This window comes from Tursiops truncatus, chromosome 7, assembly GCF_011762595.2.
Source record: "Tursiops truncatus isolate mTurTru1 chromosome 7, mTurTru1.mat.Y, whole genome shotgun sequence".
Classification (NCBI taxonomy): domain Eukaryota; kingdom Metazoa; phylum Chordata; class Mammalia; order Artiodactyla; family Delphinidae; genus Tursiops; species Tursiops truncatus.
In genome coordinates this window covers 19922962-20067140 of record NC_047040.1, presented here as the reverse complement: position 1 = coordinate 20067140, position 144179 = coordinate 19922962, and the positions used below count along the sequence as shown (strand labels likewise).

General features: G+C 40.5%; 1 long non-coding RNA gene across 2 annotated transcripts; it reads right to left on the bottom strand.

Annotated features, from left to right (window-relative positions):
- Positions 1 to 40716: 40716 nt before the first annotated feature.
- On the bottom strand, positions 40717 to 135845 carry LOC141279141 (uncharacterized). Of its 2 annotated transcripts, XR_012332980.1 has the most exons (4): positions 135704 to 135845; positions 124325 to 124588; positions 47292 to 49490; positions 40717 to 46648 (listed from the first exon to the last, which is right to left on the bottom strand). It is a non-coding gene; the product is annotated as an uncharacterized lncRNA (long non-coding RNA). The 2 variants fall into 2 exon arrangements; XR_012332981.1 differs by lacking the exons at positions 124325 to 124588; positions 135704 to 135845 and adding an exon at positions 52542 to 57155.
- Positions 135846 to 144179: the final 8334 nt, after the last annotated feature.

Genomic DNA, 144179 nt, shown 5'->3' with positions numbered 1-144179 from the left:
TTCTCAACATATTTAACAGCTCACATTTTGAAAGGAGTGCTTTGGGAGGAATGTGGTGGGATCTAAAGAAGTATAAGTTAGAGAATTCTCTAAGTCTCTAGAGTTACTACCCAGGGTATCATACTCTACAAGTAACAACCCCCAGAGCAGCCAGATAGTCACTTAGAGATGATGACTGATAGAGACCAGCAAAGATGTAACAGAGAACTGAAGTTGAACTTGAGAAAAATGTTGTATGTAGGCCAGTTTAGTAAGGGACAGTGTAAGTTGCTAGGATTTTATTTATTAGTAGAGCAAAGTTTGGGAAAAAGACTAGGAGTTTTTCTAAGTGTCCTCATCTTTTTAAAGCTTGAGAACCCAATGAGAAGGACAGGTTAGAACAACTGAAGAGTCATCGTTGTCATCATCATCATCATCATTTTCCTGCCTCTTACTGGACATTTATTAAAAGCTTTTTGGATGCCAAGTATCTTATAAGTGCTTTAATACATTATCATACATCATCTCTCTTGAGATAGGGCATGATTATCTGACTCTTACAGACCATGAGAATGGGAGGGGTCTCTCTCTCTCTCATGCCCTGCAAAGGGGTGGCAAAGAGAAGAAACCTCAGCCTCTTCCAAGGTCTAAACTCAGTCTCTACAAGTGAGAAAACAGACTCTCAGAGGATTTCAGCTCCTATTCAGGTGTTCAGATTTTCCCTTCTTCCCAAAGGATAAATCAGTTCATGCTAAAGTATAGAAGCTCCAAAGGGAAAGAAAAAAAACCATGACTTTTAGAAGAAAAAAAAAATTAGACCTATGGTTCCACAATGAATTTGGGAAGATCCTGATGATGATGGTTTGAATCCCTCTCCGTGCTTCTTTACTGCGATGTCTCTGTTTGGTTTAGGAAGACTTCCAGGAAAAGCCCCAGGCGATTCATGGAATCTTCTACATTTACCCCATCTTCTCATGACTCTGAATCCTTGGGAAGGTATTATGCATGGAACTGGAGAGAATTTGAACTCTGTGGGCGGTAGAGTGGCAGAGAGGTGGTCTTGTGTCTACATGTGCAGAGTACTGCCAACAGCAGCTGTCCACTTAGCCTAACAGGCCTGAGAGGTGGGGGCGGTATCTCTTCTCTCTACTCTCCCTTGATTTCTGTTACTAAAGGCCCCTGAGTTTTCCTAGTATGTATCCAGTACCAGAGGTGGGGTGGTTATGTTTTATGCCTAAGGAAAGTGAAGAGGGAAGAAAAAAATATATGACCATAAAAGCAAAGTGGAAAAACTGGAATTGGAAAAATTCTACTAGGGAAACGTACAATATGATTAAAGCACTTTAGATTCTTTGGGGAAGAGGTGAGTGTGAGGGGGTGGATGGTGATGCTAATAAACAGCACATACTTGGAGACTCCAAAAGAGCAGGAAACCAGACTCTTTCCAAGGACAGGGGTGATGCATTTAGAGAAACAACACCCCGGGATTGTCATAGGCAGCCCTGCTACAGACACAGCAAGGCATAGTGCCGGAACCCATGTACTTTCAAATTCGCAACTCCCTTGGATTATCAGGAATTTTATTTGCCTTTGGAGTGGACCAGCCTTATACACCATAAACATTTCATTCAGGCATAAAGTTTTGGGCACTGCCTCTCATTTCCTCAGCACTGCTCCTGCTGAGAGCTTACCTTCCATCCACTCTCTTTGGTCGAGTCTGATACAGTTAAGCTACAAATCTCCAGTTGCCCGAGGCTGCCAATGTCTTTTCATACACCACTGTTTCTCTAATTCCTCCTCAGGTTTAAATACAGATGCTCTGGTATTACCAGTAGAATAATGACTCCCCAAAGATGTCCACATCCCCCAAAACCTGTGAATACATGACCTTACGTATCAAAAGAGACTTTGCCAATGTGATTCAATTAAGGACCTTGAGATGGTAAGATTATCATGGGTGATTCGGGTGGGTCTAATGTAATCACAAGGGACCCTTAAAGATGGGAGAGAAGGGCAGAAGAGACAGAGAAGGAGATATGATGATGGAAGCGGAGGTCAAGCATTATTTCCTCTGGGGACCTTGCTGTGTCTTCCTTTACGAGGTCAAATCTTTTCATACAGCCTCCCTTTGTACCATACACTTCTTCTTCACAGCAATCACCATCACAACTGTGGATGAGTTTGTGTGACTATTTGATTAATGTCTGTGCCATTTATTAGCACACATGAAGGCAGGAACTATGCCAGATTTTGCTTCCTTCTGAAGTCCCAGCCCACACCAGGCACTCAATAAATATTTATTGAATAAATGAGCAAATGAAAGGGTGAACAGGATCTAAACCTCCTATGGTTCTGAGTATTCTTTAGTGTGGGTGAAAACACAGCAGTGCATGAGGTATCCCACGGATTTGCTCTTTGCTTTCTGTTTTCCTACCTTTGCTCCAACCAGAATATTTATCTTTACATATGGTCTTAATACATTTCTGCTGCGAGAACAGCAGTATCTGTAATTCCAATCAATGGCTCAAGGAGTTTGGAGCGATGGAAAATTTCCTTTTTCTAGTTTATGATGTGTATTCAGATTATTCTGATTTTAACTCTTGACCCAGTTGCTCCACCAGTGTACAATGATCTCTGTTGTTAGACTGGAGATCTCCTGTTGCTTTCCTCTCCTCTGAATGTGAAAGATCATCCACTTATTCCAAGACCGAGGTCCCAAGCCCAGTTTTGCAATACCCCAGGGGGATCCCATTTTCAAATTAGCAGAACCAACTTTGTTGAAATTCACTTCAACCTTGGTTTTCTCCTGCATATATTTTTAAAGGAAGTTGTGAAGTGATTGCAAAAAATAAGCAATCATAAATACTGAAAAGGCAGGTACACTCAACTCAGAGCATTATTGCATACCAACTATGTGTCAACCTCTGAAATAAGGTCTTTTTCCAGCACTCTCCTATTCCCCAACAATTGATTGCTTCTGTCTATAGGGCACAGCTAGAACATCTGCACATTTGACCCTCACAACTTGCCTGGGAGGGAGAAAAGGCAGGTGTTACTAATCTATTCAAGTATAGAAGTCACAAAGTAATTGCTCACTCTCTGTTTACCTGGGCATTTCATCTTTGTTTCCTGGTGCCTCTCATGCTGCCTAACACATAATTGTCTCGGGTAAGTAATTTTTGAAGGATTAAGTAAATGTCTGGCTTCTTTTTAATAGGAGCATTTTTGACTGACTTTCTCAGCATTACCCAGTTAGTAGATGAAGGGCTGTGGACTTGCAATCCAGCCATCTGGATTCAGTGCCCTTTCCTCTCTGCAGGCTAGGAGTGCATTCCTCCTGAGGGGCGAGGGATAGTGGGGACATGAGGTTTAAAACTACTTTGTACTTAAAGAGTCCTACGTGAACAGTGGACACATGGTGGGGAGTTTAAGGCTCTCAAGGCAAAGAAAAGTAAGCACAGAAGTCAGAAATCATTCAGTTTATTCCGTCAAGCATCAGGAAAAAATGTAGATAGACAACAGACACAAATAAAGGAACAGCGATACCTGGAATCTTCTCCCCACCCCAGCTATGCCCTGCAAACCAGAGAGAACCCCCCAAACCAAGCAAGTCGGGCACACTCCTGACATGGCATTCAGTCCAACCCAGAGGATTTTATAGCCCAGGATGTTTAGAGAAGCAAAAGACCTGGAGGACATGTATTTCTGGCTCATTAAAGAAAGTTTATTTTCAAATATTTAACATTTCTTTATTAAAGGAGAACAGGCAGGATATAAGCTCTATAAACTTTCTGAGGAGAGGATGTTGCTAACATTCCAAATGGAGAAATTATTGCCTGTGTGAGAACCAAGCCTTGAGCCTATTTCACTTTACAGGTGGCTGCGTATGAAATATTTTTCTTACAAGATCGTAATGCATAATGAGTTTTGAAAATTAAAACTGTAGGTGAATTTTTCTTGCTGCTTCATTACTATATCAGTTAGGGAGGAGGTTTGTGGTTAATCCTCAGGACAGGGTTACCCAAGGCATACCTTATGATACATGGAATGTCAGCTTGGGGCACCCTGTCCTGCAGAGATAAGCTTTCTTCTCAGATTTTCAGGAACTAGGGTAAGAGTACCAATGGAGGCTCCTGGACTAATCCTTTTCTCTTTCATCCCAAGCTCCATCCAGCACCAGGAGGGGCTCACACGTGTGAATATGGACATCCTAGGGTCTAACACCCAACTTCCATCCACATCCTTGCAAACCAAATTCCTTGGCCACTCCTCTGGCCCAGAAATATACACACTGGTGAGGTGATCTACTCTCCAGAGGGACCTGGGCAAGCTGGTTAGGAAGCCAGCTTGGGACGAGTAGGATAGGGGATTCCAGGTCCCACGAATCCAGAAAGGTATGGGTTCCAGATGTGCATATCCCCAACTCTGCAAACTGCTTACTCCACAGGGAGGGGCACCGCTGGAGGAGAGCCAGAAGGGGGGCCTCTGAACTGCAGAGCCCAGAAGAGGGAACCTGGCTGCCTCCATCTGGGCTAGTGCTAATCAAATTTAGGAACACTTCACTTAAACTCCCCCAAAGCCCAAAGCTCCCAGCATAACATGTCATTTTCTCCGGGTTTATGTATTCGTGGTCCCCTGCTCTGCCTCATCTCCTGGCAAGTACTACTTCTGTTTCGCCTCACACTAACCCAAATTTGAAATGCCACCACTTGACACATTTTTAGGAAAAAATATTCTCATGTCAAACATCTTTTTTTTTTTTTTTTTTTTTGCCGTACGCGGGCCTCTCACTGTTGTGGCCTCTCCCGTTGCGGAGCACAGGCTCCGGACGCGCAGGCTCAGCGGCCATGGCTCACGGGCCCAGCTGCTCCGCGGCATGTGGGATCTTCGCGGACGGGGGCACGAACCCCCGTCCCCTGCATCGGCAGGCGGACTCCCAACCACTGCTCCACCAGGGAAGCCCAAACATCTTATTTTTAGTCAATCCTACTGAAGACTTGGGTGTTGAACTGTTCTCTTTTTATCTCTGCTTCCTCCTCTTTCCAAGGAACAAAATGAATTCTATTCTTATCATCAGAAAAAGGGTTGAGAGAGAGTGTGTGTAATGAGATTGTAATACATGTGTGTCTATACACAAATACACATGTAACTAAATTTCAATAGAAGCAAAACAGACACACGGGGGTCAGCTGAGGCACATTAATGACAGAATAAATGACTAAAGGTCTGCAGGGCACAGAGGGTCCCCGGGGCTCCGATTCCTCAGTTCTAAGTCCTAGTTAGAGTTGAGTTTCCGTTGGATACCACAAAATGTTTCTGATGAGAAACACCATCACCCATTCACTACCTTTATTTGAGCTAGCTGGAATTTCCATTCTTTGCAAAAAATACTGGTTTGTTTTTCACTATTTTTTCAAATGGGGAAACTGAAATTTAGAAAAATTGTGACCTGCCCGAGGCATGCATCTACTAAGTGTTGGGCCACAAATAAAACAGCATATTTGACTATAATTTCCATGCTCTTTTTCACCCAAAGCCACAAGTTCACTAGGTACACAGGTAGATCGTATCATGGTTTAGCTTATACCTACTGCCTCCCCTACCCATTCCATGGGAGGAGTATATCTCTCTGCTCCTACTTTTCATCCCAAGAAGAACATGCCTCACTTAGCCACTGTTCTGAGGATCTGGAGAAACACAGAGTAGACAAAATTAACATATAGCTGGCGCCAAGCCCAGTTTAGATCAAATGATCCCCAGACAACTTGCAGACACATGAATAAGAAATAAATGCTTACTTTTGTATACCACTGAGCCTCGGGGTGGTTTGTCACACAGAATATATATACATATGCATGTGTGTGTATATACATATCCACACACACACATTTTTGTATAAGATAGAGAGATAGAGAGAGAGATACAGAGATATAGATACAGGTATCTTATACAGGAACATAATCTGCCACCCTCCAAGATACTGCAAGTAACAGTTTTACCGAATGTTTCTCCACTGAATAAGAGAGTCACCAAGAAGTTTCCTAGCTGTGTAACACTTAACCTGGAAGCCAAAGGTGTACATTGTAGGTTTGCTGTTGCACTCCGGTTCTGGTACCAATATTTTTATTAGCCAGCTTTAGTCCTTTATGTTGCAGCAATAAACTACCCAAAAATCTCAGTAGCTTACAACAACAAAGTCTTATTTCTCACTGACCTTCGTGGCAGCTGTAGCTCTTTTCCATGGATCTTTTTAATTCTGAGATCCTGGCTGAAGGAGAAGCCCCTCCCTGGAACGTATTATTCTTGCAAAAGAAGGAAAAGAGCAACAGACCCTGGTGATGCCTTTTAAGGCTTCTGCTCAAAGGTAGCCTACATTTCTGCTCACATTCCACGTGGCAAATGCAAGTCACATGGCCAAAGTTAATCTGTGGGGTGGGTATGCGTAACCCTCTCAAATAGGTCGACATTAACTAATGGAGAACAGCAACACTACAATAACGAGCAACCTCTTCATCATCCTTCAGGAAGCAGCTCAAAATGTCATCTCCTCAGTATCACTCTGAGGACATCTCCCAGTCCTCTCTGTCCTACAGCATACATTAGATGTGTGAAAAAATACCTTCAGGACAATGTACTGTCTCCCCTACTACTTAGTGAGCCCTTTGAGGGCAGGGACTATCCTTTATTTTATTCTATTTTCCCAGTACTTAGCATAGTCCTTGAGATTTCATTTATTTCTATATTAATGCTTCCTTTAAAAAATTATATAATAATACATGGAACCAATTATAAGATTCAAAAGATGTTAGGAGAAAGCGATACGGGAAGAGAGGGAGGAAGACCAGAAATTGAGCTTTGCACTTTTTAAAGTCGTTATCTAGATCTAGATCCAGATCCAGATATAGATATAGGTGTAGGTATAGATATAAAATACATATACAAGGATAAATATAGAGTAGACAAATGAATTTATAAGCTTAAAGTTTGGGAATCATGTCTGGGGTGGAGATACAAATTTGGGGGTCATCAGCATACAGATGATATTTAAAGCTCTGAGACTTGGTGATACCACCTAGGGAGAAAGTGGAGAAAGAAAAGATTTTTATCATGTTTCCCATTGCTTATCTCAGTTCCTAACCTGCCTGAAGTCAGAACTTCAACTGTTTCCTTGGACAGGCTGATTGGTATCTCTTGAATGGGTCTTCTTCACTCAAGAAGTCAATCTTGAGTGACCACAGGTATCTCATTGAAATGGGAGTATATACTCAGTCTCAAAGCTCAGATTTCATCCTCTTTGTACCCTTAGGCTTACCTCAGCATTGGGCTGGTCTATATTCTAGAAGGACCATTAAAGGACATTCCCTTCACCCTTGGACTCCTGCTGCATGTGTCATCCCCACATATGTCTGTCACTTCCTTCCCTCCTCCTCTCCCATTTATCATGTTGGTAGAAGGGCAAACTTGTATTGAATGTGTAATAAGTGTCAGGAATGATAATGTATGCTTTGCATATGCTATCTCATTCCATCCTCACCACAAACTGGTAAGGTAAACATTGACCCAAACTTACTGATGTCATAGCTGAAGCTCAGAGAAGTTAGGTAATGTGACTACATCACAGCTAGAAAGGAGCTGGACTCTTGAATGGTACTTTAGTGAAGAGTCCCCATCTCTTTACAAACCACTGAGCTGCCTTACAACAAGAAAGGAGCTGATACTTGGGAGCTGATACTGGTACTTTGCAGATAAAGAAACATGCATGAAAGATAGACGATAGATAGATGGATAGATAGATAGATAGATGGCATATAGATACATGAGAATAGAGATATATAGAAATATTTAGTTTTCTTTGTTTTTTTTTTTTGTTTTTTTTTTTGCGCTACGCGGGGTTCTCACTGTTGTGGCCTCTTCCGTTGCGGAGCACAGGCTCCGGACGCGCAGGCTCAGCAGCCATGGCTCACAGGCCCAGCCGCTCCGCGGCGCGGCATGTGGGATCTTCCCAGACCGGGGCACGAACCCGTGTCCCCTGCATCGGCAGGCGGACTCTCAACCACCGCTCCGCCAGGGAAGCCCTGGAATTTTTTAAAACTCAGTACATAGTTCCCTACCTTCTTAAATAGATAATGAACAACATAGTTTAAACTTTCCTTCATACGTGTATTTTATGCCCATTCTGTGCTCAACATTGTGTCAAGAGCAGTGTTTTTAATTTATTTCAAATTAAATTTTGTCCTCAAAAACTCTCAAGTGTTTGTAATCTAGTTGAAGAGGGATAAGGAAGTTCCAAGTATTCCCATACATAGACATTAAGAAAGATCATATTAAGAGGAATAGACAATTCTTTTTAAACGTTGAAGACTTTCTGATTTGCAAGACATTTCCCCATACATTATTTCATTTGACCCTCACAATAATTAACACTATTTTACAGGTGAAGAAACTGAGGCTTGGAAATTTTTAATACTTTGTTGAAGATTACACAATGAACACAAGGCTAAAACTGAGAAATAAAACCTAGGGTGTCATCTAATGTTCTCATTAATACTGTGATGCTAACTCAGCACTAGTAAAAACTCCCTTATTCTTCAAGACTTTCAGGGAAAGAGATGCCACTCTCTCCTTCCATCACCCAGGATCCCAGCTCCTTAGGAGATATTGAGTCTTGGTGTTCATTTCTGTTAAGCTGGGCTTTTGGATTCAGCTGGGTGATGCCTGAGGGAGAGGGTGGCAGGTGAGAGAATGTGTCTGCTTTGCAGCTCTTGCCAACCCTGGAGAGGTAGCATTTTCTGAAAGAATGCCGGGTTCTCAGAAACACTATTGATAATAAGTTTGCTCATTTCTACAATACTGTAACCAGATATTCTAGGAAAACAGACCTGGTTCCAGGAGGGCAGCCATGGTGTTTGGGTTTAAGGTTTGAGGTGGTTGTTCAAGATGAGCTTTCAGCTGGCCTGCCGACCTGCCACTGGACTGAAACAAGCCTGCACAATCAGGCCATTGTGTTAACGGAGAAATCTCAGGGCTCCTTGGAGCCTAAACCTGGCACGTACTAAAATGGACTTTTCACCTCCTGGGACTCTGGTGAGAATGAAGTGCATGCATGCGTGTGCATGTGTGCGTGTGTTTCAAATCAGAGGAAACCAGCTCAGGGATTACACAGAATCCCCTCTAGCCTCAGTAAGCCTTGGAGAAAAATGCAAATGCATTTGGATTGAAGAAGAAGGTCTCAGGCCAACGGGAAACAGGGTGGCACAGAGCAATTTCTCAGCCTTGGCAAGGGTGCAATTTTCCAGGAGGCAGAGTTTCAACTCATGTGTCTCCCACAGGCTGGGCTGGGGCCCCACAGAGTAATAAATGAAGACTCACATACCACGGACAAGCCTCTATTTCTGCTTAGAGAGTCACAGATTCAGAACTGAGCGGGTCATCAATAGGCTGTCCAGCCCAACCCCCTACCTCCTGGACCACTTTCTTTCCATCATACCTCTCACCCTGTATCTATGTTCTTCATATTGAATGAGACAGGAAATGAATGCTTACTACATTTAATTATATGCCAGGTGTTTCACTTAACTTATGATGGGAACAACACAGCATGACAATAGCTAACATTTATGGAAAGCCTACTAGGTGCAGGCATGGGTCTAAGTGTTGGATACATACTAACTTATATTTAATTCTCACATAGACCCAAGTGGCAGGCTGGGTAAATATCATCATTTTACAGATGAGGAGACAGAGGCACAGAGAAAGACTCTTGGCTAGCAAGTAAAGGAACTGGGTTTCTGCCCTTCACTCCAGAGGCCTCCACTTAACACAAAGCCAAGCCTCCAGCCTGGATCCAAACAAGGTTCTCCACCCCAACATGGCACATGGCCTCTTCCTGAGGTCATTCTGGTAAGGTTTCTTCCTCTTCTTCTTCCATCTGCTATCCCCCCTCCAAGGGGCGAGCCAAAGATGACCATCTACTCTAGAGCTTGTCAAAATCCCTGCGGACCACCATCTCTTAGCATTACATTACCAAGGACTTTAAAACCCTGTCAGCCCTTAAAAGTTCACCAACCCATATGTGTAGCTGATCCACTTTGCTGTACAGCAGAAACTGAGGCAACATTGTAAATCAACTACACTCCAATAAAAATTAATTTTTAAAAAATGTTCACCAACTCTAATGAGTCAATTGACATCTGGTAGTGATAACATTGGTTCTACCTCTGAAGATTAAGATGAGTTGTGCCCAACAGTTCTATTTGGTCTGGGTTCTTTTTTACATTGGTGCTCACTATTCTAAAGAATCTATTAAATTAATGACTTATTAAAGTCATTTCTTCAGGAGCTATGAATGTTAACTGGTAAAACGTGAGCCCAGTTCTTGAGATGATGATGAGTTGGAGTTAAAGAAGAAAAGATCTTTCCAAAATGCAGTCTTGATCATAGTAACCTCTAGCTTACAACATACCTGTTTTTTTTTTTTTTTAACCTTTTAAGATCTTGTTTTTTACCATCTTGCTACTCTATGCACCCTCACCCTGGAGATTCCAAGCACAGAATCTCAGTAGCACAAGTCTTCCTGGGGAGACTGAAAACCACTCTGAATACACTTTCTCAGACCTCCCACTCCATCCCCTCTACCCAGCTAAGTCCTGCTAATCTTTAAAAACTTCATCACCTCCTCCAGGATACCTTCCCCAGAGAATGTCTTGGAGGTCAGGAACACTTCCTGGAGGCTCCCGCCATATCCTGAGCCTGCTACTCACAGCACCCATCTCCTCAGACTGCTGTTGCTAGATTCCTCTTAGCAGTTTGACTTCCTTGAGGCAAAGACTGCATTTCTTTTACTCTGTATCTTCAGAGTCTGACATCGTTCCTGGTACATAGCAGATACTCAGAAAGTACTTGGTGAGTGAATGATTCATGTTTATAAATCCACTACTTAAATGTTTTTAAGGCTTTAAAGGGACTAAGATACATGGACCAGGCACCCTAGGTCAAATATGATATTTACAATGATTCACAAGGAGGGCCTCCATTAAACTAATTAGGATGAATATATTAAGTCTATTCTTTGTTTTCATTTTAGTTTTTCTTACTAGGCATATTTTTATTGGGATCATGTTTTGGAGTACCGTGGTATAATGTTCAACACCATAAAGAACAGAACGAAATTTAAGCATTTAGAAGGCAGAAATTAAGACTGATTGTAGGTCACACCAAGGTGCAGGCATGTCGAATGTACATTGACAAAGAGTGCAAACACTGAGCCATTATATAAATAGACTATATCTGTATCTATTATATAGATATAGATAGGTAGGTAGATACAGTTTATTGTTACATATAATACAGAGGAAAGCCTTGAACTTAGTTTTAACATTGGAAACAGTGACAATAATTAGCAAACTCATGAATCAGAAACATGTTTATATAATTCCTGACCATTATAATCACATATTTGTTTGAATGGGGTTCTCACAGATTATTACACTTACTGCCCCCCTCCAGAGTGTGGATTTAGGTTTCAAAAGCTCTTGTTAACTTTTGGAGACTTCTCTGGTCTAGCTATTATTTTTTTTCTTTGATTCCTTACTGACTATTCTCTATTTTTACACTTTCATGTGCAGAGTTAGTGCATCCATGGGGAAGGGGACCAAGACAGGACTGAATCCAGACAGAAAAGGGACAGAAAGTTTTCACATCATTCTTTCTGGAAGCAGAAAATTAGAAGTAGAAAGGGATTGTGTGCGTGTGTGTGTGTGTGTGTGTGTGTGTGTGTGTGTGAGAGAGAGAGAAGAGAGAAGAAAATCCAGGATCAGGAAGCCCATACCCCCCTCCTTCCACCTCTCTGGCCTTGGAAATTCTGTCTGAAATACAGCTGGCATTCACTTCTTATACACTGAGCCCCATGACCTTGGCTGGTACCCAAGTCTAAACTGCATCTATGGCATCCAAATAGCTAATTTCGTGTTGAGGAAGAAAGGGAAGGCAGGTTGGAATTAAGGAATGGGAAGGAAAAAAACTGCAAAAGTTAGATTTCCTGCCAGGTGGCTTCCAAATCATACAGCAGCTTTATTCAAGGCTTTGAAGTCTTGAGCCAACAGTTCCAGATCTGTAATATTTACCCTGCAGTCTCCAAAAACAAAAGATGATTGTGTTCCTTGAAGTCAATCTCACCAGCATTTCAGGATGACAGATGGGAGAGTCTGGAAAAGACTTATTGGATGACCTGGAACTCCTCAAATTCCTCAGTAAGTTTCTGTTATGCCTCAGTCTGTCTGTCTGTCTCTGTCTCTCTCTTTCTCTCTCTCCTCTCTCCCCTTCCCTCTCACTAACATTGCTCTATTTCCACTATCAATTCCTGTCCCCCCAAGCCAATCACCTGTTGCGTTATTCATCAGGTATGTCAAGAACTCACCCTGAAACAGCAATAGCTAACTAAACTCTAAATCCTTTTAGCCCAGTAGTTGAATTCTGCCACGTACACCCATGGACTAAGCAAATAATAATATAGAGCCAATTCTGTGTGTGAGGCAGAATCTCTATCCAGTTATGAACTTATCTAGGATAGACCTTTGTGCAGGGGAAATAGGTGATGGGTGAATATAAAATTCTGAAACTAAAACATACTCAGGAGGAAAAAACTCTATCCCAATCCAGCCTTGACGGATACTTCTCACTTACCTTTCTCCCTTGCTATCACCCATCCATCTTTGTCCCTCCAAACCCTACTCATCTTTTAAGATTCTCTGAAGGTCACCACCACCACACTCACTCAACAAATATATATTGAAAATCTACCATGTGTCAGGCACTGTTCCAGGCTTGAATTAAACAATGTCCTTGCCCTGTTGGAGTTCATGTTCGGATGGAAGGGATAAAGAATAAACGCATAAATATAATAAATAGTAGGTCAGGTGGTGAACCATGCTATGGATAAAAATAAAGCAAGATGAGCAGGATAGAGAGAGTGTGGAGCAGGGGCATTATTTGTTGTGTGAGCAGAGACCTGAAAGAGATGAAGGAACAAAGAGGCTGTAATGAGAGAGGAGCCTTCCAGCAGAGGAACCTGCCAGAGCAAAGGCCCTGTGGTAGAAGAGGAAACAGCAGCAAGGCAGATTGGTTGGGCCATGGTGGAGAGAGGTAGGAAATGAGGAGAGAGAAGACAGCAAAAAGCTGGCTGACAGAGGGCCCTGGGAGACCTTTGACTTTAACTCTGGGTGAGACGGGAACCACTGGAGAGTTTTTAGCAAATAAGTGACACGATCTGACTCCTGTCAGACTTTGAGCTGCTCTGTTGAGAATAGACTATTTAAGGGGAAGAGCTGAAGCAGCAGGACAAGAGTCTTTTTTCATTCATCCAGAAAAGATAATGTTGGCTTAGACCAGGGTGATGATGGTAGAGATTGAATTCTGGATATGTTTTGAAGGTAGGGCCAACTGATATAATTGCTGATGGATTTAGATGTGAAGAATATGAAAAAATGAGATGTCAAGGATAACTTCTCAGTTTTTGGCTTGAACAACTGGAGAGACTCATCCTTCCTCTGCGTCCCAAGTACTTTTATTAACATCAATATTATAAAACTCTAATAACAGTTGTTCATGTGTGTATCTCTCCCACTAGGTGCACTGACTCTTAATTTTCAGGTCTTAATATGCTGAAACTCTAATGAAAGTTATGGACTTTTGCCCGTGAGGGGAAAAACATACATACACAAATTCATACAAACATTTGTATTTAATTTCAAAAGGTTTATTTATGTCCTGAAGCTCATCCATGTGTTCCTGAGTTGTTCATGGATCCAGGATTTGAAAACCCAGGTACTAGGTTAATTTATTCTTTTAATTAATTATTATTGAGTACCTGGGACTCTGAAGACATTGATGATCTGATGGTGACCAAACATAGGTGGTATCCCTTTTTATGGAGATCACAGTTTGATGTGGGAAATAGACAAGATGCTAGTAAGCAAATAAACAAGTAAATAATTACAACTTTTGAGAGAAACTATCGGGGGAAAAAAGCAAGGGGGTGTAATATGCTACTATAGGGTATAGTAGAACAGCGTTTAATCAGGAAACAGAAGTCATCCAGGTATCATAAACAGAGGGGATTTAATACAAGGAGTTGTTGTACACATGATGGAAAGAAGAGAGGACAATGAAAGTCATCAGACATTAGCAACATAGGAAGTTCACTGCCACCCCCAGGGCTGGAGGGGCAAGGGGAAGTGGTGGTAATACCAGAGCCTGGAAGCCAGGACTACCTGCAAGTTAGAAGCATAGAAGGGGTGCTGCCCATGGGAATCAGGACTTGAAATGAGGGCTTATCTATTAGAGATGCCAACCAAGATAGAGCACGAGAGAGAAAAGTACCCTGGCTTCTCCCTCTCTCTCATACTAGAAAGAGAAGTCAAGTAAGCTACTTGGAGAAGCCAAAATTTAAGTTGAAACAAGCTAAATCAGAAGATGACTACCAAGGGAGGAGAGCATTCCCAGCAAAGGGAACTGCAATGGAAAGTTCCTGAAGTGGTAAAGAACTCTGCCTTTTTGTGGGTAGTGGAGCCTCACCTAAGGCCAATCTGGCTGTTCACTGCTATAGCATTCTCTAGACAATCAGAGTAGGAGGTTAGCCATATGGCTGCTCTTCCACAACCATGTGCCAGGTGGCATATTGCAAAGGAAACAAGCCTCAAACCAAATTCCGCCAGATGCCCAAACATTTATTATTGAGAACACTGAAAGATAGCCACACAACTTGCTCTGTCCTTCGGGGCACCCCACAAATACCTTGTCTGAAATGTGAACCCTGAGGTAGAGGCATATTCTGACAGCAAGAATTTTCTGTCGAGGTCTTCCCCTAAGTGGAGGCACACAGGCTAAATGGAGTTCTAGAACAAAGAGGTCATTTAGAAAGTGCTGGTTACTAGGCTTGCTAGGTTCTTATAATTTATGCAAAGGTGGAGGTGCTATACAACCTTCCAGCCAATCACATATCTTGAACACCACTCATTTCATCACTGAAAAGTTATTTGCAACATTGTTTATAATAATTAATATATCCTTTAATGCAGATTTAGAAATTGATATTTAAAGCAATTGTTGAGGCCATTTCTAGAGCATGGCATTTTTATTAGGGTGATTTAAATATTGCCTAACTGCCCCCTAGAGTGTAGATGGAAGCTAAGCTGCACGGTCAGTTAACATGTACATCACACAGTTTATACGGAAAGTTAACTAGAGACAACGAAACAGATGGCATGACAGGCACCCAGTATGGCTCAAGTTTTGCTAGCAAAGAGGGGAGTAGATCGAGATCAGGCTGCTGGAGTGGGAAGGGGCTAAACCTCATAAGCTACCTTAAATAATTTGCATTTATTTCAAACTGCACTGAAGGATTTTAAACAAAGAGGTAACATAATCTGATTTGGTTTTTAAGAGCTCATGCTGGTGCTTTGGGTAGAATGGGCCATAGAGGAGGGAGAGTAGAACCAGAACATTCTAGAGGTTCAGATAGAAGTAATAGCATCCACCCTGCTTGATGGCAGTGTGGATGGAGAAAAGTAAGCTGTATTTTGGAGATAGAGACACAAGAATGATGACTGGATGAGAGTCTGGAATGGGAGTGAGGGAGAGTTTGGAATCAAGGATGATTCTGAGTTTTAGCTAATGTACCTAATTATAGAATGGTATCTTTTACTAAGATGGAGGAGACTAAGAGGAAAAGATTTGGTAATAGAGTGAAAAAAATAAGGTAAAAGAGGGATTCCACTGTGTACTTAAAAACAGGGAATATGAGCTGGTCTTATTTATCTGTATGTTCACCAGCATGACCTTGGTGGGTGCTTAGTGCATGCCTGAGGAATTGAAAAGCACAGATATGCTACTATTTTTGTCATTTATCTCAGTGTTTAACCTCTCACTCACCCCCTTCCCCTTTATCTTACTCCCCACCCCCCCTTCTTCTTCTCCTTCTCCTCCTTCTTCTACTCTCTCTCTCTCTCTCGAATTCTAGAAGGTGGCCCAAATAATCAAAGACAAGATGAATCAATAACATAATACACTTTAGATAGAAATAAAGATTCTCTAAATCATGAGGACTTGGCTTGAGTTGGCAGGGTGATACCAATAAGGAATTAAAAGGAAATGAGCTCAATGATCAAGTATGGAGTCTGGATAAAAAGATGTAGACCACGAATTCCCTTGTCTCTGAGATGGCCTCCCGTTGCACTTGAAGTTTCCACCAGCTTTTTGCAACTCTGATAGATGAGACCATCACAAATGTTACCATCCCTGTGGGTGGATGTGATGATGGTTTCCTCAACTGTAAAATGAAGAGGTTGGATAATCCCAAAGACTTGAAAGGCTCCTCTCAGATCCATCACATCTACCTTTATTTGCAAATGTCTTCCAGAGAACCAGCAATACAACAGCACCAGCTCTGGAGACTTCTCTGGTAAGGTTTCATGCAGTAGACTGAATAGCACCAGACCTTTCTGTAAAAAATAACAGAAGTTAGGGAGAAGCAGAAAAGGGTCTATATTGGACTTCCCTGGTGGGAAGAAGAAGCTGCCTGCCAATTCAGGGGACAAGGGTTTGATACCTGGCCCAGGAAGATCCCACATACCGCAGCGCAACAAAGCCCGTGCGCCACGACTACTGAGCCTACATGCCACAACTACTAAAGCCCGTGCACCTAGAGCCCATGCTCAGCAACAAGAGAAGACACCACAAGGAGAAGCCCGTGCACCACAACGAAGTGTAGCCCTCGTAAGCTGCAACTAGATAAAGCTCGCGTGCAGCAACGAAGACCGAACACAGCCAAAAAAAATTAAAAATAAATAAATAAATAAACACACAACCCAATTAAGTAAAAGGATCTATATTTATATATCATTTCTGCAGATGGAGGAAACTCTTATTCTTGCTTTCATTTGGGAAAATATTACACTCTTTTCTGTATTTCTTTATAGTTCACCAAAGAAAAGAGAGAATAGTACTCTATGGTTTACTTAATTCTGAAGCACAGTTTAAGAGTTTTCAAGAAAGAAAAACCTACTGAAAGCCTCAAAAGTAAATTAAAGTAAAAAATTTATCCACGCTAGTCTCATAACAGCAGATTTCCCAGAGCTGTTCACCATATTAAATTATATATAGCACCTTTTGCCTAGGAAGGGAAATAGATATAGCCCTTTACCAGAAAGAAAACTTTACCCTGAGCAGATTATGCATATTCATGTAGTCCAGACCATCTAACAAAATATGTTATCATATTCCTCCATTAAATCACTACTCTATCCATAGTTAAAACTGAGTCCAATTTGGTCCCAAGCCTCCTGATAGCCAATGCAAAACAAACACAGAATTGGCTACAAAATATTAATTATGACAAAGAAGGAGGCATATCATTTTGGAACGACAGTAAATACCTCCTTTAAATAGTGCGAGGCTGCGAGGAGCAGTGAACGATTCAGCAATAGTCAGTAACCTTCTCACTCTTGCCTCTGCTGGCTGTGACACTTCGTATGGCTGTGTTCTTCACCAAAAGTCAAGGGCAGCCTGTTAAAACACAATTCATTGAAGGGTTAGGGCAAAACAGACCTTGGGTGGTGCCACTGAACCCAAGGATAAAAACAAAAGAACTAGAATGTCTGATACAGAGGCTATGATCCATACGTGACTTGAAATATGGCTGGTCTGAATTGAAATGGGCCATAAGCATAAAATACACACCAAATTCTGAAGCCTTTATACAGCAAATAAGGGAAAAAAGATCTCAACATTTTTAATATTAACTATGTGTTGAAAAGATATTTTGGATGTATTGGGTTAAATAAAATATATGATTAAAATTAATTTTACCTGCTTATTTTACTTTTTTAAAAATATTGCTACTAGAAATTTTGAAATCATAAAATTGTCTCATATTTGTGCCTTGCATTGTATTAATACCAGTGGAAAGTGCCAAGCTAGAGGGATGATCTCGCCACTTTACTTGGATGTGTTGCTTTCTCTCCCCGCCCATCTTTTTCCTTAACTGTAAACTGAGGAATCCTGATACCCATTTCCAAGGGTTAAGTGGACTGGCTTGTATAAAGTGCCTAACGTGTTGACTGACATGTTGTAGGAGGACACAGAGTCTTCCTTCCCTACTTCTCAGCCCAGAAGCCTACCTTTGGGGCCGAAAGTGGGAAAATGACAATATTCTGGCTTCTAAATAGCAATAGTCTTGCTAAAAGATCTGCCTGTAAACCTCCTTCCCCGAGGCCTGGGGCTATTTTCTCTGCCTTGAGGCAGTGCAGTACTCTGTGATTTCAGTGTCTCAAGACAGATAACTCTGGTCCCTGCAGAATAGCCAGCATGATGACAGAGAGGGCCTGTTTATAGAAGAGAGGGCTAGAACACTACTCAGGGACTTTGTTTAAAATTCTTTTTGTAACCACACAGCTCTCTGTTTGGGTTTGCTGTTCTCATTAAATAAATATCTGGAGAGTCTTTAGGGATCATCTCAGATATGTGTGACCGGGGTTTTTAAGATAATGAACCACACTCTTGAGTCAAACTCAGTGGATTCCCAATTCAGCTTTTATGAGTCACTGAAGGATGGTCAAGAGGGGTCGGCAAGGGATGCAATGAAGTTCTTCCCAACGAGACCAAGAGAAAGGGACCCTTGTAGAGTTACATGCAAGATTCCTACCCACCAGTTCCTTGCATAAATTTCTGACAGACAGTGTTTAGGTCAGTAAGAAGGCACAGGGAGGAGGAGAAAGACAAGACGTATGATCTGAAAGGACAGAATTGGAGGAAACGAGAACATCTTGTTAACTTGAAGTCGGCCTGCGGCTCTGCTTCATGGTTTGAGTGAACATGTGCCAATTACTTACGATTAGCACAGAAACATAAATTTATATGTTTTTTTTAAAATAATTTGAAATACTGATGATGCAGGAATATTTGGTGATCTAAATTTGACCCTCAGCAAGTCTAAGTCATTTTAACTCAAACATTCCTGAAAGGAGATAGAGGAAATAGGGAAAAATACTTGGGGTAAAAAGAGCTTTCCTTTTTTAATTAATAACCTTTAGTTTTCAGAAAAGTTTTAAGTTTATAAAAAGTTGAACAGAAAGTACAGAGTTCCCATATAGTCCTGCCCTCCCTCTAGTTTTAACACCTTTGCATTAGTGTGGTACATTTGAAAATATTACTACACTATTTGTAACTAAAGTCCATAGCTTACATTAAGGTTCATCCTGTGCTGTACAGTTCTATGTGTTTTGACAAATGCACATGTCCTTTTCCTCTAATACAATAGGATACAGAATAGTTTCACTGTCTTAAACATTCCCTGTGAGCCACCTATTTATTCTTCTCCTCTTCCTCTACTCCAAAACCACTGATCTTTTTACTATCTCTACAGTTTTGCCTTTTCTGAAATGTCATATAGTTGGAATCGTACAGTTTGTAGCCTTTTCAGACTGGCTTCTTTCACTTAACCATAAGTACTTAACGGTTCCTCCAGGAGGTCTCTTTTTTAAAAGATCAAGAAAATAGTACCTTTCAAGAGAGATGAGGAGCATGAGAATAAATAAAAGGAAAATTTTAGGCTGTGCTATTGTTTTTGGCTCCCAGTATCTGAGAGACATACAGGACAAACTCACTCTGGAAGAGGAGATCCTAGGATAAAAGGAGTAACGTTGGCATGAGGTGAAGGGTATGAGCACAAATAAACACAGTACACACCATGGGAAAATAGGGCTGGAGAGCAGGGGAACCTTGAGTTTGTCCACAAAGAATATAACCCAGTTGTCCAACAAGATGGTAGGTACAATTTCTCCTGGGGGCAGGAATATGAGACGATACCATTTAGAGTTATTACTCTATTATGTTGTTTTTTTCTTGTCTAGTTTAATTCACTTTTCAATCGTTGACTCAGGAGGATAACTTGGCTCTACCATGAGTCAAACTGATTTATTTACTTTTCTAGACAGTTTTTTTGTCCATTGATATCTTTTTCTAGAATAACATACTGTAGCTCATTTCATTAGAGGATGCTCACTGTAACACAGAGGGATCTGTCTTAAATGTATCCTAAAGACACAAACCTGAAATAATAGTAACATTTTCTTAAGCAAAATTTAATTTGGGGTTTTTCATGTCAGAGAATCCTGATCAGGCCAATGTTGATAGAAGACATAGGTGAAGGAGACCTTTGGGCTGGAGATTAGTACAGCCTGTGAATAAGAAGAGCTGTGGACACCTGTCCTACCACCAAACTACTGTCCATCCTTGAAGACAGCAGTCCTCAAGAAAAGGCCATCGGTTAACCACGAACTAATAACTATTCTTCTGAACTTCTGGGTCACTCAGTGTCAGTTAAATGGAAGATCCAGGAATCTGACCCGACTGGTAGCACCACCACTCATGCCCTCAACCTCTACTACAGTCTTTGATGGTCACTCCAGGAAAAAATCTCACTCTCCAAAGGGTCTTTGCCTAAGTGAGCCAGTGACACACACTCAGATCTCCTCTGAACAACATGCTCAGGAAGCCATGGACTAAAGGGGCAAAATGTTTCCAACCTTCACCCCTTCAGAGTAGTGTCAAATTTGGAGGAAGAGGCAGGCCATCACACCAAACATTATCAGTGAAATCAAATATCCTGGCAGTGTGAGGAAACAGAATTTATCAGGGCTCACCTCAGAAAGAATACTGTATGTGCTTAGAAGGTATATTAAGGCACTTAGGGGCAAGGAGGTGAGATCTTCCTTCCTCCAAGGGTTAGGCTTAAGGAACCCTAGATACTTGCTAAGTAAGGAAGATGAGTCCATTTAACTTCAGGTCTTTGATTTGTTGAGTGGAATATGAAAGTCTGGGTCTAGTGTGGAATTACCATGGACAAGAGAAAGGGTTTGTATGCCCCCACCTGGGGTCCCTCTTCTCCAACTCCCCCCTACCCACACAGCACTCAGTCTTTTCTTTAAATGAACTGTGAACAGCATTGGAAGGAGTACCAAATTATTATCTCACTCAGAGGACCTAATCAATTTATCCATTTTCCCAGGATTCCTTAATGTCTTTTCAATCCTGAATGAAGTCAAGGTTCCACATCAAGATCCATCTCCTTGAAAGACAAGGCCTTCCCATGCAGGTGGCAGCAACCTGAAGTCAAAGGTTTGCTTCTTCTACTTCCTCCATTTGGAACTCTTCTCTTTCTGGCCTCCATATCTGCCTGTCTAAACTCTATCTATCCTTTAAGATCCAGCTCAAATGCATCTCCCCCAGCAGGCCTTATCTGGAATTAATTCGTCCCTTCTTTGTATACTCATAATTACTTGTATGCAGAAACAAAGGAAGTATGATGAGACTTTAGAACAAAGTACAATGTGCTATCTCTCACTAAAATGTAAGTTCATGAACATCAACAACGTCTTCCTTTCTATGTTTATGTAGGACTCAATCTAGGTACCAAAGGCCACACAGAGAATAAAATAAACATTTGATACTGTTATTGCTATTGATTTAGGGGCTACCTAGATTGCCATACATTCTCCAAACTTATCCTTTAGGAGCAAAACAATGGTCCACTTCTCTGTGATCCATGTCAGACTCCAAGAAGCCACTGTGTGATGTGAGGAGTTCCAGAGAGCCCTGCCCTAGAGAATGTCTACTACTAGACCACGGAGTTGATGTCTGGCTAGCATTCATCTTTCTTCTGGTAACAGCACTCTGGTTTGCCTTTGGGAACATGCCTACCCACACTTAATCCACGTGGTTTAGATGGTGCTAACTCCACAACTCAGTTGTAGAGGTAGAAACATGGCCCAGATCTAGCCAGCATTTCATCCCCTTGGGCAGAGTGTTTACTTGTGAGTTGCCCACAAGACCCAAGCAAGGTCATTGATATGCAGCCCTGGGACTATTGCTAGAACTCTTGAGACAAAAGGGCTCTTCTTCCATGGTTCTTGGCTCTGAGATGTGAGCCTAGGGCCTCCAATAGTCATTCCGTCACCTCATGGCTAGAGCCTGCAAGAGAGTAATCCTAACATGAGAAGCAGAAGAAAGCTGACATAGGGTGTCAGGTAGAGATAAAATATAGGAAGCAATATGGGACAAACTTATATTAAAAAAATTGTGGCTTTTTTTCTGTCTCTAAAATCAAATCTAACTAGGTGTCCTGTATTTTTATTTACTAAATATGACAACCCGAGCGGCAGGAAGCCTGGATCTTGGTGACCAATTTTGAACCTCTCCATTACTCTACACCTCTGAACTTCTCAGCTATGTGAAGCATTACCTTCTTGTTTTTGCTTAAATTAGTTCGAGCTGGGTTGCAACATAAATTTTCCTCACTAATGTAAAAGTTCTGCTATTTTAAAGACCCATAGGTGTCCTTTTCAAAAAGAAAATATTCTTAGGAAAGAGTCATAGACCAGAGAGATTAACAGCAGGACAAGAAATTTTTGCCAGCTGTTTAGGACATGAAATGTACTCAGATTGGGTAATACCTTATGCCTGGGGGTAGTAGAAAATAAGCCAGTGAAAGACCACATAGCCTAGGACTATAGGCTTCATGGGCTGCGATCAAAAGTGTGTTACCATCACCAGTGTAATCAGTTCTGAGCATTCCTGCTTGTCCTCCAAAAAACACTTCACCTCCAAAGACTGTACCCCTACCTTAACTTCTGGGCTATCTACAGGGGAAAAGAGCAGACTCAAATCTCCAACACAAGCCCCAAGTGATGGAAAGAAGCCAATATGTTCTTGCAGTTTGAGAGGAGGAAGAAAGAGAGAGGGGGAAGAAGAAAGATTCTTTTCAAAACAGCCCCTGTCACTTGCCATCACCACCTGGGGGAAAGACAAACTGAGGGCAGTCTGGGTGGGAGAGCAAACAGAAAAGTGTCTCTCTGGCACCTGGAAGCAAGCAATCTGATCCGAGGGCCCCAGAGACAGAGCTTGAGGAGAGAGCTTTTGGGGGTGGGGGAGGGCAATGAGCTGTGCAGATTCCAAAGCCTTCCCTGCCCTGCCCTGTCTCTGGGCGCCAGCGTGTCAAGTCGCTGCAAACAAACAGCATGGGGAAGGCTGCCAGGAGAAATGACAAGGGTGTTTGTGAGTTCAGGAGGTTTGCACCGACCAGGCTGGGCAGGGCCACTGAAGATCTCCCCCTTCTTTACTTGGATTTCTGCTGTGTTAGCCAGTGCCTTAATTAAGCGACTTCTGTATTGGGGTGCTGGGCTTGGTGGGCATTTTAATTCACTTGACAATATTTTTTCTGATTTTCTTGCACCGCTTTTTGGAAAAATAAGTCAAAACTAGTATCATAATTAGGGGAACAGGAAACAGATGTGGATCCCCTTAGATCACACAGGACATCAGTGCAGAGGAAGAAAGATCTTTGCATCTATGCCGTCATTCCCAAGGCAGGACCTTCTCCTCTCCAGTAATCAACATGGTAGCTTACATGTCAACAATGGGGAACCCAGTTTATAACAATTCTCTACAATTAACTACAACAGAATCAAGTTTTTGTTATTGTTTTCAAAAACTAAAAGTTGTACTGATGGAGATAATATCGAACCCCACAATTAATAAAGAGGGCACTAAAGGTTTTATCAATAGGGTGTTTCATTCAAGTTTGGGCAAGTTCAGGAAATACCACCATTTATTATTGATTTTGGTATTCCGCATAGCCTGTATTTGTGTGGTTCTTTGAATTCTCCTTCAAACCAGTTATAACTTCTTGCTGGTTCCCTCATTAATTATTGAGGGATATAAGATCTTTGATATGTGTCCCTTTTATAATGTCCGAGAATTGTAACTTTACTCTTTAACAATGACTTGGCTAAAGGGAAAGCACAGGACACAATGCATCTGTGTTACAAGATACCATCAAGGCAGATTTTTCTCAAACTTTTGAAAAAAATAAAAGCTTTGCTTCTGCATCATTACATAGTATTTTCTGCACCCTTATCCTCTTAAGGTGAGCCTGATTCCTAGCCCTCTCATTCTCCTCATTCCTCTCCCTGCTAACCCATTCAAACAACCCTCATCCCTTCCCTGGAAAAATTGGTTTTATGTAAAATCTCATACTTGTCCCTAATCAAGTGTAACTGAGAGATAAGCATTAACGAGTGTCCTTTCCTACAGAACTTTTCTAGCATGTTGCTAGGAGACAAAGCCTGAAGTTTAAGAAAATAATTTCTAGAGGTTGAGATTTCTAGGAGAAAATCTCAGACCATTCTGTGGAAAAGAATAAAAGCTTTTCAGAGGCCCTGAAATTAGAATTTGTCACTCTGCCTACGCCCTCCTCTACCCCCTGCCAAAAAGAAATATATTTTGAGTAATAACCTTGAGATGGGCTGTTTACCTATGGAACAATGGCAAGTTATGGAGAATAATTCTGAAGGATAGGGTCCTTGCTGCTAGAAGAATTTTATTTGAGGTATAACACTATCTTAAACAATCAAGTAACAGACACACAGAATACACACGTTAAGTACACAAAGTGAAAAAATATCTTCTATTACATAATTCACCATGACCATATATTGGGTATGAATGTGGAGAATGGCTGGATGGCAGCATCAACTTTCCATTGCCACCCCTCTGGGACAGAAGACGCTGGGCTTTCAGAAGACCACTTTGACTTTCCCACCCTGGCTCACTGTGACCTGCCATCACCAATGGCTATGTTTGGCTACCTGCAGCTAAATCTTCTGTGTTTTCCCACTGAGCACATAGGGGACAAGACAAGCAATATTTTCTGAGAATGAGTGTAATGAGAAGGTTTGATCAGATCAACAGACAAGCTCGTCCCAGGTGCTTCTCCTGATGTGACCCTTCATCACTGTGTAACCTGCCCACTCACCCTCTGATATACAGTTAAATTGCTGAGACAGGCTTTGGGACTGGCACCAGAAGCCCTCAGAACGCAGTGGCATTGTAGATCAGACTCACCTTCCACCAAGTTTAAATGGGGGAAACTGTCTATAAGGAGACTTCCAGGGGTCTCAGACCAGAACCAGCCTGTGAGTATCCAATCTGGGGTCTTAGATGTGATGAGCTGTAGCCAACAAGAGCTCAGTCACCAGCGGTTACCAGATCTATCCAGAGTTATGACTCCATTTATTCCCTTCATCTCACTGCTGCCAACACTCCCACAGACCTTGTGCAGGACGGTCAGTCTATGGGAAAGAGCCAAAAATTCCTTCATCTGGGGCTCTGCCTCCACAACTCTGAGAACTAAGTGCTAGAGATGATCTGCCTTTCAGAACTCATCAGCCAATCTTTAAAAAGAACCTATGACTGAATGGCAACCACGTGGTTTGACCTTCACCCCTCCACTCCCTCTGCCCTCACACCCTCAATTTCCAAATATGGACAGAGTTCATGTGACACTTCTGGAACACATGTGGGTGTACAGTCATCTTTAAACTACATCACTTGAAAATGATTTAGTCTAATTCCATCAGAGAGCAAAGGGCAGACCAACAGCTGCTTGACTGTGCAGTTTTCAGAACAAGAACTAGAACACAGAGCTGGAAGTATTAAGAAACTCATTCATCTGGAAGTCTCTGTCTCTAGTCCCTATCCTGTTTACCTCACTTAAAAATGAAATCATTTAGGATGGTGTATATAAAAGTGCCTTAACAATAAAAATATGGAACATCTATTACATACTGATCAAATGCTTTATATGAATTATCATATCTAATTCTTGAAGCTGAGGCTCAGATAAGTTCAGAAATTTGCCCACAAACACATACATCTATCAGATTCCAAAGCCTCTGTTTCACCAGTGCAGCTATATATCCCCCAAGCTATGTACCTGGTTAGCTCACCCTGACAGCCGATCTAATGCCCTCAGCTTTAGTTCTGGCTCTCTAGTTTAACATGTCTAAATGAGATTAAAAACAACTCCACAGTGTCCCAACACAAACTCCTTCACATGCCTCCACACTCCCAGAAAAGACAACTGCCAACGAGGAGGGAGTGATTCAATGACAAGGTGGGTGGCGTTGTGTGAATAAGAAGGAACAAAGCTCTTGCCCAAAGGGCATTTATACTCCACTAGTTCCAAGGCCTGCAGACTCAGTTCCTTTCAAACACCACCCATTATATAAAATGTGTCGCCCTGCATGAGCCCCACAAATTCTGAGACTTTATTTCCCAACCAGGCTGAAACAGTGGGTGTTTAATTATTATTTTTATTACTTCCTGTGTGTCAGCATTTCGATGGATGTTTTCAAACACATAAGCTCATTTAACACATTAGTAGAGACATGCAAAATATTACCCCCATTCTGTTGATATGAAAACTGAGTCCAGTAGAGATCCAACCTTGTATATTCTATATCCCTGATCAGAGCCACTAACCAAGATGCAGAAGGCAATGAAAAACCTGGCTTCTTTTCCACCTGGTCTGGGTGTTGACAACATGTGTGTCTTGGTCGATGGCCAACCTATTTGCCCTGAGTGCCCTCCTGGTTACTGAAGGAAGTTTCTACATGACTGTAGTTCCCTAAGCAGGTTGCACAGCATTTCTGTCCCTTTCTAACAAGCTGATGTCACTTCTCTGAGTGATGCTTTGTGGTATATGAGAGGGCTATATCACATAACTTTTAGGCATCTATTATTTCACTACGTAAGTCTTAGGCTAAAAGGAATTTCAGGGGTCATTTAATAAAATACTATCACGCATTGAATCTTTGAGGCTTTATAACACTTCACCATTTCTAAGCACTTTTACGTGCATTAGTTCATTTGATCCTCACCACTCTAGAAATTGTGTAGGAACAAACTTGAAGAGTTTTATAAGGATTCAATGGGAAAATGTATAAGCACCTAGCATAATGCCTGGTATATAATACATGCTTGATAAATTTCACCTTTTATTACTGTTAACACTTTGAAATTGGTAGGCAATGTGGTCCATTTTCTATCACACTCTCAAGGATCTTCAGAGGATGGAGAATCCTGAGTTTTCTTGACCTCTCCTTGCCCTTCAATTTGCTTATTTTCTTTGCTTGTTTCCAGGTGAAGGTAAAACTCATGTTGTTATGTACTAGCATTCTCTAGTCAGACTTGCATCACATTAGGATAAGAAATTTCTCTCCAGTCCGAAAACTGGGGAAGGTCCAGTGTTTTCATGGCTGACAGATCTGAGAAGTTGACATTGGGCTCTGTTGCTCATGATGGCCTTTAGAATGTTCAACCAGCAGTTTTATAGCATTGGGTCAGGTTGGACAATGGGGTATTCTGCTGGAATGAGCTCTCACCTGGGATCTAGGAGTCAGAATTTAAAGGCTTCATCTTTCTCTACTGAGTCACTGAAGCCTTTCCTGCATGAGTTCTTGCCTCTTCAAAACAACCTGCTTCTGCTTCACTCATGTATAATTATAAAGCTTCACTGCATGAAGCTGAAACACCCCAGTATGTGACCTTATTTGAGGATAGGGTCTTTACAAAAGCAATCAAGTTAAAATGTGGTTATTAGGGTGGGCCCCAATCCGATATGACAGGTGTCCTTTACAAAAAGGGGAAATTTGGACACAGAAACACACATAAAGGGAAGACAGTGTGAAGAGACACAGAAAAAAGATGGCCATCTACAAGCCAAGGAGAGAAATTGGGAACAGATTCTTCCCATACAGCCCTCAGAAGGAACCGATCTTGCAGACACCTTGATCTTGGATTTCTAGCCTTTAGAACTGTGAGAAAATCAATTTCTGTTGTTTAAGGAACTCAATCTGTAGTACTCTGTTATGGCAGCCCTAGCATGAAAGGAAGCAGGAGTATCTTCCTAGCCCACAGAAGCCAGGGTTTCTGGGAACTTAAAACACAGACCCTCTCTTTATTATGACCTGAAGCACAAGCTGCTATAAAAGAGCCACATCTGGTGGACAGGCTTCCATGACCAGGTTGAGCACTATTGATGCAGAAGGTATTAAGACTCCTCCTACTTCCTTCCCCAATATGCACTTTTCTTAGCCAAGAACACAAATGAATAATGACATGTATACTGTGGAAAGTTCTGTGGGTTTTACTCTTTCACCATGGATCTGCCATATGTTTATCTGCATACAGATGTTGGAACTTTATTTTCTGATCAATTATGAGCTCCCAAACAAAGCTCCCAGCACAAGAAAACTTAGAGATGCTCTAATCCCACCATTTCATTTTCTAGGTAAGGATACAGGGACCCAGAGAGCAGAAAAAGAGAAAGCAATTCAGCAGGTTGATAGACCCTGGCCGATGTCCTAACTCCAAGTCCAAGGTTACATCCTATACATCACATTGGTTTTCCTTCACAGAAATACTTTTTAGTATGGGAAATCTGATTAAGTTCTCCCTTACCCTGTATAGGATTCCCTTTATTTACTCCCTTTTTGGTGATTAAGGAAAAAGATAAGGCCTTGCCCTAGAATGAGGGACTCTGAGGTCATCTAACACCTCTACAATATTTTTATCAAGTGGTTTGCTAGTCTCTGATTAAACACTTTCAGAGATGAGAAACTTACTATTTCATTTCAAACAGCTCTAATGATGAGAAATTCCTTAAAAGTGAACCAAAAACATGCCCAGATCAAGAAGGCAGGGACTTTTTTTTTTTAAGTTACTTAGCTTGAGCTGATGCCCAGGGCTTTTGGTCTGCCAAAGTCTCTGCAATGGTCACAATAGTTCAGATGACACCTCCCTTCTATTGGGAGAACTCCCTTCAGGGTGGTGGTAGGACTTGGTGCCCAGCTAGCACAGAGGACACTAAAAATGTCCAGTCTTTTGGGAAACAAGACAAAAAGAGTAACGAGGAGTAGTGATTTCAATTTCAAAGAATCTGCAAAGTGTGTTGAGTTGAAGAGTGGGATTCTGCCATAAGGAGAAGCATTAGCTTATTTGTGAGGAGAATGTAAGGGGGCACCCAGGGCATAGCTATGGCCTGCTCAGGTCTGCTCCATCCTACATGCTGAAAGCTGGCCCTGATCCTGGCCACTGGCCCTTGAGGGAGTGCCACTGAAGGAGACGAGGCGTGGGGGAAGGGCAACAGATCAGGTGACATTTTATAGCTCTTCCACCCAGAGAATTTCTCATGGGTACCATTCTGCCCCTCCTTTACCAATAGTCACAGATGGTTATGCATGGATGGGGCTCTAAATACTTTAAGGGTAGCTTGCTGAAGTCAAGAAACCTGGCTTTATAGTCCCAGCCTTATGAACTAGGACAAGTCACTGAATTTCCATGGACATTGTGTTTCTTATTGGTCTAATGGGAAGACTGAAGTTAGAAGAGAGCATGGCATTCTATAGGGATGCACGTCTAAATATGTCCACTTCCACCCATTCAGGGGAAATTCCTGATAGACAAGTTAGAGAGAATGAAACAAATCCTGGGTTGGAATAAAACAAAATTCTTCACTAGGAAAAGCTGGCTTGGACTGTCACTTTTAACAGTAAATAACTGCTACCATATATTGAGTGATTACTGAGGTGCCAGGCTCTGCTCATCTCATTTAACCCTCCCAAGTTCCTGTGTCCATCAAGAGATGAATGTATAAAAAAGATGTGGTGTGTATATGTATATATACATTATATGTGTGTGTGTGTGTATATATATATATATATATATATATATATATATATAAAATGGAAAATTACTCAGCCCTAAAAAGAATGAAATTCTTCCATTTGCAGCAACATGGATGGACTGGGTGGACCTAGAGAATATTATGCTTAGTGAAATAAGTCAGGCAAAGAAAGATAAATACTGTATGATATCACTATATGTGGAATCTATAAAATAATACACACGAATGTATATAGCAAAGCAGAAACAGTCTCACAGAAAAGAAACTAGTGGTTACCAGAGGGGAGACGGGAGGGGGAAGGGGCAAGTTATGGGTATGGGATTAAGAGATACAAATTGGTGCATACAAAACAGATAAGCAACAGGGATATACTGTATAGCACAGGAAATCATAGCCATTATCTCCTAATAAATGTTAATGGAGTACAATCTGTAAAAATACTGAATCACTATGCTATACACTTGAAACTAATATAATATTGTAAATCAACCATACTTCAATTAAAAAAATAAAATAAAAATAGAGGGTGAAAAAACAATGTTTCACATTTTGCAAGAATATATACAAATAATACACATTAAACACATGAGGAATGATTGCCTATGGAAATTTGGTGTGCGGGCAGAGAGAGGAATGAATGAATGAAGGTAGGGACATAGCGGGATGTAAAGAAAAATATTGTCAAAATCCCTTCCAAAAAGTAATAGCGTTTACGTTAAAATCCACAGTATAAGAGAGTGGCCATTTTTCCATACCATTTCCAGTAGTGGATGTTATTGAATTTTAGAGTAATTTTTCCAAGCTGATGGTTATTATTAAACCTAAATTTGTTTCCAGTCTGATACTTGGGGTTACATTTTTCCGTGATGAGTGGGGTTGAGCTATTCCTTTGTCTTTTTCTGTAACTCAGGATACTGTCCACACCAGAAATGTCTTTTGATCCTCAGGGGGTTGACAGACCTAACAGGACAGCGTCTTAGATCAACAGGTCTTCTGCTATCTACAAGGATGTCACATGGCCAATGACCACACAATCCAGAATGAAACTGAGTGTGGGTGCCATGGTCACCTCCAAACCCTCTCTCCAGCTTTTAAGTCACCGGCTAATGACTGGTGACCCCCAAATCTTTCCAAACCAGGAACCCATCTGTGCTTGGTTGGTAACCTCAGCTGCATGTTCAGAACATTTCCAACACTGTTTCAAATTCATTCACACTTAATGCATCAAAAAGCACTGCTCTCTCTGCACTGAGTTAATGTTGTGGAGCTGTTTCCATGAGCCCTTTTTGTTTAGCTGGGCTTTTTTTAAACCTTCCCTTCCACCTCTCCTCCTCCTCTTTTTTTTTTTTTTTTTTTTGGCTTTTCTTGGAAGAAGTTGATTCTTTGCCAAAACTAAATGAAACTCTGGCTCCAAGTTCAACTCAGAATTTACTAGCTGATAAATTAGAAGTGGGGTGTGGGTTGTGAAGGTGGGAGGAAAGTGGATGGGGGAGGCAGGCTTTCCTTTGGGAGCAAGTTCAAACTTGGAATCAGAAGCTATTAAAGTGTCTGATTTGTGCTGAATCATATGGGGCGGGAGTCAGGGGATGATGCTGGCTACCTGCCAGCCACACACACTGCCCAGGTTGATGGACGAGCCTCCAAAGGAACTATAACAGGATTATAATTTCACCAACATTTGAAATATATCATGAGAAGCCACGTGCATGACACTGAGGAAAGCCACACCTCCGGGGCCTCTTGTGTTCATCTATCTAACCAGCACCTGAGTTTTCATCTTTGTTTCTTGGGCCCCAGACTCTCATTCAGTTTCTTACCCAAACTTCACCCACTATGATCCTTCCTCTCACCCTTCCCTCCCTCCTCCAGCTGAGTCTTTCTAGAAACTTCTTATTCAACAAGAGGTGAGGTGGAACCATGGAGAAGACTCTAAGCTTTGAGGAGTTGAGAGGAGACTCTTTCCTAAGAAGAAGATGATGATATTAGCTCATCTAACATTGAAAGCAGTCTTATAAGGTAGATAATGTTATCTCTATTCTTATAAAGAATCAAAGCAAAAAGAACTTAAGCAACTTCTCCCAGGTAACAGAGCTAGTGAGTGCAGAGCTGGAATTCGAATCTAGGATGTTTGTCCTCTTAGCCTACAACTTCTGCCCCTCTTTCAAGCGCTCTCATCTCCGCACGGAAGTACTCATCATCTCCCAAAGAATACCTTCTCTCTCATGTTCCTGAGACTTAGCGTTTGCAGTTCTCTCAAAAGGCAGAGAAGTGGAGCAAAGAACAGGTCATTCCAGGTCTCTAGTTCCTTCCATGCCTTTCCTTACTCAAATTCTACTTCAAAGATCATCCAAACATTCAATCACTCCCTTTTCTCTCCCAACACTTTATTATGGAAAATTTCAAGCATGAAACACCCATGTACATACACCCATGTATGTACCCACCATCTAGATTCTACAATGAAGATTTTGCTGTTTTTTTTAATCATATCTATCTCTTCATACCTTTATTCATCTACCTGATCTATCTAGTTTTTTGGTGCACTTCAAAGTAAGTTGTAACCGTTATCACATTACGCCTGTAACACTTCCGTGTTCCCCTCCTTTTTACTTTATGCAAAATAAGAATCACAGTTAACAATTATTGAGTATTTACTGTCAGGCACTGTGCCAAGCACCTTCTGTGCATTACATAATTTGATTCTATTGGTAATCATATGAGGCAGGTGCAATTACCACACTCATTTTACAGATGAGAGGAACTGAATTATAGAGAACAATGGCTGCAGCCAACATTTATTTAATGCTTTCTATGGACCATGGGCCATGCCAAGTGCTTGTCATCCATTATCTAATTTAATCCTTACAACAACCATATAAGGTAAATATTATTCCAGATGAGGAAACTGAGAGTTGGAGACTAATGTTCTGCAACCTATTAAGCGTTAGAACCTGGGTTTGAATCATTCTGACTCCACTATGCTCCACTTGCTCCCATCTGCTCACATCCTACTGTCACATCTCTTTTTCCTACTGCATTTTAGTTTTTTGCCTCCATTTATGTATTGTATCAGACCATGGCCTCTCACAGGAAAGAGTCACATTTTAGTCTTCTTAGTCTCAGGTCCTCAGTCTGATACAAATAGGTACTACCTATTGTAATAGGTAATTTTTAAATGTTTTTTTTGTAAATGTTTCCTGAATGGATTCATAACAATGAATAGTAGTAACTGAAAGTCCCATGTGTCAGAACCAGTGAAGTATTGCTAAGTTCATGACTAGTCTAGAAAAAGCAATGGAAATCTTGAAAGCTGATTCAGATGCTTCTGCTGGTCCCCTGAAGCTTTCTTTATACCAGTAGAACCTGCAACTCATCAAAGGCTCCCCACTTAATGCAGTCTGGGTGACCTGAAGGTTGGGTTGGTAGCCTAGACAATACAAGTGCTCTTGCTTGCCCAGGCTGGAGCACACATCTGTGCTCTTTGATTCACTGGGCATCTTTTATGTGTCCCATACATGGAGGACACCAGGCTACATGCTGGGGAAGACATAAAGGTAAAACATGCAAAGAATTACTTTAGAGTTCCTACTCTAAGCAGGGCACAGTAAAGACAAGAACACTCACCACTAGAACAAAGGCTATGATTGGGTACTTCCTAAGAAAGAGACAAGTCTAGTTTTAAAGGACTTCCAAGGAAGGACAAATCAGGTCCCAGCATGGGGAGGAGACTCGGGGAAGACCTGATCAAGAAATTTTGTCATTTGGGATGGGCACAGTTTTCAACAAGCAGAAGCATGGCAGAAACGAGAGAGTAAGAGTGGGAAATACAGTCCTGTGATGCTCCAATTGCCAATCAAGTTGAAAACAGACCCAGGAAGGCCAAGTTATCCCATGCAGGGTTGGAAAACAGGCAACACTGAGGCCAAACTCAATCACCATGTATGTTTATTACCAAGTACAGCAGTACCATGGACGTAGTGGTGACCACAAACCTGACTTTCAGGTAGAAGCTCATGCAGCAGGTTGCCCAGGATCCTACCTGCTATTGAGATGCAACAAAAGGCACAGTGTGGGAAGAGAAGATCCTGAAGGACCACCTCAAATGTTATGTCCCAGGCACCAAACATGGACCGTGCAATGTTCAAAGTTCTTTACTATATATCACTTCATTTGATGCCCATAACAAGATGTGAGAGCTGTTATTAGTCCCAGCTTTTCAAATGAGAAAACTGAGGCTAAGAAAACCTGATGACTCACCCAAGGTCAGATGACCGGGAGAGACAAACCATTGACTCCAAATCCAGTGTTCTAGGAGTTAACTCTCAGGACGGAATAGGAAGATCATGGTTTTGGAAATGGTTATGGCATGCCAGAGATAACTTCCTTTCTCCAAATCTGAGTACTTCACAGTCAGTCTGTGTTATTAACTGCCACTACTGGGGTTATAGAGTAAAAAAAAATCTAAGAATTTCGAGAAGTTAGTCAAGCCTGACATTGGGCAAAACTAGCCACTCAAATGGAGTTTACTCAAGAACACCTTGTGATAATGCTTTGTGGTTACAAGTGCAGGCTCTGAAAGTAAATTGCCTGGTTTTGAATCCCATCTTACTACCTACTGGCTGTGTGACCTTGCGTAATGACTTCACCTCTCTGCGCTTCAGTTTCCTCATTTGTATGATGAAGATAATAATTGTACCTACACATGCAGCTGTTGTTAGGATTAAATGCTGTTTTACGTATAAAAAAGCCTAGGAGAGGGACTAGGTACATAATAATTGTCCTACAAAAGTAACTTGATGTGTCATTTATATCCCATTTTACAACTTTCGTTAGGCACTTTAAGGTTTCAAAGAATGGAGACCTGTTCAGATGACCTCAGAGAACTGGTGTTTATTATAAAGATATGTGGCATAAACTAAGACCAGGAAACTCCACAGCTGCATGATCAGGCCTCAGAGATCTGGGAAATCAGTCTTCACCTTTTAGGCTATTGCAGCCATAACGGGTCATATGACCAAACACTGTTTGTCTGCTTGTCGCCAACTTTACTGCATGCTCCTCACTTTTTCTCCTTTCCATTTTTTCCTCCTTTTTTGTCAGTTGAATAAAGTGTGTTCATCAGGCCATGGTTATTCTCTATATTATTTATTTACTTTATCCCCTTTCCTGCATCCTTGTCTTTTTTCCTCCACCCCTTAAGCAACCACTCTGATTTGCATTTAGCGTGTATCTTTTGGTTTGTACCTGTTCTTGTAAAACATGCATTTTTTTAATGCATGTACTTTTCATCTTGAAAAATGCTACTTTGTTATATATCTCTTTCCATTTCTTATTTTTTTCACCCTTCACTATTTATAAGTTCATCCATATTATTAGAAGTTCCTCTGGGCTGTTCATCTCACGTTGCTTATCTCTCCGATATATACCGACCATACGTTGCCTATCTAATCTCCGCTGGTGCATTCTCAGATTGCTGCCAACTGCCAATCACTACAAACAACACTGTAATGAATATCTCTGCACACATCCCCTTATGGGCCTATGTGAACTCTTGGGAAATATGAGTAGCATTCATTTTAATTTGACTAAGTTTTGTCAGATTTGCTCTGTTTCTGGCAGCACCCTCAACAGCAGTGCATAAATCCACTCCAAATCATTGGCATCTTGCAGCTTTCTAACTTTGAATAAATGGCTTCTCAGTCATTCTCCAATTTCCACAATTCTGCTTCTTTCAGGTGCTGCTTCTGCTTTAATCCTCCACCTGCCCCAACCCTGCTCCTTTGCACTGCAGCTACCTGCTCTTGTTCTTTCTCTAATCTCCTGCACACTCTGCATGGTTTCTTCTTACTCATGGCTTCTATAGCTTTCAGGAGCAATAGTGTCTCTCGGCCTCCTTGTCTTTCTGTTTTACCTTCAAATACACTGACTGGGTCCCTCAGTCATTATCCAGTCTGGTGCACTTCTGTGTAGCAGAGTTCTGCCCCTGGGCCACCTCTCTGACTATCATTGGCTCAGACATCCACCCCTGGTCCAATCGGATGTCTCCATTGTTCTGAGGGTCACCTGGTATATACCTTATTGACCTCTAGGAAAGGGAATATCCATTGCAGACTCTTTCCATCGATGAGGGCTATGGGTATGGCAGGCGTTCAGAGTTTCATGGACTGCCCTGTACACATATTGATTTGATATCTTATTAAATTGTTCAAAATTTACCAATTTTGATGTGAGGTAGCTGCAATTATTCAGGTAGATCACAAATCTCGAAGGTTATTTTATATGTAAACACAGTGGGAAATAATCTTCTAGTTGCCCCTTGTTTATCTTGGGTCTCTCTTTTTCTTCTCCTTACATTCCTTCTTCCAACCCATACACATGTTATTAGAGAAATCCTGTCTTAATCCAAAGGACATATTATTCCCACTGCCTGGAACATTTTTCCCTAACTCTCCTTTTGGCCTGGCTAAAGCAACTCCATTCTTGAGCAGAATTAAATTTCACTTCTCCAAAAAGATCTTTACTGACCTTCACTCTGGACTAAATTTTTCTGCTGGATGTCCCCATCCCCTTCCATCACACACATCACGTTTTATTATAATTCAGTGTTGTTTTACCCTACAAGATATGAGCAACCTGAGGATATGGATTGTACCTGCCCTGTTCATTGATGCATTTCTTTTGCTTAAAAAAAGTACTTTGCATCTAGTATGTGTTCAAAAATATATTTGGGTGATTTTGTTGAATGATAGAGCAACAATATTTCCAGGGACTGGGTTTAGATCCCAGTTCAGTTATCAGGTCTGGGACAAATTGTTGTTCCTGTATTATCTACCTCACAAAGCTTTATGTACGAAAAGATTTTTCACATTGTAAAGGTCTACAAAAATATGGCAAGGACACTGGATGGGTAAAGATCATTAGATAATGTTATGTTTATTAAGAGGAACGTAAGTGCCAATTACTTGAGTAAGAGAATTAATACTCTGATCCCACTATCATTTCATGAAACAAGGGGACCCTGGAGCTTGTCTTGTCTAGATACTTTGTTTTAGTGGAAAGTAAATTAACCGAGAATTTATGACTTGTCACTTAGCTCTATACCAACAAGGCTAAGAAAAGGGGTCTTCTAGAGCTGTCTCTCACATATCCCCAGACATGTGCCCTTGTGAGAGGAAGCACCATCCAGCTGCACGTGGTCTCTGAATGCTTACAGCAGTCAGGCAGCTTCCTCTTTGGCTGCTGCCAAGCCGACCTTGGATTCCAGCTTCCCACAAGCCATTATTTCTTAGAATCATAGACTCATCAAATTCTCTAGTGTTTTTTTTTTTTTCTTTCCTCTGTGCCTCTTACTGATCCAGTTCTTCCCACTGACCTATGAAGAAGTAGCAAAAAGAGATACACATACTGGGTCAGAGCTTTCATGTGCTATGATACAATATGTACCCCACTTCCTGCCACCCCACATCAGATGGCTGTGGAAATATCTGGGGGATTCAAACGCTAGACCTCTGATTTCCAGGCAAAGTGTAGTTGTTCCCCAACATACACATGGCTTCCCAGTAAGAAGAATTATAATATTTATACTTTTTGTAGTGGTTACAGGAATTAGAAGCAGTAACAAAAGCTAATCCTAATAAGGAGTCCTTTGTGCCCAGCTGTTATAAAACAGCGTTTTTCACAAGTATTTACTCTCTCTGCAGAATGAAGCATTGAAGTGCAAAAGTTTACCCCAAGCATGCCCACTGCTTTTCTTTAAACCTTCCAAAAGACACACAAGCCTCTTATTTTTCAGGGCCCATCTGGCTATAAATTGCAATCGACATTAATTTATGAAAACAAATGACACCAGCCTACTCCACAACATTTTGAAATGGGAGAATTAGGCAGGGCAATAAAACAGGAATAAAATAAAAACACTCACTCAGACCCCATAGCTGCCCTGGCAATATTCCAAGCCACACAAAGACCCTGAGTATCTCTATTCCAATACATTTTGCTTTTGCAAAGTTACAGTTATTTGATCACAAGACATGAAATTAGCTCTTTGTCACAGAGAGTGGCAGGAAATTAAGCACATCCAAGTCTTTTCCCCTGTGACTGGAATCACCATTCCATCTGCAGAGTATACATCAATGGTGATAACCACAGAGAGAAAAGACACTGGATCATCAACACTGGCTGATGATGTAGCTAGTGGTTTAATCTATTTTCTCTAGGACCTGCGGAGCTTATTTTGTTCCTGGGACTATTATCCAAGATTTGGGGCATGGAACTCTAAGGAAAGTCAAGAGCGTGGTTTATAAGCATAAAGAAGGAATTGAGGCAATTTTGACCTCTTTATTATGGCATCTTTATTTATTGGCATTAAGGAGACAAAATGTCAATACATTGTGCCAACTAAGATACCATAAGAATGATGTGAAGAGAAAGGGCTTCACAATGTGTCTATGACTCTACACAAGGCAGCTGACCTCTCTGGGTCTCCATTTCTTTGGATGCATGAACCTTTTGCTTCTGAGTTTTTCAGTCACGAACACCAAAGGTAGTAAAACACACATATATACACAACAAGAATATTTGGAGCTCTGAGAGACAATCAATTGGCACAACTTTAAAAACCATTTTCATTTTAAAAGGCTACATTTAACATAAAACATTTAGATGGAGGCTGGAATAGGGGCTACAGACTCTTCCTCTAGACTCCGCCCCATTGAGAGAAAAGATACAAGGTTCATGAGACCCAAATGAGCATCGAAGGACCAGACTGTTTATTGGTGAAGAAGGATGTACCCAATCACTCTCTGAAAGTAGGATTTGTGGACAACTTTGGAGAATAGAACTTAGACCTTAAACTTAGTGGGGCTTCTTATTCCAGCTACCCAAATCTTGGTCCTAGGAGCCATCTGTTTAAAGAGCTGATCTGTGAGTCTGACCTGAATCCACCTTCCAGCTAGTTTCAAGGACAACAGGCTTGTCTCTACACCCTGGCACAGCTAGAAAACAGAGAAAGGATGGAGAGCCTCTTTTCCCCCACCTTACTGGGGCACTTTGCTCAGGGGAATTTACCACATGGAGTTTACCACAAGGAGAAGACCCAAGACCATGAGCCCTCAATTCCCATGAGAAAACACAGAAACAATACCATGTGTAAACTGTGGGCAACATTTAACACAGTCACTCCACCCACTAGTAAATGTGGTTCAGTAAAGGTCAAGCCCTCACCAGTCAACTTCACTATCCACCCCCATCCCCTTTAGGGAAGAGCAAATAGGCAGTTGGAGGGATAAGACAGAAGTATTATATTCCTTCTCTAAGAGACAAAGAGCAAACGTGGGGAGAGGAATAAAATAATTTCTTCTCTCAGCTATCAGAAGGATTTTCTAACTGAAGGAATGGAGAAAACAGAAACAACCAGAAAAAGAAACTTTAGAAAGAACTTTCCTCAGAATATTTAAAGACTAGGAGAGAACTATATCATTCTGCACTTGAGAACAGAGACATATCAAGTGGAACAAAATTCCTAATTTCCCCTCTTGAAATGCATTCATGGTGAGATTTCTCTGATTGATCCCATCTTACAGTCTTCTTGGTTGGTCCTGAGAGATGGACAAAAATTATGAAAGCCGAGTTCTCCCTGATCTTCTTCTCGAAGGTGAAGTGTTGGTCTAAGGCACCTGTGATATAGAGCCTGAGAGCAGGGTCCTCACCGTTAGGGGGAAAGACAGAATGTTATCTAGACTTTCCCAAGACTGACATGAGAGAAATATACAAAATGTGAATCATTCACTTGAGGACAGCATTGGAAGAACCGATGAAAGCTCAGAGAATGCAGGGGGGAGAAAAACTTACAGGAAAAGATTTCCAGAGATACAGAGAACAATTTCTCAGTGAGCCAGCTTGGAAAAAACAATTTAAAGGAAGCACATCTTCAGTCTGTCTTTAACAGATGTTTACTAACTCACTGTGGTCCTGGAGCCAGCTGTGGCTGAATAGGGAACATTTTCCATCACAGATCCTTTGTGGTGAAAAAGAATAAAGTTGAAAATGGATGGCACCAGACTGTCCATGATTTATCATTTTAGTCTTGTCACCAAGAATCAAAGAGCCCCATTCAGGGACGCTAGAGCAAAGGAAAAGGCAAAGAAATATTTGATTTGATATGAATCAGTTATCTGAGGTCAATCTGGAAAGTTTCTTTAGAGTAAATAAAAACCCAACATTTCAAAGAAATAAAGAATAATAATCTGGTGATCTCTCATGGCAAACTTTCAAGAATAAAGAATTTAATTTATTAAGGATGTACAGCAGCACATTCTAAGGATGGAGCAATATCTCAACAACTTAATAGGGATAGAATTACTGGGAAAGCAAGCTTTCTCCAGAGGTTATTTTGCCCTTTACCCTGACTCTAATAGTCAAGCCAAATATGGAAGTCCCCAGTCCTTATGGCTATTACTTGTTCCTGGACTTTGTAGTATTTGGAATAGCATGCTTCAATGATAAAATTTAGGCCAGTTTTTCTTTCATCTCTTGCCTCTTCTCAGATTCTTTTTTCTTCTCTCCTGCTTCACAGCTTTTGTACTTGTTGTCCCTATGCCTACAGTGCTCTTGCTTCAACTTTATTTGGCTGTTACCTTCTTACCCTTCTGGTCTTGGGTAGAATGTCACCTTCTCCAGGAACTCTCCCCTTATGGCCTCATCTAAAGTAAAGATGATCTCCTATTATTTTCTATCCCATTGCTCTGTTTATTTACATCATAATAATTATCAAATTATCACATTTTTATAATTAACAGATCATTAAATAGGAATTTAAAAGGGAAATTAGAAAGTATTTTGAACTGCATGAAAATCAAAATTTGTGTTATGTCACTAAAGTAGTTCTTAGGAGGAAATATATAGTGCCAAACATCTACATTAGAGAAATAAAATAAAATCTCAAATAAATTACTTCAGTTTCCACCATAAGAAATTGTAAAAAGAAGAGCAAATTAAACCCAAAATAAGTAAAAGAGTGGAAATAATAAAGATCAAAGAAGAAATCAATGAAATGGAAAGGAGTAAATTATTAGAAAAATAAATGAACTGATGAAATAATAGGTAGTTCTTTAAAAACATCAATAGAATTGATCATTCTCCAACCAGATCAGGAAAAATCAGAGAGAGAAAGAGAGAGAGAAGGTATGAATTATCAATATCAGGAATGAGAGATGGCATTATTACAGATTCTACAAAAATGAAAAGAATAATAGGGAAATATTATGTACAACTTTATGCCAATAATTTGACAACCTAAATGACATGGATAAATTTCTTGAAAGACACAAACTATCAATGTTCACTCAAGAGAAAACAGGTCACATTAACAGGTATAGCCCTATATCTAATAAAGAAATTGAATTTGTAGTTAAAAATCTTCCCACAAAGAAAACTCCAGGTTTAGATGCCATCATTGGTGAATTAATTTTAGGAAGAAATAATACCAATTCTAGGGACTTCCCTGGCGGTCCAGTGGTTAAGACTCTGCGCTTCCACTGCAGGGGGAGTAGGTTAGATCTCTGGTTGGGGAACTAAGATCCCACATGCCTCGCACCTCAGCTAAAAAAAAAAGTTACCAATTCTATACAAACAATCCCAGAAACTTAAACAGGAGAGACTGTTTTCCAACTCTTTCTATGAAGCCGGAATTACCCTGATACAAAAACCATACAAAGACATTATAGGAGAAGAAAACGCCAGACTAACAGCCATCATGAACATAGATGCAAAGCTTCTAGACAACATTTTAGTAAACCAAGTCCAACAATATATATAAAGAATATGGCACATGACCAAACAGGGTTTATTCCAGGAATACAAGTTTTGATAAACATTTGATAATAAATCAATGTAATTCTCTATATTAGAAAGCCAAAAGAAAAAAATGATCATCCTAATAGATACAATAAAGCATTTGACAAAATCCAATATCCGGTTCTGCCCAAAACTTAAAATTAAAACACCCACACACCTTTTGGCAAGCTAAGAATAGAAGAGAACGGCCTCAATCATACTTAATGGTGGAAGAATAAATATTTTCCCCCAAAGATCAGGTACAAGCAAATTGTATCTGCTCTCACCATTTCTATTTAATGTTGTACTGCAGCTTCCAGTCAGGAAAATTTGGCAAAAACAAGAAAAAAATTTCTATATTAAAAAGAAGTAAAACTTACTTCACTTACAGATTCCATGATTGTCTGGGTATAAAATCAGATGAAATCTACAAAAAAATCCATTGTATTTCTATATCCTAGCAAGGAACAATTGGAAATTGATATTAAAAACAATATTACTCACAATTTTGAAAAATCAAATAGTTATGCATAATTCTGACAAAAGATGTGAAATACCTATGCCCTGAAAACAACAAAACATTGCTGAGAAAAATTAAAGAAGACCTAAAGAAATGGAGAGATATATTTTGTTCATGGATTGGAACATATATTGTTAAGATATCAATTTTCCTCAGACTGATCTATATATTCAATGCAATACTGATCAAAATTTCAGCAGATTTTTTATTTGACAATATGACAAGTTGATTCTAAAATTCATATGAAAATTCAAAAAACCTAGAACAATAAAAGCAAGTTTGAAAAATAAAAGCAAAGTTGGGTGTCTGTCACTACTAGACTTTAAAACTTATTATAAGAACTACAGTAATAAAGACAACATAATACTGGCATCTAGATCAATAAACGAATCAAGGGAAAAGAAGAAAGAGTTCAAAAATAGACCCAGAGAGACATGGACATTTGATTTTCTTTTCTTTACCAAGGTGCAGAGCTGATTTAATATAGAAAGGGTAAGCATCAAAAAAATATGCTGGAATAACCAAAGATATCGATATGCCAAAGGATGATCTTCAATTCATATCTCACACCATATGCAAATATTAACTTAAAATGGACCATAGAATGTAGAACTTATACCATAAAACCTTTAGAAGACAACATAGGAGAAAATTTCTGTGAACTTGGATTAGGCAAAAATGTCTCTGTTACTACACCTAAATCACAATACATAAAAGAAAAATATTAATACATTGAACTTCATCAAAAACTGCTCTTCAAACATCACTGTTAAGAGAATGAAAAGACAAACATAGCCTGGGAGGAAATATTTGCGAAAAATATATCTGATAAAGAAGTTGTGTCCAGAATTTATAATGAACTCTCAAAATTCAATAATAAGAAAGCAAAAAAACAAACAAAAAAAACCCCAACAACAACAATAAAAACAGGCAAAAGGTTTAAACAGACACTCACTACAGAAAATGTATGACTGGCAAATAAGCACATGAAAAGATGCTTACATCATTGTTTATTAGGGCCATGCAAGTTGAGTGACAATGAGATACTATTGCACATTTACTGGAATCACTAACATTTAATACATTGACTCATACCAAGTAGTGGATAGGATCTGAGGCAATGTAACTTTCATATATTGTCGGTAGTAATGCAAAATGGTATATCCACTTTGGAAAACAATTTAAGAGTTTCTTAAAAGGTTAAATATACACTTATCATAAAACCCAGCAATCTTTACACAAAAAACCTATACATGGCAGCTTGTTTTATAATTGTCCCAAACTGGAAATGATCCAGATGTCCTTCATTGGGTTAATGGTTAAACAAAATGTGATATGTCTTGTACATATAATGGTAATAAAAAAGAATTAATTATCAATATAATCCATGACATAGATGAATCTCAATATAATCGTTCTGAGTGAAAGAAACCAAACTCCTCAAAAAAGATGCAACAATAAGGTCAAAGAATATCCAGTGTTCTACCCCAACCAGCCAATAGGATTCAGAAATAATTTTTGTTTGTCAGTTATACCTATGGTATGAAACACGTAGAAGATGTCAGAACCCATACCACTTGATTATGCCTGCAGACACTAGCTTATTTTCTGGTGTGCATTTTGCGATCACATCCTTTTATTTGCCATCACTTGGGTAACTGACATTTCTTTGGACACCTCCCACCCCTTCTACCACTGCCATCACAAGGCAATCTCCAGAGTTGTAACTCAGAACTTGTGAGCTGCTAGACCCATGCTCTGGGAAGATTAGACATTCTGTGATACTACCCTTGAGTTGCAACAATGATGTTTCTAGCTGGAAGTGGGAAAAACTTAATCATATAAGATGATCCCCAAGAGAGTACTCATGCCAGAAACCTCGAAGGTCAAATTCTCCCGAAACATAGCCTTGTCCTATATCCTGACTCATTCATCTCCCTTACTCTTTCCTGAGAATTTGAATCATGGAGAGCTGCTCTTGCCCAGTGTGGACAAATGGGGTAGGTATATGACAGGTGAAACACATGTTCACCTTATGCTCTACATTATGCTTCTGCCTTACCCCTACAGTTTGGCCTATGGGTTGTTTTCCTCATAGCTTCTAAAACCAGGATTGACTTATAATTATATTTTTTAATCTTCTACTTAATTTTATGACTAATTTTCTGGTTAAAACCCCCAATTAAATCCATCCCAGGGGAATCTATTCTGTGGTCTGCCTTTATGGTCAACATCTCCTGTTCCATCTGTCACATTCTAATGAGGGGATCCAGCCACCCATCAGTGGTCCTGAGTCTTCCATGCTGCTCTGCAACCTCTCTCTCAGGTCTACCTGAGTTGCAGGAGTTGCACACCCATAGGGATTGGAGAATTCTTAGAACCAGCTTACACACAGGAATTCTTTATACTTCTTCCAGTCCAAACAGCTGCATGTAAAGTACATATTCTTAAAAGGGTTATCATTGGCTAGGTCATCTGTCTCCAAACTCCTCTCCTAGCAGTCTCCAGTCCCTATCACCTCCATCTAATTCAACTCACTGGCATCGTTGCCTTAGGGAAAGTGACAGTGGGAATTTCTGGGCCAGGAGCCATAGCCTAAGTGAATGGGAGAAGGATTTGAATGCATCCTGTTGGCATCTCAGAGAGAGTCAATTAACCCCTGAGGAATCAGAAATACTAGATAGTCCTATGACATTTCAGTAATGCCAACATAGCAATTTGTATTAGTGCCACATACTTATTGAAGAAGGAAGTGAGTGAAGAGGAGCAAAGAAAAGAAAACAAAGAAATAAGTGGGGAAGGCAGGATGCTAGCTTCTCTTTTTCTGCCTTCCTGGACTGTTTGGAAACCAAGAGTCCTAAAAAAGTTTAGTCATGACTCTCCAGCTTTGCCCATCGCTGGACTCCTTCTGGGTTACCACTGCCAAATATTTGAAAAGTTTTGAAATTATTTTTATGGAAATATAGCCAAAAGTTTCAGGGAAACAGACAAGTTTCTAAGAAGTTGGACTTCAAGAAAGGGTTCAGTGTGAGTAGAAAGGAATATTTTAAACAAATATGGTACTAAGACCTTGGCTATATTCAGGAATGATTAACAGCATTTAAGAATTGGTGAGAAAAATATCAAGGGGTATAAAGTTGTTTATTTAAAAGATGAAACAAAGTTTCTGAAGGGTTGATAAAGAACTACCCCATTTTGATAGAATGATTCTCTTTTTCCTCTTCTTTCTCTTTTTCATTTTCATTTTAATAATGTATATGGCACTGTAATCCACTCCCATTAACTTTCCAGACTGCAGTGGTCAAACATCTCAACTATGGGTTCAGGATTCCATTTGCTTCTTGGCAGCAGTGTAGCCCAAATGGAGGTTCACCTCTTAGAGTGATGGCCAAAGGTCCTGAAAAACCATACAGAAACCATACAAACCAGCTATGCTTCCATTTGTATCTCTTTCCTTGATGACTAGAATCTCTGCATTAGCATGCAATGAGCACAGCTATAAAGATGGACTTCACCACTTTTCCTCTACTTATCTCATCTCCAGACACATGGTTTTTCTACTATGTAAGATTTCATTCTAGTATGCCCTTTGGACCTGACATACCTAGGTATCAAACATCCTGTGTTTTAGGTTTTTCTATCCCTACTTTATTTCAAAACTAAGAGTATGCCATAAATAAAACGGAGTAAGATTCCTCAGGTAATGTTTATTTTATCTGCTAATCAGTGGCTTCCTAACTTTGTTAGAACAAGCCCTCTAACGAGCTTGCTACAGGAGAAGGAACATAAAAGGTAAATTAGAGAAAGCAAGTGAATATTCAGGAACATTCCAGGGGTCTCCATGACCCTCAGACACAGAATATTAGAATTTGGAAAGAACTTGAAGTTATGGTTTGACTCCTGCCAGTTTCACTGGTTGTGGAGCTAGCCAGGTAAGCCTGGACACCATTTGCACTCTCTAAGTGAGAGTGACAGAGCCAGATCTGGGACCCAAGCTTTCTGATACCTTTCTTCCATGAAGACTTCCAAATTACATTACTTAGATGCTTGCTCACTCTTGAATGCAAATGGAGAAATACAAGCTTTGTTTCCATCTGGGATGAGCATTGTACCCTTTATTCAAAGTGTTCTCAGTCCTCAAAGCTGCAGCTACGAATGGTCAGGTCACCCTTAGAGGGCCACTGGGAGAGAGGCCCCAAATCAATCATACAACATCCACTAGCAGCTCTGAAACCTCCAAGGAGCAGCAAACCTCTTGGGAGAAATCAGCAGTGACCAGTGGTTTCCCTTTTCTAGAAACAGGTTTTCTATCTCAAGGTTCTTAGCTCTAAACCCCAATCTCAGCTCTGGAAAAGCAGGTCTTCCTTAAAGACTCAGCTCTTGACCTTGCTCACTAAGGCCTAGAGAGCTCTTCATTCGTCATGGAAAATTTCCTAGGCAAAAGGAATGCAGTTATCTTAATTCTACCCTTATGTTTATATGATTTTTTTTCCTGGGGATTTCTACTTTTAATTGAAAATAGAGAAAGAGGAAGAAAAGAAAATCTTTGAAGAACACATTTTATAGCTCCCTGTACCCAGGTATCCAGCACCTCAAGCAACCAGGATTGTGTGGTCAGATCATTTCCAGAGAGTATTCTCCTCTCCTGAAGGCTCACTTGTTTCAGCCTGCTACACCTGCTTTGAAATTCATCTAGTTCTCAGGATGTTAGCTGGATTCTGAATAGGTAGGCTGCAGAACTATTGAGGAAAAGACAAGAGAAAACAGGAATTAGCATGACAACAGCAATTTAAGTTATACAATTGGCCAAAGTTTGCCAAGGAAGATTTTGAGTGCTAGAATAGAGTTTTAAATCTCCATGAATAGTTTAAGATTTAGGTCAAGCCAGGGATAGAATAAAATAAAAATAAAAATAAATCAAATGACAGAGATACTCATCTAATTCATTTTCCCATCTATGAATAACCTGGCATGCAGGCTAAGGAGAGAGTTTGTGCAAGGCAAATATTCTGAAGGGATGTTTTTTCTCTCTGGTTCTCTATGCTGTCCTTCCTTTTGGATTTTGTCTTTCAGTCCGAAGAACTACCCTCATGTCCTAAACATGTTTTGTAGATTAGTCACTTTCTAACATTTGCTTTCCTTTTCAAGCTCAACTTCTGACCTTTGAAATCTGAGGCTTTCTGTCATCCTTATTTAATACACCCCAGCTTCTCTCTTTTGACCTGTCTGTCCATGTCTCAGACTTGCCTCTCCACCATCTTAGCCCTCAATCACCTAGAACCAGCCCCAACCAGAGATGATGAGGTAAGCCAAGCCTGCTTTCTGAGCCCTCAAATTTCCCCAGCCCTAATCTCCTGTTGTTTTGGGGATTTAATGACCTACCTTATATTAATGTATGAATCCCCAGCATCTTCATGGACAAGACTGCCTTTCCCAGGATGCAGGGTCCAGTTCTGTGGAAGTCCCTATGTTTTTCTTCCTCAGGAATCTGTCAATAGGTAAGAATTTGAAAAAAAATTTAGACCTAGTCATGAGTGCCTGAAAAGTAACCTCATAACTTGACAGAGTTCTAAGAATAACAATGCAGTTTTCAACTCTGTAATCTCATACAATTCTCACAGTCATCCTATGAGGTAGCATAGAGACATATTACAGATAGCTGTGGCCCCAGGTGAAAAAGGAATTGTCTAAGGTGATGTCAATAGCTTTTCATCTCAGAGTAAAAACCAATGTCCTCAGCATGGCCTTCAAGGGCCTATGTGATCTGTCCTGTATCTTTCTCTCCAACCTCATTTCCCACCACTCTCTGACTCTTCATTGATTTTTTATACTTTCTGTTAACACATAATTTTCCAAAGTTTAAAAATGTCATTCTAATAAATATATAAAATCAAGATATCAAATATTTTATTCAACTCACTAATTAATGAGAGAATCAGTAAGCTCTTAGGATTGGTTCAAAAGAGAATTTTAAGAACAGAGATATATGTATACATATACTGTCAGAAATATTGAAGTGAATTTGTTAATGGATGCAAAACTGGCTAATATTGTATGAGACAATAAAGTGTAATGTTTGAATCAATAAAGTTGACATGCATTTATCCAGGAGAGTACTCAGATTGCTAAAATCAGGAATGAAAGAAGAGACATCACTACAAATCCTATAGAAATAAAAAGATTTATAAGGAAATACTATGAACAACTGTATACCAACAAACTAGATAACTTACATGGAATGGATAAATCCCTAGAAATACACAAGTTAAAGAAACTTCCTCAAGAGATACAGAAAATATGAATAGATCTATAACAAGAAAAACAATTGAAATAGTAATTTTAAAACTTACCAAATATTCAAAGAATTAATAGCAATCCTTCAGAACCCTTCCAAAAAATACTAAAATAGAGAACATTTCTCAATTCAACATTTGAGTCCATTATTATTAGGTCTTCACACATGAAGACACCATAAGAAAATAAAACAACAGCCAAATATCCCTTATGAATATTGACACCAAAAATAACAACAACAGCAACTCAACAAAACACTGGCAAATCAAATCAAGTAACATAAAAAATATTCCCTTATAAATCTTTTTATTTATATAAGATTTGTAGTGATGTCTCTTCTTTCATTCCTGATTTTAGCAATCTGAGTACTCTCCATAAATGCATGTCAACTTCATTGATTCAAACATTATACTTTTTTGTCTCATACAATATTAGCCAGTTTTGCATCTATTAATAAATTTACTTCAATATTTCTGACAGTAACATAAAAAACATACACCAAGACCAAGAGGGACTTATCTCAGAAATGCAAGATTAGTTTAACATCTGAAAATCACTTATTGTAATGCATACCATATTAATAGAATAAAGGACAAAGCCATATGTTCATCTCAGTGGACACAGAAAAAAGTATCTGATGAAAATTTAACACTCTACATGATTAAAAATACTCAGCAAACCATAAAGAAAGGAACTCTCTCAATGTGATAATGACCACCTATGGAAAACCCACAGCTATCATATTTAATATTAAAAGACTGAATGCTTTCACCATAAAATCAGGAACAAGACAAGAAGGTCCAATCCTACAACTTCTCCAACATCATAATGAAAGTTCTAGCCAGGGAAATTAGACAAGAAAAACAGGGCGGGGCTGGGGGAAGGCACCCAGATTGGAAAGGAAGATGTAAAAGTCTCTCTCCTTGCATATAGCATGATATTGTGTAGAGAAACTCTTAAGAAATCCACTAAAAACTATTAAAACTGGTAAATGAGTTCAGTAGGTTGCAGGGTACAAGATCAATATACAAAATTCTCGTACTTCTATACAGTAACAGTGAAAATTTTGAAAATGAAATTAAGAATTCAATTCTATTTACAATAGTATCAAAAATAATAAATTTAATAAAAACAAGACGGGCTTCCCTGGTGGCGCAGTGGTTGAGAGTCGGCCTGCCGATGCAGGGGACACGGGTTTGTGCCGTGGTCTGGGAAGATCCCACAGGCTGCAGAGTGGCTGGGACCGTGAGCCATGGCCGCTGAGCCTGCCTGTCCGGAGCCTGTGCTCTGCAAAGGGAGAGGCCACAACAGTGAGAGGCCCGCATACCACAAGAAACAAAAACAAAAGACATACATGGAAAATTACAAAATATCATTGAAAGAGATTGAGGAACATGTAAATAAGTGGGAAGATATTCCTTGGTCACCCATCAGACAATGTACTATTGTTAAGATGACTTTACTCCCCGGTTTGATCTACATATTTGAAATTATTACTATCAAGATACCAGATTCCTTTTTACAAAAATTGACAAGCCAGTCCTCAAATTCATATAGAAATGCAAGGAACCCAAAAAAGTTAAAACAATCTTGAAAAAGAACGACAAAATTAGATAACTCATTTTCCAATTTCAAAACATACTCTAAAGCTATAGTAACCAAGAAAGTATGAGAATGGAACAAGAATAGACATATTGATCCATGAAATAGGCCTGAGTTCCATAAATAAACCCATAAATTTATGATCAATTGATGCTCAACAGTGATGGAAAAACAATTCTGTGGTGAAAAAACAGTCTTTTTAACAATTGGTGGAGGGCCCGCTGAATATCCATAAGCAAAACAATGAATTTGGACCTTTACCACACAAGATACACAAAATTAACTCAAAATGGATCTTATATCTAAAGGTAAGAGCTAAAATACTAAAACTCTTAGAAGAAACCATAAGAGTAAACCTTCATGGTCTTGGGTCAGACAATGGTTTCTTTGAAATAACACCCAAAACACAAAGAACAAAAAAAAAATAGATAAATTAAACTTAAAATTAAAAAGTTTTATTCTGCAAAAAATACCATCAAGAAAGTGAAAGATAATTCTCATAATGGGAGAACATAGTTGTAACTCATATATTTGATAAGGGACTTTTTTTCCAGAATATATACACATACATTCTTCTTTTAAATTGAAGTATAGTTGATGTACAATATTATAAGTTTCAGGTGTACAATATAACGATCCACAATTTTAAAGGCTATATTTCAATTTAAAATGTTGGCTATAGTCTCTACGTTGTACAATATATCTTTGTAGCTTATTTATTTTATACATAGTAGATTGTCCATGTTGTTCCAAATGGCAAAATTTTCATTCTTTTTTATGGCTGAGTATTATTCCATTGTGTGTGTATATATATATATATATATATATATATATATATATATATATATATACCACATCTTCTTTATCTTGGACACTTAGGTGGCTTCCATATCTTGGCAATTATAAATAATGCTGCTCTGAACATTGGCGTGCATGTAAGTTTTTTAATTAGTGTTTTTGTTTTTTGGGGGCATATACCCAGGAGTAGAATTTCTGGGTCATATGTTAGTTCTATTTTTAGTTTTTTAGGCAACCTCCATATTGTTTTCCACAGTGGCCACACAAATTTACATTCCCACCAACAGCACAAGGGTTCCCTTTTCTCCATATCCTGGCCAACATTTGTTATTTGATTACAGATGATAGCCATTCTGAGAGGTGTGAGGTGATATCTCATTGTGGTTTTAATTTGCATTTCTCTGATGTTTTAATTTCATTATTTTACATGTAGCTGTCCAGTTATCCCAGCACCACTTATTGGAGAGCATGTCTTTTCTCCATTGTATATTATTGCCTTCTTTGTCATAGATTAATTGATCGTCAGAATATATATTCTTAAAATTCAATAGTAAAAGACAAAATTTTTAATGGGCAAAAGATTTAAACAGACATTGCTCCAAGTAAAAATATTAAAATGGCTAAGTGCATGGAATGATGTTCAACATCATTAATCCTTAGGGAAATACAAATTAAAATCACAATGACATATCACCTCACAGCAGCTAAAATGGCTATATTTAAAATGATGGATGATAATAAGTGTTGACAAGAATGTGGATATATTAGAATCCTCATACACTGAGGAAATATAAAATGATACAACCATCCTGAAAACAGTTTGATAGTGCCTCAAAATATTAAGCATGGACCTACCATATGACCCAGCAATTCCACTGCTAAGTATACACCCAAAAGAAATTAAAACATACACTCACACAAAAACTTATTTGTGAATGTTTATAGAAATATTACTTATACTATCCAAAAAGTAGAAAAAAACCCAAATACCCATCAACGAATGAAGAGATCAACAAAATGTGTTATATCCATACAGTTGAGTATTGTTTATCGATAAACAATGAAGTATTAATACACGCTACAACATGGATAAACCTTGAAAACATTATGCTAACGTGTAGTTGCAAAAACCATAAGTTGTATGATTACATTTATATGAAATTTGCAGAATAGGCAAATCTATAAAGACAGAAAGTAGATGAGTCATTGCTTAGGGCTCCTAGGGGGAAAGGGAATGACGGAAGGGAATACAGAATATCTATTAATGGGGTTTCTTTAGAAGGTGGACAAAAATTAGATTGTAGTGATATTTGTACAACCCTGTAAATATACTAAAAAAAAAATTGAATAGTAAACTTTAAAAGAGTGAGTTGTATGGTATAAAACATTGTATCTCAATAAAGCTGCTTGTTTGGGGCCATCTTTTCTATAGGGTAGAATTCAGTTGTATCTGTACTGGACAAAATTCGTTATACTTTGGAAAGAATCACTTGCATCACTCTCAGTTTTCTACAAATTGAATTCTGCCTCTACAGAATTATAAAATAACTTGGGCAATAGGAATTCAGTCAGAGGGGAATATCTCAGTATAATCAGATAATCTCCAGAAAATACCTTAGACAATTCCCAGGTCTCCGCTGAAAGGATACTCAGTATTATCTTGCCCATTTCCAAATCTTGGACAATTTTTTCCTGACACGCCCTTGAAAACTCCAAGCGTGTTCCTACCACAAGGCCTTTCCAGTTTTATTCCCTCAGCTTCAATCTCTCTTCATACATATTATTACCTGGCTTATTTCCTCTTCTCCTTCTGGTCTCTACTCAATTATTACCTTCCAGAGAGAGCTTCCCTAGAGTACATACATTAGTTATTTACTGCTATTTAACAAATCATCCCCAAAAGCTCTGGCTTCAAGCAACAAATATTTAGTATCTCACAGTTTTTCTCAGTCAGGACTCCAGGAGCAGCTTATCTGGGTGGTCTGGCTTATGGTCTCTCATTCAGTTGCAGTCAGGATGTCGGCAGGGACGGCAGTCATCCAAAGGTTTGACTGAGGCTGGAGAATTGGTTTCCAAGATGGCTCCTTTACATGGCTGTTGGCAGGAGGCCTCAGGTCTTTGCCACATGAGCTTCTTAAGCTGCTTGAGTGTCCTCACAACATGACAACTAACTCCCCCCAGAGCAAATAATCCAAGAAAAACCAGTGGAAGACACAATGACTTTATTATTCAAAGTCATACCCTCTCACTTCAACTTCATTCTACCTTTTAGAAGTGAGTCATTAAGTCCAGCCCCTACTCAAGAGGAGGGAAATTAGGCTTCACCTATAGAAGAGAGTATAAAAGAATTTGTGGACATATCTTAAAGCACCCTAACACACTCTTACACAAATATACCCTCTTGTATGGTACTCTCTATTGCCTTATTCATTTTTGTTTTCTTCATAACATTTGATATGATTACATGTTTATGTGGCAATTACTGACTTACCCACTACAATGTAAGACCTGTGGGAACAGGAAATTTGCACTATACTACACTGAAAACTCAGCACCTAGAATAGCACTAGACGTATAGCAGCTCAATGACTATTTTGTTTCCTAAATAAATGAAAGTGTGGATGAGGTTTTAAGTTACAGGAGGAAAATCAGGCTTGGAAACTAGTTGTTATGACTCCTAACCTGGTATGTTTCCCAATATTTTATCTTAGAGGAATTCTACTGATGAAATGTAACTTAAACTGTGGTTTGTGGGAAGAAAAAGAAAAACCCTCCCAGTCCTCTATGAATTCACTCCAACTGAGGCCTCGTCCACTCTTTCTAGATCCAAGACAAACCCTGCTGACCAAAATTGAGGAAAGACTTTCTCTGCTCCATACACACAAAAACATTCCCATTTTTTAAGCGTCAGTGAGGGGGCTTGGTGGGGGACAGGGACCATGAAAATGTCTCTGTTAGCCCCACATTTCCTCCCCTACTTATAAAGAGAAAGTTGGGGAAGCACTGAAGCAAGCCTAGAGCCTAGGGTTGAACACAAGCATTGCGTCTGGCTTTAGGAGTAAGAGATCTTGAACACTACCTTGCATATTCACTTTGGTTTATTCAGGATTTAACAGCATTTCTGAAGCCAAATGTTGATGCTGCCTGGCTCTGGGGAATAAGGAAATCCACATGCAATTAGGAAGCAGATTGTAATGGAAAGTACACAGAATTGGTACTGCACTGCTAATTTGCTGGAAGTCTTATTTTCCATACCTGTAAAATGGCAGGTGCAATTGGAGAGAGCATAGATAAGTTCAAATTCCTATTCACGTTCTAAAATTCATATAAAGTTCAGAGATGTCTTAATATCCCTTGAATAGTATTTTTCAGCTTCTTACCAGAAATTTCAACAAGGATCAGCACAGGACGCCCTTGCATTTCTCTCTCCCTTCCCTAGCAGCCTCTAGACTGTAGGAAGATGGGACCACACACACATGCACACATACACACACACACACACACACAAACACGCAAAGTCTATGAAAGGAAAAAAGTCATTTCATCGTAATTTTTGTAGAACAGAGAAAGGTGATGGGAGATGTTGAAGACAAACTCCATCCATTCATATTGTATGACACTAGGCAATATGAGGCAAATGCCAACATTGGGACGCTGAAGAATGAAAGTCCTAGATATTCCCTATCACTGCCCAGCCTGAGTGGAGCCAAGAAGAATGCAACTACTCACAGGTTGAGAGGAGGGTGTTATTTCAAAACTGATGGTGAATTCAGCAGGTGTACCATCACACCATTCCCCTTGGTGTCCCTTTAGTGAAGCTTCTAAATTAAGACAAAAGGATCCCTGGTCCTTGGGGCAATACCAAGCCTCAGGAGTCACCTCATTGAGCCTGGCATTCTGGTTGAAGAGATGGTGATGAACGTGGGATGAGAACAAGAAATTGATATTCACCATCTAGTTAATCTGCAGCAGGAAAAAAAAAGTGTTTTAAAATCTCCTGTCAATGTTATCTGCCTCTGCTGAGTGGAAGAGTGGCACCCCAAAACAATGTGTCGATAAAATAAAAACAATGGCCACTCTTTGTAAGCCTTGGCTCCAGGCAACTCCCTTCCCTGCTGTGACAGCAGAAGGAAAGGACATGAGACCATCTCCCTTGGGAATGTCTGGGAAATCACATCCTGGCTAAAGGTTTGAGTCCTAGGGCTGCCACACCGCAATCAAAATCTCCTTTAGCAGGATGGAGGAGGAAGAAGAAGAAAAAGGTTATTGGGAGGTGGGGAATGAGTGAAAGGGCAGAAAATTCAGATTTTTACTTTGGAGCCTGTGATATTTTCAAGCTGACAAATAAATGAATATCAGCACTAAGAAAGCTCTCAGAGATGTAATCCAATGCCCTCGTGTTTTAGATGAAGAAATGGCAAAGAGGTTAAAGGATTCATTCATAGTCATGGTAGTGGGAAGATCAGGTAAGGAAGCTATTGTTAGAGTTGCAGACAGGACTGCAAGGGTCTGAAGAATACAAGAAACAAGTGAGAACCAAGTCAAGGTGCTGGCTTCAACTGGTTTCTACAAACAGTGAGCAACCGTATTTAGTAACTATTAAGGGGGAGTACAGTAAGGTTGGAATCTAGGATGTTGGTAGATTGCTGGCTTAGAGACTGAGTGCATCAACTGTGTGACTTAATAAGATGGGAGACACAGGAGAGGGAACAGGTCAGGAACATGAGACTCTGTTTCCTATTTGAGAGGGAAATTCAGTTGCAATGTCCATTAGTCAGTTAGGCTTAGAGCTCTGGAGAGGTTCAGATTTGAGGGACAACAGCATGTAATGGAAGTCACAGGAGTGGATGAGTTCTTTGAGAACAAATTTGTGAAAGGGGGAGCAGAACACAGCACTTGAAGAGCACTGGTGCTTGGGAGGCAGAGAGAGAAGAAAAGAAATGAGAAAACAGGAGATGCCAGAGGGGTAGGGGAGAACCTGGAGTGGGAGTGGGAGAGCTGAAAGCAGCTCACTCCAGCATCCAAGGATTGTTGGGCCCATGTGTGCATGGCCAGGCTCTGGGAACTTTTGTTCTTTCCTAGTCTGTCTGTCCTTTCCTGGTCAGAATGAGGCAGGAAAATCTTCGATCCATTTGCTGTGTTTTGTCCTCCTAGACTTCCTGGTATGATGAAGTTGTGAGAATCCTGATGCAATCCACAGTTCCTAGATGTAACTCAGGGTGGGTGCCTCTAGACTCAGCCTCCACACAGAGGTTTCCCTGAATGCCCCACTGACCCCACTTTAGGTGTCCTACACGGAGGGTCTGGTGTGCAGATGTGTATCTTCAGGCTAGGTAGATGCTCCATCAATATCTGTGAAATCGCAACCACCTAGACTGTCTCCTGTTTAGCAGACATAGATAGAGATTTGCAGAAAAGATGAGAGGAAAAAGGGAGAAGAGAAAGAGTAGGGAAAATGGATAAAAAGAGCAAGAAAACAACAGTTAAAACCAACATTTAAATAGAAGTCTGTGCTTTCAAGGACTCAGTTTCTCTCTGAATTCTGCAAAGTGTCATTAGCAAATAGGCAGTAAGCTTCCACTATGTCCCCTCAACTCAGTTTGAAACAGGAAATACTTATTTCCAAAGAATCTTAAACTAGTAGGTTTCTCAAATCAAGAAATATAGACAATGGGATGAATAGGTCAGGACTTCAAATGAGCCCTACAAATCGATGAACTAGGAGTCAATGGATGTAGGAGAAAGCACAAGGGTAAGAGTAAAGATACCTAAGTTCTAAATTTGGTCCTGCCACCAATGAGCTGTGGGCCTATGGATATCTCTGTTCAAGAAATATTTCCTGAGCAAATAGATGATCAAAGCTCTATGTCAGATGCCACAACAAGCAATGACACATAAGACATCATCCCTATTGAGATGAAGCTCTTTGATGTCAAAGCAAGCACATAATACTATTGGGAATCAAGAAAAGGGAGTAAAGATTTGAATCCCAGGAAAAGAAAATTAGGTTTTGAAAAGTAAATACGATCTTCAGAGTGGGTAGTTAATATAACTATTTTAGGCAACAACAATTTCAGGAGAGAAAGCACAGAGCAGAGAAAGCATAAAGACGTGTGAGGAAACCCTAAGGATCCATTTTCACTAGACAATTTTCATTTGATCAAGATAGGACTGGGGATCCATTGAAGGTCTTCTGTTACTTGTGAGATTTTTACAATTGAAGTTTTGCCTTATGAAAATCAAGTTATCCTAGAAACCGCTAACCCATGAAGTGGGAGATACTGTTAACCCATGAAGTGGGAGACACTGAAACTGAAAGGCCATTCAGGAAGCTGTTTCATCCACTTTTCTATGAGCCTCTCTTCTGTCAACTACATGAATCACCTAAGGGAGGATTGTAGCACCTAGTATCCTAGGTCTCCAGTCTGTTCTAACATCCTACTTATAAACTTAACTAGATGTAGGCAAATCAAGAACTAACAGGAAATTCTCAGGAGAGGTAAATGCTGCATTGGATAAAGGTGCTAAAAGGAGATTTTGCCACTAATTGCGTGTATGTGTTGTTACTTTTTAAGTACTTGAATGTTTCTCAATATTATTCAGCAATTCAGTCTCATTTGATCAGAGACTAAGTTAATATTTTTAGCATTCCTTAAGTGCAAAAGTCATGTCTTACTCGTTTTTGACCTTCCCAGTGTTTGGTGTCAAATAGGAGCATAATGCATGTCCTATGAATGAACAAACTCAAGGGACTTAATGTTAACTCTACTACAAAAACCAAGCATAAATACCCAAGTGTTTGGTATAACAAAGTTTGAGACCAAACATCCGGTTCCTTCATGCTTCTCTTGGGAGGCTATTCTCCTTGATTATCCACACCCTCACCTGCATTGGCTGCTTCAAGTTCTGGTTTCTCCAACACATTTTAAGAATGAGTAGCCATTCTTGATGCTAACTGTTCATTATTTCAAAATGAAAAGTTGTACAAAGTATGCAGGCAAGCGCAGAGGTATGCATTGATCTCAAGAAGTCTGGACTGTCCCAATGTAATTTTCCCCATTACTTTACACCGTGGGTTCCCAGACGGGTTGGATGGGGCTCAGTATTCTTCAGTTTATTCCATATTTTGCCCTGCCACCTCCTCAGCAAGTACGGAAAATGAGAACATCCAGCCTGGAACCTCAGGTCTGTGGACTGTGTATTTCCCCCACATCCAATCTTCATCCTTAAAAGGGTCTACTCTGTCAAGGACCCATCCTCTTGATTTCAGCTCAACAATCTTGCCTGCCCTGGCAGGACCTGCTCACATCAAGCTTGGATGCAGTGGTGTGTTAGGGGAAGAGGAGGATTAAATACTTCTCCTTGTTTCTTCTTGCCCTCCCTGAAACATTCAACTGAACTCTAACATTTAGTTCGGGGAAGAATTTTATCCTGAAGCCATCTGGCAAGACAGAGGAAATGTTTTTTTTATATTCTGCTTTCCTTGGGAGTACTGGGCCAAGATAGACTCATGCTTGTCCCACAAAGAGGAGATGACAATGGGTTCTTGGGATATCTCATTGTAGGGCAGCAAGGTCAAGAGAAAAAGAGGATGGGAAAGTAGGATGTTGGTCTGTTTCCACTCGTCACCAGATTGGAGACTTCCTTATACACCAGCCTCTAAGGTCTCTCCTTCCACATGGGTAAATTTAGAGTAAGACCCACATATATCACCCCAGTTTGATGAGGCCAGGAGAGGAATAGTGAAAGTTTAAGCAGCACTGATGTGGAAATCATGATCAATAGAGTTCTCTATTAACAGACTCTTGACTGAGTTTTATAGGTTGATTTGTTTATCTAGTTTAGGGCACTCTGATCCATCTAAATGACTCCTAAACTGATTTGATCCAAGGTATACAGCACAATCCTTCTGCATCTTCTTTCTCTCACATTTCTCACTTCTATAGAACACAACATATTTCAGTATATAACTGCACATCAAATAAAATTTATTTGGGGGTACATGGCATCTAATCAAACTTTGAGTCCTTGGCTAGGCACTTGGAATGTATGAAGCAAGAGTTTGGCTAAATATTTTTATATAACACTACAGAGTGAAATGTAGTAGTACCAATAAGGAATTTGGGTAAGTCTTTGAAGCTTCTTATCCTGAGCTACATTCACCTGTAGTGAAGAGAGAACACCCATTAGTGGATCACTTAGGTGGTGACCAAGAGACTGGGTGCTACTTTGCTTTCACACCTTATGAGTGGCCTTTCTGTGTCTGGGCTGTGGGTAGAAGCTGCCATGACGTCATGGCAAGTCCTGCTACTTCGAAGATGCTACTATATCACCCTTACGTATTCTTTTTATTTTTGTAAATTTATATACATTTATATGATCTCCTCTTCTGTCTTGGTGGGAAGCTCATTTTGTGATAGAGCAAAATGAATCAACTGGAGTGTCCATTAAATTACCAGTAAGATACACGAATAGGCTGGGTTGTTACTTCATGCCTAGGAAAAGGGAAATGGTCCTGAATTAGAGACTAGGTGCAGAAGAAATCAGGTCAGATACCCTGAGACCAGGGAAACACAAACATAACATGGATTTCTACTTTCTGTTTCAGGTATAATTCCAAGAAAATGTGTTTTTTCTACTTTACATCCCAAACTCAGGTAATGAGCTAGGAAAATTTAATGTAACTTAATAAGACAGTTGAAGAGAATAGGGTCTTTCAGTCTAGTTCCCCATTGCTGGACCTTCATCCCAGCTAAGCCACCACAAACCATAAAGGAAAAGTCTTGAGATGTCAAATAATTGGGTCTAGGCATACGTCACTTCTCCTTGTTTTACTTACTCCTGGCTGCATAACACAGAGAAGATTGCTACTCTCTGGAATTTTCTATCTATAAAACTATACTAAATTATATTACAGCCAAGGACTGACCTACTAGAGGGCAAGAGAGTGTATTTCAGCACCTCAACACCTCCATGCTACATTTGGGTTGCTCAACCTAAAGGTCATGACGCATGACTCTGGCCACAGAGCATAGTTTGTGTGGCTACAACTTCCTGCTGTGCCTCCAGCCCAAGGCCAGGAAATCTCCCTTCTGTTCTTTGTTGATTTTTTGTTTGCATGTGTTGTTTGTTTTCTTCTTTGTAGGTTATGAGGAGTTGGGGTAAAAGAGGAAGACTGGTGATCTAGAGGCCTTGAGGGAACTGGATTTCAGTTATGAGTCTGAGCACTTAGTTACACCAGATACAAGTGTGATTTGGGTATTGATGGGTGAGGAAGAGTGTGTCTGGCAAGAAAGGAGGAACAGACAAAGAAGAGAGGGTAACATAGGATGACAGGGAAAAGAATGGACCCTCCTAAGGGTCCTAGGACCCCTGCAGAGGGGTCCAGACCTGCATAGATCCCTACAATTAGGAGCTGGCACCAGTAAGGGAATTTACAAGGGGCAGTTGGTCCTTCAGTCCAGAGACTTCCCTTTATGGTCTGGCAGCCAAGTTCATGCGGGTTCTCCAGGTGAGGACATTGAGAGCTGCTGTCCAAGTGGCTGTGGAAAGCATGGCTGGCAGACCCCCCAGATTCCCAAGATTTCACCACTGTCCCTGGTATGTTGGCTAGGCCTGCGTCACTCTTTCCCCTCCTTCTGATTCTCAGAAAGGGATGCCAGCTTGTCTGTCCTGTCTGGGAGACTTCCGCTGTGTTTCTGAGAAATGCTGGCTATTGAGAAGCACCTCCAGGCCTCTGGTCCTCCTCTGGTTCAACCTAGGTATAGGAAGGCTGTTTGTTCCCTGTTTGCACCTTGACAGTAGGGAACCCACTCACCTGCTTCTCCAGTCTCCTCTCCCACCCCCTCTCAAAGCTTACTCAGCCTAGGCTGGAGTGCCCACCTAAATTTGCCAGGGCCAGGATCATTCAATTCAGAAACAAGGGGATGGATAACTTTGTAATTTCTGAGGCCTTGACCTTTCTGAAAATTTCATTGTGTGTCTTTGCTAGTCATGGCTAACCTTCCTGGTCCCCATTTTTCCTCACTTTCAGTACTTCTGCCCCCTTTGTCAGGCCCTCATTCCATTGAACTCTGACACCACAGTGTCTCCTGGGAACAAATGCACTGAAACACTGCTCTCCCCACCACACACACACACACACACACACACACACACACACACACAAAAACCCTTATGAAATCTACAGGGAAAAGTCATTGACTTTCAATTACTTCTCAAGACACTAATTTCTTCTTCCTTTTTAAGAAAATTATGTTACTACTACAGAAAAGAATACACAGTCTTTATTTTTAAAATCACACAACACTGAGAAGTACAAAAGAAGTAAAAAAAAAGCCTCTTTAGTATTTCATCATTAAAATAGCCCTTATCAATATTAGGTAAGAATCATTCCTCTCAATGCATGGAGATATGTATAATTTTTTTAAAATGAGATCTTATTACTTTTTACTTTTAAAAAATCAAAAGGATTAATTTTGCTTGAATGTAGAAGAAGAAAAAGGCTATTATGAAACTTAAGGAATTGCTGAATAGCAGAAGAATGTTTCTTTTCCACATAGACATTAATTCCTAAAAGAACCCTCTTTGTTTAGAGGGGTGGGAGAAAGGAGTTGCTAAACTTTATGATATGAGAATTAGTATCTTTTAAAACTTTTATTTATTTTAGACTGTGGCTTTTCAGGCTACAGCTTGTATTTTACATGTGTCTTTAAGCTATGTTCTTTAAAAATAAAATCAGAACTCACCAAGTGTTTTAACTATTATTTACATTTCTGCTTTGAAGCTTTTGCATTGTGCTTGCTGTGTAAGCAGCACTAAAACTCCCCTGGCAGAGAGCTACCCAGTAAGAGAAAAGTGTAAGGAAGAGACTAGAAGGATTAGATCTCTGGAGAAAACCCAATGGAAGGAAGGTAGTCTGGCTTTCTGCCTAATTCCCCTTTTCTTTTAGTAATAACAGTCTAATAACTTGCTTTAGCCAGGTTTCTAGAAAATTAGTCTCCTCACAAAAAACCTGCCCTGTACCACGTATAGGCATGTTAATATTAAAATATGAACCCTTATTTTATTGACATTTATTTATGTATGTATGTTTGTATAAAATTACCTAAAAACTGGAGTAGGTAGGTGTCAGAGTAAGTAAGCTAAAAAGCGTTCAGTGCCAGAGCAGTACTGAGTTCAAAACATCACAGCTACACAGGTCTTCCAACCTTTACTCACATCTCTCTCTCTCTTAATATTTCAGGAGGTTTAAGAATATAAAGGAAGATTGTTTTTAAAGTCCTCATCTTCTCCTGTTCTTTACCATCTCAAACTCCCTGACCCTCGTGCTTTCCAACCTCAGGAGAACTTTCCCTTTCATCCACACCACTTGATCCCACCATCTTTGTCTCTCAATCCTCTCTCCGCCATTTCTCCCTTACCAGGGGGCTCAGGTGTTGTCATGACCCCTGCTGCATGCAGCCCCTTCTTTCTCAAGAATGTGCTTGCCCTTTCTCTTATCAGAGAGAGAAGGGAGGGGAGAAGAGCAGACAACATCTAAATGTCCTCTCACAAGAGGAGAGAGGCAGAGTCCTAAACCCCGCCATGCTGGTGAGTTGTATCTAGTCGCACTAGCTTTGTGGCTGGACTCTTGGGAGAGGTGGTAATAAAGGGTGGGAGGTGGGCTGTCTGAAACCTTATCATCTCTCTTTTGTTGACTTCTCTACTCCTGGGGGCAGAAAGAGTGGGAAGTTAAATATGTGGTAATGGGGTAACCTTTTAATTAGTGTCCCCAAATAACAGAAAGAGTAGATTTTCCCCGCATTGACAAGCTTGGAGTAAGAGTCTATTTAGAGATTGTTTTCTGTGTTAGACCAAGGTTTCTTTGTTAATGATTCTGAGTTTGATTCCTGTGTGTGTGTGTGTGTGTGTGTGTGTGTGTGTCTCTGTGTGTGTGTGTGTGTGTGTGTGTGTAGTAGGGCTTTCAGTGGGGGTTGAATGGAATAAGAAAAAGAGGAAAACAATGAAAAGTATGTATCAGGTGCTTTTAAAAAAATCAGTGCGAACAAAAACAGCAAAGGGATGTCTGTGGCCAGTAGGATGCCTGTGAGCAGAGCTGGAGAGAAGGCGCTGCCTGCAGGGGCCGCGTAGCAACAGAGCTCTGATTGGCTAGAGCTGTGCAAATAGGCCCTGAGCAAGGGCTGTGAGTCCTCGCTCCTGCAGGCAGCTGAACTGGAGCAGGTCCAAGCAGGCCCTGCGAGGCTGTGCTTCAGAGCGATCCAGAGTACAGGGGCTGGCTGACAGCAGTTGTGAGTCCTCATAGCATTTGGCGTTGTTAGCCCAGCACTTACCACGGCAGCCTACTGCCTCTGCCTGTTGCCCCTGCCTCCCATGGTTTGGACTTGTGTCCTCACAGACCATAAACTATTTGAGACAGGGTTTTACCTACCATGATAACACAGGCAGAGAATGTCTCTGAAAGAAAATCGGCCAGGGTGTCAGGAGGTGCCTGACTTCTAGTTCTACACCAGGTATTAATTACTGTATACTCTATCATTAACACAAGATTCACAACAGCTCAAGTAGATAGAAACAATTATCCCATTTTCCAGATGAGAGAACTGAGTCAGAGAGAGGTCCGGGGATATGCAGTCTATAACTGTGTGGAGCCCATGTGGATGCTCAAATACCTGCTGGCTGACAGTAGCTCGGTGGACGATTAGATAACAAAGTCTTCTGGCCGATTTTGGCCTGAAATGAAAGCATTAGGATGAGCCAGTAGTTCCTATTATTTAAATAAAATACCAGGAGAAAAGATGGATAAAACCTCATATTTTCAGTGGAAAATTAATAAATAATATGTGATAGATTCACAAATTAAATACTTGCAAGTTTAAAAAGAATGAACTGGGCATACATGCATAAAAAGGATAAATTTCAAAAACATTGTTAACTGAAAAAAAATGAGTTGTACAACAATGCACATGATCTGAATCATTTAGGGAAAATTTTTAAACATATAAAGCAATGCTGTCTATTGTCTGATATGTAAACCTGTAATAAGCTAATACAAACATGGACCAGAATGATACACATCAGATTCCTTTTTTTTATTGGAGTATAGTTGATTTATACACATCAAATTCTTGATAGCGACTGTCTCTGGAGAGAAAGGGAGGGGACTGGGATGGGAAAGAAGAATAAAGTCCAGTAGTTTTCAACTTTAACTGTAAGATCATTTATACACACACATATTTAAAAACTATCTGAAGGCAAAGTGACAGCAAGTAAACATTTCAAATATGAGTGGGTAGATGTATGTGTATATTATATTACCTCTTAACTTTTCTGAATTTAAAAAAAAAAAAAAAAGCAGAGTCTTTCCTGCAGGCATCTTCATTCATGCCACCTTGCACATGTGATGCCTAGAAATTAATCCATGGGGTGATTGATCCTGGGAACCTCCTATAGTACCATGAGGGAGAGTAAGAGATGAAGATGCGTGTGCTATTTTGGAATTAAAAGAAAGTACCAGCAGTCAAGAGTCCTGTATTTCAGAGAGAAAAGAAACTGGAAGAAATCTTAAAGATGTTACTAAATGCAGTCTGATCTCCTCCCCCTTCCCTTCCCTTCTCAGTCAGAAAGCAGCCTTTATTAAGCTCCTTGTCTGTACAGGGATCCAGCCAACCTCAAGGGTCTATATATGTTAATGTAATTGCTACATTTTTCTAAATATTTCAAAAGTAATGTACACTTATCCGCGAAAACAAGTTCTCATTCTTTGCACCGTGTTTGCCTTTATGTCTCAGAAAATAAGAAAGGGCAAAGAACATCTGAGGTGGGAAGAGAGTAGAGGAATGTTCCAAACACACTGTACCCTGCAGAACAGAGTGGAAGGGAAATTACCTGCATGTCCCAAGTGGGAGAAAAGAAAGACAGAAGTAGGGCAAAGAGATCAGACTCGCATGTCCTTATTTTCCACTCCTGGGATGAACCCCAAGGCCAGAGGAGACACGGTGGAAACTTTTAGGTAGGTATGGAAGGAACCTGAGAACATTTGGGGTAGGGGACCAGGGCCACCACTGCCCAAGCACAGCCTGGGGGAGCATGTGAGCCTCTTGGCAGAGCCGCTCACAAAACCAGAGTCAGTGTGTCCTGGGCAATAGCTTAGCAGTGCAGCAGGGAAGTGCCTAGGTAGGAAAGCCCATAGCATTCTTTTTCTCCCACTACCCAGAACCCTGGTGGTGAGCAGTATACCCAGAAATTCACAAATGCTCCAGAGAGAGGCCAAGGAGGTGCTGAGAAGGCTAAGAGGGTTGAGAAGGTGCCACATTGGCCCCATAGGCCGCTTGAGACCAAGGGTCACCAATCCAGGAACAAGTCCAGACCATCTACACCACAGTGGAGAGTAGTGGGAATCCATGATATCATTTTGGCTCAGAACGCCCTCCTTTTCTTCTCCCATGAAGTCTCCTTAACTTCCCCTTAACCACCAGGTGCCACCCTGGAGAGGCGCAGTGGAAGGAGGAGAATTCCAAACAGCTCTGAGTCTCTCTGGGATAAGTGTTACTTAACTGGAGGAGACCGAGCTATCACTAGGTGGCAAGGTTGCGTTCCCATTAGCCTGTGCCATAGGGACTCATATAAGATCAGTCACAGAAGAATTTGAAAAACTACATGAGCCACATTTCCTTTGTATATGTGAGCGCAGTGTGCATCAATTGGTAACCATGATACATAGTTCAGTTTTGTCCTCTATTACAGAATAAATATCAGAGATCCTAATCAAGGGAGGCACATAGAAAGGAGACCTTATAGGGCTATTTCGGAATTTAAATTCTCCGTGTTTGTTTCATTACCTCTTTAAATCCTCAATAATTGTGAAAACATTAATTTTGTTTGTTTGTGTTAACACAATGTTATGGCTCAAAAGGCTGTGGTAGGGCTTCCCTGGTGGCGCAGTGGTTGAGAGCCCGCCTGCTGATACAGGGAACACAGGTTCGTGCCCCGGTCCGGGAAGATCCCACATGCCGCGGAGCGGCTGGGCCCGTGAGCCATGGCCACTGAGCCTGCGCGTCCGGAGCCTGTGCTCTGCAACGGGAGAGGCCACAGCAGTGAGAGGCCCGCGTACCACAAAAAAAAAAAAAAAAAGGCTGTGGTAGAAGATATGGAGTTTAAATTTGGAATAGGGACTATGGTTAATAGATATAAATAGAAATATGTTTTCCACTGTGTACATGCACACACATATCCACATGCAGAATACACAAATGGACCAGACGTATGCTCTGACACTAAGCTGCTGGGAAATTACCTGGAATCTAGCATCAGCAGGAGGCTGAGTCCAAAATTAAGCAGGCAGTTAATGAGTTCAGCTTCCATCATCCCTGGCATCGCTGTAATTCTTTGCTGAAATGAAATGTAAAATAGGGCCTAAAAGAAGCTTGGCTCTAAGCAGGTAAGGTTTCATCATTTGCCTGGTCTCAGGGGCTCTCTTGCAAGGACAGCAAGCCCACCCAGATGGGACAAGCTTTGCAAACTCAAGCAGCCTTGCCCGTGGTGGGTGTGGAGACCGTGACCCAATCCCCTGGCTGCAGGGGATGTTCTAGCATACCATCTACCCCCACCCCTTTCACTGACCTGCGCTGTGGGATCTCCAGGCCATCAGATGAGCGCCTTTCTCAGTTCTGACCCATGGGCTGTCCTAAGCTGAACTCTGCTCAGCTCCATCCTTGCTGCTCCCTGCTCCCTGCAGAGTGAGCCCGCCCCTTGCTGGCTCAGCCTTCCCCTGCAATATTTGGTTTAAGTTACTTCTTTGAACTTTGCTCTCATTATTTTTGGACGATCATTTGGTCTGGAAGATTTTCTTGCCACGGGTTCCTTCTGTTCTCCCTCCTTTTCACTCTCTTGGATGTGCTTCCCAAGGCCTCTTTTCACAGTTCCTTTGGGGTGGTTTTTATTACTTTCATGCATCTTAATCTAAGTAGGAAGCATTGTCATCCCCCCTGAACCCCCATATTCCTGCTTGTTTAGTTATTACAGGAGCTGTTCAGTTTAAAGAGCTGGGGGGACTCTGCTTCTCCTGCAGCTCATGACCCAGTTCATGGAATGGCCTTTTCTAGTTTGGTGTGTGAGAAAGGAAGTTCCACTGTCATCCTGTGCTCCCACACCCCACTTCCTACTCTCAGGGGCAGAAACATAGATCTGGGGCTGCCCTTCAATGGTCAAAGATCCAATGGCACAATGTCTTTCTCTCCCCCATGTTAAATAGAAAGACTTTAATATGGTAGTTGAATTGATTTGGGTGCTTTGAGCTGCAAGAATACATCTCAACTGGTTTGAACAATTAAAAAAAACATGTTATCTCCCATAATAAAAGTCCCTGGGCAGAGAAATTCCAAGATTGGCTAAGTCAGAGCTCAGTGACATCAACAAGGTTCTGGTTCTTACCTTCTTTCTGGTCTACAACCCTCACTGAATGCTCTCATCCTTGGGCTAACTAAGCTACTGGATTCTACTGCAGTCTTACCCAGATACCACGATGTCTAACTAGCTGTGAATTTTTGCAGGTGACTTTGTCTCTCTGGACCTTTATTTTCTCATCCAAAATAGCAATAATTAATAACAACCCCCTATATAGTGATTATATGCCAACCAGTCTTCTAAGCCTTCACATATGTCTCTACACTTAATCTACACACAATGCAGTGAGGTAGGTACTATTATTTTTCTCACTTTAAAATGAGGAAACTAAGGCACAGAAAAGTTAAGTGAGCTGCCACAGCCACACAGCTCATAAGGAGCAGAGCTGTGATCTAAGTCTTTAGAGTTCATGACCTAACTATGCATTTGACTGCCTCTTAATGAAGCAGTCAATAAAAATACTGTTTACCTGTTCATGGACTGAACATGATTAAATAAGGTAATACAAGTCAAGCCTTTAACAGAGTGACATGAGCATAACAAGTACTCAGTGAACACTAGGTAAAACGTCTACAGTCACCTCAAGTGTATGGTTGAGAGAGTTAAATAACCCCTTACTGGTTTTCCCTTAGACCAAACCACTCCCTGTGCTACTTCTTGTTCTAAACTGACCCTTAGATTACCTGTAACTCACTTCTTATACTTTCCTAGCTCTTAACAGACTGAGGCAAAACCTCAGTGAGTACAAAGTTACTTGATCTACAGACTCAGCCCGTATCAACCTGGCTGTGACCTTGGGAATCCTTTGCAAGTCTTTTCTCGGGTGTAAGGAAATCCCCCATTGCCATCAAACCATACTGGTCTTAAACCTGTTTCTGCAGCCATATAGTTCTACATTTCATTTGTTTCTCCTTAAAAATCATGAGATATTGGGACTTCCCTGTCAGTCCAATGGTTAAGACTCTGCGCTTCCACCGCAGGGGGCACAGGTTCTATCCCTGGTCAGGGAACTAATATCCCGCATGCCAAGATCCCACATGCCACACAGTGCAGCAAAAAAAAAAAAAAAAAAAAAAACCAACTTAAAAAAAAATCATGAGATATTTCATGATAGAGAAAATCATAAAGAATGATAAAACATACACACACTTGTACCATCACATGTACTTTTTAAACGTTAATATCATTGTGTATTTCAGGCCTTTTAAAAAATAAATAAAACATTAAAGGTACAGCTGAAACCCCCCTTCCCTCCTTACCTTCTCCTTTTTGGTAACCACTCTCTTAAATATACGTATCCCACCTGCACAGGTTTTTATATTTTTAGTACATTTTTGTAGAAAACATTTATTATTATTTTGTGTGTTTGGTAACTTTAAACGTAAGTGGTATCGGAATGTATGTAAGATTCTGGAGCTTGCTCTTTTCAAAATCAATGTTTATTTTCACTAATTTTGCATTTGCTCTTTTCATGCTTCTTTTTAAAATCCTCATTTTTTTCTCCTTCCCTGCCTTCAGTTGTATTAATATAGCGGTAGCTATTCTTCCCTCCTCCACCACCTTTTCTCCACTTGGTTTCTGGTTTAGAAGTTAGGTTGTATTTCTGCTGTTCTAATGGTCACTCATACATTTTTAATACACATTCTTTCTAAGATCTAAATTTGCTCATTATCTCTAGCACCCTCTGAAACAAGACAAGGATGTCAGTGTGTTCTAACTGCTCAGCACTCCCACCACCAACATTCTTTGGTGCTTATTATCTAGACTTACATCCCCACGTTTTTAACGCAAACATTATTTTTACACTGTTAGTAATTAATGGACTTACTGAAATACTTTACAACTCTTTCTATCTTGTTTCCAATTCTTCTCTCTAATTTCACTTTTCTCCTTTTTGAACTACATACATGGGCCCATGAGTTGTTCTTTATGTAGCTGAATGTGTCCTTGTTTTGCCCTCACAGTTGAATAATTATTTAGGTGGGTATGGAATTCTAGGTTAACTTTTTTTCCTTAGTGCTTTGACGATATTAACTCATTTGTATAGAGGTCTCATGTGGCATGGCTGATGACCATTCTTTCATCAATCTTATTGGTATTCCTTTGTAGGTCAGCTTTTAGTATTTATTTCTTATGTTCTACAGTTTCACTACTGCATAAATAGATGTGATTTCACTTTTATATGTTCTGTTTGCACTTTATGTGAACTTTTAACCTAAGGATTCATGACTTTATTTCTCAAAATTTGTATCATTCTCTGTATTTTTCCTTTCCTGGAACTCCTAATCAGACATATGTTGTAGCTTCTCAATCCATTTTCCATGCCTCTTAACTGTCTGTCATAAGTTTGTATATGTATGTATAATTTCTCATTCTATCTATATTTTGTTTTTTTCTCTGAGTTTTATTTTTCCATTGTATTAGTCAATTTTCCAGAGAAACGGAATCAATAGCATGTAGATAGATAGATAGATAAAGAGAGATCATAAGGATTTGGTTCACACAATTATGGAGACTGGTAAATCCAAACCTGCAGTGTGAGCCAGCAGGCTTGAGACCCAGAAGAGCCAGTGGTGCAGAGGAAGTCCAAGGGACAGTCTGCTGGAGAATTCCCTCTTACTTGGGAGAGGGTTGAACTTTTTCTTCTATGCAAGCCTTCAAGTGACTAGATAAGGCCCACCCATATTAGAGGGGACAATTTGCTTTCCTCTACTGATTAAAATGTTAGTCTCATTCAAAATCACTCTCACAGAAACACACAGAATACTTTCGACTAAATATCTGGACACCTCATGGCCCAGTCAAGTGGACACATAAAATGAACCATCACACCCATTTACATACTCTCTTCTGGACAGTACCTAGCTTACAGTTTATTCCATTTGTTGAGTAATTTTTTTCAATATTATAAAATGCTATACTTTTAGTATCACAGTTTACGATTGTTTAAATATCATCTTACATGCATCTAATTTTTGCTTCTTTCATCATTCTTTGTTTGATCTTTCAGTTTTTTTCTTATTGTTTTTACTATTCCTTTATCTCTTTGACAATCCTAAACAGACTTACTTTTAAAGAATTTCAGATTGTTCTATTATTTTAATTTAACCTGAGGTTAAGTTATTTTTCTATTTTTTATTTTGTTAGGTACTTATCTTAATATTCCTCATGTATTTCAGAATTTTAGTTTACAGGTTTACCTTGTATGAGCCCATTTCAGAACCAGGTTATATATGGGCAGCTTGGAATTTCCATCTTTGTGTGAAATTAGGGTTATTACAGATTTAATCTTCAATCCAGTAGGTGTCTTGACCCAGGTCTTAACTCAGTTCTGTCTTCTCCTGCTTCCCTAGGCATGTAGTTTTATATAAGCCATAGACTCAGGTTGCTGAATTTTCTCCAGCCTCTTTATGACTGGATAACCAAGGCAGAGATAAGGCTCTTTATACTCATTATTCCACTAGCCGTATTGACTATGCAGCTGTCTCTGCCTGTTTTTTGACCTGTGGCTTCACCAGGCTGGAGATTCAGCCACATCTACATGTCTGGTATTTTATTGATCACTGTGATGTATCCAAGCAGAGTGAAGGCCTCAAGATGTGAACCAACAATACCATTCTGAATAAAATTCCCCCATTTCTATTGTTTTTCAAGCTCTATTGTTACAGTTTTTCTAGTGTGTTTGCTCCATGTTCTCAGCATTCTCTGGAGCCTTATAATGAAAACAGAGCCTTTAATCACCTCCCCACCTTTTCCAGTCAAGTCCCCAGTAAGAAACAGATGACATACTCAAATGGGGTAATTCAGGAGAGTTTAATAAAGGGACTACTTTCATGGGTGTGGTCAGAGTTAAGGAAAATCAGAAGGGCTTGGTGAAGCTCCCAAGACTAGCAAGAACAGGAACCCAATACCACCCTAGGCTTGAAGAAGCAAAGAGAAAGGAAGCTGTTAACAGAACTAGTAGAAAGTTAGAGCTGTAGCTACCGGAGAGAGCTACTTGGCAAGAGTTGTGTCCTTTAATAGAGAATCATGGTGCACTGCCAAACCTTAGCCAGGCAAGGACAGGGGCAAGGGAGCAGATACCCCAAACTCCTTCTCCCTGTCTCTGATCTCTTGTTGGTGCTTCCCATTGGCCAAACCCAACTGGAAGCCAGATCACAAGAGGCCCCTTAACATAGTCACAAAAGGTCAGCCTCTCAAGGCACACAGCAAGGTAGAAAAGGGTAAAGAGTGGATCTGGATGTGGTAAATAGAGAATATACAAAATATCGCCTATCCCAAGACTACAGGTTTCTCAAGTCACCTCCATCTTAAAAATACCTAAATAAGTCTTCTTCCTTTCTCACGTATCCCTCTTTAGCTACTGCCTTTGTGCCCTTTTTCTTTCACAAGTCATTTCTTGAAGGAGTTGTCTGAATGCACTGTCTACAATTTATTCACATTCACTCTCAACCTTCTATAGTCCAGTTTATGACTTTATAAACCCTGAAATTTCTCTCAAAGAAATTACTGATTTCCTGCTGAATTATAAACTCAATCCAAACTTCTCAACTCTTAATGACTTCATTGAGGCACTTCTTTCCTAAAGTCCCCTCCCCTCTTGGTTTCTGTGTGACTACTTTCTCCCAGCCCTTCTTTTATGGGACTGAAATAGCAGCACGTAGGAGAAGCAGCTACCTGGGCTGAAGAAAAAGCATCTTTGTAAGATCTGAAGGCTCCAAGGCAGTGAGGCCAGCCATGGCTAGAGGTGTGGTGGAGGGGTGAGGGTGAAGAACACGTCCCAGCAGAAGAAACAGCATGTGTGATGGCCATGACTTCTTTTTTGCCATCAGTAGCTATACAGTTGACCACCCAGCTCTACAATGTCCCTCTTCGGAATGGGAAAAGCTAAAGTGATCTGGAAGGAATGTAATTTTCCATAGCAAAGACATATAGTATCCAACAGAGGTATCTGTTTTGTTTTGTTTTGTATTAGACTATCGTTGGTTTACAATGTTGTGTTTTTTTCAGGTGTACAGTAAAGTGAATCAGTTATACATATATCCACTCTTTTTCAGATTCTTTTCCCATATAGGTCATTACAGAGTATTGAGTAGAGTTCCCTGTGCTATACAGAGGTGTCTGTTTTTAAAAATACATAAATCCTAGCCTTCCATCAACACTCTGTTCATTTGATGTCACCTCTTCACCCAGACCACTTCTTCCTTTCAGAGCCTCTGAAGCAGTATCAGCTGACAGCACCCTGTCCTGTAGGACATCAAAACTGCGGCATCCTAAGCAAGGACAGGGCAATCAGTAAGTCCTGCAACCCCGTGTTGCCCCTTCATTCCTCTGACACCTGAGAGATGCGAGAAGAGAGAAGTAAGGTAGAAGAAGATGTGCTGAAGACTGAGCAAGCAGGTGGAATTCAAAGTCCTCTTTCTTTCCAAATTAAAGAGGCATATTCTCTGCCAGGGCTTCTAGGCCCTGATAGAGCAATAAGTCAAACACAAGCATTCATCTCCTTGCAAATGGGACCCACCTCCCCACTTTGGAGCACAGAGAGAATACAGTTGAGAGGCCCAATGGAAAAGCTCAGTATGGCTCAGCAGACCCACACAGGCCTTTGCCTCTAGATCCCCTTGCGTTCCCTCCCCGGGAATGCTTGACAAATCTATGAGGCTGTCCAAGGAATGCAACTGTCTCAGTCATTCGTTACCAAGGCTCAAAACCACCGGGCAGGAAGAGCAGACAGAGAGAGCTGGGTAGGATCTGCCTCCAGTGAGGTTTGGAAACAGGAGATGCCCCTGACTAGGCAGGCTGAATTGATGTGGTCTGGCCTAGGAGCAAGGGAATGGACAGAATGACCTTCACAGCTCGCGGCCCAGCCCGGTGGGTCTATGAAAAGAGACGTTTGATTCATTCTCGGGCTCTACCCAAGTGACGCTGAAATATTCCTAGACAGTTGCCAGGAGAGTCAATGGTTGGTGAAACAAAGATCCAAGAGCCAAGATTCCGGGTTTCAAGCCATTCCCTACAGCCCCCTTATGTGTTTTCCTTTGTCTGCTTGCTGATTCCTCTTCTCATAAACTGTAAGATCCCTGAGGGCAGAGGCTCTTTCCCCTTTCTGCCCCCTCCCACCAAGCTGTGCTGGGTTGCCTTAAGAAGAAGAGTTACTGTCTGACCCAAGTTCATTTCTCTGAGTTGCAGCTTGTCAGCCACAGGACTATGGAGAGGATGAGCGGATCAGCAGTGGCAAAAATGATGACGAGGAATAAAGCCTGGGATTATGATGATTACTCATTTACGGTCTTCCTATTTATATTCCACTCTGATGTCCACTAAAGAGAAAGGGGATTAGTTAAAAAAAAAAAAAAAAAAAAAGACATCTTGCCATCCCAGACTCAGAAAATCAAATCTCTTACCTAGAAGAAAATGTCATCAAATAAGAAGGTTAAGTGGGGACCCAAAATCTGGTCCCCACCCACATCTGGGCACGTTGGTACCCTGTTGAGGTAGCTCTGTGCAGACAGACAGATACGTTGGAGAGGTCGCTGGAATTAGTCAAGCAGGGAGAGTCAGAGAGAGAGAATTGAGAAAGCTCTCCCACAGGATGAATTTTTGAGTACAGATTTGTGGATGAGGGGGAAAGTCATAATAAGGAGAGGCCAAGATGGTTCTCTGCAGGTTGTTATGATGGGCAGTGAGTGGAATGCATGGAGGGTGAGGCATGCAGACAAGGACCAGGAAGCATTTTAGGAGAGCTGCAAATGGTGAGAGGTGGGTACATGGTGAAATTGGGCTGGGGAAGTAAGGGTGTGGAGAGAGGCAGCTCTTAGAGCTCACACTGAAGAGACTGGGTTTAATACAAGGGGACATGTGCAGCCAAGTTGGAAATCCACCCAGACATCTGTGGAGGCATGCAAGAAGTTATGGTTTCTCAAGGAGAATCATGGGGACTCTGTCTGAGGGTTTACAGGGCAGGCAGATCAAGGGGAGAAGGAGAAATGCTTTCTCAAAAGAGCTCAATCAGGCGGAGGTGGGATTAGCCGCCAGCAAGTGAGAGCATGCACCTCTAATCAAGATTTTAAAAGAGATCTCCCCAATCCTAGAAAAGGAACCAAAAAAAACCACCACTCTTTGGATGGGAATGGATATAAAAAGCCTTGCTTTAACATCTGTAAGTTACATCTGATAACTCAAGTGTGTGGAAGAGAACACTGGGAAGGAAGGGGGTTAGAGAAAAGTCACTGCATGACGTCCTTTATTGTACTGGGCACCTAAGACTAAGAGCTGGTGTGTGGGCTGGTCCTTGGTGTTTGATGGCTGCCCTATACCCACAGCACAGGCAACCCATGATATGGAACAAGCTCATTTCAAAATCCCATTTTCTCCAGTCTGCTTTAGTTCTACAAGCAACTTTTTGATGTCTATGTCAAGCCAGACACAGTTTTGGGTACTGGGAAGCACCAGGATGGATACATCTGCCCTAGAAGAGATGCTTGCATTCTAACAAGAAAAGTGGAAACTAAACAAGTAAACATACAAAAATAAGATCATTTCCACTGGTGCCAATTACTATGAAGGAAATAAAACATCTAGACTGAGCAGGGAAAGAAGTGGCCTTGCTAGGAATGGCGGGCAGCATGGGGGTTGGGGGCATGGGCAAAGTCCTGCCCAAGTAGGTGCTGTTTGTGCAGAGACTGGAATAGCACTAACTGAACAGCCAAAAGACATAAGGAGAGGCTTCCTGGAAGAAGAAGCAGGCTTCTCAAAGCCTTAACCTGAGGCTGGGATTTATAGAAATCAAATTAATAAGATGATAGTCACTGCTAAGTGTTCAGTGTCCAAAGAGTGAAGGCTGTGTCTAAGATGTTACACATACAGATGGAAATGGAGGAGAGAAAAGTAAGATTGAATGCTTAAATGGGACTTAACAGTAGTCAAGATTGAGAGAGAGACAAAAAGAACAGGACAGCCGGTGAGCAGCATGTTTCCTGAGTGTGTAACTCTCCTAGTTAATTAGCTTGGGCTCATGGGGCCTGTAAGATTGTGGTCACCGAGCTCACGCTTGAATGCTGCTCTGGGGTACTAAATTCCAAGACCCTGAGCACCAGCTGAATCTGTCTCCAGGAAAGCAGTTTAGAGGAGTGGAGAGAAAAACACAGTGAGCGAATGCCTGGGGCCTCCCCCTCTCCAAGGTGGTGATCACCACCCATGCTTTCAAGGTCTGTTTTTCCACAAGATGGTCAGAGCCTCAAGGCACATGGCTACACTCAGTGTGTGTCCACAATGTAGCATTGTGGCCATAAGGAAGAGAGCAGGGATTCTCTTCACACCCTCAACCACTGTTATTATTTTAAATAAAGGAAATAGAAAGATGGCTGGCACTGAACACAACTCATTTCTAAGATTTCTGAGCTCCAGGCCTGGCTGTCCCACCAACTCTCCATGTTTCTCTCCCCCTGTGCATTTTAGTTTACCGTATGTAAAGCTAGGAGACTGGAAGTTGATTTCTAAGGGCTCTTCCAGCTCTGGCAGTCTCATAAAATATAGAAGGTGTATTATTAGAGAAGATACATGGGAACTCTTAGCAGCTACAGCATAGCGACATCAAAAACCAAAAGAAGCAGGGAGATCAGATACATTGGTTAGGAAAGTATTTGACTGCAAGTAACATAATGTAACAACAATAGCTTAAGTTAAAAGGGGTTTATTTTTTCTCTTATAACAATGAGCTGAATTGTTCTAACACAAGGTCTATGCCGAGTAGGAAAGAAGTAAAGTTGGGCCAGAGGGGATTGGTTATCAACTAGTGTACTTGAGAGAACAAAGATATGTGATGCCATCCAAGACTCCACTCAAGTAGTAGAGCAAGAGCAAAGGAAAACTAGTTGTGGTCAATAAGGGGAGTAAGTGGTTTCAATATCAGAGGAAGAGTTCTGGGAGATAAGAACACTCAGAGGGTGGTTTGAGAAGAGGTTGCTGAAGTGCAGTGAGAGGGACAGGGCACTAATGATTACTCTTCTGGGCCTTGATCCTTTCTCAGCACCCCCTGGAGACCCCACCTCCTGACTGGTCCCAGCACACCCTCTTTCTGCCTTACCCAACAAATCACATCTACAACAATAAGAAAGAAGAAGTGGGAAGTGGTGAGAATAAAGGAGCAAGGGCACCAGTAACAGCCTGCCCTGAATGTTGGGTACCCAGCTGGCAGATGTAAAGCTGAGAAGGAAAGCAGGCTGGCAGAATTGAATGCTGGTACCTCTCAGGGTGGCAAAATTATAACTGGTCTGGAAGCAAGAGTGAGGATCAGGGAGAATTCACCTCACTGTATGCAGGGACAACGAATAAGCAAACCCAGCTGCTCCCTTCCTGCCGAGGGCTTCTCTGTGCTCCAAGGACCAGTTTCATCCTGGCTATGAGAAGCTCTTCAGTGCCCATCTGTCATGACTTGTCATGACTGCCATGCCATGATGGGCTTCAATGGCCATTTCTCCTGCTTTTCTCTCTTCGGAGATCTTAACCGCCACTGCCTCTGTCACTCCAACTACTGAATGCCACCAATATCACAATTTTTTAGAGAGTGCCAAATAGGATAGCTTACTCTCAGCATTAGAGTACCCCTAAAATACGAGGACATAGAATATAAATTCCATGAACCTTCATAAATCATTAGCCCGCTGGAACAAAAGCATCATAAGGGCCAGATTTTGCTCACTGCTGATTCTCAATAATAAGATCAAGGCCTGGCACATAGTAGGTGCCTAGTTAATATTTCTTGAGTGTTCTTTTTATATTGGGGTATAGTTGATTAACAATGTTTTATATTGGGGTATAGTTGATTAACAATGTTGTGTTAGTTTCAGGTGTACAGCAAAGTGATTCAGTTATAAATATACATGTATCCATTCTTTTTCAAATTCTTTTCCCATTTAGGTTGTTAACATAATATTGAGCAGAGTCCCCTGTGCTATACAGTAGGTCCTTGTTGGTTGAATATGAGCAGCTGTGTTAGAGTATATTTGTGTGTCACTCCAGTGTTACACCCCATAATATCCCTCCCTGTCAATAATCAATCATCCTGCCAAAGGTCAGTTACCTTGACCCTTTCCTGCCTCCGGTGAAGTTTCTATCCATTCAGGGTAAGGGGAGATCTCTTGCTCTTCATGGTCCCAATGTCCCAGGAACCTTACCATTTATAGAAGTTGTCCTGATTCTCCCAGAGCCCCACAGGTTCTCAGGGGCCCAGCATCCAGCATTCAAGCACAATGCTTCCCTCTGGGGCCTGGAAGACAGCCACACTTGCCCCCTGGAGGTCAGAATGGTTTCAGAGCCTTCCAGAAGCCAGCTCCTGAGTTATTCTCCAGCCTCTTCCCTTCTGCCACTCACTTGTGCTTTGCACAAACACTTTGGTCATGACTTATTTTATGAGGCAGGAAGGGATCAAGGGAGGAGGGAGCCAAGGGTCTCAGGTCTCCAGTGACTGGGCAACCCAGAAGAAAGTGAAATCTAGGCAAATAAGCATCATCTCCTCCCAGCACTCCCACTCCCCCTTTCCCTCATGGAAACAAAGTGGATATGAGGTGAAACATCTGCTTTGCTTTGAGTAGACTTCATTTGTCTTTTCTCTCTCTCCTCAGCTTTAACCCTCCCTCTACCATTGAGAAGCTATCGTGTCCTCCACACTTAATCCATCTCCCTGGGGATAATCAAGGTAGTCTCCCTGAGGGGTGTTCCCTTGTTTACAGACTACCGGGGATGACTTGTCCCTCCTCCTCTCTTTGGCTACCGTGTGTCTGAACTGAGCTCAGAGAATTAAACAATGTCTGCCCACTTCATTCATTCAACAGTTGTCCACTGGAAGCAAAGTACATGTCCAGCACTGTGCTAGCTGGAGACACAGTGACAAACAGAATAGACGTAGTCTTTTGGGAGATTATATCCCTGTGCAGGGGACAGGGGAAGGAGTAAACCCATAAATAAATGTCATCACAACCTGTGGTCAGTGCTTAACTAGGCAATAACTAGAGTTTTGTGAAAGATAATAATGGGGTCAAAGTCACGGAAGGTCAAGGGAGGTCATGGAAGGCCAAGAAGGTCACATAAGGCTTTTCTGTAGAGAAGACATTTAAGCTGAGATACCGAAGATGACATGCAGATAGAAATAGTTGGAAAGAAAGAAGTGAAGAGGACTTTGAGAAGAAAACATACAGAGAAACAACTTTAAGGGAACAAAAAGAGTTTGGAGTTTTCTAAGAATTGTATAATAAAAAATTATGTTGACATAAAACAGAGCATCTGGTTCTTGGTGAGTGAGGCAGTAGACAGTGACACAGTGAGATCAGAAGGCAGGCAGCCTGGAGAGGAGCTTAGATTTTATTCTAGGTGCACTGAGAAATCACTGAAGAGCTCTGAGGAAGGTCATGTGTACCTTGAGAGAAATCCCTGTATCATCTTAGAGTGACTCAGATATCCAACCCAGTGCCAGCCTTCAACCTCCATTCTCAATTCCCACCCTCACTCCCAGTTCCAGCGACCAGAGGGAGTTACTATCATGTTGAATTATTTCACAGATTCTTTACTCCTCTGATAGAGGCAATAAAGAGATACAGTTTAAATCAGTCCATTTGGCAACCTCTGAGAAACTGGAAAATTTGGTCAATGATCAACACTCAGCAAAAATGAGATTTTTGAATTATTGTTAGAAGCTTCAGTGATTCAGCCTCTCCCTGTTCCCCATGACTGTGTATAATCCCAAATTTGTTATAGGACCATACAGGCCTTCTTAAGCCAGAGGATGTTTGCCAGATATTTCTACTCTGGGTGGTTACAAAATCAACATCTAATAACAACTCAGACCTCTTGGGGTCAAAGGCTCATACTACACCCAGATGTGCAGAGAAAGTGTGGCTTCTTCATGTTTCTATAACCGATATGATCGTCCCCAGATGCTCACGTGTGTTGAGAAAAGAAAAAAGTAAATGTAATCCAATTAGGTCATTTCAGTCAAATGCAATAATTTAAACAATGCTTTTAAGTAAAATGCTCAGGTTCTCAAACTTTGACTTTTTTTATTGAAGTGTAGTTGATTTACAATACTGTGTTATTTTCAGGTGTACAGCACAGTGATTCAGTTATACAGATATATGTATATATCTGTATTCTTTTTTCTATTATTTTCCATTATAGTTTATTATAAGATATTGAATATAGCTCCCAGTGCTATACAATAAATCCTTGTTATTTATCTATTTTACATATGGTAGTGTGCATCTGTTAATCCCATACCCCCAATTTATCCCTCCACCCCCCTTCCTTTTTAGTAACCATAAGTTTGTTTTCTATGTCTGCAAGTCTGTTTCTGTTTTATAAATAAGCTCATTTGTACTATAATTTAGATTTCACATATAAGTGATATCTTTGTCTTTCTCTGTCTGACTTATTTCACTTAGTATGATAATCTCTAGGTCCATCTCAGACTTTGACTTTGTTACTCTCCTGTCCTTTCCTTTCCCAGTATGGTTTTTATGCATATGAGCATGGCTTATTATGCCAAAAATCAGTGGGAAGAGAAGAGGTTCTTGAATCCACATGGTGTCCCCTGAATCCTTGTTGACCATTGCTATAGAAAAGGACCTTTTAGGAAGATTTTCTATCCTGGGAGATCTGCTGACTTTGGCTATTCAGGGCATTAGCTGGTAGAGCTCATGGTTTAATCTTTCAGCCCACAATCCCTCCCTGGTTGGCCTGGCCCTACCTGGGCTCCTGCTGTCTCTATGGATATATTGCTGAGGTCTAGCTGGAACTTCCTCTGGTTTTGACTCAGGTGACGCATTCCATAGCTACAAGTCTCTTTAGCCCTGTTGCATAAACCCACTTCCATTCCCTCAGTAAGCTCCTTTTCAGCCTCTTAGCCAATTTCTCATTCCCAGTTGCAAGCCTGATGGTTCACATCCTGCTCATGTTACACAGGAATCCAGGGCACCTTGAGAGAACAAAATCCAGGCTTTCTCTCTCCCAAACTAAGGGGCATCAACAGTTTGATTTTGTTGTGGCCACCCCTGGGTTGGTGCTTTTCAGGTGAGCCTCTCCAAAAGACAGGGGAGATGTTTTGCTGCCTTCAAACTTTATTATATCTAGATACTTGGGATGCCTAAGTCCTTGCCCCACCTACCATCCCATCTCCTGCTCAGCATCTCCCTTCTCTTCTCTCTTTTTCTTCATTTCTTTTTCCCAGAGTCCCTTGAAGAGCAAACACAAGTGGTCCTTTTCTATTCTATATATTCCTTCAATCCCAGTTACCTATCTTAGAATCTTACAGGATTCTTTACTTGTGTTCCTCCCTTTGTATCATCATTTGTGGCATAAGGTTGAATAACGAGTGCAATCTAAAAACTGTATCTATTGGATCTCGAGCCTTGAAGTATTTTCTTTTAAGTGGTGACAGACAACTTCTGTTCTTTCTCTGTAGGTCCAAATACATTATCAAGTCTAGAGGAAATAATATTTTGCAAATCTGGTTTATTGGTTTTCAGTATTCATATAACCATTGAAAAAAAGTTTTTTTTAAGTCGTATGACTACAAAATGGCATGCAAATGCTAAAAATCTGCAAATTTTAGAAGGATGGTGTACTTGACAAATGCTTGAAAGTAGAGAAGGTGGTCAGAGAAAGGTGGAAGGAAGTGACTGCATGCTGAATTCCTTGTACATTTGGGGGATATGAAAATACACCCTAATTTTTTCAATGAAGAAATAGAGGTTTTCATAAATTGTTTAAAGTAATAAATATACCTAATGGAGGCGTTACTAGAAATAAGCTAAATTTCTCATCTATGACAGTATCAGAAGATGCTATTTAAGGCTAAAAAATAAAAAAAAATAGAGGTAAAAGCATGTAATTTACATTTATGGAGATAACCAGCAGAAGCTCTAAAAATAGAAAACACTCTAAATGCTTACCTTTGAGGAGTAGGACTGTGGGGAAAATTCGTTTTACTTTTCATTTTTCAATTTCTCTGAATGATTTATTCCCCACTGAGAACATCCTCATGGAGAGGTAATAATTGACACAGGTCCCAAAGATTGAAACCATAGGAGACAGGAAGTGGGTGCTATGGGGGCTGAGGTAGGCTGTCCTCAGACCCAGAGGATTGGTCTTGAGGAGTGTGCACTGCAGTGTTCTAAACGCTCTTGGAAAGTTGTTGCCCAACAACATTACACTTCAATTATTTTTACTATCCTCCACCTCAAGTCTCCTAACCACACAAAGAAACTCACCTAAATCCCCAAGCCACTTACCCAGACTCAACATGCAAACATTTCCATGAGCTGAGACAGAGAGAGGTAAAATAATATGTGTTTGCTATGTCCTTTCTTTCCAAATGCGTCCAAAGCACTTGTTTTCACTTGCACATTGAGTACCAAAAGGTTGAGCGGCCATTCCTTTCCTCTCTGGAGACTAGCAAAGGTTTTAATTCCCTTAAAATTCCATTTCAACAAATTATGTAGGAGAACCCTAGTGTGTGTTGTAAATTTTGCATATGCAGCAAATTGTGATTTTTGGTTAACCAGCATCAGGGATAGAGCAGGGTTTTTTAACCCTCTGACCATCTTCACTCATCTTCCCCACCCCAACCCCCTGCCTCTGGCAATCACAAATCTTATATCTAAGAGTAGGGTTTTTTTGTTTGTTTGGGGGGTTCTTTTTAGGTTCCACATATAAGTGAGATCATATGGTATTTGCCTTTCTCTGACTTATTTCACTTAGCATGATGTCCTCAAGGTCCATCCATGTTGTCACAAATGGCAGGATTTCCTTCTTTTTATGACTGAATAGTATTCCATTTTGTATATATATATATATATATATATATATACACCACATTTTCATTATCCATTCAACCATTGATGGACACTTAGATTGTTTCCATGGCTATTGTAAATAATGCTGTAACAAACATAGGGGTGTAGACATTTTTTTGAAACAGTGATATCGTTTTCTTCAGATAAATACCCAGAAATGGAATTGCTGGATCATATGGTAGCTTTATTTTTAATTTCTTGAGGAACCTCCATACTGTTTTCCATAGTGGCTGCACCAATTTACATTCCCACCAACAGTGTAGGAGGGTTCCCTTTTCTCCACTCCCTTGCCAACACTTGTTATTTGTTGTCTTTTTGGTAACAGCCATTCTGACAGGTATGAGGTGATATCTCATTGTGGTTTTGATTTGCATTTTGCTGATGATTAGTGAGTACTTTTCATGGCCATTTCTTTGTCTTTGGGAAAATGTCTATTCAGGTCCTCTGTCCATTTTCTAACTGGTTTGATTGTTTTTTCTATTGAGTTGCATGAGTCCTTTATGCACTTTGGCTATTAACCCCTTATCAGATATATATTTGCAAACACCGTTCAGCTCTTTAACCACTACCAGTGATACTCAGTGATGAGCCCACACTAGTGGTCTTATTATGCCTACTGACCTTTGTTGCAGGCTTGGGAGCCATATAAAGGAAGAATAAACCATGGGCCTGACCTCCAACAAATTCATAGACTAGGACTAGAGCAAGGTTCACCTTTATGATTTACTGTCACTGGAGCCCAAAAGCCCAGCAATGGAGACTAATATCCTAAACAATGATATTTCTATGCAGTAAGAAAAATGCAACCAACCATTGTAAGACTGAGATAGCTATAAGTGTGCTGAGAACAAATGATCTCCAAAATAAATGGTTAAATAAAAAATAGGCTAAGTGCAAAATGGTAAATATAGTATGCTACCATTTGTGTATAAGAAGACTCATACTCATTCACTTCTCCCAACCTCACTTCCAGACATATTCTCTGTGTGTACATATGTATACTGTCACAGAATAGACCTGAAAGGATTCACACACACACACACACACACACACACACACACACACACACTCACGTTTATCCTTTTATATCCTTTTTTAAACCATAGACATGAATTTATTCTTCCTATTATTTATTTATTCTTTATTATTTCTATTAATATTGAGATCATTTAAAAATGACCCATGGGTAACAAGCATTGAGAGAACCAAGGAGTCTTGTAAGAACTTGAGGACTTCAGACACCTCCACAGGTTGAAACATCAGAAAAGGCCCCACAGAGGAGGCAAAGTATGCCTGGATTTGGCAGGAGTGTCTGTAATAAGAACATGAGATCAGCTGCTCACTAAGGGAAGTCTCTAGGCTCAGACTAAAACTCTTGACACTTGAGGGCTAGTAAATTCAGACCAATCATAGCCTTCAGCATCATTACTGTGAGGGAAAGACCCCAGATTCAAGGCAGGACTAGAAGTGCCTGGTCAGCACCCATGACCCGCTGCCTGGGCAATCGATAAAGGGGAGAGGGTGTGGTTAGGGACTAAACCCCTTAGGAGGCAGTGTAATCAAATCCTACACTTTTCAGAATTACCACTGTTGGTTTGGACTTTTATGAGTTCCAATCCTTTTTATTATTTTCCCAGCCTCTTTTTCATTCTCCTTTTGCTTTTGGTTTCACAACATACTTTGGCCTTCTCCCCATCTCTTTGAGCCAGTTCATTGTTTCTCAGGAGAAACTAAGGATCGATTGCTCTCTGGACATAAATACTGCTCATGGGGTTTCCTCACTTGATTACAAGTTCTATCCTGCTTCTACAGGAAGGGAGAAACACTACTCAGGCCCCCATTTTGAATGGGACCAGAAACAGGTCCAGAACACTGGGGTATTTTAGGGATCTACGTTGTCTCCAGATGGAGGTACATCATCCATCCTCCAGGTCCTCATAGGTCATTTCTGGCCCAGAAGTAGTCAGGAGCATTGAACTTCCATGGCTAGACAGGGAACACTTTGATTCACTTATCTTAGGCTATATCTAAGGAAGAGGAAAACCAGTGACTAAGCCAATGCCCAAGTATCTAGAAGTAGTTAGATCAAGACTAAAGCCCTACATCCAGTACAGAGCAGCCATCCCCTGAGCCCACTGTAGTGTCTAAGCCACCCCCCCCCCCGTTTCCACTGGAGAAAGGCACTGTAGGCAGCTGTTAAATGGTCAGTGAGTCTTACAAAAGGAGGTTACGTGATGCTTAGCCATCATCAGTCATTCACAGTTAAACTTCTATAAAGCAGGCTCACCCTTGATGCCAGAGCAGATCCATGGGAAAAGAGAGACAAACTAAACTGGAAGAAGCCTTAGGGATTATTTAGCTCAATGTCCTCATTTTACATTTAAGGAAACTGATTCCCAAGGCTACCATTGTAATGCAAAGCTAATTACAAGTGGGAACAGGTAAATTCCCTTCCACATGAGGATGTGTTCCATAGGATCAATTCACCTAAGCAAGCCAGTTCAGCACTGGAACACTCAGGAAGGAGGGTCTTAGGACAGAATCAGGGATTTCAGAAAATATGAAGGTATTTTACCTGTTGGGAAGGATGAGGTGAAGAGGATAGGTGTTCCAGCTACTGATGTGTAACACACCACTCCAAAACTTAGTGGCTTATAATAACAATAACACTTATTTTGCTCTGAATCTGAAATGTGGACAGGTCTCAGTGAGGACAGCTCATCTCTGCTCTACTGCACATCAGGTGGGGCAGCTGGAAGGTTAGAATTATCTGAAGACTTGTTCACTCACTTGACTAACAGTTGAGGCTGATCGTCAGCTGGGACATCAGATGGGGCTGTGGTTAGAACCCTACATGTATCCTCCTCCTGTGGCTTACTCAGAGCATGGAGTCTGGGTTCCTAGGGTGAGAGAGACCCAGGCACAAAGCAAATCACTTTATATAGCCCAGGCCTAGAAGTCACACAGCATAACATATGCCATATTCATTGTCACTGCAGTCACAATGTCTGGCCCATCTTCAAGGGAAGGGGAATCGGGCTCCAATATAGAGGAATGAATTGGAATGAGGACAAAGCCGACATGTCAGTCATCAGATGTGAACACTGAAATCTGAAAATGGGGGCAAGCGGGGATAGATGGAGAGAATACAAGACAGAGAGAGAGAGAGACTGTGGAGAAGAAGTAGGAAAGAGGACACAGAAAGAGAGGAGAGAGAGGGAAAGAGTGCATGTGTGCCTGCACACGCATGTATGAGTGTGTGTGTGTGTGTAGGTGGATGACATACAGGGAGAGAGAGAGAGATGGAGAGAAAAGAGATAGGGAGAGAGAAAGATGAGAGAAGAGAAAGAGTGCATGTGTGTGTGTGTGTGTGTGTGTGTGTGTGTAAAAGGATGACAAAGAGAGAGAAGAGGAAGGGAAAAAGAAAAAAAGTTGACACTTGAAAAGCCTTTCCTTATGTTGAGGCCACAGTAAATCAGACAATAATGAAATTCTGTACAGATTAAATGCCCGACAGAAAACTTGGAAGCAAATGAGGAATTATATCACAAAACCTCAGTGTCATGTAAATCTCACTGAACAGGGAAATCAAAATGTTAGCAACAATTACATTCTTCTTATAACAAAATTGGTTCTGAAAATGGAAAAAAGAAGAATGGAAACACTTCTGCAAATGATTAAAGGGAGAGCGGGGATCGTGGTGGGGGGAGGGGGAGCTGGGAAAGGAGGGAGGGGTGTGCTGGCAGCGATAAATATAGAACCATAATTTAAGAGACAGTAGGAAACGTTTTGTGTGTATTAATTGGAAATGCATTCTAGAGGATGCAGTTTGTTCACCATGAATATTGTGACCTTGGGTTCCTTGAGGGAATGTGGGCTCCACCCTGTCCCCATGGTGAAGGGAAGAAGAAAGAAACCATGTCATTCAATGGATGAAAGAGGCTCCAATTTATATGGTGGAAGGAACCATTTGTTTTGTTTTGTTTTTGTTTTCCTGTTTCATTCTTTGGATTAAAGAGAGAAACACTGTGGGACTGCAGCAAAGCCATCTTGTTTGCCAAGGAAAGAGTCTCAGAGATGGGATGGTTTGAGAACAGCCTCACCCCATGTTAGAGTGACAAGATGGATTCTCTTTTCTGCTCTTGGTGGCCAAAGATCCTGGTTAATCAAATGAGCATTTGGCCCAAGGGAAATGGAAATGTTGGGAACTGGCTTTGGGAAGAAGATTCCTCCTGCTTATCAGGGCCAGTTTCTCTTTCTCCGGGGACCTGGCGTTGGCAGTGACGGCGCTTCCTGGCTCTGTGTCTCAGAACAGAAAAGAATGGGTCAGACTGGCTCTGGTAAACTGCAGAGTGGAGGTCTGTTATGCATCTGGGCTGAAACCCTTGGCTTTTGAATGAGAAAAATGGTAAAGGATAATCCTTCAATAAATTCCCGCCAACTAACTTGCACTTCGTCACTTGGTTTTCAGATCTCCCTGTACTTCCATCCCTTCTCACACATCTTGCAACACAACTAGAGCATTTTAGAGCTTAAGCCTCAAAGATGAGCTGGGGCTGTGATGCCCAAGTGATAGCTGTACCCCAGATGCAAGGGAGGTACATGGAGAGCACAGCGTAAAGCTGATAAAAACCCAGGCTCCCAAGTCATCCCAGACCCACCTAATCAGAATCTCTGGGAGTGGTGGGACCAGGAAATCTGCATTTGTAACAAGATTCCAAATAAGCCTCACATGGTTAGCCCAGCCCCCAGTCTCCACACAAGCACTTGGGGGCCATTGAACACCAAATCCCTTATTATAACCATGGAAACTGAGACTCAGAGAGGGAAGTCACTGACAAAGGCCACATACATCTGGGACTAGAACGCAAGTATATCACTTCTCAGTCCAGAACCTTGATACTACCTGCAAGCTCCTTCAAAGCATGAGTAAAACCTGAATCTTGTTCACCACCTATGTCAGGCCTAAGCCTGTCTCTAGGTATGCCACATTTGTGATAGCCGTAATGATGGTGATGATGATATGATGGCAGCAATCATGTTAGCTAATACTTACACAATATTTACTATGTATTTGACCCTGTAGAATAATCTATTTAATCCTCAAAACAATTCCATGAGGTCAGCACTATAATTTGCCCATTTTACAGCTTGGAGAATTGAGGCACAGAAAGATCAGGGAAGGTTTGCAAGACCACACAGGTAGAAGAAGGTAGGACTGGGATTCAAGCTCAGGACTGGCAGAAGACAGGAAGTACCAACTTCCTCAACACATTCTCACATGCATTTTAGCACCCCTCCTTTTGGTCATACAATATCATTATAAATTATAAAATATCTCTTGGTCTCAACTACCCCCTTTACTGCCCTCCCTACCTGCTTATAGGTGCCACAGAGGATGGCAGCACTATCCTGGGATGAAGGAGAAACACTCAACAGGAACCCTATGCCAGGAGGGTCTTTTAGGAGTGGGCCTGCGGGCCAGGCATACAGCCAATTATTGTCATGCCTTCTTTCCCCCTCCCCCAGGTGCTACAAAATTGAAAACAGGACTCAGATGAGGATCAAAGTAAGCAATAACTTTGTTTCCCTGCCCCCAGATAGAGGGGTTCTGGTTTACTATGCTTGATTTACTCTAGTTTACTCTGTTTACTATGTTGGAGGACATGACTCAAACCTTCTTTGATTCCAAAAGTTCTACAGGAAACTTCCTTTCCACCACCATCCCCACCCCCCATAATCCAGATACAAGGATCTATCTTGCAAAAAGTAAAGAAGGCAGAGCAAACTCTGAGCCAGTTATTATGAGAGAAGAGCCACCAAAACCAATGACCTTGGACATGATCTCACCAATCAGATGAGTCATTCTTCCTCCTTGCTTGTTGGAAGCTGGAGCAGGCGGTAGGTAAGCATTATAGGGGGAGGAGCCAGCAGTGTTTCTCCAGTTCTATTCCCTCCAGGGTGATGTAACAGAAGTCCCTCCTCCTCTACAGAAGTACACAGAGTCAAATAATGGGTGTTGTCTACTAATCCCAGGCCTTGTCTCTGATCTACTGCAGGACTGTCTATGTACTAATTATCCCACAAGTGCAGAGGGTCTTTGAACTCTATTTCCCTAGTGGAGCTGATTTTTCTTGAGTCATTCATACTCCCTTCCATTCCCTTCTGTGACCAAGGGAACTTTGAATCATAGAATAAACCCAAGCCTATGACCCAGGCATGAAAGCAATGCCTTTGAGCACATATAGATCACTTAACTCAATATTGTTCCATTGCCTCTGACCAAAATGGAGAGTTCAGCAGAAAGCATCAACCCAGTATGACATGACATGATCTTGGTTTTCCTCACTTGTTCAAAATAAGAGCAAATACCCTTGAGTGGAAAGAGAAGCAGGACAGGGAGATTTTAGAAGTGTCTTAGGGAACACTGAGAATCATCACTACCGCTTGAGACCAGAACTCAGTCCATGGAAGGCGCTGCTTATCTCTAGGGATGCCACATCTGCCTTCCTGCAGCATCTCAGCAGGAAGCTCTTAGCTTATGATCCGCCTCCGCAGCCTCCTGGGAAAGCTGGATCATGAGCATTTGGGATCATTTCATATTTCATAAATGGGCTTAGCTCATACTCATGAGGTCAACTGGAAGGCCTACTGGATTTGATTATGCTGGAAAGCGAGGCAGCCAGAAACATCTCACATGGAGCAAGAGAGAAGCAGCCTGGAGAGAGCAAGCAAGCAAAAAGGAGATTTGATGGGATGTGAGTCATGTTACTCAGAATGAGGGGCTAAAACCAGGCAGCACCCCAAGGAAACAAAATAGCAATCCTTGAGCCAAACAGAATCTAAAGGAGATTCTGGTCCCAATCCATCTCCAGGAAGGCTTTGAGAAGCTAGTTGGGTTTATACCACATTGATGAGTGCAAAATAAGCCATGTAAAATGGCACGTACTCCTGTGTCCCAATCCTAGAAAAAAATTGTGGTAAAGCTACCAAAGAGATCAATAGAGTTGATATCTTTCTCTTATGTTATTTGTTCTGAGTTCTGTGTCTATAGAATGAGGCTCACAGATTTCATCCAAAGTTGACTCAAGGAAGATTTTCTTGGGACAAACAACAAAATCCATGTGAAAGCATGGAGGAGCGACACTGACAAAAAGTCACAGAGATAAAATAAATGAGGAAGTGATGAGCTTAAATTCTCTGTGACAACATAGATTCATGGAACAATGGAAGGAACATGATGACTAAACCAACACCGGCCAGTGAGACAGGTAAGGATTGGGTTTTTATTAATCCTGTGGCAAAGACTACTCATTATTCTCCAATATCTCTTCTCTCTCTCTTTCTTTCTTAATAAGATTTTTAGCAAGATTTTTAGCAATATGCTACTCATAATAAAGATTAATTTTCCAGACTCTTTTGCAATGTGTGACCAAGGGGCTAACTTCTTGGTGGTGGGATATAAACTCAAGTGTCATGTAGCAGCCCCTGGGAACCTCCCTTAGAAGTCAGGCATGCCCCCTCAATCCCTTCTTTATCCTCCCTTTTTCCGTGTGTTGCCCTAAATATAGAGGGTACCATCTTGGCCATGATGGCAAGAGCCACATCCCAGGGACAGTGAAGTGATGAGCCCAGTGGAGGCTTAGTCCTCAAGAATGTTATGGAGCAGAATTATCACACTGGTCCTAAAAGGCTTACCTTCAAACCTTTTGTTTATTCTTCAAGCAAGACAGCCTATACCCTGAAATGGGTGACTGTATATTTAGGACCAGGTTTTGGCTGCAAGTGGCAAAAAACCTAAACTAACTGTCATGTAAACGGTTTATTTCTCTCTCACATAAACCAAAGTCCACCTCCTGTATTTTAAATCATTTTCTTCTTTCTCTAAAAATAAAGATCATTAACAGGTAACATAGTCAAACCTCTTTTCTCAGAAGTAAATTATCCCAATTCAATCACTCCTCTTCAAGTGTAGGCTTCCTTTCACCCTTGGGTCTCTGCATTGTCCCCTCAATATCTGCCTTCCCACTCCTTCCCATATCATTTTTGAGTTTAGGAGTGTAGAAGATTCCAGTCAGAGGCTAAAAGCGCCTTAAGTCAAAGCAAAGCTCCAGGAAATCCATAGAATCAGACAGATGACTTGAATGTGGGACCAGCAAGCCAGCAGAGGGGCAGACTGGATTCAACCCAGCTCAGTGCTCAGCATCCTGGACATGACCCTGGAGGCAGGGCAGCCCCAAGGAGAGAGAGAGAGAGAGAGTGGGGCTCCTGCACATGAAAGCCCACACGCTTGAGCAGCCCTGCAGGCTGGAGGCCAAGATGCACGCCACCCTCAGCTGCCTCCCAACCCTGATGACTTGGGATCCCCGAACCCCCTGTGCTTTTTCATTACCCGACCCAAAGACCTTTGAGGCAAATAAAGTTCTCCATGTAGGGTGAAGTTATTGAAGCGAAAAATAATAAACTTTCATGAGTATGTTTCAATTTTCACTTTTGTTTATGGCCAAAGGTGTTTTTTATTTTAATAATCGCTGCTGGAACCAGGGCAAGCCACATGCTGCTAAGTTTTTAAAGAGAAGGGGAGGGAGGAGAGAGAGAGAGTGAGTGTGAGCGTCTGTGCTCAGCTGTAAATTTCCCAACAGCTCAACTCTAATCCTCCTAGTTTTCAATCCCACCCTTAAAACCGTAATGATAGCAAAAGGGGTAAAATATTATCTGGACCACGCTCTGTTGACAGCTTGCCCTGGCCTCACTTTAGTCACGACAAGCAATTTTAATGTGTGTGTTTGTGTGTGTGTGCGCGCGCACGTGCATGTGTGCTTTAGGAGAGAAACATCAGTGTTCTTTGGTCCCGTTTCATAATGGAGAGTGTGTAAAAGGGAAGGAATTTGGAGGAACCAGACTCCTTCCAGTTGGACGTCAACTTGACCGTTGTTTTCAGCTCACTTTTATCTGGCAGAGTTTCTGTTTGCTTTTAAATGTCAGAAAAGGTTAAGAAGCCTTTGAAATCTGCAAGAGATTTCCTAGACTTCTGGGGAGGATGCCCACCCTATAATAGCAGAAATTGATTACCCCTCTCCACCTTTGAAATTGCTTTTTAGAAAGAACATATCTGAGGAACCGAATGAAAGACAAAGGATTAAAGTAAATGTTCGTTTGTGGATCTGAGTATTTTACTGCAGAATGAGTGAACCTAGAGATATTCAGATGTTATATTTCTTTCTGTCTTTTTCATCTGTCCTGGCTCACATTTTCCCAAATCATGTAGATTCGAGAGAAAATATTGTGACTAGGAGAGTATTAATATACTTTCTCCTTGGCCGTAACTCTGAAGTCTGCGCCAATAAAAAAGGACTTAGGGCTCCACGGTCACGTGACCGTGGAGCCCCGCCCCCCGCCCCAAGTCTAGAAGGAGCTCCTTTTAGCATCATAGCTGCTTAATAAAGACAGGAGAACTGACTGAGTGGCCACCAGCCCTGCAAGTCTTAGTAGGCTTTCATATGCATTGTGTGCCAGCTTGCAAACTGCCATCAGGGTACACGGGAAATCGACCCACGTGAGGGGATAATAACAAAATGTATAGTTTGAGGTGCTATCTGATGTGCTTACATTCAATCCTTCCAAGAATCCTGCACCTTCCCCAAAGCAGAGACAAAGTTTAGGGGCTCACAGAGGACCAAAGCCCATCCAGACCTCAGGCCATTTATCCACATGGGTGTCTGCAGACATACCCTTTCAATCCAAGCAGATTTGCTAACATAGGTCCCATTCTGCTGTCTCTGTGCCATGCTGAGGCTCGGAAAAAGCAGGAAGTCACCTTCTGCTGAGACTCACAATATAGACATTCCTAACCTGAGGTCCTGTCTCGGAAGCAAGGCCTCTCTTTCCTGTACGACCGAAGGTAAAATCTCATCATTATCTCATCCATTTTCTTCTCTACTTCTGCCTGGGGTGGGGGGGTATTTTCTAGTAATGGTTCCCCCAGGCATTTTTACTGTGCTTTGAGTCCTCTCTATTTCCCTGAGATAGTGGGCTTTATAACTATGTATGGTGATGGACAACCAGACTTATCATGGTGATCATTTGTCAGTGTATACAAATATCAAATCATTATGTGCACAACTGAAACAAATATAATGTTACATGTCAATTATACCTCAAATTTTTTAAAAAAACTGGAGCTACAGATAGTTTGTTTCTGTTCTCTGGCACTACCTAGGCCTTACCTTGCCCCAAGAACATTCTACTAGGTAGAAAAAGGTGTGTGTGTGTGTGTGTGTGTGTGTGTGTGTGTGTGTGTGTGTTCCCACTCACACGAGCACATGTGGCACGTAGGTGCAGGGGGATGGATGGAGTAAACTATTGGAGGGAAAAAGTCAGTTAATATCCTGACACGTTCCTACTATGTTTATAAATTGTATCCCCAAAAGTTGATAAACTCTCAATACTCTTAGCATTAATAGAATAACTGTAGAAAATTGTCATTTTCAGCTCTTAGAAAACAATTAGATAAACTGAGTGATATAGATGCTTAATTTCTCTGAAATTGCTCCTGCGGAGTTCTGACTCATCCATGAGTTTAGTAAACTGGAGTAGAACTGGCGTTGGAAGGACCCTTGACTGTCTCATGCAAGCCCCCAGGAGGGCATTGAAGAGACACGTCCTGAAGTGACCTCCGGAGCGCCGCCCACGGGACTTCCCAGCCCTCTGCTCTGGAGGCCAGGCCACATCACTGTCCCAGGAGTAGGTGGTGGTGTGCACGGGCCAGGTGGTCAACATCAAGAGCAGCGGGAGGAGGGTGTGGTGGTACCGTGACACTCAGCAGTCACCAGTTTTCCAAACACCAAGTCCCATCCCAGAGCAATAGAGCTAATCTCCCAACTTGGAACCTGGAAAGGGAAAGGCACGAGTCAGACTAGCCTCACCAAGCCACAAGGTGCCAATTTCCACCTCATCCCTCAGTCATAATCCTCCAGGCCTCAGATCACTCAAGCTAACCACTACTGCCAGCCCCAGGCCTCCTCCCACCCCCTTAGTCCCAGCACAACCCAAGACTCCTACTAGAACGTGCAGAACAACAGGCCAAAGCTGTGGGGCGAGGGCTGCCCTGGGTACCACGTAATTTATATCTCTAGGCAGAGCAAGTCTTTGTAAAGGGCTGAGCCCCCTTAAATCGAAATGTCTCCAGCTCTATTCTACTATTATCCTTGCCCTACTCCACTTCTTGGCATCCCTCCTCCCCACAAGGTCAGAACATTCCTGCTCGCATCACTTCCAGAAGATAGCTGTCGATAAGCAGAAGCTGAACTTGAAGTTTTAAGGCCTCCACTGGAGCCCAGGCCCTGTCAATAGCTGGATGATTCTGGGAAGCTCGGTACTTGGCACATGCGAGACCTCTGATAAATGTCTGTGCATCTGAATCCATCAGGATCTCAGAAAGAGTCTGTTATCAGTAACTCGTACCTCAACCACGTTATTTGTTCTAAAGTGTGGCTCCCAACTTTTTATAAGTGTGAATATCATTTTTTAAAGCCAAGAAATTTCATAAACCAATAATATCTATTGATTGAGAATACCTCAGATCCCAAAGCTATATAAATTCAGCACTCCTCTGAATATGAGTTGCGTTGTTAATCACAACTGCAGCTACTCGATTAAAACTCATAGTACACATACGTGCAAAGTTTACCACCCATTCAGTCAATGACAATTTTTTGTTTAAAATGCAGATTCCTGGACCCACTCCCAGAAACTCTAATTCAGTGTTTTGGAAGTAGAGTCGTGGAATCTGATTTTAACGCTCAGTGGGCTTTTTAAATGGTGGTCGTTCCCTGACCACTCTTGAGAAATACTATACCAGGGGGACTTACCCTTGAATTATCTGTCTACCTACTGTGTAGACAGATAATTTATAATTATCAGCTCTTCCTAATTTAACTAAACAGCTGTTGTTCAATTTGGTATTAGCTTTGCTCATCATCTATCCTTCACGTTTTCTGAAGTCTATGAAGGTAACCATGGGAAATATTGGCTTGATGGCTTGATCATCAGATCGGGGAGGTACTAAATGATTGAATTTAGTGCCTTGTGAGTGTCCTCCATTAAAGTATCATGATTTCCAATTGTCTGTCTTTCACAGTAAACACTCAAGGCCTGCGATCTTGATTTCTAGCCCTGCAAAGAGAAATTGCAAGAGGTTTGTGTTACTTCTCATTGGCTCTATACCAGTTTTACAAACTCAGTTTTGGCCAGAGTTATTCCCTTAATTGTGTGTCTTCCAAATCATACAACCTAGAGATCCATAGCTGGACAACTCGTGTAGTACTAGAAGTTTAACTTCCCTTCTAAAATAAACGTGGGGATGACCATGGCATCACTGTTCTTGATCTGGACATGGCATTTGGCTCGTCCGTTCAGGAGTCCATAGCGAATACGGATGGTTTCAGAATCCTTTTTGTCTAAAGAGAAACGAGATTTTCTCTTTTCATAATGCCATGGATTTTCCAACATGATTATTAAGAGTTCTGATGAGTCAAATTTAGGCTGGGTTTCTGGCTCCATGTAACTCCCACATTCTTTGAGTTTGGGCTTCCTCTAGAATTCATCAAATCTACGTCCCACACTGACTCCAATTTCTATATTATACTGGAGGTCTGAGGAGCACAGCAAGAATCTGTTCACCTAGCCCAAGTTTCCATTTAACTCAGAAAACAGAGCTCTTAATTTATATTTCCTTTGACAAACAATGGTTTAACTTACAGGGGAAAGGCGTCTCAGGAACTTGGACTAACTTAAGAGGAGAACTAAATTAGAGGTTAGATAAATCTCAGCCTTCCCAATTCAGCCAGGTTCTGCCATCTCCAGTTACTATAAACAACTGTGATTTTGAAAGTGTTGAAAAAAAATACATTGACAACCTCCCCCAAAGGAGAAAGGGATTATGAGAACGCTCAGTAGTGATGCGGTTATACAGGACAATCTGAGCCCTAGACAAGCAAAGACACCTCAATACTATTCCACTGAGCCCTTGGAATGGGGAGTAAATTGTCCCAATGTTTGTAATTTGTCTGATAAGTCTTATTATGAGATGTATAGTGAATTCATACAATACTAGGCAATGTCTTCTGGAACTAACTCTCTTTATCTCTTCTCCCCACCCCACACTTCCCACACATGGGAAAGGTATATTTTCATCCCACTTTGCAAATATTTGGAGAGTACCTACCTTGTGCTAGGAATTCCATGGGCAAAAATGTTGAAGATAAGGGTCAGAGAAGACGTGTAATATGAGATCTGCTATTCAGCAATAGAAACGCAACAGCATCCTTTTGTATGCTTCTTATGAAAGAGGAAATCACTATTCCTGGTTTTCCAACACAGACAAACCAGAGAGGGGTCCTGATTATCTTTGACTCAGCTTCAGTGGTTGAGGTACATCTCTATGATGTTCTCTTTATTTCTGCAAAAGTGCAGTGACCATCACCTATCCAAATTTTCCAATTTGAGGAAATCACTACCACCCCTAAACAAAAAGCTTCAAGGACTCCTAAAGGTAAACTGGGAAAAGGTGGGAGTGTGCTTTTCTCACCTGTGACTTTGGTCAAATCTGTTCCCCCACCCTGGGTCCTTGGTTCCCCAAATGCACAGAGAGGAAGTCAAACTAGACCTCCAAGGTCCCTTCCAAATGGGGTAGTCCTCAGGTCTGCAGACTCCCAGCCCTCACAGCTCCTTCTCTACCCTGTGATAAGACCCTGAGTCCTCTGCACTTCTTCTTGGTTTCCCCACCCAGGCCCCCATACTCTCAGAGGAAAAGAGGCAGAATAAATAATCTGCACTAAAAAATCAGAGTCCAGCCATTATTTGGGTGACTATCTCCTGGTTGGGAGTGGGGTGGTCTTTGCATTTTAACAAGGCCCCTGGGATTTCAACATCCATACAGCCAATTGAAGAAAGGAAGGGAAAAGGGAAGTATAGACTTCTTGGAGACCTTCAGCTCATCCCTTAAGCCGCAATGTGCCATTTTTATTAACAAATGGTCCTAGAAAGTCCTATTTCATAGATGAGGGAGACAGTCATGGTCTAGAATCGTTATAAGAGAAAAAAGGAGAAAAAAAAGACTGGTGGGAATTACAGCAAAAGTAAAGATTAGACCAAAAAGCCTACTGTTTAGGATATGCAAGGAGAAAAAGAACTCAGATGATCAGGGATGGCAAGTGTGTATCCAGCAGGCTGCCAGCCCTGGAAGACTTGGCTAAATGATCAGAGCTTTTCCTGCTGCCTCAAATTGCTTCTCAATGCAGCCTCCAGGAGCTGCCATCATTGATCTGTTGGTGGAGGATGTTGAGCCTCCTTGCCATCCATTAGGTTACGCTCGGCAATTTTAGACCCTGGCAGACAGAAGTTAGAAAGAAGCCGTGGAGCTCCTCTGACATCTTGAGGATGATAACAAAGAGCTACCCTGACGCCTACTTACCAGAGCCATTGCCAGAGATAGAAGTGCATGAACCATGGTTCATCTCAAATTCTAAGCGGTCAGAGCAGTGCGGTACTCTTCCTGCCATTCCAGATAGAAGCCACCTCTACATCCCACCAGGTTTCCATCTAGTTTCTCCCTGAGAACTTCCAGTAGCTGGGAGCTTGTTAGTTTTGAGACTGCTTCACTGTTAGACAGCTCTATTAGAAAGGTTTCCTTGAGCTGAGAAAAAGTTACCTCTCTAACTTGTACCTACAGAGCCCAGCTCAGTCCTCTGAGGCCACACAGGAAAAATACATAACTCCCTTCCTTGTGCCAGTTTTTAAACCTTGGTGTCATCTCTCATGTCTCCCTCCATCCTGTCTTCCATAGACCAGGCATGCCTGGGTCCTTCAGCTGTTCTCCATCCAGCATGGTTTCTAATCTAACCTGGGATGGTACTTCTTACGACTGTGGAGAATTGATGGTATCATTTCAATCAGAGACAAAGGATAATTTTTCCCCATTTTGACTCTAAAAGATAAAATTTTTGCTATGTCACTAGGCCATGTGACCTTGGGTAGGATGTATCCTCTCTCTGAACTTGGAGGAGTTTGAACTTCATGGACCCTCCCACCCTTTACAAATCTGAGGAAGTAAGAACTGGCATCATCTGCTGAGCCCATACTCTTGAGGGCTATCCACCAGTGAAATGTGAAGAATACTTCAGTCATTGGGGGAGAAGCAGAGGATCCTGCTGGTGGTACTGTAAGCCTCTCCAATGCTTTTCTGTACAGAAGAACTTTACCTTTGTCCCTCCTATCTTCACATACATCCCCCTAGTGTTCCTCAGCAACTTCTGTTCTCCTTTACAGCAGCTTTCCATTATCTATGTTTCATCTGGTTCAGAGAGAAACATGGGGATTTCATCTCCAGAACTTGGCTACAATGCAAGCATTTAAGCTTTGATACCTAGGAAATTAGGATTGCTTCTCAGCCTTTTAGCTAAGATTAACTGTAGTATTTGTACTTACCAGTTTAATAGCGAGGAAATTTGGTAAAAATCCTGGAGATAGTGTTGAGTGATAGGAGTGCTGGGAGAAATATATACTCAGTTTACTAACTGGCCTGGGGCTATTTAAAGTCCTTATTGGAGACCAAGAAGATAAGTCCCAAAACCTGGGATAGGCTTTGGACAGGGCAGAGCAGCCAGGAATACGGGAATTACAAGACCCGGACCTGAGCATAGCCAAGGAGTTCTCAACAGCTAAGGATACAAAAAATCAGGGGAAAAAAAGTCACTTATATGGTCACTGCTATTATCTTCATGTATGATTTGTTCTCAGTCCCTTCCCATTGCCTATAACAGGGCCTGGCCTGTATCAAGTGCTCAATAAATATATGTGGAATGAATGAATCTTCAATAAAAACCTTGTTAATAGCTCTAGTTTTGCATCTTTCAGTCATTTACACAACCAACATTTATTCATCACCTTCCGTGTACTAGGTACTGTGTTAGACATGGGAGAATTTATAGATAAATTTGACATGAGCTCAGAGATCAAATTCTGGCAGGGTAGGAAGGTGTTTTCCCAAGCGGCAGTAGCACACTAAAAAGTGATCAAGATAAGACACAGTAGACACTAAATACGGGGAGACGTTATAAAGGGAGTTAACAAAACGCCTTCATGCGAAAGGACTCACTTCAACTTGTCTTACTCTGTTAGATTTGAAGTTCGATATCCCCTCCTCAGTTACAAGAACTCAGACTGGTTATTCAAACTAATATTCTTAGACATAAATTTCCAGTCGGATCTGGAGGGAAAACTTTTCCCATGGAGGTCCTTATGGCTGGCTCGCTCTCCATTTCCTGGTGAGGTGTCAACTGGCACTGCTCCGGGCAACCCGCCCTACTGTAAACTTTTCCCTGGCAGCTCACCTTTTCCCTGGACTTGCAGCTGGGAATCTCATACCTGGCTACAGCCAAAAGATTTCAGGAAATGGTGTTTTGGAAACACACCTTTCAAATGAAAACAGATAAAGCAGCTGGCAGTGGAGCCAAGGAAAACTCTTCTCTTTCTGAGAAGGCTGGAAACCTACCTGCTCTAAGACACTACTACAGCCTTTAATAAATGCACTAGCACACACAGAGACACACATACACACAAACGCTCAGCAACTGGGCTGCAGAGCACTCCCTTGAAAACCTGAGAAATGGTATGGCTGTCATTGCTTTTTGGAGGGCGCCATGGCTGCTAGAGCCTGCAGCCCTTCCACAAGGCCTGGATCACACACTTCCTTCTGGAGAAATCTTTATGGCTTCCTCCTTCACACTGTAGACAATGTAAACCAAGTTGAGTGGAATTTTGGTAGGCATTTCTATGTTAGACACACCTTTTAGCAATCTCCAATTATAAGCCCTGAGGGCTTTGTTTCCAATTTAGTAAAAGGAAAAATAAAAGATGTGAGTTGGGACCATTTCATCTACTAGGGTGGCATTAGTAAGTTGACCCTCACTTTGTGAAAGGCAGCCGAACCCTACCAAGAAAGCCCACTTAAATAATATTTCCTTGCATGACTGTAATACATTCCAATTTATAAAGTGCTTCTACATGGCTGAGCTCAAGTGAACCTCACAACAGACCTCTGGGTAAATTGGGCAAGATGATAATCATCACCCAGTGCAGATGAGAAAACTGTGACAAGAAGTCAATGAGTGACTTGCTCAAGCGCATGTGGGAAGGAAGCTGCTAACACACCTGTTGCCGGTTGTACCTAGGCTTCTGTCCATCACTGCATACATTCTGTTCCTGTAGGGGTTCAAGGTTAATCATAATTTGAACATCAGGCAATTCAACAAAATTACTGAAATACAGGCCTTCTGTAACCTGAATACAGGTGGGTGTCTTGGAATCCCACCTCCACAAGTCAAAGCTTCCCCAAAGCACAGAATTGAATGACATGGGTTGTTTTCTAAGTTTCTTTAGAGAAACAGCACAAGTGTTTTCCTTAGAAAATCCAGAAACACAGAGACCTTCCTCTGAAAACTCTTAACATATTGCCAGTGCCACTTGTGGCAACTAAAAAGAGTCTCTCTCTCTCTCTCTCTCTCTCTCTCTCTCTTTCTCCATCTCCCCCTCCATTTCCCTCCCTCTCCCTATCTCTGTCCCTCTTCCTCCCCTTCTCCCTCTCCTCCTTCTATCCCTCCCTCCCCTCCCCCCCCTCCCTCCCCTCCCCCTCTTCCTCCCCTCCCCATCTCCCTCTCCCTCCCCTACTCCTCACCATGCCTTCTGCAGACATCTCACTACACTCTATCCACATTCTCTCACCATCTCCCCGCTTCACTTCTTGCTCCCTGTATCCGACTCTCTAGGAGGGCACAGACTGGAGGTGTGAGTTGAGTGGGAAGTACTGGGGTAGTTCTAGTATCCCTTGACAAGCAGTAATGATAGACACAACACAGGGCCACAATTCTGGGAGTGTGTCATTGGCGGGAACACACCAAGGCATGGACACAGTTCTCCAGCACATCACTAGGACCAGCCCTATCTAGGCCTGAAGTGAAGACTCACAAGACAGGGAAGAAATCTCCCAACATTTGCTGAGCTGATGAGACACGAGAGTATAGTCTCTGGCATTTCAAGAGACAAGATGCTGACATTATCCCCTTAATGGAAGATAAGCAGAGAGCCAAGGGAGGAGGGTGAGTATTTCCTGAAAGGTCAATATGGAGATATCCTTAGGGGAAGGTGGGCCTTACATAAGTAAGAAAGGGATTAACCCCCAAAAGTGTCCAAGTGTTGGGGGACACTGAAGCTGATTGGGAGAACCCCAGCGGTCCTGATCTGCCTCTGCAACCCGCCCAAGTGAAAGAAGCAGCGATCTTATTTCTTTAGGATTAGTCTGTGAATCCTGCATTGCCCATGCCCTCTACTTCCCATTCACACTGTCAGCTCTTTGAGGACAAATTCTAAGCATCTTTGTAACCTCAGCATCTAGCACAGTGCCTGAAGTCTTGGAAAATAATAAACAAATGAATAAATGAAAGACAAAACAAAGAAAGAATGTCCCTAGTCATTACCATTTATGGATGGGAAAGTTTCCTTTCTTCAAAATGTGATGGTCCCTGGTTCTTGTAATCAACTTTACGAAGCTATATCAGAATTGTCAGTATCTTACAATGAGTTTTTGTAACTTAATCCCTCTTCACTGTAGAATGGATTGGGGAGCCAAACTCAAGAGAATTATTTGTGTTTGTAGAGTGAGGCTGAACTGTGGGACTCTAGGAAATCAACGGGACTGTCTATAGCCTTGAAGATAGTGGATGTCCCTTCAGGAATATTATTATCAGGAATATGATTAGTTACTAGGATGGTGATTTGCCTATTTGTTATCAGATTCATTGCCAGGCCTTCTCTGTCCTGTTCTGCATCATAGGAGCTGACCCCTGCCAGCTACATTTTCCCAAACTCCTGTTCCAACTGGATTCTGATTAAGTTCAGCCCATGGGAGTATCTCAGCAGAACACCGGAGGAATGAAAAAGCCCAGGTACTCCCCTCACTCCATGTTGTAGGAGGCATTCTAGCAGCAACTTAGTCTCTTCTGGGGCTCCACAACCACTGGGAAGCTGCTCCCTCTGCAATTCTAATTCCTAAATTCTGGTAACACCTCCTCTTTTTCACACCAGCCTTAGAGACAGGAAATGGCTTCCTGCTCATCTAGCGCTTGGCTCACCCATTTACCCTTTTAGTTACATCAAACTTAAAATGTAGCTATTTACATATTAACATTTCCCATTTTCCTCCCTTGACTTACCTGGCGTAGATAGGTTCTGTTTTCTTGGCTGAACCTTGACCAATACAGCCACCATTTTATATGAGACTTTCTCAGCTCCTACTACTCAGCCTAAATCATGAGGAATTAAAAACTACGTATGTTATAGGTTCATGATGAAGGATCTTTGGGTTCAACCAACTTCCTAAACTAGATGATAACCTGGCTGGAGGAGCTTAGACAGTGGTGTGCCAGGAAATGTGTAATAATGGGTTCTCTGAAAGAGAAATCCCAATTTACAGGATTCACCAATTTCCCTGGTTTAAATACTCCCACCGTGGTGGATTTAAGCTACTAATACAATGTCACTGAACATGGAATCGGAAAGAGATGCACGGTAAGGTTGAGCTGGTGCAGCCAAGGTAGAGCTGGTGCAGCCAGTATGCTGGAAGTCTAAGGATCAACAACTGTACGTCCCTGAGGCAGCTTAAGGGAAAGGGTATTTGGGCAAGTGTGAAATTCCTCTAAATCAAATAGAGAACTTTTGGGGGCTGCAGAGAATTCAGAGAAGCCCTGGAGGGGAGAGGAAGCAGCAGAGAGTCAAAAAGGGAATCAGGAAGAAATATCAAATGGGCATTTGGGGAGTGAAGTATTAAGAGTTGGGAGCTGTAGTTTCCTCCAAGGAAACTATGGAATCAACAGTAAAGGCTCTCTTTTTCATTAATGTGTTGGAGAGTTGGGATTATTTGGGATGGGAGAGTGAACTGAAGAGCTGACGGAGCTGACAAAGAAGGACTCAGCCACAGGGGGGTTACAACAGGTCACAGAGTAGCCTTGTAGAAGGGGGTCTCAGAATCAACCATTCTAACAGCATGATTTAAGAGATGAGGAAACCAAGCCTCAGAAAAGTCACAACCACCCGAGTGAATAGTGGTAGCACCCAGACTCAAGCTCAGGTTTCCTCACAAGACCATTCATTCAAATATCAAATATCATTCAACAAATATCACTTGGCAGTGGAAGTCTGTTGCAAGCACTGCAGACATGGTCCTTATCTTCAAGAACCTTCCTATCCAGTGGAAGACAGAAGGATTAAATAGCTTATCACAGTTTGTCACTATCTTTTCATGAAGGAAAAGTATAAGATGTTTTTGACAGACCTCCCATGAAGACCCAGTTTAGACAAAGGGATGTGGGGAGGTATCTTTGAGGAAGTCTGACACTGAGCTGAAATAGGAGTGGAGAACAGGGGTCTATCAGGTAACGATGAGGGAAAAGAGGGTTCCAGGTAGAGGGACATAACATGCAGTGACTCTGGCTCAGGGTATGAGTCCCCAGACAAATGCCATTTATATAGCATGTCTTCTCTTTCATCACCAGAGAGCCCTGAAATGTTTCAAAACCTAAAGCCCTGAGTTACAAGCAAGATGATAAAACTTTGTCATAATGTAGTGTGTTGAATTTAGGTGCAAATATACGAGTGACTTTCACCCATGTACTTTGGAATGAAAACTGGTGGGTGCCTTGAGCCTGGGCAGTACCACCCGGAATATTTAACCTCTCTCAATCACTGAACCCCACAAATCCCACACCAAAGTAGAGCCTCTGATTCTCTCTATGAGGAAAATTGAGATACACGAACACATTGTCCAGGCTATGTCTTTGTATTTTTACCTGCTAAAACCCACTGGTGATGTCCCTGTGTCTTTCCTGACTGCTTGGGGTAGATAGCACACCCCTGGGAGCCCACAACTTCCTTGGACAATGGCCCACTCCCCACTCCATTGTGGGGGTGAGAACTGTCATGCATGCCTCTCTCATGAGCTTGGACTCTCCCCCCAGCCACTTGCCTCCCAACTTCATCTTCTGAGGCTGGGGGAGACATTAAAGCTCATTTTTGCTTTTGTGTAGAGCGAGTCCATCATATGCTTCCTAGTCAGTAATTCCATCACATTATTTTCAAATATCAACTGGAACTAAGTTTATATTCAGAGTTTTTCATGACCCCTCCAGCCCTAAACTTTAGACAAAGCAAACACCACCACTGCATCTCAGATAGACTTGCTACCAAAATTTGGGTCGAATTTCCTTTTCCTTTTCTCTAAAAAGGATGCATACAGGCCAACCTTTGCATGGAATTGGCTGTAAGGAAAAACAAATAACCGACTTGTAAATGCTCTGGATTTCTTCCTGAAGCACCATCTGGAGAGCCTAGTTCTATAATCCCATGGATAAGACTGTGATGTCTTTTGTGAAAAATGCCTTTTTCCAGAAGGCCAGAATTCCAGTCCACTAATATTTCATGACTTTTGGCATGTTGCTTGAATTCTTTCAGACTCAGTTTCCCTCCTTTGCAAAATGGGGTAAATAATACAGTCCAGTCAACGGGTACCATAGGAACAATTCCTAAAACAATTTTGTGCATTGTATAAGGAAAGATGTCAGGGAATCCACAATTTTTTGTGAATTTTTTCAGATTAAATTACTTCAACTAGAGGCAGGGGATTTAAAAAATCCAAATGGGGAAATCAGTGAAGATGTGCACACAAATCACTGTCCTTCTTTTTGGCATATGGTGTCACTAAGCATCGTGACATCAAAGATAGGCACTTTTCATCAGTAGTTTTTAAATGTGCTGAGTCTTATTTTCCTGAGGCTCCCAGATGCAAGAGGCTGAATAGATAGAAGCTGTGGGTGTCTCTGGAAAAGAGCTTATTTCATTTCCCATGCTCCCCAACCCTACCCAAGATCACTTGTCATTGAGATGAACCTTTGTGGAGAGGCACATAGGAGCAGAACTCTCTGGGAGTATGGGAGCTTTTTCAGGATGTCAGGAACTGGAGAATGTATATGACTTAAGAATGACACCCATCCGTGTTAGAGAAGAAGGCTGAGATTGCAAAACATGCCCTGGAAAGGAAGAGAGCAGATGTTATATCTTCACTACCTCGCTGTTTTGAAACTGGAAGGCATCAATCCAGTCCCTCCCCTCCCTGATACCTTCTCTGGTTCAGTTAATCAAATGTTCCAGAAACTAGCCCTTCCCCCTTCCCAACCCATAGGACTTACTAGTTTTCATGTGAAAGGTATTGATTCAGAAACTCCTGATGGCTCCCCGCTAAAGCATTGATTTTTATTAAACATCCTGTCCCCTAATGCATTTGACAGATTCCAGAATTCTGTTCTCTTGCGTTCCTTTCCATTTTCTTCATTGTAAGGCCCTCCTCCCTCAAATAAACCCTAACTTGGGTTTAAGACCTTCCTGGAAGATGATTCTACAGCCTCCCCTTCTAGACCTTCCCAACCCTCCCTCTCATTCAAATGAGAGAAGCATTAAAGGCCCCCTTGTCCTTGTCCCCCAGCAGACCCTCATAAATCCACAGGGAAGTTTTTTTTTTTTTAATTAAAGCGTCCAAATAATTAATGATCAACTCCATTTGGGCCATTGAAAACCCAAATGTCACACGGTTGAAAAGACCCAACCAAATAATTCAGTGTACCCTATAAAGCTTTAAAAAAGCAGAGCCCAAGATGCCTGCATGACTGGTTTCTGTGCTGTCTGAAAAGCTTGGTTGGGTTTTGGGGCACTTGATTGGATTCCAGGAATAATGTGCCCTGAGCACAAAGGGCTCTTTTGATGTGTCTGTGCCATAGCTCCTCCCCTTCCCTCCTCACTTTACCTGGGATACACATTCTCCTTGTCTCCCAAGTTGGAAAAAATAACCCATGGAAGAGAGGAAAAAACAGCAGAGGGAAAATTGAGGGTGGGGGTCGGGGGTAAACTGCAGTTCTTAGTCTGAGTTTGGTTACTAAAGTCTGGTTATTCCAGAGGAATAGAAGAAATGGAGTTTATACAATGTCTGTGACTAGACACTGGAAAAATGCGATGAAAAGATGCCTCTTGCTTGAACTTGGTCCCTTGAGCTATGAGTAACAAGTGAGTCTCCCAGCAACGACCTGCTACTTTCAGAGTCAGAAGAACTACAGATTACCAACCCTGGAAATCAACATGGAATTACATGCCCAGTTCAGGCAGAGAATCTCATAGACAGTGAGTTCAGCTTGATTTTTCATAGGTACTAGAATATTCAAGAAAGATAGAGAGAAAGAAGGCAGAGTCCCCATTGCTAGAATGCTCTGAGAAAAGTGACAGAGCCAGCTAAAGGTCAGTACGAAGCACTGGCCCTGGGAGAAAAGGAGTGCTGTTCTAGCCCCAACCGTAGAGGTGCCCAGATTGGCAGCAAAGGCCAGCAAGCTGGTGGTAGAAGAGGTCTAATAGAGGTCTTCCTGGACTAACTTGAATAGGCTGTTTGACCCTTCTAGTCTTATTTTCTTTATCTGCAAAAAGATGAACTTCAACTACATAGCTCAGAGATTCTGTTTCAGAAACCTATTGCTGCCCCCCAAATTAATGTGGGCATAGCAATCTGCTACATAACAATCTGCTTATGTAGGAATTCTTTATTTCAATAATGTTATATATATATATATATATATATATATATATATATATATATGTTGTATACATATAGATTCATTCCATTTACTCCAATGATTTGATATTTTTGATGTTATTATAAGTGGTATATGTTATTTTATTTTAAAATTATTTGTTGTTAGTATATAAAAATACAATTGATTTCTGTATATTGAATTTGAACACAGTAACTTCACCAAATCATCTATTAATTCTAACAATTTACCTATAGATTCTCAGTCAGCTCTCACCTGCTGAGATCACAGAGAAGATATTTGATATATTTGTTAAATTTCTTTGGGCTGCAAGTAGAAAAAGTGACTCTGGCCAACTTAAAGCAGCATTTGTTTACCTTAAAGCTACAGGTTAGTTCTGTGAGTCACAGGAAAAAATGAACTACCAAGACTCAGAAAAGGACAGGGCCCAGAGTAGCATTAGGGGACAAATCGACTGTTTCTTCAGGATATGCTCCATCAGGATAAACTCTGAACTTCCTTTGTGTGACTCCTCTTAAGATTCAAATTCCTCAGAATCAAATCTTGTTGCCACTATTGAGAACCAAACATTGACCATGTTGCCAGTAAACTGACAGGCCCACCAAGACTACGTGCAATTCTGGAGGAGTGGTACCCCAAAGGAAATTCACCTTGCTGTTATAAGAAAGGAGAATTGATACGGGAGAAGCAAGACAACACATGGCCACCGTGTACAGTATCTAATTGGATCGTTCTACCCCTCACCCATTTTATCAGACTATGCAGATTAGCACTTAAATTTTGATGATGACACTGGTGATGGAGAAGATTACCATCTCAGACAGCCCTGTCTTCCTATCTAGGCATCAAGAGCACTTGGAACTGTCAGTGACCCATGTTATTCATTTATACGTGAAAGTAGATCTTTTGCCTTCCCTAGGTTTCAATCAACCTCCTCTCTTGTAATATGTCTTGTGCCACCATTGAAGTAGAATTGATTAATAACCTAATGTATGTATGTTCCTCCTGCTTTCTTGCCTCTATCTTCTGTCTCTTTCTAAGGGAGGTGGAGTGTTTATTTTGCTGCGGTTACTTTGCAATAAGAGACCTAGTATTTATGCTGATACAATCAGTATGTACACTGAAGTCTACCTGCTTGTTGAACCTGCTGGCTCTCGGCTTGAGCACACTTAGTGTATAAAAGATGTTTGTGGGACTCCTAGGTGTTTTTAATCCATGAGAAGATGGATCGAGGTCATCATAATCAATTTTCTTAAGGAGAGAAGTAGAGTGAAAATGAAGTGAGGTTAAAAGGCTCTTATCTTTGCCATCACTCATTTCCACCTTTATTTATTTCACTCTTTGGTTTTAATTAGCATACTGACAACCGGAGCTACAGACATTTTCATCCCCACACCAACTACTGCCCTGATTTCAGTTCCAAGTTATAAAACCTAATCTGAACCTTAGACGGGAAGCTACAAGCTATAACTTTAAATTTCGGTTTGCAGAGTTCCCTAGGATGGAGGGACTGAGTCGGGAGAGGTCCTGGGAATCAGAAAACAAACTACCTTCCCCCCCTAAAAGGACCTGAGGACATTTGAAACAAAACTCATAAAATACCATTTTCACAACATCTCCACTGAGAAGAATTGCAAGAGTACATCTCGTCCATCCCCCTCCCAGCAACTGCTCCTAACTAATCCCAGACTAAAGGAGGTGTCTCTTGTTCTTCAAAATCACTTGAAGGACATTTCACAATTCCCCTTGGTCACCTGTTTCAAAATATAAGAACTGCATGCCAGGAAAATCTTCCTCATATTCAAACACTTGTTCTTTCTTCAACTCAGACCATTTGGGTAATTAAAGTATAAAATTTCAGAACTGGAAGTTACTTTAAATACCACTTAGTCTAGAGGTTACAACTGGTGACCCAGGGATTGAGACATATTTTACTAGGGTCACAGAAAGTTTAATTTTTGAATTTTTGTATTAGTTGCCAATGCTTAGATATTTCCTTTTTAAAAATCCATATAGTTGCATCTCTAGAAAAAGATCAGAAGATCTGGAAACACTGTGGCCCTCATTCCTATGGCAACAATCACAACTGGGCACTCCTCTTTACACTGGGGTAATAGGGAGAAAATAAACTCTAGTACATCAAAAAGCCAACCAGGCCTGCTTGTCTCATTTTCCCTAAATGACTAGCCCCTATAGGCATTTAAGTCTGTGATCCCTGCTTTTTTGCTGACAAGAAAACTGAGAGTCGGAAACAGGTTAACTGAGGTCATCAGCTATAGGTGTGGCAAGAACTAGAACCCAGGACTCGTGCCTCTTGGTCCAATTCTCCTCTCCTGTAGGGCACTGCTTTCAGGATGTAGCCATGCTGACCTGGGGCAGCTAAAGAAAAAAATGATAGGAAATGAGGAGTTGGCATAATAAAAGACAAAAAAATACCATTTTCATATTTCCTGTCACTTTTTACAGTCCTTGGGTCAGCTCAGCAGTATGCTGATAGAGATGTGCCCTATGAATCACTAAGGAAGATAATCAGCTGACACCCAGTGAATAGCAAAGGAAGGGTCCAATGGGAAGGCTTAGAAAACCAGGCTCATTTTTATGTTGAGGAGTGGTGTGTGTGTGTGTGTGTGTGTGTGTGTGTGTGTGTGTGTGTGTTTGAGGGGTGGTTCTTAGTGCTTTTAATCCAGGAAAAAAAAAGAAAAGCAAGGTGGTACGCCCATTTCCAACTCAAGTATGGTCTGGAGAAGACAAAGACAGGACTTACAGAGAATATGAAGATGGGGGTGTTGTCTATCAAGAAAATAAAAAACAAAGATTCCAATCTAAGTGTATGTTTACAAGAGGCTGTTCAACTTAGAGGTCAATTCAGCAAAAGTAAAGGTTGAATAGTATATTGCTTAAGAGATTTCCCAAACTAGTCTTTTCATACTAAGTATATAGAACCTAAAATGGTCTTTTGAGCCTCTGAAGAGGGAGTGACCCCTGGGCAGAGTAAGAATTTTGTGTTAACCCTCTCTTGCAACATGAAAGAAAAAACTAGGTTAAATATTAAGCAACATGTAGAGCCCCAAAGTACCTGATCATTGCAGTCAGTTCAGCCTCTGAATAGGTTAGCTATCATGTGGCCAAAACAGCTGAAGGATTAAGTGCATCATCACAGCCACCAAGTATCAACCAATCCTTTGAAATGTTTTCTGGCTGTGAATGTGGCTCAACATAGAGAAACATGGCCAAAACAGGCTTTCAGATTTCCTTCTTGTAGCTCTTCAATCATAACCAAGAAGAGATGGAGAAGTAGCCCTTCTTCCCAAGAGCAAAGACATGACTTGAGCTTGAGATATTTGAGTTTAGTTGAGGTTTGAGGGCGTTTAAATCCCTCCTTTTCCACTGAGACACAATTGGCATTCATGTGGAGAATAGCTTTTGCTAGTTGGGAAAAGACTTAGCCAAGAGTTCTTTCTCAAGGTCAACTGATTAATAAGCTTAGTGGTCTTTGTGGGTTACAAAACAAACGGATTAATATCCATTCCCTCCCAGAGCTCACCAACTAGAGACACTGTATTTACCAGTTGACCAGGTCCTCTCCTTCCCTTAACTTCTTCCTTAAGAAAATCGGAAATAAATTAAAAGAGCATCCTGGAAGGCCAATTCAGTGCCTGGTGGTCTTAACAAAATCATACACAGTTGATTTGTCCTCCCTTTTGGTATCAATTTGATGCCAGAAATGCTTCTTTTTTTTTGCAGTACGCGGGCCTCTCACTGTTGCGGAGCACAGGCTCCAGATGCCCAGGCTCAGCGGCCATGGCTCACGGGCCCAGCCGCTCCGCGGCATGTGGGATCTTCCCGGACTGGGGCACAAACCTGTGTCCCCTGCATCGGCAGGTGGACTCTCAACCACTGCGCCACCAGGGAAGCCCCAGAAATGCTTCTTGAATGGAGAATTTCTTTCCTGTGATGATGGTGAAGTTTTTTCTAATGAAACAAGAAGAATACTATATTAAGAAACACAGTATAAAATCAGTGGATAAAAGGTGCTGAGATAATTGGCTATTAATATACAAAAAACTTTTAATTGAATCCATACATCTCACCTTAAACAAAATTGTATTTAATGTTGATTAAATACAAAGATATGAAAAAGAAAAGTTGAAACCTTTTAGAAAAAAGTATAGCACATTTAAAACCTGTAATAGGAAAGAATTTTTTGAATCCATAATATACACACGAAAAAACATTTTAAGCAACTACTTTAAAGAGACTTGATAAATTCACCTATATTAAAACAAATACAAAACATATATTAAAAAGATACACAATAGACTGGCAGAAGATATTTGCAAACATATAACAGAAGATTAGCATCCAGGGTGTATAAAGAACTCCAAAAATTACTAGGCAAAAGAAAAATGACCATCAAAATGTCTAACATCCATGTAGAGTCCCAGACGGAAAGGAGACAGAGAGTAGGGCAAAATAAATATTCGAAGAAATAGTCGTCAAAAACTTCCCAAATTTGGTGAAAGACAAAGCAGCTCAGCAAACCCCAATCATAAATTTGATAAACTCAAATAAATCCCTGACTATACACATTGCAATCAAACTGCTGAAAGCTATGAATAAAGAACAAATCTTGAAAGCAGTTAGAAAAAAATGACACATCACATACCAGAGAACAATGATTCAAATGACAATGGATTTCTCATCAAGAACCACGGAGGTTGAGACCACAGTGGAATAACATTCTTTAAAGTGCTGAAAGAAAAAAAAAAGCTACCAACCCAGAATTTTATATCCAGCAAAATATTCTTCAGAAGTAAAGGTAAAATAAAGACATTTTCAAATAAAGAAAATCTAAAAGAATCACTGCTAACAGTCCTGCACAACAAAAAATGCTGAAGGAAGTTCCTCAGGCTGCAAGAACATGGTACTAGAGTAAAACTGCATCTTCAGGAAAGGATGGAGTATCAGAATGGTAAATGTAAATATCTGGTATATAACTCGTGGTTCAACCTGAGACGTATATAGATAGAGAGATAGAATAGAGACAGAGATAGAGATGAGATGGAGATGGAGATAGACAGGGAGAGAGAGAATAAAAGAAAGAGAGAGAGAAGAGGGAGAGAAAGGGTTATTACAAAGAATTGGCTTATACAATTACGGGGTCTGGTGAGGGCAGGTGATCAAGAAGGGAAGATAATGAGTAAGTTAGAACCTCACAGGTTTGGAGTCTCTGAGCTCAGGGAAAGCCTAAGCCCTGTTTTAAAGGTCTAACCTAGGATTATATTCCTTTTGATTAAAGTCAACTGGTAATAATTGAGGACTTTAGTTACATCTACAAAATCTCTTCACAGCAGCACCTAGATCAGTGTTTGACTGAATAGCTGGAACTGTAGATCAACCCACCCAAGTTGACACACCAAAAAGCCACTACATCTGGATAAATAGGAAACATTACTTTCTTTCCTCTTAAGCTCTTTAAAATACATATAGTTGCTTAAACTAAAAATTTTTATATTGGTGGAATTTTCAATGTTTGTAAACATATGACAACTGTAATATAAAGGATGGTGGGTATCTATGTTTTAAATGAGTGGTAATACTCTTAGTAGACTGTGGATTTATATAATTTACAAATATATTAAACAACCACTAAAATAATACAATAATGTATAGTTTTATGCCAACATATAAATTAAAATAGAATACTAAAAATACTCAATCTTAAACAAGGCAGGAATTTGCGACAACACGGATGGACCCAGAGGGCATTCTGCTAAGTGAAATAAGTCAGACAGAGGAAGACAAATACTGTATGGTCTCACTCATATCTGAAAGTTTTAAAAAAACAAAACAAGCTCATAGTACAGAGAACAGATTGGTGGCTGCCAAAGGTGGGGGGTGGGGGATGGGCAAAATGGGTAAAGGAAGTCAAAAAGTACAAACTTCCAGTTATAAAATAAATATGTCATGGAGATGTTAAATAAATAAATAAAAACAAGGCAGGACATGATAACAGAGCAGCAAAAAACAAACAGTAATATAAAGAAATAGTAGACCTAAATTCCACCCGATCACTAATTACATTAAATGTTAGTGGTCTAAGCGTTAAAAGGGAGAGATTGCCAGAATAGATCTTAAAAAAGCAAGACTCAGGTGTACTGCCTCCAAGAGATGCACTTTAAATATAAAGATACATGTAGTTTGAAAGTAAATGGTTGGAAAAGTTATACCCTGCAAACAGTAAGCATAAGACTGGAGTGACTATATTAGTATCAAATTTTAAAAATAGACTTCAGGACAAAGAGTATAACCAAAGATAATTTTTAGAAGGGACAACTCACCAGGAAGACAATAATTATAAATGTGTTTGCCCCTAATAGGAGAAGCACGTGAATCAATACTTGACAGAAATAGAGGGAAAAAAAGGACAATTTCACAATTATAGTAGGTTTTAACACCTCTCTGTCATCAATGATAGAACAACCAGAAGATCTAAACATTACTATTAACCCTCCTGATCTAACAGACATTGATAAAATTCTATCCAAATACACATTCTTTTTAAGCACACATAGTACATTCACCAAGATAGAACATATACCATACGATAAGACGTGTCAATAAGTTCAAAAGAACTGAAATCATGTAGAGTGTGTCCTATAATCACAAGAGAATTCATCAATAATGTATCTAGGAAAATCCAATTATTCAGAAATTAAATGACATACTCTAAATAATTTATGGGTCAAAGACAAAACCACAAAGGAAATTAGAAAATACTTTTGAACTGAATGATAAAGAAAATACAATATGAAAATTTGTAAGATTGCACTAAAGTAGTGCTTAAAGGGAAACACAGCTTTAGGACTCCCCTGGTACTGCAGTGGTTAAGAATCCGCCCGCCAATTCAGGGGACACGGGTTTGATCCCTCGTCTGGAAAAATCCCACATGCAATGGAGCAACTAAGCTCATGTGCCACAACTCCTGAGCCTGCACTCTAGAGCCTGCGAGCCACAACTAAGCCTGCGCGGAACAAGTACTGAAGCCTGCGTGCCTAGAGCCCTGCTCCGCAACAAGGGAAGCCACCCCAATGAAAAAATTACACACAGCAACAAAGAGTAGCCCCTGTTCACCGCAACTAGAGAAAGCCCGCACGCAGCAACAAAGACCCAACACAGTCAAAAATTTTCTAAATTTTAAAATTAAAAAAAAGAAGGGAAACACAATTTTAAGTGCAAAAGAAGGTCCAAAAACAATCACCTAATCTACCTTAACAAGCTCTAAAAAGAAAAATGAAGCCCACAGTGAGTAGAAGGAATGAAATAAAGATGAGAACAGAAATCAATGAAATTGGAAACAGATAGTTTATAGATAAAATTAACAAAGTCAAAGCTGGTTCTTTGGGAAAAGAATTACAAACTCCTAGTTAAACTCATCCAAAAAACAGACAGAAAGGGAGAGAGAGAGAGAGAGAGAGAGAATACAATGTCGGGAATAAAACAAGGGTTATCACCACTAATCCTATGACATTAAAAGAATAATAAGTGAATTTTGGAACAACTTTGTATCATCATAGTTTACAACTTAGATGAAAGAAATAATTTCTTGAAAAATATAACTTATTAAAATTGGTACAGAAACAGAACTAATGAATTGCCAGGTTTGAAATAGATTTGATGAACCATCAAAACCACCCCAAAAGGAAAACAATCAACAAGTGGCAAAATACACTAACAGACAATTCACAAAAGAGAAAATCTGAACAATTCCTAATCCTATGATTAGGATGCTTGATCTTTAGGAAATATAAATTAAAATTACATGAGGAAACATTCCAAATTTATCAAAGAGGCAAAAATTAAAAGCCTAACAATAATAAATATTGGTGAGAATACATGAAAAAGAGAAATTCTTATAAACTTCTAGTGGATCTGCAAATTGGTACAAACACTTTAGAGGCAATTTGACAGCATCTAGTAAAGTTGACAAAGCAGATATCCAGTAACTCCACTGGTAGGTATTTGTTTAGAGAAACTCACGTGTGTTCACAGGAAATGTGTATAAGGATGTTCATGCAAGTTTCATTTGTAACAGAAAATGTTGGAAACAAGCTAAATGTCCATCAAGAGGAGCATGGATAAAAAACATGTTTTGATATATACATATATGGAAATCTAAACAGCTGTTAATAGGACAGTACAGGAGATATATGTTCAATACAAATAAATATCAAAAAGTTAAACAAAGAAACCAAGTTGCAGAAGGATACACAAATTATGCCATTTTTTTAACACTTAATATATGAAAACAATGCAACATAACTTTAAGGATACATGGAGAGTGGATATATAAAGGCGGAGATGGGAATGATAAATACCAAAACCAAATACCGTTGTCTCTACTGAGAAACGGGGGGATGGGATCAAGCATATTTGTAACGTTTTCTTTTCAGGTTGATTGGTGCACATAAGGGTATTCACTCTGGTATGCATTGCACCTTTTCGTAAGTCTGAAATATAATGTAATTTTAAAAATTATAAAGGAACCGGAGTCCCAAATATGGCTGCTTGGCAAAAGCTGGAGGCTTCAGCTGTAATGAGGGAACAGACGCCCTTGCTGAATGCCCTCAACTGTTTTGACTTCTGGAGGGGCCGGCCGTGATTACAGCTGCGATTAGGTGACTCACCATAATTATGTTTTGTTGAAATTGAATTTGTTGAAGCATGAATCATTCTGCCCGAGTCCAACCTAATTGCTCCGACACTGTGGATGGGAAGGATGGCGAAGGAGTTTTCCGTGGAGGTCACCACAGATGACTGTGCGCGCGTACGCGTGGGCATGCGTGTGCATGCCTGCACACACGCGTGCCGCGCTCGCCTTGCACAGAGCCAGCCGCGCTGCTTGGTTCTCTGTGATGATGGGAGGTTGGCAGGGAAGGTTTACAGGTTCAACTGTGGTTTATTCTGCCTCCCACCCCCTACTCATATTTGTGAGTAATTCACTACTTGGCTATTTGGCGTCCTGGGGGTGGGGGGGAGGGGAGGGTCTCTGGGCTTCAGACCGGCCCCCCTCTGGGTGTTGTCTGGCTCCTCAAAGCTGCTAACCGGCAGATTTTATCCATGTTCTCCCAGCTCAGACCCCCTACTGCTCAGCGGGTATCTGAAGGATGCCCTAGGAGATGTGTGCCAGCTGCAGAGCTGTAATTTAAATCCACAGGGCTTTCTGAGGAGGCAAACTGCAAACCCAGAGTGTGGCAGAACCCCTGGAGTTTCCCTCTCTGCGGCGCACTGGGGGATGGGGACTACTTGAGCTCTTACACACTGTGAGTCACCCACAGTCACTCCAGCAAAGAGCTTAGAGCCTTTTTCCTGACTCGGAACTGTGAAGACGTGAGCCCTCAAGTCATCCGGTCATTGTTCATCTCTGTTGTACCAATGGAACAAATGAAATGGGCTTTGCCTATAAGAGGTTGAGTGTAGGTTAGACACGAGTGAGAACTAACTGACCAGTGGTTTTTCTGATTGCAGATGAAAACTGCAAAAGGACAGCAATGAGAGCAAACACTTGTCCACCACTCACTAGGAACCAGGCACTGTCCTAACCACATTTTAACTCATTTACTCTTGACAGCTTCGTGGGGTGGATGTCTTTACCAGCAGCACTTTGCAGACTAGGAAACTGAGGCATGGGAAAGTTAAGTAACCTGCTCACATTCACTTAGCTAGTAAATGAAGGAGCCCAGACTCACTCAGACTGTCTAGTTCCAGGTTTCATGCTCTTAACCACTCCCCTGCATGCCTTGAACATGGCAGACACTATGCTGGGAGCTTTAAAAAGTCATCTGACTTACTCCTCAAAACAATTCCCATTTGACACATTTGAGAGCACTAAAGCTGAAAGAGGCAAAGTAACTTGCAAAGATTATACAAATAGTAAGTCATACAATTAAGATCTGAACCTTTTGGTTCAAAATACCTGCCCGGTGCTGAAGCAGAAGAGAAATGCACAAGACAGGATAGGCACGAGCAACAGTCCATGGGCCCCAAAGCTGTAGTCCATCCAACTGCTCATTGGAAGCTTCTCCAGGCATGTTCCTGAGCTCCTTTCTCCTCCTCTGATTCAGACTTGGGTGTGATCATGGCAGTCTCTTTCCAGTTACTACATCTCTTGCAACCATCTCTTCTATGCCATTATTAAACACAGTAATGAAAGTACTAGCATTTTAAACTAGCACTTTTTAAATCCATTGGCTTTTTTTTAATCTTTATTTCTACTTACTAGAGTTAATTATTAAACAGTAAACACTCCAGGGAAAAGGTAACATTTTAAACCCATGTTGACAAACTTTTGAAACAATTGGTTGAGTGGTCACTGACAATGAGGAATTCTGGGTATAGACTCACAGTGGGCATTTGGAGAATCAAAGAGGCAGTAAGTTTAATTAATAGAGAAATGCAACTCAAAACTGTAATGAAGTATCACCTCACACCAGTTGGAATGGCCATTGTCAGAAAGTCTACTAATAATAAATGCTGGAGAGGGTGTGGAGAAAAGGGAATCCTCCTATACTGTTGGTAGGAATGTAAATTGATGCAGCCACTATGGGGACCAGCATGGAGTTACTTTAAAAAAATGAAAATAGAGTTACCATATGATTCAGCAATCCCACTCCTGGGCATATATCAGAAAAAAACAAAAACTCTAATTTGAAAAGACACATGCACCCCAATGTTCATAGCAGCACTATTTACAATAGCCAAGACATGGAAACAACCTAAATGTCCATCCACAGATGAATGGATAAAGAAGATGTGGTATATATATATACAATGGAATATTACTCAGCCATAAAAAATAATGAAATAAGGCCATTTGCAGCAACATGGATGGACCTAGAGATTATCATACTAAGTGAAGTAAGTCAGATAAAGGCAAACATCTTATGGTATCACTTATATGTGGAATCTAAAAAAATGATACAAATGAACTTATTTACAAAACAGGAATAGACTCACAGACATAGAAAACAAACTTATGGTTACCAAAGGGGAAAGGAGGAGGAGGGTTAAATTAGGAGTTTGGGATTAATAGATACACACTACTAGATATAAAGTAGAGAAACAACAAGGACCTACTGTATAGCACAAAGAACTATATTCAATATCTTGTAATAAACTATAAAGGAAAAGAATCTGAAAAAGAATATATTCTTTTATGTATTCTGAATCACTTTGCTATACACCCAAAATATATAATTGTAATTTATATATTACAATTATATAATTGTAAATCAATTATACTTCATTTTTAAAAAAAGAAAAACACTTTAAAAAATAAAATAAATTAAAGACAAAAAACAAAGAGCCAGCAAGGAATGGTGATAAGGTCAGAGACAGGACCCAATTTACAGCCCAGTTATTCCAGGAAGAAGTCTGTGCTCTTTTCCTTCCCATTCTCTTTTGTTGCCTCTGAAACACCATAGATTCAAAGCTGGTGGATGAGCAGCAAATCCCAAGATCATTGCAGACATGAATGTCAGAGTGTCCAGGGCTCAATATACCACCCAGTTCTTTCAGTTTAGAAACCAGGAGACTCACATCTCAATGGCTACATGATTGTCTATGGTTGCACAGCTGGACAGTATCAGAACCAGTAATAAAACTCAGAAGTATGGTCCTGAGAGAATCAACAGCCCTGAACAGCTAAAGGAAGGGACAGACGACCAGTCCTCTGACTTTCCCTGTCCTTTAAAAGACTATTCTTCTCTAGTAGCACCACAGAAATGTCCTTCCCATGAAATAGTGGGAGTGCTGCATGGTAGAGGAACATGAAATGTGCACTTGGAACTCTACATTCCAAGTCCAGCTCTGATACTCATGACCTGTGTTATCTTGGGCAAGTCACATCCTTTCAAACCTCAGCTTCCTCAACTGTCAATTGAAAAAAATCATCAAACCTTTCTCATTGACTTGTTTTGAGCATGAGATAAAATACCACTTTTGAAAGCACCTGGCATAGCCTCTGGTCCTAGCACATGTTCACCAAGCTTTGCAGCCTCATGAATGCTTTGTCATTGCACTTTGATTGCAAGAGGAGAAATTAGGGTAACAGGTAACTCTTCCTGTTACCTTTGCTTTTTTCCAACCTCTTAGTTTGGTATCATTCTCTGACCTAACAAATTCACTATCAAGTTTACCATCCGGAATGCAGGGATGTTTTAACAATCACTTTTCACCTATGAATTTTATGGAAGCTCACTTATCACCCCCCAGCTTTGGCCTCTCCCAAGTACACCTCTATTCATTGGAAAGCAAGGTGTGCTGTCAGCTGTGCAGCCATTCGTACACCTACCTAAGATCTGAGTCCTCTTTTTCTTATGCCATTTTTTAGTCAAAATGCCTGCTGTCCTGTTTCTCACTTGAAAGTTATTCCATCCTAACCTCTCATATTACTTTTTCCTATTTCTCTTCTCCTTTCTCTGATATCCTTCAATTTCCCCAGTTTCTCTTCTTAACTTCACCCGTTAACCACAGCATTGCTCAGGTTCAGTACATATCCCTCTGCTTTAATTTCTATAACTGGAACAATGGTAACCTCACTCTTTTTTCCCTATTTGGAGAGAGACTCAGGAATAAAATGGCATCTCATCAAGGAAATCAATCATTTCTTATTTGAGTAGTCATTTTAAAGTGATGACTGAGTCTTTGACTTGTAAAGGAAAACTTAGACCTGAACATTAACAACACAGAAGTATCTTCAAACACGCTGTATATGTAGAAGATTTTATGGAAAACTCTGGATTTGGGGGAGGGGAGCAATGAAGACCTAATATGAATATTTTGTCATTGTTATTAAAATTAAAGAAAGAAGTGTAGTTCCATGTTTCAATGAATGGATAAAGGTATAGGAAATCCCAAGGAACAGAGAGGAATAAGAATACAGGGGAAGTAAGAAGTTAGGAATGGAAGTGACCATAAAATTTTAACTTGCTAGGGTTTTCTCTGTACCAACATAACCATAACAAGGAGGCTGCACTTTTCTTAGAAAGTGGAATAGAGATTTAGGACAACATCATCTATTTATAAGATTTAAATTACAACAGTTTTTAAACTAGCACCAGAGTTCATACAAGTCCAAAATAAATATGCACTGCTGATATTGTCTTCAAGGCACCATCTCTTCAGCAATGACACCTCAGTCTGCCCAATAGCAGGCTTATAACTTGGAAACATCTTCTCACTCCTTCATCCCCTGCCCCGTATCCATTGTATATCTAAACTGTGCCAACACCACAGTGGGTGACCGGGCATGACCACAGTAGATTCAGATGTGATCAGTGATCAGTGCGTTGTTGCAATACACCAATTTTAACCTAAGACAATCCAATCCATCTGTGAAAAGGAACAATAAATTCCCATCCTTACTTTTCATCATGTAAACTGGCCAAAATAAATTAGATTGGTGGAACCATTTGTTCCCATCTGGTTGTCACAGGACATGTAGAGTCAGCAGTTTTCTTGGACTTCATCTTCCCTCTAGTTCTTATCCTCTCTCCCATTTCTTTACTACCAGATGCCTGAAGTAGCCTCCAACTTATATCCATCTGTCTCCCTCTTGCTTTAACCTCTGTGATTAAACTGATTTAGATTTAGATTTAGATCCAGGGAAATTGAGCCACGTTTTCACCATTTGTTGGTCTCACCTCAGACCAATAAATAATCATTAGTATACTACCACATGTAAACAGGAGACAAAGTAAATGCATTTGATCTAAATATTTAAGACATTGGTTCTTGGTAAATACAAACTCTTTTCACCTCTGACTACATGTGTTTGAGCAGACATTGGATGAGGGGAAATGGATTGGGGAAGTTTTGTATCATATTTTGGGGAAAAGAATGCTAAAACTCTACCAGTAGGCCATCTGGAAATTTTGAGTTATCCGTACCAGAGACTAGAAGATCTAAAACTTGCATTCCAGAGGATTGGGCATTGCTCTCTGTGTACCTATCAGCATGTATATGTAGACAAGCACTCAAGGGAGACGGGGATTGGGCAGCTGGTTGGATTTACTGAGACATCTTGAACTATTTTTTGAATGTTTGGGGCTTGGCAAATAAATGCATTGTGCCCCAAGCACCTTTTTCCCTTCATTTAAAACCCATGTGTATTGGAGAAGAAATTTAATCCTTATGCTCCTGATTCACTTACATTTAACCCATCAAAATCCAGCTTAGTGGGAACCATTGGATGCCCATGAACCTTCTGAAACTTGTGTAATAAACCACTTGGAGCCGTCTGTTCTTTGAATCTCAGAAACCACAATGAGGAACTATTTTCAGTGGCTTTAGTTGGGAGAGCAAGATGGGATTTCGATTTTGCTCTCAGATTTTGCCACAGCCAACAAATTCTAACTTTGGTCAACACATTGCCACGCCTTGTATTTAGTTTTTGCCAATAACCTGAAATCCAGGGACCACCATTTTTGAAAAGTCAACAAATATGGACTGAGAGCCAACTCCAGCTATGCGCTGAGCACTGTGTGGGTCTCTGGCACTGGGTCCTGATGTCCTCACCAGTGGCCAGCCTCTCCCTGCTCTGGATCTCTAAGTGGTTCTCTTCCCCTCTGTTATAGTCTAAATGTATAGGAGATACTGTTCATTTATAAAGAGTAGTGGAGAATGATGGAAAAGAGAATAACATCAGGAAATAAAATCCTGTAAAGGTAAACAGAGCATGATAACCTATACACTACTGACACAAATTATGGGGACATTTGCGAAATATGACTGAAGTTCATACAATCCATATGCTTACCCAGAGTTTTATCTTTAGACTACTTCAAATGTAATGTGGAAATTAAGATCACTTTTGACTAACTTAATTATCTACATCAGTTGGTAGTAGATGAAGGGAGAATAGTAACTAATATGCAAGTAATTATTATCCAGCTTTGGCTTTTGATTCCTCTGTAACAATCACAGGTAAATTCAAACACGTAATCTCTTCTTTGCCTGGGCCTGAATCTCACTAATATGTGAGAGACAGAGACAGAGAACTATTTATTTCTAGCTCACCTCTCCCTGTTTTCTTGCCCAATTGGATACGTGGTACGAGAAGAAGCCAGGTGGTCTTGACCTGTTCACAGATACCCTGTTCACAAGTAGTCAGGAGTTAGCTTTCCTCCCTGTACTATAAGCCAGACCTTAGAATTTCCTGACCTGTGCCTATGACATTCCCAATATGGTGTTTCATTAAAATCAGAGTGCTCATAAACATCGTTCCTGGAGCTCACATTTCCCCCTCATCCCTCAAGGCACACCGTGTCTTTCCCGTGAGTTCCACAACTCACAACATTTGGAGGAGAAAAGAAGGTCATGAAGGTGTTTTTCCACCTTTCCACTGAGACTACTGTGTTATTTATGCCTCTTCATTTCATCCAGAACCCTACTCTGGGCTACCAAGTTATTAAACATTCACTAATTTCAAGGCTCGTGAAAGTACAATTTCCAGAAGGACAGTAGTTTTTATCGTCCCTCCTTGGTCTCTGAGTAACTTACACCATCAAAAGAGAAAGGGCTGAGGTTTCTCTTGCTAATTCAGTACCAAAATGGAAAAAATAATAATCATAATTTGAACTCCAGAAAGATAAATAAAAATTAGATTAAAGAAGGAAGTTCCTGAGTTGGAAGAGACTACCCATTTGACTAGAATGAAAATGAGATACAATGACACCAAGTACACAAATTCCCAACACATTGTCCTCACATGAGTTGATTAGTCTGAATTCAGCCAGGAGAGCTGTCATAGGAGGGGTACTAAAGGCTTTGAAATCAGATTGACCTGGGTCCAAATCACACCTCTACCTTTTACTACCTATGTCACTCATCTTTATGAGCAACAAGGTTTATCACCTACAAACTAGGAATAATAATAACTTCCTCGGTGTTATCATGAAGACTGAATGGTCTATTTATTTAAAGTGTCTAGTGTAGGGTTGGTACAGAGTGGAAGGTAGTAGAATGGTAGTTATAAAATATCTAGCTCGCATACCTTGCTGTTTTTCTGGAAGATTTCATTAGTTGTCTTTTCAAGTTAAAAATCGAAAGTTATTATTAAAAATCAAATATGTTACCTAGAAGAAATAATAATCTCTTTCAGTGATTGCCACCTTGACATATATTAGTATGCCAGCCAAGCTTTCTGATGCTATAAGGACCTGAGATAGGTAGATTTTAATGGCTAGAAGGAAAGGGGAAAATTTTGGAACATGGTTATGCTGGTGTTAAATGATAAATTGAAGGACATTGCATTTTTAAGAGTTTATTTGAGCAATAACTGATTCAATTTGGGCAACCAGAAGTGATTAGAAATGCTCCAAAAGCAGGAGCTAGGGAAAGACTTTCATAGAGAAGACACAGTGGCAAAGCAAGGAAATTATTTGATTGGCTGTAGCATAAGTGGTTGCATCATTTGGGAAAGCTTAGTTGACTATTTGTGATTGGTTGTCCTTAAGCTTCAATTTCATGATCTTGAGGCATTACAGACTTCAGTTTGCTTACACAGGCTACTAAGGCAATAAAGCCACCTCAGTCCAATGGCCTCCTTGTTTAATTGAACACTATGAAAGCAAATTCAAGTGGGCATTTATTGTTGAAATTCCAGGAAGTCAGGATGCCAAATGAGAGTGGGGAGGCAGAGCAAAGGGAAATGGAAGAAAGGATGAGAAACTGCATAAGGAGAAATTTCATAGTTTTGCTTAGGAGCCCAGGATCAAATCCTGCCACAATCTGTGCTTGCATCACTAGTATACCACCTCATCCACGTCATCATTTGCCTTCTTGTGCAACTCTGCCTGGAGTCTAATTTCTTCATAAGATCGCTTACAGCAGCATATATAGTAGGAACAGAACATATGTGGTTGGATGATCCAGGGACTCCAGTAGGAGTTCTAGACACCTGTGGATCAACAGACAGCGTTCCCAGCCCTTATCAAACAGGGCCTTTGTATTTCTCTTTTGCGAAAAATACAGAGCGATAGAGTCTCCACTCAGGAACCTTTGACAAGTCACAGAATATAAAATAACTGCTTGAGCCTTACTACCTAAATGATGAGCGTTGTCACACGCACCTGCCTCAGGAAACAGAGAGGAGGCAATGGAATTCTAGCAGCACAGGGAGATTAAAGGGTTTGGATAAGTGGTACCTTAGTGATTATTTTCTGGAAACTGATAAATTTGCAGACCACATCAAAGTTTCCCCTCCTGCTAAGCGGGAAGTTTTCCACCCATGGGCACATTGGTTTTATGAGAAAAGTATTTAATGGGAGACCCCCACATTTCATAATGGCCTTCGATTCTGCTAGGAATTGCTTTACATAAGATGGTGTCAAGCTATTCTTCAGGCCTGCTGAAGATAAAAGGAGGTTTCTAAGATGACTGCAAAATGAACATATTTTAAATGTCCATCTTAAAGCTCTGCAAGAGAGGGAAAATGTGCCTATCACGCAGACTTTCGCTGTGTGTTTTTCTTTCGTGTTTCTTTCAACATCTGATGATATGAGAGATGGAAGACTAAGAGAAGGAAACTCTTCACCCAGTCTTCCTGAAAAGAATGCTCTTTTGAAAAAGGTTTTCCTTAGAGCATAGTAAGGATATTGGGTTAAACAGTGGGTCCAAAGGCTATAAGAAGATGCTGAAACTAGGGCCATATTATTCTCCCAAAGTCTCAAAGTTTTCTTGGCCAAAATTATTTCTTTATTTCTCTTTGACTTATATGTATCAAAAAAGAAAACTTGATTTCTTCTATTGAGGCCTAGATAGTTTCCCATGGACCACTTCAATACAAGGTACTGTACTGAAGCCTGATTATTCTTCTAGGATGGGCCAATTATTGACCACTCACCCCTGCTCCATTCCATTTTCTGCCATCTATGCCCTGTCCTGCTCTCTGGTCATCTGATCCCCACAGATTTCTTTATCCAGGTTCCCTTGGCAGCTGGTTTTAGATGTTTTGGGTTTAGCCAATGGAAGACACTGACAAGTTATTTAAAAGTAAGGGCAAGAGGTGATGGCAGCAAAATGGTAGAGTAAGGACTTCCAAAAAATTTCCCCTCCATAAGAGCAACCCCCCCCAAAATTGCAACTGTCAGAATCAGTTTTTCAGAATTCTAGAAATTAATCAAAGACTTGTAGCAATCCAGTAGCTTTCACTCAAGATAAACAGCTGAATCTCTGTAAAAGCAGCAACTTTGACCCTGGTCCCATCCCCACTCCCCCAGCTTAGAGGTAGCCTTGAAAAATAACATCCTGCATTCCTGGCACCTGACAGAGCAGAATGAAGCTGGAGCTCTTTCAAAGACTCATTCGCAAAGAGCAATCATTTGACCTATCTCATGGTTCTCTAGTAGATCCAATCAGAAAGCTTCATTTTCACTCAAAAGTCTTTATTTCACCTGTCTCAGAACTTGCATAGTGCTGAAAGCCCCTGGGGATAGGGACATTTTTTTAAAATCATGTATCTGGTAGTGTTTTAATATACTGTCCAAGGCAATGTGGGGAAAGCAACAGACAATCAAAAGGATTAAAAAGAAAAGCTAGACAATGAGTTGTCTACAGGGGCTTAGAAAGGCTTCAACTTAGTCCTGGAAATCTGGAAGGCCAAGCCTAAGCCTAGGGCTATGCCCATGTTTACAAAAGACCTGAGAAGGCCCTGGCTGACCTTGAGGCTCTGTACAAGCAGGAAATCAGTGAAAACAACCCAAATACTCACCAATTGATGAATGGATAAACAAATGTGGTATACCCATACATTGGAATATTATTCATCCTTAAAAAGGAATGAAGTAGGGCTTCCCTGGTGGCGCAGTGGTTGAGAGTCCGCCTGCCGATGCAGGGGACACAGGTTCATGCCCCGGTCCGGGAAGATCCCATATGCCATGGAGCAGCTAGACCCATGAGCCATGGCCTCTGAGCCTGCGCATCCGGAACCTGTGCTCCACAACGGGAGAGGCCACAAGAGTGAGAGGTCCGTGTACTGCAAAAGAAAAAAAAAATAATAAAAGAATGAAGTAGTGATACATACTATAATATGGATGAACTTGAAAGCATTATGCTAAGTGAAGGAAAAAAGACACAAAAGGCCATATACTGTATGATTCTATTCCTATGAAAAAATGTCTAGAATTGACAAATCCACAGAGATAGAAAATAGACTAGTACTTGCCAGGGGTTGGAGGAAGAAGACAATGGGCAGTGGCTGCCTATGGGTATGGGATTACTTTTTGGGGTGATGAAGACATTCTGGAATTGGATAATGGTGATGTTGCACAACCTGTGACTATATTATAACCACTGAATTGTACATTTTAAAATGGTGAATTTTATGTTATGTAAAATTTTATGTGAATTATAGCTCAGATTTTTTAAATGTGGAGGTGGGGAGGTTGGCATATTTCTTCTCCCCTTTCTTACTTTTCAGTTAAGCCTTTCTGGAAGCAGACATGTTCTTCTACATCTATATTTCCCACCAAACAGTCCCTTCTTCATAACTCCACCCCACACTAGGCTCCAGGAACACTTTTTCTTCTCCTTGCCCCTTGGTCTAAAAGTGGTAATGGTGCCCCATTCTTGCTAGTCTCTGGGAGCCTCAACTTCTTTGTTTCCTTAAGCTTTCTGACACCACTGGAAGTAGTCCCTTCATTAAAGGCACAGACCATCTCAGTGACTTCTGTTTCCTGGTGAGAGCTGACTGTGAAGCCATGTTCTCTGAAGCTCTGATTCTCTGGAATGGGCTACCACGGAGAATGGATAGGACAGTAGGATTCTCAAGGAACACGGATGTTTTCCAATATCCTGTTTTCCCATTGTCATCCCATTCTCTACTCCCTTGAGAGATTTCATGGCCCACAATGGCTTTAGCTATCACTTCTTTACATATACTACTCAGTTAGGGATTTCTGTCTCTAACTAGATTCCTGAGTTTTAAACAAACCTTTCCAACGGCACATGAAAGTCTCCCCATGAATGTCTTACAGATATAGCTCAGTATGCGTGCGCACTTGGCAGTTTTAGTGAATGGTACCACCATCTGTCCTATCATTCAAATTAGACACTTCAACACTATCTTCAAGTCTACTCTCTTCCTCATTGTCCAATCGGACCTCAAATCCCACTTATACATTAGAAATATTTATGAGGGGGAGGTCTTCAATTCCCCTGATTTCCTCATCTTATGTTCCGACTAATAAATAGCCTTTCTACTACCAGTTTCTTCTTTGTAGGACATTTTCGAACATACCCAAAATACCATGATCAATCTCAAGAAATTTAACACTGATGTCATAATGTTATCTAAATACAATAATAGTCAATTTTCCCAATTATCCTAATAATATCTTTAATGATTAATTTTTCCAACCAAAGTTCAAATCTAGTGTCATAGATTACAGTTATTTGTCATGTCCCTTTATTCTTCATTAACAATTCCTTGCTTTATTTTTTGGTCTTTCATGACAGTGAGATTTTTGCAACACCTAAGAAAGTTCTTCTGTAGCCAGTATCATAAATATGACTCATGTTTAAATTCTGATTAGACATATTTGGCAAGAATATAACATAAATGGCGTTGGGTCTTTCTCAGTGCATCACATCAGGAAGCATATAATGTCAGATTATTTCATTATGGGTAATGATATTCCATTACTGGTTAAGATAACATCCAACAGATTTTTTTCCAAAGTAGAAATAGCTTTTTCTCTTTTGCAGTTAGTAAGTAATTTGTGAGGTTAAACTTTAAAACTATACAAATATCTTGTTACTCAAGAACATTCCCCCAAATTATTTTAGTATCTACTGTTGCTACTTGTCTGAATGAACCATTATGTCAATGGAGACAAACTGGTTATTTTCTAATTCTACTATTCCTTCCACACTCTACTAGCATCCTTCTGTAAAAAAACCTCTTCTTTACCCTCCTACCTCATTTTGTTTTGTTTGTTTTTGAATATTATTATTTTTTTTTTCGGTACACGGGCCTCTCACTGTTGCGGCCTCTCCCGTTGCGGAGCACAGGCTCCGGACGTGCAGGCTCAGCAGCCATGGCTCACGGGCCCAGCCGCTCGGCGGCATGTGGGATCTTCCCGGACCGGGGCACGAACCTGTGCCCCCTGCATCGGCAGGTGGACTCTTAACCACTGCACCACCAGGGAAGCCCTCATTATTCTTTCAATGCTTAAGTTTTCCCTAATCTGGCCAGTGGGAACATCTTTAAGCGTCTCTTGTGTTCATTTGACATGTTCCCATTTTCTTGCTTTCTGAGACATTAAAATACTCCAGATTCAATTTGAATTATTCTTTCCTCATACCTCATTGAACAGAGCTAATAAACATGTGTTTAAATCATGAGCTCATTCTGATACCTTCAAATCTAATACAGAGAGCTTTTCATCTCCTCCCATTCCTTATTTCTAGCTCCTTTCTCTCATAATAAAAAACACCAAATATTGCCTCATTTGCTCTGTCATACAATTTGCACAAAGTAGTGTGGGAATTGGTACAACAATACCACAACCAACAACAAATCTACCAAGTAAAGTGTACATTTCTTTCCCATTCATTTTTGCCCTTAGACTATATCCCACTGAGCATGTACAGCAGATTTCTGTGTTCAGTTAGTTGGGTTAATTCTTTCTTTTTGTGGGGTTCTGTTATCAACTAGTTGTACAGTAGGGTTCATTTGCTTCTCTTTTTGTTCAAATTAGTGGTGTGCCCTTGTTTATTTAATTTTATTTTTAAATATGCATAACTTTTTCATGATTTAAAAGTCAAAACTATATTAAAAGTTGTCACGGCTTCCTCATCCTCTCTATCCTTTTCTCATTCCTGACCTATACCTGTTATGCAGGCAACCATTTCAGTAGCTTCTGGTTTATTCTCTCCATGTTTCTTTTTACAACAGTAAGTGTGTGTGTGTGTGTGTGTTCTTCTTTCTTATTTACTCCCCTTTCTTACATAAAAGTAGCCTACTGTTTGTAAACTTTTTCACTTTGTGTTTTTTACTTGAAACAGATCCTAGAAGTGACTCTGAACAATTAATAGAGATCTCCCCCATTCTTTTTATAGTTTAATAGTTGCTCTGATGTGTGGATATACCATAGCTTATTTAACCAATATTTTATATATTGTATTCAGGTTGTTTCTGTTACTTTACTCCTATAAATCATAGTATGATGAATAACCTTGTGCATATGGTTTTTGTTTGTTTGTTTGTTTGTTTTTGAGGGTTAGCTTCAGGGTCCTATTGCTTGGTCAAAGGATAAATGTTGCACAGATAATTTTTAGATACTTAGATGTATTTCCCTCCAAATAGATTATACCATTTAAATATCTACCGGCAACATATGTGCCTGTGTTATAGGCTGAATTTTATCACTCCAAATTTATATATTGAAGCCCTAACCCACAGTATCCCAGAAAATGTGATTATATTTGGAGATAGGGCTTTTAAAGAGGTGGTTAAGTTAAAATAATGTCATTAAGGTAAATCCTAATCCAATCTGACTGATGTCATAAGAAGAGGAAATTTGGACACACAATGAGATACCAGGGATGTGCCTGCACAGAGGAAAGTCCTCATGAGGGTACAGTGAGAAGGCAGCCATCTGCAAGCAAAGGAGAGAGGCCTCAGAAGAAATACAACCCACCAACAATTTGATCTTGGACCTCCAGCTTCCAGAACTGTGAAAAAATAAATTTCTGTTGTTGAAGCCACCTAGTCGGTGGAATTTTGTTATGGCAGGCTGAGCAAACTAATACAGCTAATTTCTCCACAGCTGCACCAACATTTTTGAGCATTTTTCATGTGTTTAAGGATCATTTCCCTATATTTTTGTGGAGCTTGGTGATTTGGGTTTTTTTCTCAATTTTTAAAAGTACTTTATATATTAAGGAGATAGCCATTTATTTCTGACACATCATGTTGCAAATATTTTCCCCTAGTGAGCCATTTTTCTTTTGATTTTGCTTATTTTTTTGCCATGCAATTCTTTCTTAATTTTATGTAGCAGAATTTATCAATCTTTTGTTGTTGTTCATATGCATTTTGAGTCACATTGAGTAAACATTTTCCCACACTAAAGTTACAAAAACATTCATCCATGTTTTCTTTCAGTACTTGTATGACTTGTTTATTTTGTATTTTTACATTTAAGTCTCTCACCTTTTTATAGTTTATGGTATATGGTGTAAGGTAGGAGTCAGTTTTATCTTTTTCCAAATAGTTATTCAGCTGTCCCAACACCATTTATTTAAAAAGCCTGCATTTTCTCCAGTGATTTGAAATGCCATGTTTATTTAATAATACACTTTTGTGCATACTTGAATCCATTTCTGGACTTTATTCAGTTTCTCTGGTCTCTCCATCCATGTGCTAGTACCACACTGTATTCATCACTGAGCACTTAAAGTGTGTTTTCATATCAGGTAAGATCCTTCTCCCTCATTGCTTCCCCCTCCTCCTGCCCAAGATTTCCTAGCTATTTTTGTATGTTTATTTTTTGACATGACTTTAGAATCAACTCATTTATCTCATGGGGGGCAGGGGAGCTTGTTGGCATTTTTCTTTCAACTGGATTAAATTTATATGCTAACTTGAGAAGAACTGCCATCTGAATAATGTTGAGTAGTTCTCACCAAGAACAGATGTCTTTTTACTTTCTCAAGCCTGCTTTCACCTTTTTTGGGAAGATTTCTAAATTTTCTTCATTTAGATTTTGCATGTTTCTTTTTAAGTTTTATCTTTTTTGTTGCAATCACAAATGAGTTTTTCCCCTTATGTTGTATCTTATAATTGGTTATTTTCTACAGAAATCTACTGATTTTTTTTTCTTTTAATTTATTTTATTTATTTATTTATTTTTGGCTGTGTTGGGTCTTCGTTGCTGCGCACAGTCTTTCTCTAGTTGTGTCGAGCAGGGGCTACTCTTCATTGTGGTGCACGGGCTTCTCATTGCGGTGGTTTCTCTTGTGAAGCACAGGTTCTAGGTGCACAGGCTTCAGTAGTTACGTCATGCGGGCTCAGTAGTTGTGGCTCACAGGCTCTAGAGCACAGACTCAGTAGTTGTGGTGCACAGGCTTAGTTGCCCCGTGGCATGTGGCATCTTCTCGGATCAGGGATCGAGCCCATGTCCCCTGCATTGGCAGACGGATTCTCAACCACTGAGCCACCAGGGAAGCCCCAATCTACTGATTTTTGTAAGTCAATTTTATATCCTACTCTCTGACTGAGTTCCTTACTAATTTACATTAGTTTAATCACTAATTCTTGGGTTTTCAAGCTTCATTATAATTTCATCTATATATAGAGATGGTTTTTCTTCCTCTCAAATGGTAATGATTAACAGCTGCAACACAACGTTACATAGAATGAAAGTAGAGGGTATCTTCACCTTATTTCTAGTCTTGGCAGGAGTGTTTCCCATGCTTCTCAATTAAATAAGATGCTACATTTAGGATATATGCACACACACACACATAATTAAATCATATATATATACATGCACATATATGTAAATTGTGTAAAGAAATTAACCATCAATTCCTATTTTACTGAGTACATTTTTCAGGAATGGGTGTTAAATATTATTGAAGGTCTTTCAGCATCCATGGAGACAATCATATGATTTTTCTCCTTAAATCTATTGATAAGGTGAATTTTATTAGTAGATTTCTTCATATTGAAACTCCTGCCTTCCTGAAATTTGGTCTTGATGTTTTATTTTATTAAGATAGTTTTGGATTCTTTTTGCTAGAGTTTTATTTAGTTTTTGCAACTATAATTATAAAGAAAATTTGTCTGTAGTTCTCTATAAACTATATTATTATTATAATTATTATTAATAATCTTTATTAGGTTTAGGTATCAACATTACACTTACTTCCTAAAAAGAATTTGGAAGTTTTCCTTCATTTTCTATATTCTAGAACAATTTATGAAACATTGAGATTATCTGATCTTTGAAGGTTTGTAGAATTCCCCTGTGCAACCATCTGTGTCTGGTGTTTCTATATGCAATAATTTGTTGATTACTTTCTCCATCTTTTTTTCATCCTGGAGAGTGGTCTGTCTGAGCTTTTTGTATAAAATGGGGTCTGTTTTGGTAAATTACATTTTCATAGAGAATAATCATTTTCATAATTTTCAAATGTATTAGCATAGAGTTTTGCAAAGTAGTCTACTTATGATTGACTTTATCTTTATAATAGTTATTTCCCTCTAGTCTTTCCTTAGTTTGCATGTTTGTGTTTTGCCTTTTTTCTTGATTAGGTTAGCTATTGGTATGTATATTTTACTTTTTTTTTTTCCCAAAACAACCAGCATTTTGATTCATTTATTAGTTCTACTCTTTTTACTGTTTTCTATCACATTAATTTATTCTTTTATCTTTATTATTTCCTTCCTTGTGCTTCCTTTTTGTTTGCTTTGTGATTTTTCTATATTTTTGACTTAGGAATTAGATTTGTTTAATTAGTTTTTTATTGATTTAAGTAATTAAGACATGGATTTTCATCAGATCATTGCTTTAATTGTATCTCATAAATTCTGAAGGGCATATTTTTCATTCTAATTATTGTTTTTACAAATTCTGCAATTTCAGTTTTACATCCCCTTTCACCCAATAGTAGTTTAATGGAGAATTGTTGTTGTTGCTTAATTTCCAGATGGAAGGACGTTTTAAAGTTTTCTTATTAATTTCTACTTTATGGCACTTACTAGGACTTTCTTTATGACCCAACATGTGGTCAATTTTTGTGAACATTCTATTTGTGTTTTAAAAAGAAAGCATATACTCCATATTTTCAAGGTTTGAGATTTGACATAAATCCATAATACCTACTTTATTGATTATGTTGATTAGGTCTTTATACCCTTATTTATTTTATTGTTTTCATTCTTCTGTACTATTTTGTTAATCTCTTTATTCTTAGCCTTTCTGAACCACTTTGTTATAGGTCTCTTTTGTTATAGGTGTGCCTTTCCATTTATTTCGTGGGATTGAGCCTTGCTGTGAGTCAATTTCAATGTATTTTTAATGAGGGAGTAATGCAATTTATTAATAAATGTTTCAATTAATTGTAATAATATAACAAATATAAGTTATTAATATGACTGCTTGTTCTCAACTCATATTTTGTGTAAAATTGACTGTGTATATATTATTTTCTCTATGTGGTTGGTTTTCTGTGCCCATTTTATATTTCTTTTGGTATTTAGGAAGTTTAGTATGTTCACTGTAGTGGCTGCCTTTTCACTAATACCATTTCGTAATGCCTTTAGTCCATTTTTTCTTGCTTGCCCTTCTACATTTTTGTCTGTCTGCTTTAAATGGAATCCTTCACTCTTACCTATTGTCTATGCAACAGTGTATTATTTCACTTTTGTCAGAACACATAGCAGTCATACTGTGCTTCCACTCTTGTCCCCATCCTTGTTTTAGGTACAGATGTACATTGAAATATATTTGACCCTCACGCTCAATCCATTCATCAGAGTTCCCCTGTCCTGGTCCTATCTTGATTGAATCATGTTCACCCTCTGGCAGATTCCTGACAGGGGAACAGCAAGTATTCTGAGATTTTGCACATAGAAAACTGTTTCTCACAGTCTTGGTCCTAGGCGATGAGCTCATCTAGAAAGAGAATATTCCTGTCACACTTCCTTTCGTTTCCTGAAAGTGCGACTCCATTGTTCTCTTCTTTTGTATGAAAAGTCTGATGCTTACTTGATTTTCTTTTCGATGTAAGTGATTTAGTCTTTTTGCCTGGAGACGTGGCAAACATTTTCTTTACCTTTAAAGTATAATATTTTCCTGGTATATGCCTTGTCTTTCACCATTCCAGGTTTATTTTCCCAAGAACACAATGGGTCCTTTAAAGATGCAGATTCAAGTCTTCTTTCAATTTTAAAAATTTGTCTTAGTTTGTAGTTTGAAATACTAGTTATTTTCCATTGTAATATTGTTCTTTTTCAGACTTTTCTGAGCCTATCGTCTATCAATTATTTTCCCTCTGATCTTTTTTCCTTCATTCCTTATTTAATTTTCATCCTCTTTCTATTATGTTCCTCAATGTCTCATCATCTGTCATCCCATGAATACCTTATAATTTAGCCTCTATTTTTTTAGATGATTTTGTCTTTTCCTTCCATTTCTTTCCTGAGTTTATTCAACTCTTATTTCACATTTTCCCTGGTTTTTTGTCTATTTCTGTTCTAAACTTTAGAACTTCTGATTTAAAATTTCTTAAAGATTTCTTTAAGATTTCTTTCATATTTTCAAATGCTTGTTTTAGGATATTTAATTCAATTTGGGTGTTATCTTAAAGTTTTCTTCGGCTTCTTGTTTGATTTAGATAGTAACATTTGCATCTGCTGAAATGTTTGGATTCTCGTATTTTGTTTTCTTAGTGGCCTCGTACATATGTTGTCTGCCATTTTCTGTTTATATTTAAGTGTTTACATAAAAAGTTGTATGTAGGCACAATTATGGTGGTTGGGTGCCTGACAGTGTTTCTTAGTTCAAGAGCACCCTCTTCTGTTGGTATAGAAAAGTGTAGTTTCTTTCACTGATGGCACTTTAAGGAGGAGGGATTGGTATCCCTTCTGATTTTTGAGATTCACTTTCGTTTAGCAGAACAATCTCACTTCCTTATTTCCCTTCTCTAACAAGCTTCCAAAAGCACCCCTACCAAGTGGTCCTCTCTCCTCCAGAAGTGATGCGTTTCCCACACTACCAACCCCTGTCTCATGCACTGTCAAGCCCTTCCATTCAATTCCCAGAGAACCTGTACTTCCAGCTACCTGGGCTCAGCACTGTTCTCATTATTTTTCACTCACTTGTGAACTCCTCTTTCTGAGCGTTATTTTATCAGTGACCAGACCCATCTCCTCTTTTCCCTGTGTCTTCAACCTGGTTCTTTGTTCCAGCATGAGGGGGTCTGTTGTTGACCCTGTTGGACTAGTGTAATTTGAAGCTGGGAGTATTCTCTCTCTCCTAGTTATTTTATATGTATGTGTGTATATATGTATATATATAATACATATATATTTATACATATATAATTTACACATATACATATAATTATAAATATATAAATATGCATACCTATTAGAGAGACAGACAGACAAAGAGAGAGAGACTCTGGAAGTCTTTATTGACTCAGGGAATTCCTAAAGCTATTTTGACCATAAGAAAACTAAGTTTTAGGGTTACTAATGAAGCCTTATTAGAGTCAGGTCCCTTGGCTTCCAGACCAGTTTTCTCACTAACACCCCATGTGGCCTTGGACAAGTCACTTAACTTCCCTGGATGCCAGTTTTCTTTCAGTGGAAGAATATCTGTAAGTGTCTTGCCATTGATATTCAACAAGCTTTAGACTCCTCCATCCCTCTTACCGTCTTGGCTCCCTTCCCCGTATGACGCACACAAATGGAATTAACTTGCATCTTACAACTCAGAGGCGTCAGCATCACAAAGAAAACTAGCCCAGTGTTAACTGAGTCTTGGCAAAATGCAAATATTAACTTGCTTCCCCTGCTGGTTTAAAGAGAATTGAGGTCTCTGTTAATTCAATTTGTAGCCCTCCCAGGGCTGAAGGCTCAGTTCGGAGCTGCCACGTGTCTGTGTTGCATTTCTTTTACAAGGTCAGGATGTTCCCTCTCAAACACACAGAGTCCCCAGCAAGACCAGGGAGAAGCCACTGCCACAAGTGCCTTCCCTTTTCTCCATGCTCTTCTGGGCTTGGGGTCCTGCCCTTAAACAAACTCCCACTCTATGAAATATCTCCACTCCTAAAGGAGACCATAATTTTAAATAAACCAAAATCGGGAAGAAGCAGGGGAATTGCAAGGGTAAATGTGAAAACATACAAGGTCACCATAACCACTCTTGCTCAATAATGAGAATTTATGCAGTGCTCTCAGTTTTCATGTGGCTAAAATAATGATACATACTCCCCACTCATAGTGGCTGAAGAGATAATATCACAGATGATTCATCCCAGTAGTGCCCTCCAGAAGTCATCTTGCCAATGCCCTTGCCTCACTATGAAATGGCCCTCACCCATTATAAACAGATATGAGTATTAAGTGGATAGAGAGAGCCTCCTATTCTTAAAGCTGTCAAGGTCAGGAGATGCGTCTACCCCCTCAGTCACCTGCTCGCGGGTTCCCACCACTTTGACATTCAGGAAGCCAAGCAGAAATAGACTTCCTTTATCAGCATCCAATATCCAGCCCTATTCATTCCAAAACTGTATCCAACTGTCACTCGTAAGCTTTCTATCTCTCTGCATCTGCATCCAGAACACTGGCTGCAATGGTGACAACAATATCAGGCCAGCACACACACACGCACACAGACACACATGAGTGCACACACTCATATACACACATGCACACATGCAGATATCCACCCACCCATGTGTGCCCGTGTAGTTAGGTACAATGTCAGAGAAAAGAGGAAAATATGTTAAAATGGAACATATCCTTGGAGAAAGGATTGGAAAACCAGAGGGAGAAAGAACAGACCCACACAGCCCCCTGAGCACCAAAATATCTCATCTAATTTTACCGTCTCTACTAATCCAGCTTCATTCCAGAGGTCAAGAAGGTTATTCTGATCTCACTCTCTGGCCAGCCTCTTTGCAAAGGAAAACAGAACAACATTCAAACATGAATCTGATCTTAATTCTAGTGCATAGAATCCTTCATTGGCAGGAAAACACTTGAGGCCACATGAAGCTCTCAGAATAGCTGACTGAGGTTAGAGGAGATACATTAACCATACTACTGCCAAAGATGGAATACTTTTTGTTATTTTTATCTTCTTCTAATTCAAAAAAAGCATATTCTATCTAAAAGCTATGAATCTCAATGCATCAAACATTACCAGGCTTGTGGTATATGATGGCTAATCTGTTTACCAAACCTGGAGACATCAGGCAAAAATCAAGCCCCCAAAAGGTGGCTCAAGGTTAAAAGAGGTTTGACATTCCATATCCTCCCCGACACGGCCCCAGCCCACCTCTTGGACGACAAATCTTTTCCACTATCTCCCTACATTCCACTCTGTTACAGACCAATTTAATCACTCACGTTTTCCAGACGTGTTTCTTAGAATATTGTTCTCAAATGTCTTCATATCTCTATGTCTCTTCAGGGCTTGGTAAAATATCACCTTCTCTGTGGAACTTTCCCTGGATCTCTAGCTGGAAGAAATTTCCCCTTTCACTGAGTTCCTTTTCTAACTTCTTACCACACTTGGCACATTCTACTTGGTAAAATAGCTATTTACCAACATGTCTTAGCTTAGCTGAGCTGAGAAATGAGAAGCCAATGAAGTGTTCTAAACAGGAGAATAAGGGTCAGATTCGTGTTTGAATGACTGGCTCAGTTGAAGATGGAAATGCTAATATCTATGTGATATTGGAATAGCAGGAAGGTCTCTATGCAAAGAGGAATAATACAGGCAATGTAAACCATTGTAAGCCAGTCTGCAAATGGCCACCTGGTAGAAGCACTTAAGTCCAGTCGTGACCTTAGCACTATTTTGAACTAGAACTACAACTAGTTTGAAATGAGTAGGAGGTATAATAACATAATGGCCAATCATCAACTCAAGTAATAGAGAGAAAATGGCAGAATTTAGATATAAACCCTAGTCTTGCTGTGCAAAAAAAAAAGGTAGTAGGTCACTTCTCCAAGTCTCTGTGTACTTGTCTGTAAAATAAAGATACAAAGGGTGGCTAGTCCTTAGATTTACTTTGAGGACTCAATGTGGTAATATACACAGAGTTCTTGGCATCACCCCTGGATTACAAAGGGGACTCAATAAATATTCACTGACTGTTTTTGAGGAAATAAATATTCAATAAATATTAGTAAGTAAAAAGGAAGCCCTTTAAATACAACAACTGGCCTTTGCCATTGAAGCAAAGACAGTCTAAAACAATTAGAGGAAGAAGAACAAAAACACCCCAAGTTAGAAGAAGGAAAGAAATCATAAAGATCAGATCAGAAAAAAAAAGAAAAAGAAATGAAGGAAATGATAGCAAAGATCAATAAAACTAAAAGCTGGTTCTTTGAGAAGATAAACAAAATTGATAAACCATTAGCCAAACTCATCGAGAAAAAAAGGGAGAAGACTCAAATCAATAGAATTAGAAATGAAAAAGGACAAGTAACAACTGACACTGAAGAAATACAAAAGATCATGAGAGATTACTACAAGCAACTCTATGCCAATAAAATGGACAACCTGGAATAAATGGACAGATTCTTAGAAACGCAAAACCTGCCAAGACTGAATCAGGAAGAAATAGAAAATATGAACAGACCAATCACAAGCACTGAAATTGAAACTGTGATTGAAAATCTTCCAACAAACAAAAGTCCAGGACCAGATGGCTTCAGAGGCGAATTCAATCAAACATTTAGAGAAGAAATAATACTTATCCTTCTCAAACTCTTCCAAAATGTAGCAGAGGGAGGAACACTCCCAAACTCATTCTACAAGGCCACCATCACCCTGATACCAAAACCAGACAAGGATGTCACAAAGAAAGAAAACTACAGACCAATATCCCTGATGAACATATATGCAAAAATCCTCAACAACATACTAGCAAACAGAATCCAACAGCACATTAAAAGGATCATACACCATGATCAAGTGGGGTTTATTCCAGGAATGCAAGGATTCTTCAATATACACAAATCAATCAATGTGATACACCATATTAACAAATTGAAGGAGAAAAACCATATGGTCATCTCAATAGATGCAGAGAAAGCTTTTGACAAAATTCAACACCTATTTATGATAAAAACCCTCCAGAAAGTAGGCATAGAAGGAACTTGCCTCAACATAATAAAGTCCATATATGACAAACTCACAGCCAACATCGTCCTCAATGGTGAAAAACTGAAAGCATTTCCACTAAGATCAGGAACAAGACAAGGATGGCCACTCTCACCACTCTTATTCAACATAGTTTTGGAAGTTTTAGCCACAGCAATCAGAGAAGAAAAGGAAATAAAAGGAATCCAAATCAGAAAAGAAGAAGTAAAGCTGTCACTGTTTGCAGATGACATGATACTATACATAGAGAATCCTAAAGATGCTACCAGAAAACTACTAGAGCTAATCAATGAATTTGGTAAAGTAGCAGGGTACAAAATTAATGCACAGAAATCTCTGGCATTCCTATACACTTATGATGAAAAATCTGAAAGTGAAATCAAGAAAACACTCCCATTTACCATTGCAACAAAAAGAATAAAATATCTAGGAATAAACCTACCTAAGGAGACAAAAGACCTGTGTGCAGAAAATTTTAAGACATTGATGAAAGAAATTAAAGATGATACAAATAGATGGAAAGATATACCATGTTCTTGGATTGGAAGACTCAACATTGTGAAAATGACTCTACTACCCAAAGCAATCTACAGATTCAATGCAATCCCTATCAAACTACCAATGGGATTTTTCACAGAACTAGAACAAAAAATTTCACAATTTGTATGGAAACACAAAAGACCCCGAATAGCAAACGCAATCTTGAGAACGAAAAATGGAGCCGGAGGAATCAGGCTCCCTGACTTCAGACTATACTACAAAGCTACAGTAATCAAGACAGTATTGTGCTGGTACAAAAACAGAAATATAGATCAGTGGAACAGGATAGAAAGCCCAGAGATAAACCCACGCACATATGGTCACCTTACCTTTGATAAAGGAGGCAGGAATGTACAGTGGAGAAAAGACAGCCTCTTCAATAAGTGGTGCTGGGAAATGTAAATGTACGAGATTAGAACACTCCCTAACACCATACACAAAAATAAGCTCAAAATGGATTAAAGACCTAAATGTAAGGCCAGAAACTATCAAACTCTTAAAGGAAAACATAGGCAGAAGACTCTATGACATAAATCACAGCAAGATCCTTTTTGACCCACCTCCTAGAGAAATGGAAATAAAAACAAAAATAAACAAATGGGACCGAATGAAACGTCAAAGTTTTTTCACAGCAAAGGAAACCATAAACAAGAAAAAAGGCAACCCTCAGAATGGGAGCAAATATTTGCAAATGAAGCAACTGACAAAGGATTAATCTCCAAAATTTACAAGCAGCTCATGCAGCTCAATAACAAAAAAAACAAACAATCCAATCCAAAAATGGGCAGAAGAACTAAATAGACATTTCTCCAAAGAAGATATACAGACTGCCAGCAAACACATGAAAGAATGCTCAACATCATTAATCATTAGAGAAATGCAAATCAAAACTACAATGAGATATCATCTCACATTGGTCAGAATGGCCATCATCAAAAAATCTAGGAACAATAAATGCTGGAGAGGGTGTGGAGAAAAGGGAACACTCTTGCACTGCTGGTGGGAATGTGAATTGGTTCAGCCACTATGGAGAACAGTATGGAGGTTCCTTAAAAAACTAAAAATAGAACTACCATATGACCCAGCAATCCCACTACTGGGCATATACCCTGAGAAAACCATAATTCAAAAAGAGTCATGTACCAAAATGTTCATTGCAGCTCTGTTTACAATAGCCAGGAGATGGAAACAACCTAAGTGTCCATCATTGGATGAATGGATAAAGAAGATGTGGCACATATATACAATGGAATATTACTCAGCCATAAAAAGAAACGAAATTGAGTTATTTGTAGTGAGGTGGATGGACCTAGGGTCTGTCATACAGAGTGAAGTAAGTCAGAAAGAGAAAAACAAATACCGTATGCTAACACATATATATGGAATCTAAGAAGAAAAAAAATGTCTTGAAGAACCTAGGAGTAAGACAAGAATAAAGACACAGACCTACTAGAGAATGGACTTGAGGATATGGGGAGGGCGAAGGGTAAGTTGTGACAAAGTGAGAGAGTGGCATGGACATATATACACTACCAAATGTAAAATAGATAGCTAGTGGGAAGCAGCCGCATAGCACAGAGAGGTCAGCTCGGTGCTTTGTGACCACCTACAGGGGTGGGATAGGGAAGGTGGGAGGGAGGGAGATGCAAGAGGGAAGAGATATGGGAACCTATGTATATGTATAACTGATTCACTTTGTTATAAAGCAGAAACTAACACACAATTGTAAAGTAATTATACTCCAATAAAGATGTTAAAAAAAAAAAAAAAAGACAGTCTCTTCAACAAATGGTGCTGGAACAAATGGGTATATGTACCAAAAAATAAATCTCAACACAGACCTTACACCCTTCACAAAAATTAACTCTAAATGGATCCTAAATCGAAGTGTGAAATTCGAAACCATAAATCTCCTAGAAGATAACAGAGGAGAGAACCTAGATGACCTTGGATTGGTGATATCTTTTTAGATACAACTCCAAAGACACAATCCATGAAAGAAACAATTGATAAGCTAGACTTCCTTAAAATTAAAAACCACTGCTCTGTGAAATGCAATATCAAGAGAATTAGAAGACAAGCCACAGACTTGGAGAAAATATTTGCAAAAGACACATCTGATAAAGGATTTTTATCCAAAGTACACAAAGAACTTTTAAAATTCAACAATAAGAAAACAAACAACCTGAATTTTTAAATGGGCTAAAGACTTTAACAGACAACCCATCAAAGAAGATATATAGACAATAAATAAGCAGATGAAAAGAGACTCCACATCATATGTCATCAAGAAAATGCAGATTAAAACTGCAATGAGATACCACTACACACCTATCAGAATGGACAAAATCCAGAACACCCACAACACCAAATGCTGATGAGGATGTGGGGCAACAGGAACATTCATGCACTGCTGGTGGGAATGCAAATTGGTACAGCCACTTTGAAAGACAGTTTAGCAATGTCTTACAAAACTAAACATACTCTTACTGTATGTTCCAGCAATCACACCCCTTGGTATTTACCCAAGGAGTTAAAAATTTGTGTCTGCACAAAAATGTGCACACAGATGTTTATAGCAGCTTTATTCATAATTTCCAAAACTTTGAAGCAACCAAGATGTCCTTCAGTAGGCGAATGGATAAATGAACTACAGTAGGTACATCCAGACAATGAAATATTATTCGATACTAAAAAAAAGAACTGAGCTATTCAGTGCTTTGTGACCACCTAGAGGGGTGGGATAGGGAGGGTGGGAGGGAGATGGAAGAGGGAGGAGATATGGGGATATATGTATATGTTTAGCTGATTCATTTTGTTATACAGCTGAAACTAACACACCATTGTAAAGCAATTATACTCCAATAAAGATGTTAAAAAAAGAACTGAGCTATTAAGCCATGAAAAGATATGGTGGAAACTTAAATTCATATTACTACATGGAAGAAGCCAATCTGAAAAGGCTACATACTGTATGTATGTATGTCTAACACAAATGACATACTTTGGAAACAAAAATATCATTCGTTGCCAGGAGTGACAGGGGAGAGAATAGGCAGTACACAGAGAAATTTTAGGGCAGTACAAATACTCTGTATACTATTATAATTCCATTATGCTTTTGTCCAAACCCATACCCCTAAGGTAGACTACGGACTTTGAGCGATTATGATGTGTCAATGTAGGTTCATCTTTTGTAAAAAATGTGCCTTTCTGGTGAGTGATGTTGGTAATGGGGAGGGTATGCTTGTGTGAGGCAGGAAGCATGTGAGAAATATCTATATAATTTCGTTGTAGGCCTAAAACTGCTCTAAAAAGTAGAGTCTTAGTTTAAAAAAAATTAAAAAGTAACATACCAGAAAAATAAAAAAGAAAAAGGAGAACATAAAGATGATACTATTCTGCATGGCCCATTATCCCCATCAAGGCTAAGGATAGCTGTTTAGAAGGGGAAAAAAAAGTGACCCCCACAAAGGCAATTAAACATCCCTAAGCAGACACAGGTTTGGTGGAACTGGAGAGCATGGTGGGATCCTGCTGAAGGGGCTCAGGACTAGGGGGAAAGACTTCTTTATCATGGTCCAGACTCTGATACTGATTGATGTGCAGATTTAAGCAAGTCACAACATTTTTCCAGTCCTTAGATTTTTTGACTTTAGAAATGCCAAATTGTATACTCCGAATTCCTTTAGCTCTCTTTCTCTGAGGTTGTGAGATGAAAGCAGACAGTACCTAAAGACCCTTGAAACCCAATGTAAGTGGCTTTTGAGAAAAAGTCTGGTTACAGTCCAACAGCTGAGGCAGGGGACTGAACTAGAGAATCCAGATGGACATCCTTTCCAGCCAAAGACTTTATGCTTCTGGAAGGATTGAGGTCATGTTTGTTTCAAGAGGGTCAAGGGTCCTGTACAGCAAAGACCTTCCATAGAGAGGAGAGAGTACCCCTAACTCGGTATCTCCAATAGGTGTGACCATTTTTCACTCTTCCCCTTGCTTCATTGAGACCAAGTCAGATCACAGCAAAGAAGAGATCTTAAAAATGTCACTCTCCTCCTCCTTGTATTTCAGAAGCCTGCCAGAGATGCCCAAAAAGCAGTTTAATGTTTTTTCATGGACTTAGAAAATACAGTCCTTCTCTTCTTCCCTGGGTCCAGGGAAGCCTCCCATCTGGAGCTCTTATCTTCAAAACTTGCAAGGGATGAGCGCTGTTGATTCACAGTAGCGCTCCATGTGATTTAGACTCATAAATCGAGAGATTGTCTAGGAGTAAACTGCACAGAGCCTTAGGCTAGACGCAGCAGCCCTGGGTTTAAACAATCTGGTCTAATCCCCTTGGCTAACAGGCTCTCCTGCTCCAGGGAATGGCAGGCTGAACTGCCTCATGTGCAAGTCTCAACATTATTCATGATTTCAGTCTATTTCTAGTGGGGCTTTGGGAGACCGTCCTCTCAAACCAGAGTCATTTTGAACCAACTTATCTTCTCCTATCCAAGGATAAACAAAAGCCAGCTCTGGCATTTAAGAAAGTGTTCTCAAATATATCAAAATCAACTGAAGCAAACGCTAAGTCCCTTGCCCCTTCCAGGGCCTGCCATTACTGGCTGGGGGATCTTTCTGGCACCAGCAAGATGGATTCCCCAGTTGTACTTTGACTCAGAATCTCTCCTCTAACACAAGTCAGAAACCTGGGGCCTGTATTTTCCAGGCATGCAATTGACAAGAACAATAGAGCTGTATTAAGTTCAGGTTACATATGGGGGCACATTAGTTGAGCCCAATCTGTGGCTCCCCAAGGAGGATGAGTTTAGAAGTTCCCTAGGAGGGCTATCAGGTGGCTCTCTGACACTAGTGCTCTTTTTTAAACTGCTCAGCAAATACTAGCTGTTCCAAGGGGTCATGTGGCTTCTCGGATCTCCAGGCTAGAGGGTTTGTGTCTCATTTATACTTCCTGGAAAGTGTCAGAAGCTCATGGGCAACTGGTGGAGAAAGAGAGAGACCAAGGGCAGTGTGACCTCAGTCTCCTAGCCTGGCCCCTCACGGGGTACCCAGCACTAGGGTGTCATTGCAGAAATTCATGCTTGTGAGGTTTGGTTTCTATTTAGGTGGTTCATCTTTCAGTTCTTCTGCACACAGTTTCAGGGAGTGTCCGGCCTTTCTGAGGTGACTGTTGAAGCCTGTGGAGTATCAACTCTTCCAGGCAAGGCCTTTTAGGAGTTCCCTCCCTCTATCATGGTGCCAGCCCTAAGTCTCCTTTCTGCTCAGCTTCACATTGACTTAACAATTAATTTCCCCTTGAAATGTGCTGTTGTCTCTGAACAGTCTGAGAAGGAATGAAGGTTTATGGAGCTTGCTCTGCTAAGAAGGAATAAGCATGGGATGGCAGCTATCAATGGCTGAACTCAGAGTTGTCACAAGGTCCAAAGATCTGATAGTCTGCATGGCACTGGGGTACAGGAGAATGGCCAAGGAGGGTGTCTTAGTCTGTTCTGGCTACTGTAACAAAATACCACAGACTGGATGGCTTATAAACAACAGACATTTATTTTCCCCAATTCTGGGAGACTGGAGGTCCAAGATCAGGGTGCTGGCATGATCAGGTTCTGGTGAGAGTCCTTTATCAGGTTGCAGACTGCCAACTCCTCATCGTGCCCTCAGGTGGTAGGAGGAACAAGGGAGCTCTCTCCAGGACCTCTTTTATAAGAGCATTACTCTCATTCATGAGGGCTCTGCGCTCATGATCTAATCACCCCCCAAAGGCCCAACCTAATACCATCAAAACAGGCACTAGGATTTCAACCTATGAATTTTTCGTGGACACAAACATTCACAGTAGCAGGGGAGAAATTAAAGAAGGGGTATTTAGGCCGAATATATGGAATATAGTTATCAGGGACACCAAACATTTTATATACATAGCTATTTAGTTCATGCTATAAATCTGTGAAGCAGGGATCAGGACACATCAGGAAACAGGCAGAAGTGGGTTAGGAGGTTTGCTCAAGTTCACATTTAAAGAGTAGCAGAGACAGGATCTGACCCCAAGGCAGTGTGTCCCAAAACCCATGATCTTCTCGTGATACCAGTGAAACTCCCTCCCAGGAGAACCAAAGTGAGAAGATAAGTTCCCAGGCCCCTGCAGCATTCAGTGGGCATATGGCATAAAATGTGGAA